The following is a 144,179-nucleotide window of genomic DNA, read 5'->3' as shown; positions in this document are numbered from 1 at the left end:
TTGTAATTAATTTTTTTGATACCTTTTTGTAATAGGTAAGGAGTAATGTTTACAATTTTCTTTCGTTTGTTCTGCAATCGCCCGTTGACTTTCGCCGGGGAAGAAATGTCAGTGCGAAAGGGTACATTTTTTTCTTCGCCGGGGAAGTGAGGAATGTGAGGCGAAGAAGTTCGCTGGCGAAGTTCGCCGGCGAAAAATGAAGAGGGCAGTATGAAAGGGGTATTAAAAGACAAAAAAGCAGAAATCCAAAAACTCAAAGCCACAATTTTAATATAAATGAATTATAAATTTCTTTGAAGAGAAGTAGGAAAAGAGGAAAGAAAGAAAAGAAAGAAAAAAGGAGAGAAAATGAAAAAGAAAGAAGGAAAGGCTGATAAGAAAGAATAAAAAGGAAAAAAAAGATGACAAAGGATGGAAACAAAAAAGATAGAAGGAAAGAAAAAGGGTGAAAAGATGAAAGGAAGAAACAAGGAATGAAAGAAAAAATGAAATAAGGAAAATGAAGAAAAAAAAAGGTAAAAACAAAAAACAAAAAAAGCACATTTGTTTCAGTTTTTAAAAATGGCAAAGTTCAGGCCCAGCGGACAGGTGCACTTAACTCAGCAATAACCCCCGATTTGGTTTGAATTTCTAAACGTCGTCCACGCACGTGGAGACAGAGTTTATTTTTCATGGAAAATTCACTTGCTTATATTTTCGTCGTATGTAAACCAAATTTTCAGGACTTATCCAAATTGATAATCATTCTATCCTGAAACAAGTGGAACGTCTCTGGCAGTCTCGCCTGCATTTTTTACGCGATTCGATATATCAGCAGTGCTGACTTTGAAAACAGCTATTGAGTAATCATTCACAAAAGAAAACACTCATATGATAAAAAATATTATGTCCATTGACCCAACATGACCTTTGACCATGATCATGTGACCTAAGACATGTGCAAAACGTACTTGATTACCCTTGTGTCTGTTTCATGAACTACATGTGTAGATCCATAAACTTTCTAGGTGATGATGCCAATTCAACAAATACCCCCAACACGGCCAAAGTTCATTGACCTTAAATGACCTTTGATCTTGGTCATGTCACAGGATATTCGGGGATACATGGTTACTCTTATGTCCAAGTTTCATGAAATAGATCCATAAACTTTTAAAGTTATGACAATTCCAAAATCCCCCCAAAACATTATCAAGGTTTGTTGACCCTAAATGACCTTTGACCTTGATCATGTGACCTGAAACTTGCACAGGATGCTCTGGGATACTTAATTGCTCTCATGTCTCTCTCATGTCTAAGGGTGTGTTTATGCTTCCATTGTGAGGACAAAATCAGCGTTTTCAAACGTCGATTCAAAACGCCGATCGTAAACGTGGTTCTGGGAGTGCTGTTTATGCTTAACTTTTTAGAGGCGAAATCACGATCTCCAGCTGGCTTCGCATAGTAATTTTCGTTGAGCAGGAAAGCGAGGTCATATTGGGCGCGCCGTTTTTTCGAAAGTTTTTTTATCCGAGTGTTGTTATGGGGAAGGTACGTCGACTGTTATATAAACATCGAACAATTTCCTATATTTTAGTCATTGCATGGAGCTTCTCGATATAGCCATATAATTTCCACCATGATGAGGATAATAGTAAGAAAAATAGAGAATATCAAGTATACAAAATAATAAAATATCTAGCTACTGGGGCATCTGGCGATATTTCCTCATTATATCTCATGTTCCAGGTTTTTTTTTATTTTAAATAAATCCCTCAATATTCATCGTGATGACAAATTGGAAGAGTAACATCAGTAATAGTACTACTACACATGCGATGAGAGATATTTCCGTGGAGGTAACATGCGACCATGGAGCAATGCGACTGTATTTGCCCGCGGATTTTCATCTCACCGGAAGCATGTACCAAATGACGTCATTTAAACACGTTTACGATCGTGGTTCTGTTTATACTTCCCCAGAAAGCCTGATTCTGGTCAAACGACGTTTACAAACGCACCTTTTTGTGAGTTTACGATCGGCGTTTTGAAACAGCGTTTAAATGAAAGTAAGCATGGACGCAACCGTGTTTTGGACTAATCACGTTTGGAAACGCTGATTCTGGCTTGAAAAGTGGAAGCATGAACACGGCCCAAGTTTCATGAACTAGATCCATAAATTTTCAAAGTTATGATGACAATTCCACAAATACCCCCAAAATGGCCATAGTTCATTGACCTTAAGTGACCTTTGACCTTGGTCATGTGACCTGAAAATCGGGCAGGATGTTCAGTGATACACTATTACCCTTATGTCTAAGTTTCACTAGGTCCATATACTTTCCAAGTTATGACAACATTTCAAAAACAAAACCTTGGTTAAGATTTCGATATTGATTCCCCCAACATGGTCCAAGTTTATTGACCCTGAATAACCTTTGACCTTAGTCATGTGACCGGAAACTCAGGCAGGATGTTCAGTAATACTTGATTACCCTTATGTCCAAGTTTCATGAGCTAGGTCCATATATTTTCCAAGTTATGATGACATTTCAAAAAAAAAATTCAATGTTGACGACGCCACTGTCGCCTATAGTCTCGCTCTGCTATGCAGGCGAGACAAACAATGATATCAAACGATCAAATGGTTTAATTTCTCGCTTACTTTAATTTTCGTTGTCTCCAACTTAGTACCCTCAAACTTTTTCCAAACATATCTATACCCCACAATTGAATATTCATGAGATATGTACAGATTTGCATGCTAAGTTTTCGCTGTGCCGAAGACTTATTTTTTGAGAAATCACTGTTTGAAAATGGGGTTCTGACACAAAATTACAAGGAGTTTTTTTATACCCAAGTCCCATACACACCACGAGGCAGGCCCTATAATACATTATGTTAGAATTGATTGTATCGCTAATCATACACAATAACCCGTGCAATTAGCTATGGGACTCAGCCCTGCAAATCGATCACAAGCCTTTCTCTTATGGTACGTCCGTACCTCCGGGTCCAAGTGTTTACATGCATTTGAATCGTACTTACTGAGCTGCACAAAAAATATAAATATTTGTGGTCATATAAACATTTTTGGGCAGTTTGACTGCGGCACTCTCTCAGTGGTTTTAGGAAACCCTCTTGTTAACTTTGAGCATTTCCGAGGTCAACTCAAAACAAAATCGGACGATAATTGCACCTCTCCACTACGTCTGACTTAAATGAGATATGAGACTTTAGAAAGGGTTCTTGACTCTTTATGTAACGTACAAAACTTGTCTCGTCACCTCTCAGAAAAAGTCTCCGCCAATTTTTTTTTTACCATATCAAATTTGCTGACTTTTTCAATGTTTTTTAAAGAGCATGATTTCTTATAGGCATGAGGTATGGTGGCGCGCGATTGCGTTCAGGCACCTCAACAATAAAGCCCTGAATAAAGTCTAATTTACACCAAAAAAATCCTGAAATGTTTCCAAACTTTTAAAAAAATCCTGAAGACTTCATGATAATAAACATGTCAACTGAAATTCAGTTGATTACTTTTCAATTGATTTGCTTAAAAAATGATTATTTCACTACTTTTATAAATATTGTTTGCCTGCCCTAGTTTGTGATTAGATACCATATTATTTTCAAATTATATTCATAACAAAAAAATCAACTTCAACAGAATGAAGATATAAAGCTGAACTTAAGGCATTTTAAATTATAAAAATTAAATGATGTTACATACTAAACTGGGAACTCAAATTTTAGTCCTCATTTTCTTAAGGAGTTTGTTACAATGGGGTATCATATGGATCAGAGAGCGCATCCTCAGATAGATGTTGCACACTGAAAGGAAGAATTCATGTGACTTAAACATTGCATGACATAAATGAAACTAGTATTGGGTATCAGTTTCACTTTTAGAATTCAATTCAATAAGAAGTCATGTTTATGGGGGGCATGAACGTTCAGCAGCAATGATAATGATGTCTTGATGATGATGATGGTGCTGCTGCTGCTGATGATGATGATGGTGATGATGATTATGATGATGATGATAATGATTGTAATGATGATGGTGGTCATGATGATGATGGTAATGATGGTGATGATAATGGTGATGATGATGATGGTGGTGGTGGTGATGATGATGGTGGTGATGATGATGATTATGATGATGATGATGATAATGATGATGATGGTGATGATGACGGAGAGTAGCTAATAAAGCTAATAATTGCTAGGCTTTGCATCCTACCAGAAACCGATTAAGCACCAGAGCAGAAAATGAAAAAGTGAGGATAAAAGCCTTGCCCCAAAAATGCTACATGTAGGTCATGGTACCTGTAGGATTTCGTATACAAGACTAGGGGAAAGTCAGAACCACTACATCACTATGCTCCCAGAATCCATAGTACCATTCCAGAGAAGATAAGAAAGAAATGTGTCAATACACACTACCAATGAGTGGAAAGTCAGAAAAAAGAATCAAAGGAGTCAAGAAGAATGCTATTACAGAACAAATCCTTCCACACTTTGACCCAAAATAAACCTCAACATAAGACCCCAAACACTGGTATATTTTGACCTCCCTTATCTATCCATCATGCATCGAACTACATATCATCATTCGGCAATTATAAGGGCATAATGACATTATTGGATTGATTGCTTTTTGCGATACCAGTTTGAATTGCCCTTTCTATTTATTTGCATGGTTTTGGGGTGGAATAAGGCACGTTTGATGTTGCCCATTCGATATTGCCCTTCCTTAAGCCAACATTGGCATTTGGGAGCAATTTGCCCTTCTGTTATCACCTTTTTACAAAAATGCAGTGATTTTTTTTTTAATTTGAAATTCTATAACTTTCTTAGTGTTTTTGTTTTTCTCATCTGTATCTTTTTTTCCCAATATGGGTGGATTCCCCTTGAAAATTCCCCCAATATCAGTCCTACTCTTCAAACCTGCCATTTGATAATGGTCTTAAATAAAGTATTCAGACTTGAGGCAGCACTTTACTCCACATCTTTCATGTGACTTTGCATAAATGCACACAAAATGGAACTTTAGAATTCACTAAATTGTCACGCATAGCTGACATCAGATACAATCAAGAGTTTAAAAAAGAACGTTTACTAAAACACATTTTATCACACATCCTAGCCACTCTGTGGTGAAATGGGGGTTTCCCTCTATTCCCCTGCATCAAAGGTGCATAATGCATAATTTACTTTGGTTGAACAAGGTTAAATTTCCATCAAAAGTCATGCATTTTTAAAAGAATTAAAAGTTCAAATATATGAAAGAATTTCACTGGTGTAATGAAAAGGGTTAATTTTTTTAGATTGGATTTGCTACTTTGTCACAAAGGCTTTACTGCAGTCATCAACATACACATTTTTAGGTTTAAAGATTATTTTCTAGATTTATTTTACATGGCATTACATAATGTCACAAACCATTGACGCAATTCATGCCCCGAATTGTCGCGAACTGGCACAAGAAAATCGTGGCAATGCAGGAACCGAAAATTGTGCAAGTGTAATAGCAGCATTACCCCAAAAGGTAGAATACAGTCAATATTATCCACTTGCCCGAAAACATACCTAAAATGCCTTAATTATTAAAAAAATTAAATAAATCGAACTGTCCTTTTTTAAACAGAATTTCAGAATGAATATAAGGGAAAGTGGGTATCTTTTTAAAGGTCAAGTCCACCCCAGAAAAATGTTGATTTGAATAAATAGAGAAAAATCAAAGAATCATGACGCTGAAAATTTCATCGATGTAAAATAAGAAAGTTATGACAATTTAAAGTTTCATATATTTTTCACAAAACATTTATATTCACAACTCAGTGGCATGCAAATGAGACAGCCGGTGGTGTCCTTCACTTATTATTTCTTTTATATTTATTGTTTGAATTATACAATATTTCATTTTTTACAGAGTTGGCAATAAGGACCAACTTGACAGAACCATATAGTAATGCTAATCCACATGATCAGGGAGGAATAAAACATTGTTTCACATGACAATGAGAATATTAGAATATTTCATATAATAAAATACTAAGGAAATAGTGAGTGGATGACATCATAAGTCTCCTCCTATGCATACCGAGCAGGATGTGCATATCACTGTTTTGTGAAATTAAGCGAATGTCATTACTTTTTTCTTTTACACCCGATTTAGAAGAAATTTTCAGTGTTATGCTTGTTTGATTTTTCTCTTTTCATTTACATTAACTTTGTTAGGTGGACTTATCCTTTAATGCATAGCAGTAGAAATATACATTATCCAATACAATTATACAAATATCAGATCTAATCTATCTAATTTGCATATTAACGAGCATTAAATATTGTGTCAGGGGCCTTATTGAAATGGGGCAAATGAGGCCCCTTGATTAAAAACCATTTTGTGTAGCTATATTCAAAGTAATAATAGTTGGTTTGATACAATCATTGAACATTTACTAGTAACAAACACATGATTGATATTTATTTTCCATTAGGCCCCCATTTAAGGATTCCTTTATCAATCCTATCCAATATTATGAAAAAAAAGAATGATTGTCAGATTGTGTTTTCAACTTAGAAACCTACATATTCTATAAGGAATGGACGCTTTTGGTGTACATAAGCAAGTGTGGAGATGTCTACACTTCATTTTACTGTTTTAGGATGTAACAATACAGTGTTAATTATGTTTTAATATGGGGGGCCTCATTTACCCCACCGGGGGGGTGTTTCATAAAGCTGTTCGTAAGTTAAGAGCGACTTTAAGAATGACTGGTGATCCTTTCTTACGCGCAAAACCCTCGCCAATGAACGTTTTTGTGTATATTATTTACCCCCAATAAAGGATCATCAGTCGTTCTTAAAGTCGCTCTTCACTTACGAACAGCTTTATGAAACGGCCCCCAGGCATGTTAAGCTCATAGGCTTCCAGTCAGAAAAAACAGGAGGGAAAGAGGTGAATTTACTCCAGAGTAGTACAGTACTGGCATGTACCATAATGCCTTACAAAAGTACATCAAGATAAAATTTAAACATTACGGGTTTGGGTACAGTAGTCGCCTCTCTAAACTTCAAGTGGGCGATGCTACTATCAAAATTTTGATTTTGAGGCGCTGCTAAGTTTGTGTGCCCCATGTGCATTGTGCTATGACTCTGAGACATTGTTTATGCTCAAGATATGTGCTGGTCTGCTGGATCTGTCTCAAACACCACACTAACAGCAATCCCATTGACACTGGTTAACTAGAGCAGTGAGTTTAAACTGACTGGGGGCCTTATTTACCCCACTCTCCCCTATACTGATTTTAGAGCTCACTTCATACAAGCAAGGGATTCTCAACTTTCTTATAGAGTTTTCTATAAAATGTGCATGCTGTACTAGGGTACATAGCAAGGCATACAGGAGACAACATATTCTGTATGTGCACTGGCCCAAGCCTCCGCCTCCCCAACACATATCATACACACAGAGCTCCGCTGACACACACATACACACCCAATGTCTGTACTAACATGAGCTCCCTTGAAGGTTATAGCAATGGGTTCATTTGCATGTCTGGCAGACATAAAAGGCATACATGTACACACAAACCACAGACACAAGCATTACAATACAGGGGCATTGCTGAGTCTTTTTTACCCCTTTGAATGATCTTTCTCCTGTGTGAGCGGTATCTTTCTTCAGGAGTTCCCAAAAAAGTGGGGAGGTAGGACATCCCTTGGAATTTAGGGGTTATTAGTGGGTGGGTATGGGAATAATGAAAACTTTACAAATATGCTATTCTGTATAAAGTAATAATGTAATACAAGAAAGGGGTAAGTAAGTGGTACCTCTCTTATAATAAAGTGGATATCATCTGCAGACAGAATGACAAAATAACTAATTTAGGGGGGAAGCAGGCGTTTCCATATTAATACATACATGTAGCCCCACCCCGGAGCCCCACTTTTTCTGACTACCCCCTATTCCTATCCTCTTATATACTACATATACAGTATATATATGATTCATCATGCAGACCCCATCGGGGGGGGGGGGGGTGGGGGGGCACGGGGTGTGCCTCACGAAACCCTGAAATGGGGGTCTACCTCTAAGGAACTGACCACAAGGGTAAAATACAGGGTCTTGGGAACTAAATACCAGGCGGTGTGAAAAATAAACGGTACAGGATCGCGGTAAAGTAGGTATAATGCACGCTAGCGCTGTGCATATACATAATGTGGGCGCTAGCGGTGCATGGAGCTGGTAGCCGAGGTAGTTCTGAAGCCGTGCGTGCAGCTCTCGCTGGACAATTTTGGTAGGGCTAGAGAACTGAGATGTTTCATAATGGGGTCTTGCGAGCAGGGCGGCTTCTTAATGGAACTTCTGTCATTCGGAGTATCTAGAGAACTGAAAATTAGGTTTGAAAAAGGGGGTCATCAAAGCGGCATGTCCCCGTAACACCAATATATTTGAGTGCCCCCCCCCCCCGGGCCCCATCGCGCAGGATAGAGCCGACAGGATAGCTGGCTACGCTACGCTACATCGTCTTTAGAACAAAAAAGTGTAATACCTCTTTACTCCCCCAAAGAATGGTCCTAAGAATGTATGAACCACTTCCATAGTGTTTCATTACCCAGAATCATAATACACACCTCAGAGATTTAAAAAAGATTTACTCATTTTAGATGTCTCGCTGAAAAATTTTCAATAATTTTTTTTTCAAAGAAATGTATTATAACTTCTGCGCACTCAAAGACTGCCACTATTGAAGCATTATAATGTTTAATAATTATCCAATAGCATTTAGGCCTACAGTACATGTAACTGCCAATCACAAAAATGGACTTTGAATACACCTCTCCCCACAATAAAAAATACATTTAGACAATTGAATATTAATGCATAAACAAGTGGAGTGCCTCTGACACTCTCGCCTGCATTACGCAATTCAATATACATGTACATTAGCAGCAGTGCTGACTTTGAAAACTACCAGTATAAAATAATTATTCACAAAAAACACCATTCATACAATAATACAATACTACATTCATTGACACTAAATGACATTTAACCTTGATCATGGACCTAAGACTTGAGCAAGATGATCAGTGTACTTGATTACCCCTATATCCACATTTCAAGAACTACAGTGCGTATAAAAAAAAACGGGACAGATTTGAAAAGTCTATATAATTTTTGTTTCAAATTATGATGTCTATATTTTGGTGTTAATAGGTGCTCTGAAGTCTTATCTTTCAAATGCCATTAAAAATATTTACTTTTGTTCATGCTTGAGTGAACACGGAATGTTTTTGTCTGGGGTTAGAAAGGAGGCTTGCGCCAAAATGGCATAAACTGATAAATATGATGATCGGACTTCTTGCTAATCAGCAGACTTCCTCTTAACCTTTTCATTGTCTTTGCCATAATTTTAGAATTATACGGTCAAAATTTATTTTCAAATCTGTTTATTTGCTTGAATTGTTCTGTTGTTGTTTCTTTTTAATATGCTCTCTTGTAGCTTTTAATATTCCTTCTTTAAGCAAAAATAAAAATTTTCAACTGAAGTATGGGAGAGCGTGTTTTTTTTTCAAATCCTTTCATTGTGTGCTACAGAGGTTATGGTGCTTTTGAACAGTGGCATACAGATGGGCAGGGGCTCGGAGTGTCCCCCCCCCAAAAAAAAAAAAAGGAAAGATAGAAAGTGAAATAAGATTTATTTTCTGAATATTATGTCAAAATCTATCACAAAATTTGATATTATAATAAAAAAGTGAAAATTTTTGCTTGCTCTCTTCGCTCGCTCACAACTTTTTTAAAATACATTGTATCCGATCTGCCATATCGAGCTCCTTCAAAATTGACTCAATACACCATTGCCATTGAAAGACATGAATCCTTTCCGTTTGTCCTGTCAAGCACATAATTCAACTTGGTAAAAGAATCAATAACCCCTTGAAAATAGGATTCATGTTTTTTAAAGGTACCATAACATAATTTGTTTCACATAATAAGATACAATTTGAGTAATTACAAGTTCTCCCATTTGATAATGCAGGGCTCCACACTAACCCATTTTTTCTACTGGTCCAACCTATTCATGTCGGACCAGTAGATACCCAGTTTTTCAATTTTTTACTGGTCCGAACCTAAAATCTACTGGTCCCAAAAAATAAAGAAAAACATTAAAAAAGGCACAAGTTTATTTTTTGAGCCTTTTGTTACCCCCCCCCCCCATAAAATGAAGGAATGGAGGACAAAAAGAAAGCAAGACAGAAACGAAGAAAGAAAGAAAAAAAAAAAAAAAAAAAAAAAAAGAAAGATAGAAAGAAAGAAAGAATAAAACAAAGGAAGGAATGAAGAAAGGAAGGATGAAAAAGAAAGAAAAGGTAAAGAAAGGATAGATGTGAAGGAAGGAAAAGAAAAGAAAGAAGGAAAGGAAGGAAGGAATAAAGAAAGAACAAAAATAAGAAAGAAAGAACAAAAGAAAAAAGAAATAAAGGAATGAAGGAAAGAAATGAAGCAAGCAATAAAGAAAGAAAGATCAAAAGACAGAAAGTAGTGAAGGAAAGAAAGAAGAAGCAATAAAAAGGAAAGGGTAAAAGGAGCCGATGGAAAGAAGGAAAAAAGAAAGAAAGAAAAGAAGGAAGGATTGAAAGAAGGAAGAAAGGACGAAATAAAGGAAAGGTAAAATGATAGATAGAAGGAAAGAAATGAATAAAGAAGGAAGGGAAGGAAGGAAGCAAGCAAGCAATATAAAAAAAGAAAAGGTAAAAGAATAGATAAAAGGAAGAAAAAAAGAAAGACTGAGAGACAAAGAAAGGAAGGAATGTAAGAAGAAAGAGAAAGGAAGCAAGCAGTCAAAAAAGGAAAGAAAGAAAAGGTAAAAGGATATAGATTGAACAAAGGGAAAAGGAAAGAACAAGACAGATAGAAGAAAGGAAGGAATGAATGAAAGAGAGAAAGGGCTGAAAGAAGGAATAAAAATTTAAAAAAATAAGGTTAGAGAAATGATGGATGGAAGGAAGAAAGAAACAAAGAAAGTAAAAGAATGAAGGAAAGAAACGGGTAAAAAGAAGGAAGGAAAGAAAGAAAGATGAGAAGAGATAAATATAGGATGGATGGACTCGAGAATTAAAGAAAGAAAGAAATCAAAAAAAAGAAAGAAAGAAAGAGAAAAAAGAAATAGAGAACAAATATTTTTTTAAAGGATAGAAAGAATGAAAGAACGAATTAAAGAAAAAAAAAGGAAATTAAAAAAGAAAGACAGTAACATAAAAATGACAGAAGAGAGGGAAGAAACAAAGAAAGATTGAAAAGAAAGAAGGAAAGAAAGATAGGAAGAAGACAGAGGAAGAAAGTTAAAATTATCATCATAAAAAAATTATCAGTTTCTTTTTGGCTCAATTAAAATAGCTACGAAAGAAAGTCAGAAACCAAGTGTATCAACACACACATAAACGCATATGTGGGGCTATCATGTATTCAGACGATATCACTCAAAACCCGATCTGTTAGAACTAAAACAGAAGTGAAAATTTATCCTTTTACTGCTTACAAATGACAGAGTTACTCCAATTTTTAGGAAATATGGACATTATAAGAGCCTTTCATGAGTGTGAACTGTGAATTTTGACAGTTCTGTGAGAGATTTCTGCCAGAGTTTAGCCAAGCTTCGTTCGTGCAGCCAGTAGAGAATTTACCACGTGGGTTGTGTGGCTGGCTACACGTACAGTGTATGGCATGGTACTCTAGTAACACTTACGTGCGATTCGTTCTGTGTGTATTCTGTGTGTGAATGTCAGAATTTAACGGGGGGGGGGGGGGAATGGTTTGCAGTGAATTTGACAATTTCTGGAAAAGTTATTGGCCCAACAATGGTTTTTATTACTGGTCATGTCGGACCCATAAATCTTGCTATTTTTGGAAAAATTACTGGCCCGACAATGATCTTTTTTACTGGTCATGTCGGACCAGTAAATCTTCCTATTTCTGAAAATCTCCTGGCCCGACAGCGATTTTTACCGGTCGGGGACCGTCGGACCGGCGCTAGTGTCGAGCCCTGGATAATGCAAATCTTCTTGCTTGGGTTGACAAAAAATCTTCTTTTCTTACTTATGAAGGAAAATTCAAAGGTTAAAGATATTTTAATGAAAAAACAAAATAATACAAGTAAAAAAATAAATTTGTAAATGAAATTTGACAGCATAATTCAAAAATCGTGGCAAAGATAATGAAAAGGTTAGGAGGAAGTCTGCTGATTAGCAAGAAGTCTGATCATCAAATGTCTAATTTCTGCCATTCTGGCACAAGCCTCATTTTGAACCCCTACAAAAACGTCCCATGTTCGCTCAAGCATGAACAAAATTTATTTATTTAAATGGCATTTCAAAGATAAGATTTCAGAGCATCTATTAACATCAAAATATAGATATCATAATTTGAAACATTTTTTTTGTATACTTTTCAAAAGCGTTTTTTTTAATATGCACTGTATATCCATAAACTTTCAAAGTTATGATGGCTATTCAACAATGAACCCCCAACATTGCCAAAGTTCATTGACCCTAAATGACCTTTGACCTTGGTCATATGACCTGAAACTCATGGAGGATAGAAGTAATACTTCATTGCCCTTATGTATAAGCTTAATGAACTCGGTCTTTATACTTTTTAAGTTATGACGACATTTAAAAAACTTGACCTTAGGATCAGATTTCAATATTGATTCCCTCAACAAGGTCTAAGTTCATTGACCCTAAATGGCCTTTGACCACGGTCATTCAAGTGACCTGAAACTCAGCAGGATGTTCAGTAATACTTACTTTTATATCCAAGTTTCATGAACTAGTTAAGTGATGTCATTTCAAACACTTAACCTAAGTTTAAGATTTAAATGTTGACACCGTCGCCGCCGTCAGAAAAGCGGTGCCTATAGTCTCGCTCTGCTATGCAGGAGAGATGACAACAAAAATCACAGAACAGAAATGCTGCCTGACCTCAAATGACCTTTAAGTGACCTCCAACAGCAACATAACTGTACCCCCTGTCCAACTATGACCGTTGTTTGGTTGTCATTTGAACAGGGGTAGGGGGGGGGGCCACTCACCACATTACATTAAGGCCTGGTCCCACTGGCAGACAGATGCAAAACATATTCATAAAGGAAATAGCGGACGAGCAAAATTTCAGGGGGGGCTCCATCTGTTTTCACCCGCTCCAGAAATGGTAAAAAGTGAGGAAAAAATTGCGAAAACTTAACGGAACAGAACGGACGTGGGTGGTAAGTAGCGCGGATGTTCATCAAAACCTAGCAGATTAAATTGGATGGAAGTGGATGACAGCTCCAAAGGGGTTACTGGGGGTTTTGAATACCGGTACTTTTTTTTTAGATGCGTTCGCTTACATGTACATCCTTTTCTATATCCGTGCTACTAACGATGTATAAACGTTCCATGTACCTCATCTTTCCTCCCTCTATTCGTTATTCAGCTGCAGTGGATATTAGTTGCGAGGATGCAGTCAGACCGCAGCTCGCGCGATAATGAGCATATTCACAGAGATTTATTCAGCGGCCCTCTAGCGGTCTCCGAAGGAAAACGTGCGATCAATTTGGCTTGATTTTCCCACTGAATTGGAGGGGCTGAAGTTATAGCTCTGTACTGGTCGCTAACTTCAGTTTACGTCAAAACGAATTGTGGTAAGTTATTCTCAAGACCTTCATCTACATTTTGGTATATAATTTTCCATATTTCGACATTTTCAACCTACCATTTTTACCTCTTTAATTGATGCTTATTTTAGTAATATTTTAACTGCGATTTTGTAGTCGGAATTTCACTTTTGGTTCCTGACTTTGCTACATAACCAAATTGTTTCGATCGGGGTTTTTTAGAAAGAAGAAAAGTCACTGTTCAAAATATGTCAGAACCAACTTGACGCAAACTCACCTTATATTTTTATTTTAGACAAAATGATACCCTAAAAATCAAGAAATTTACGTTTTACCCGGAAGTAACCTTCTCGTTCACTCCACGATGGCGCAAAATAATGCCAAAATTACGTTCGTCGCGGGTTGGTAGAATTTCGCCTTTGGTCCCATACGTTGAAACTTCTGTAATGATGGCAGATGGCTCGCATTATATGTGACTGTCTGTGGACGGTGGACTTTTTTTTTATAATTAAGACTTAATATAAACGAAGCTTAATAAGTAGTTTTATTCAATGATTATCAGGTTTCCGAATTCCATCAAGTTTTTATAGATTGAGATATTTCTTGATTTATGTCGAAAATTGATAACCTTTTTTCTCAATTAGTCGAAGTTGAGCCCCATGATGATTTTTGCCCCAGGCTGCGGTTAAGAATTAAATGATGATTAGCTCAGACAGTCTACTCTAGAGACTATAAACAGTTTAAAGTCAAAGTAAAAAGTTTGGTACTACCGTACTCAGTAGTATTTATAAACCATTTTGTTCAAATAAAAAAATTGTGGCTGTCACAGACAGTACTTAGTTAGTCTCTTAATTGACTTACATGTAACATAATTCCACCCAAGGGTTCATTACATGCCGCCGCGCACAGAAAAATCAAGCCATAGAAGTCGTGTGTTGTGGACCCAAGAAGTGAGATCCCAGCACACGCGACCCACTAGTTAGAAATCCACTGCCAAACGCGGTTCGTGGTGCGAGGTTAGTATACTAATACTAACCTCGCAATACGTGTGAGTGACATAATTCATACTTTTAATAATTTAGACTATTTCTCTCTTTTTTGTCTCTTCCACACACAGATCTGCATACTTGCTGACTCTGGTCTCTGCTTGCTACTTCATTCTGGGAGATTCCATCATGTACTATAATGGTCAGACCATGATTTGGACAAAGCCCTTTTTTCGTTTGCAAATTTTAGACTGATAATGATACAACAGAAAATTGATCTTTATCGATATTGGAAACAAAAAAATTAGAGCACAGTTTCGGGGAGGACTAAGAATACTGACTTGGACAGGAATACAGCTTGACAAAAATAAAAATTCACAATTCAAAACCAAAGAACATTTTTAATGCATTGCAAGAAACTTTCTACTCAATCACACATTCCAAAATTAAGTTGATTTGCAATTGAACATAAGTTTCTTGCAATGCCCCATAATTATATTTTGTTCTCAAGCAACTCTGTTATATGTTATCTAATGTGCTGAAGGTTAAGTGCCATGTATGTTCACCATTTTTTTTTTTCGAAAGGTATAATATATTTGTCCTTTTAAACGGTATTTGAATGTGGTTACGCCTTGTTTTTGTTTTCCACAGTAATTATTGCATATATGAACAGAAGTGAAATATTTGTTGTGAAGCACTGTATGAATGTTGTGTGATCATGGAGCTATGGTGTTATGGTATTATAATTAATTCATAATTTTTGTTATAAGACTGTAAACCTGGTGGATGTGAGGGAGTGGCCTGGATGAAAGGAAAGTGAGCATGTGTCCAATTACTCATTTGCATATGTTGAGACAATTTTGTTCGTGGATAAATATTAATTTGCATTCCCTATTCCAAGCAAAGAGTAAAGGAGAAGTCCACCCCACCAAAAAATTAATTTGAATTTGAAGAAAAATTAAGTATTGCAGAAAATTTCATAAAAACTATGATTCAAAATTCAAAAAATTACTATTTTGACATTGAGAAATTTGCCTAATTTTATAAAACAATTATATGCTCATCTTGGTCAATGTGCAAATTACAGAACCGATTATGTCACACGCACTCTAATTTCTTGTGTATTTTTTTGTTTGATACATGTACATGACATGTATATTTTATTTTAATTTTCATTGACAAATTTTGAGAGGGATTTTAATTCCTCCATTAACATTCGTAGTTTCCATAAATGTAACCTATTGTGATTCGAGAAAGATTTTTTAGATCAAATTTGCTAAAATTTATATAATAAAAATGCAACAAAAATTTAAAAAGTAATGTGAGTGACATAATCAACTCTATTTGCATACCATTGTTTTGTGTATATAACTGTTTTGTGTTAAAACAGGGTTAATTTCTGTATTTATTCAAATACTTTTTTGTTGATGTGCACTTGACCTTTAACTCACTTCCCTTCCCACCCCTGCCCAAATAAGTGTAATCAAGAACTTGAAAATCAAAAGCAGTGATTAAGAAGAAGTAAGAATTGATCATGGGTTCGAATCCCAGCCATGGCGTAATTTCCTTCGGCAAGAAATTTATCCACATTGTGCTGCACTCGACCCAGGTGAGGTAAATGGGTACCCGGCAGGATTAATTCCTTGAATGCTTGAGCGCCTAGGCAGCCCAGCTAAAGCCGGGGTAATAATAGCAGGGCCCGCTGGGAGAACAGTTTTCGTTACTGAAGCGGCTACCCTGGGTAAATATACCGCTATTATTATATTATTATTATTAAAGGGGAATCCAGCCCAAGTAAAAACTTAATTTTATAAGGAAAAGAAAAATTAAACAAGTTGATAGGTGAAAGTTTGAACAATATTGGACAAACAACAAGAAAGTTATGAATTTTTAAAAGTTGTAAATATTGGTAATCACTATACCCATGGATACTTCAAATTTGCCGCATATGGGATGTCATAGTGATGTAAGGCAAGGACTACTCTTCCATGTACTCCAATACATATTCTGGCTAAAATGTCATTTTTCCCAAAAGTTTTATTTCAAATTATATTTTTCTTTCATGAGGACATAAAACAATATACTACCTGGGTTATATTTAGATTACTGCCCCAGGGGAATGGGTACTTAGGAGAAAACCACAAATCCCTGATAATTAAGTACATGGCCTATGGGAAAGTTGTCCTTGCCCCTTGTCATAATTTACTTACCCAGTTGCCAATTTGAAATCTACATAGTATTAGTGATCTCAATTTTAAAGCAGCTATAACTTTCTTATTGCTTGTTCGATTCCTTTCAAACTTTCACCATTCTGTTTAATTTATTTTTCTCCTTCCCAACACAACATTTTATAGCCAAGGCTGGATTCCCCTTTAATAGCTCCATGATTTAATAAATACAGGCCTAAATAGAACTTCATATGAAAGTAAAAAGAGAATAAAGCTGGGTAGGAACGATGAAGGAATATGATTTAAAGAAAAAGCATAAACATATCCCCATCAACCCCCCCCCCCCAAAAAAAAAAAAAACAGTCCGGCGGGTTCGAACCAGGGTCCTTGCACACGTCAAAACACAGCACTTACGCAATTCGCCATCGATCTCTTCCGTGATACTTCCGGGTTTTTTAAGCTATATGAAATGTTGTAAGTCTGTGCGCCGCTGTTGACCAATCAGAACGCGTCGGCAATTCTACTGCAATTCCAATCATTTCGCGATGGACATTGCCGTGGTTTTTTGTGGTTCCTGACTTTGCTACATCATGAAATTTCATAATTCTTTTTCAGTCGTAAAGAAGAATGTCTACGCTTTATATTGATTATAATATCAATTTGACGCAAGTGTGATTTCGATGCAAAAATGCGCTCTGTTTATTCACATATATTTATTGAAAAAAAATCATTTTTTCTAAGCTAAATATCGGTCTTCAAAATACATTAAATGTGCATTTTATTTAGCTGATCAGAAATTTCAAAGTTTTATCTATAAAATAAGACCAATTTTGTGAGGAATAAATGATTCTAAGAGCAAAAAACACCGATCGGAAAGTTCGTCTTCACAGCTCATTACGTATGCATAACCACGGACGGCTATGCATACCGCTGAATAAAATAGAGCACTTTCGGACGGGCTGCGGACTGACTGGATGCCCAGAGGATGCAGAGAGGATACAGCGGACGTTTAACATAGGATAACGGAAATGGGATGTTTGTTGCTCGTACATGTTGCGGATATACATCGTATCCGGCGGAAAGTTCATCCGTTCTAAAAGTTTTGTGCTGCTCAATACTTTTTGCGCAGATAAAATCACAGTGGACAGATGCATGTCTTCATGAATATTCAATGAGCAAACTGATGATTTCACATCCCCCACTTGTTCTTTTGTATCTTATTTACATGAAATTGTGTTTATTCAAAGTTTTTTCTCCAAGAACTGGGGAAATTGAATTGACAAATGATTTTTATATTGCATAAGATATTCACTGATGAAACTTATATTACTGTAAGTGCGACATATCATATGTGTATAAAAATATGAAATAATTATGACATAAGAAAAAGGAAAATTGGGATGTGACATCAGCCCACCTAGTGAATATTCATGATGACGTACATAAAGTTCTGTTTCCACAAAATATTGCTAAACTTTAAAATTCATTAACTTGGTTATTTGTAATCAGATTTTGATGAGATTTTAAGCAATTTGTTTGGGAATTTCACTCTCTTATTTTAGATAGAATTATTTTCAGCCCAGAGAGTACCCCTTTAAGCACTTCTCATGTGGACTGTCATTCAAGAATATCATTTGTGGTCGTTTTAGTAATGCTAGTAGTGCACCAGTGTTTTAAAAACTTTTTTTCCTCTTCAGAATGCCTGCAAGTGAATCTTGACAGGGAAATATTTTTTGAGCAACGTAGCAATATTTGTATTCCACAAAGCTTGTGAACTCTCTGCCCCCTCACGCAACTCTGAAAGTCGATGATCCGCGCTAAATATAATCTCTGAGAATCACTTAATATGCAATATCATTTTAATTTGAATACAATCAGAGCTCTCACTTATTCCTCCTGTCTATTCTACTTGAAATAATGATCATCAATGCATTTTCAAACAGCTTTAGTACAATAAAACTGATCATTTTAGAGAGAGCAAGAAACTGTTGGGTACAAGTTTATACTAAAAATTTTCTCATTCATTTGCAAATTTATCAGAATGATAACAAATCAACTAATTTCTGCCGTAAGTTGCATGCTGACAATTTTGGCTGTTATTTGTCCTCTTGTTGAATTGAAATATTTTATGACACAAGTCAGTGCAGAGGGTACTAGGGAGGGGGTATGGGGGCATGGGGGTGAAACAGGGCAAGTTTAATACATACATTGAAGCATGTTTCAAATTTGGAAAGAGCATGATTGAGTCTATTCAAAGTTTATTCATATGAATCCTGACATTCAGGAATATCAGGACAAACGCAGATCATAGAATTGAAATTTTCACAACACAATGTTCGAGTCATGCGTCTCAAATAGCTACATGAAACAACACCACGAATGGCCCTAAAAGCACAACATGTAGAAGAATTGTAAACATCATAAAGTGATGGAGGTGTCCATGTTGTGAGCCACCCATTCCCACTGGCTTAGTGCCAAGGTAGAAGTAGCCTCTTGTCGAGGCCCTGGTGGCTGCTTTCCGAGCGAAGCGAGCCAGGGCCTCTTGACATCTGAGCTGAATTATATATTCATGAGGAACGTCTTCCTAATGAATATACATGAATATTACCGGTCACCTAGTACAATGAAATGTCAAAACTGTTGCAATGCTCTTTGATATATATCGTCATCACTCTTACTAAGAATCCACGGGTCGCCATTCAAGATGAACTCATGAATATTCAACATGACGTCATAGCAGCCCGTGCTCTCATTGGATGATTTTCACCGACCAGTTTTTGGTCGGAATATTGGTAAAAACAATAAAAAACAAAAGAAAGTCGGTGAAATTCGGCTCAGATGTCAAGAGGCCCCGTCTCGCTGCGCTCTGCTTCGCTATATCCCCCTCGCTTCGCTTCGAAAGCAGCCGACAGGGCCTTGACAAGAGGCTAAGTTAGAAGGGGCTAATTGCTCACACACAGGGGTGATTGGTGAATTGGGGGGGGGGGCTATTTCTTTCATTTCATGGGATTTTTTTGTGCAACAGGCAAGCAATTACACTGTTAGAGCATTTTTCAGTATTCTGCTGTATGTAGGAGATTCATTTTCTATGAGTATTGTTAATGTTACTGTCAGATCTAGGGGCGACTCGCAAAAAAAAGATGGACACTTAAGGTATTGTTTAACTTTGTGAGCAGCTGATTTAAAAAATTCTCAAACCAAGATGAAACATGTGTACAAGTACATGTATTAGAACTAATAAACCCTGAAAACAACCATTATTGAGAATGAAAAGCTAAAACTACAAGGCAAACCCCGATTTTGTAAATAGGCGTCTTATAGACGCCTAAATAGTACACATAAGTGTATGGGATGAAATTAAGATGGTGTTTTCGGTCACTTTATATTTCAATTTTTGAAGCACTAAATAATCATTTTCGAACGCAATTTTTTCTGGGCTTCATTTTTGTAACATATCACAGACACAGGTGACAAGTGTGACCTTCTAGCTCAGATTCTTTTAAAGTCAAACCAATGTTAACCAATCAATTTAAGGAGCGATTTGGGCTCATGAATATGGCATTGCCAGCCGCCCTCATGTATTTCCTAAGCTGCATAGAGTGCAAATCCTTGAACTCTTTTCATTCTAAAATTAATGACTCCAATGAGCTTTTCTTTAAAATTCATAAATTCAGATGATTTTCATCCATAATTCTAATACTAGCAAAAACAATCATGATGAATAAAAAGCCTACTGTACATGTTACGACTGTGGAAATTACTAACAAAAGACAAAACAAATCAATTCACTTTGCAACAAAGATAACAATGATTATTGTTATCTAGAACCAGACTGTAGAGGTTCCCACCCCCCCCCCCTCCCCAATATAAAGCTTAATGATATTTAATGATGGGGCTGCTTCTTATGACTAACTGCATTGACCATTAGGTGTAATTCATTGCACAAAATTGTACAACCAAATCGGTATACTTTCGTGTTGAAGGGCCACACAATGACCCTGTCATAGCGGTTCCATGACATTCGCTCCACACCGAGAATTGCTCCTATGCAAAATCTGCACGTTAAGCCAAACATAAAAAAAAATCATAACCTCCAAAACTAAATTAACTCTAATCCTTATCTTTGCATTATTCCAAACCAAACACTCTATTACAATCCTAAATCTAACCCTATATGTATGCCCTCTGAGACCGGAGAAAATGTCGCAGTCGACGTGTCACCATCATAGCATACAAATAGCGGAGAATAAAAGGAAACTGTCTCAGTCTAGATCAATAGGAAATTAAGGCATGAATAACTTGGTACTCTGTCAAATGTCACTTTCCAACCATTATCACATCTCCATTTTTTCTTTCCTTTTCATGTCTGAGGCTAAAAGGCCGATAGTGCAAAGAAATCCATTTCACTTCACAGATATAGTGATTTTTCAGAGTAATATCATGAGTTACTAATGCTATCACATGGCCCATTTCACATGATGACAATATAACAAAGGAACAGGGTATTTGGTTAGACACATTCACATTCAATGTCAGTCACGATCTGATAATTTGGTATCACATCCATACAGCAGCAATATTACCAAGAATCAACATATTTAGTTATAAACGGAGCCAGAAGACCCTAATCATAATAAACAATCAACCATCTTTTGAGACAATACTGTGTACATGACTGAATATATACTGGTAGTCAAATGTATAATACGCAAAACCTCCTTCCATATTGATTGACCCATAAATGTACAGAGCTTTCCTAAATTTAAAATTTATCTTCTTTTGCTCCTTAAATTGGAAACACTCATTATCTTTTCATTTTAATACAAATAAAAGACACGAAAAATATATATCACTGTTATCAGTATTTTCAAAACAGTGATTTTGTCATTTCCATTGTGCTGCAAATTTAGAGTGTTGAACGATTAGCTTACATTGTTTGATTCTCAAAATACAGGATTTTTCCTTTAAAATCTTTTCAAATTAAGAAACAAGTTAGCATATCTGAAATATGGCCAACATGGAGGTTTACATGTAGGCCTACAGGCTTTTACATTTGAATCAGTGTATCTTGGCAGTATTACTTTGATAAGACCAAAAGCTTGTTTTGAGGAAATATCAAGGATGGATTTTAAAACCAACTGGGAAACACAAGCTTGGGAATAGAAGTATAGTGTAGAAGTATAGTGTACAAGAAAAGAGCTTTGTGTATAGTAATAGCCCATTAGCAAGGCAGCATGTAATCTAAGATGTCATTAACTTGATATGAGGGACTATTAAGAATAGGGCAAGGCAGGACTTTTCGAAGAGATTAGCCAGGTTCAGCTCCGATGCATGAAAGCTTTACAACAACGATCTGAACATCCCCAATCCTGTAGACTAGTCAGTACAAGAGGAGAGCCAGGATAAAAGAGAGAGATAACGTCTTGAGCCGTCTAGCCAAGAAAAATTATGACAGTCTGTTCGCAGGGGTTAGTGCATGCAAAGTGTAGGCATCCTCTGCACGGGCTTGATCCAATGTAAAATGTCTGCACGCTAATAAATGCCTTACACTGCCAGTCTAGCCAGGGAAAGGGGCACCTTCATGGGGAACAGAATTCAGATACGACTACATGACAGTATCCATGTAAATCTAGTCATCTTTCAATGTATGAATAAATCAATTCAAGTCTTACCTTGTGATCTACCAGTATTTTGAAGCAGGATAACTGGATAAAATGAGAAAGTTGAATAAAGGAGAAGAGTGAGAATGAATAAAAAAACAAATTTGACCAGATTTAGCAATGTTGCACTGTCTGAAGATACATAGAAATAATGATAATTAACATTTATACATGACACATCCTAGTATGTATACAAAAATCAAATTTCTTGATTTAAAAAAAATCCTCCAGCCTATGTAAGGATGAAATATCACTAAAAAGTAACATTCTTGTATATGTGTATCCTCTAAGTATTCTCATTGTGAGACTGCAAATACTTTTGAAAGTAGAATTGAAATCCAACTGAATATCAAATTTTACAAAAAATAGTGATAACTAAACATCATACTCACAATGCATAATCCTTATCACAATATGCATCAATGACCTTGGCCTTGCATTCAACTAAACAGCATTACCATACATGTGCATTATTCAGGGTACTAAGTTTCTAACCAATTCATTAAGCTACAAGTACAAATTGTTTCATGTCGAGCACTTGTTGATAATCTTCACAATACAGTATGTACATGGAGCATAATTGGTATGGATTTGGCAGTCAGTCCTACAAATACCAGCTTACATGTCACTAGGGCTGTGTTTATGCGACCTCAAGCCAGAATCATGATTTGAACCATGGTTCAAAACAAAAACATGAATCACAATACCACAGAATCAGAGTTTAGACGACCTTCATTCCAATGCTGTTCTCCTCGGATTCGGGCCTATCCAGTGCGCATCACTGTGCGCAGCTTGACAGATGAAGGTCAACTTTTTCGCACAAGTTTCGGCTCTCGAAAAATCAATCTTTTGCTTCCAAAATTCAGTCTATTATACCTCATTTTGTTTACTTCTATTCATCTTGTCGGTTTAGCAAAAATGTTGTTCGCAAGTGAATTCTAGCGTACATGTATATCCAATTCAATATTGACACTGTTAACTCAACAAAAACAGATCATTGTCTGTCCAGTTCATTACTAGAGCTTGAATTTGAAGACATGACAAAAAATAACGAAAAGCAGTGGACAATGCGATGACCAACACAGAACTTGATGTTAAATGCATGTGACAAGAAATGCATGCATACATGTAGCACATTATGTACATACACTGACCATAGCACGCCTTGAGCTTGGCAAGAGTCAAACCGAAAGTAGCCAGAAACAGCAACATCATAGAATCATGATTCAAATCACAATTGCGTTTATATCACCTTATTCGTTCGTGATTCTACAGAAACGTCTTCCCAAATGACCCTTTTTCGGTGTTTAATGTTTGTGAATTGAAAGATATTTATTTTCACTTTTGACTAAACGCAATCATGATTCTGCAGAATCATGATTTGATTCTAGGTTAAAAAGTGGCGCATAAACGTACCCTAGAGCAATTACCGAGTCAACGTTCTCGCCAGGTTCACTCTGATGCTTGGCGGCGCAAAGCGATGCAAGCCGCACAGCGGCCTCTGTGCGTGCAAAGCACGCACGGGGGGAGGGTTTGGAGGAGGGGGGTGTCCCCCCTCCCGCACAAAGCGCGGTAGCTATAGAAAATATCAATATCGACGAGCTTAGATTGCTGCTAAATGCACCACATTTTATGTCTATTTAATGCTTCTCCGGCCACACAGCCGTAACGGTTTCTCGAATTGCGATTGAAGCAGAAAGGCAATTACTGATAACTTAAAAACGTCAATCTCATTTTATACTTACAGTTAATAGATTATTCACATCGATAAATTAACTCCATACTTTCCAATGTTCAGATTGATATCACTACATCCTTAGAAAGTGCGATTAATTTTGTGAGTGCGTGTTGTTTCTTATGTCAATGACCGACCGCATCTACGGACCGCATGCGTAGCCCTTTGAGCTTGCGCTGCGTCACGCCCTTACTAAATCCAAAGATTGTTCCGACTTTATACCTCCGTCACATTTGTTCTACGGCGGCCGTACGGCGAGTCGAAAATAGCTGTTTTTTAACATTTTTTTGTACCAGCTGAATATAGGTGGTTTGAATAAAAATGAATAAAACGGCTGTTTTCGACTCGCCGTAGAGCAAATGTGACCGAGGTATTATTTGGAAGCCTCGGAAGTTTTCTTCCGAGGCTTCCAAATAATGGGCATCGTTATTCATGAGACGGGGTCCCCAACTTATATAATTTGCATGGTTTTTTTTGTTTGGTTTATTCGATATTCGAATTAGTCATCACAAGAAAATTAGCATGTAAATTTTCTACACTATACATAACAGAAAAATGGGAATTGCTTTTACAGTACATTTGCATGTTGCACAAAAAAGTAGCCCTTGAAATGAAATAATACTATTCAAAATCAGCAATCACACCACTATGGCTATAGCTCTCTCTCCCCCCCCAAAAAAAAAAAAAAATTCACAATAACAAATGTTGCCATAGTTTTTGTTTGGTCATAGCATGAGTTGTAATTTGACATGGTGACATCATATACCATTCTTCAAGAGGCAAATGCCATTCAGAGTGCGACATACTGACTTTCAGTTTCGAAAGTACAATGTGATTCATCTGATCCTATATTATATAAAAAAAAGTATAGAGACGAACGAACTACTGAATCATTTACCCCATGCTATATCTTTATTACAACACAATTCACTGTAGCAGCAGTGCTGACTTTGAAAACAACTAAGATGAATAATCATTAGGGCTGTTATCGATAACCTCTTTATCGCTAGTCTTGTCAATAATTGCTTGCTTTTTTGCCACTTAGCGCTATCGATATCCTTTCTCTCGTTGTCGATAATACCCGCTATTATATAGGGACATGACAATGATTTTCCGCAATTTCACGGAATTCACAGAAACGGCCTTTTGAATGTTGCTTTTCAAATGGAAAACATTTTTCCTCAAAATGCACAGAACAACAGAAAATACTCCAAAATCTCATCGAAATATGAATACATACTAGCCACAAAACATCTCACTTTGATATAATCATGACAATCCAAACATCGTGACTCCACTCGACTAAATTCGATCATATATCAAAAACATTCACAAGCTCAATTTTAGCAGGTACCAACGTAGAAGGCAGCACACGGTCGTGTGTTGCTGCCCTCTATGTTCGAAGATGTACAACACGATATTAAAATGGCGGATAGGCGAAAAACGTTGACTGCTAAGAACGATGTCCAAAAAGCCCCCAAGTTATCGATAAAAATTCATCCAACCCTAAAATAATGCCAAAAACGTGAGAGAGGATGTATTTATGCTAAATATGTTTGTTAAAAGATGTTATGTTTACATCCGATGAACATGGATTTTAAAGCGTTCTTATTACAGTGGCAGATACAAATTTTGACCAACGGGAGTATTGTTTTATCGCTATAATGCATTAAAAATGTGTATTGATTTATATGTGCTTTTGTCGATAGTTATCGATATCGGTAAGATATTTTTAGGGATATGTCGACAGATAATTTTCTTAACGATAAGAGCCCTAAAAATTATTCACGAAAACACCAAATATGATTAAATACTAGGTTCATTGACCCTTAAATGACCTTAATCATGTGACCTAAAGACAGGGTGCTACATAACTTTTTAGAAGCACTTGCCCAGTTGGGCAAGTAAATTCTTAAATAGTTGGAATATACTTGCCCAAATATCTATTTCACTTGCCCGAAAATATCATTTAAAAAAGTTTTACCTCTCCAAAAGAAAGTTTTGCGGTTTTATAAACCATTGACCTTTTTCTCTCTTTTGACATGAAGTGATCTACTTTGTTATTGCATTTCTTTTTCCAAAGTGATTTTATCTTGCCGGCCATGACCAAAATTAGGGTCAATATATCATATCGAACCTAATTTTGGTCATTCTTCTGTGAGAATTTTGCTTGCCCAATTCGGGCAAGTAGTTTTTGTCTTTACTTCAGAACACTTGCCCGACTCTAACTTTTACTTGCCCCGGGCAATCGGGCAAGTGCTTATGTAGCACCCTGCCTAAAGATCATGCAAGATGATCAGTAAAACTTCCTCTTTATGTCCAAGTTCCATGGCCTAGATCCATAATATACTTTCTTTGACATTTCAAAACTTAAACTTGGTTAAAATTTCTATCTTGATTCCCCAACATGGTCTAAGTTAATTTATTTGTACCCTTAATGACCTTTGACATAAGTTATGTAACCTGAAACTCAGGCAGGATGTTCAGTGATACTTGATTACTCTTATGTCCAAGTTTCATGAACTATATCTATATATTTTTAAAGTTATGATGACATTCCGAAAACTAAACCTTGGTTAAACCTTGGTTTAACTTCATTGACCATAAATGACCTTTGACCTTGGTCATGTGACCTGAAACTTAGGCAGGATGTTCAGTGATACTTGATAATACTGATGTTTTGGTTTTATGAAATGGGTCCAGAATCCAGATACTTAAGTTATGATGACATATCAAAACCTTTAAAATTGGTTGATAAGATTTCAATGTCGACGACCCTCCCGCAGCCACCATCGCCGTCAGAAAAGCGGCACCTATAGTTTTATCATAAATAATGCTAAACTTAATTATTATTCAATAATTTCATTAATTTGTAATGAGATTTTGATGAAATTTTCAACATTTTGCTTGGTGAAATTTACTTTTATGTTCAGCCTAGAGTACCCATTTTACAGCTTAGTTTTAAGAAGCCAATTAATAATGCGGGTGACTGAATAAATGTTGCTGTAGCTACATGTGTACAAATCTCAAATAAACTATTGCTCCTACTTTCACAATTTGCAGAAAGAGTTACATTATGTACTCCCACAGACAGTAAAAGTAAAAAATTAAAAATCTGTCATTAAAAAGGAGGGGTATCAATTGGATCTAGTAAAAAAATATCAATGAAATGCAATTTCCTCAATATATTGAAAATAGTTTTTATTGTACCTTTTATATCAACAGATAAATTAATTCAATTCACACATGGGCCCCATTGCATAAAAGTTATGGCAATTGTGCCATCCGATGGTAACATTCATGAAATCCTTGATTTTGATTTGCTAATGAGCATTGCTACCATGGTAGTTACCATTGGATGGCAAAGTTACCATAATTGCAACTTTTATGCAATGGGCCTCTGGTGGGTATTTTACAAAGCTGTTTTTAAATTAAGAGTGAATTTAAGAACCGGTGGGTGTTTCATAAAGCTGTTTGTAAGTTAAGAGCGACTTTAAGAATGACTGGTGATCCTTTCTTGTGGTAAATGGTATATTTATTGGCGATGGTTAAGCGCTTAAAAACAGCTTTATGAAACACCCACCTGGTGAACCTTTCTCACGCGCTGAACCATTGAACATTTTGGTATATACCATTTACAAGAAAGGATCACCAGTCATTCTTAAAGTCGCTCTTAACATACGAACAGCTTTGTGAAACACCCGCTGGGAGCCATTTCATAAAGCTATTCATAAGTTACATTTAAGAACGACTGGTGCTCCTTTCTTGTGGTAAATGATATTCACCATCAGATTTTCATTGAATACTTAGCGAGTAAGAAAGGTTCACCAGTCATTCTTAAAGCTTTAAGAAACACCCACCTGATCCTTAGAGGATTTTTTTTCAGTCACCTTGAACAGTTAAAAAATTGAAATCAAAGCATTAGATCTACACATGTAGGTCTAGTTATAGATCCATCATATAGATCTTAGTGCCTAGATAGGATAGCTGCTCATATGACATCACAAATGTTTAATTCTTTGACATTGATGGATTAGTTCACCTATATTTTTTATTTGTTTTTTCTGGTATTTATACAATTTTTTCTTCATTGTGAACTTCCCTATACTATATGTATGTGTGTGCTAATAATTAATCCCAATTTCACACTAAAAAATAATTAAAATAGCCCTGAGCCCCTATTCCCACAGGCGCTGCCACCCCCCCCCCCCCCCCCCCCTCCTCTATGGGTAGGGAGGTAGAGTCTGGGAGTGGCTATCAATAATAAATGGCAGTGTGTGATAGACCCTATAAATTTGGTGAAGTTAACAGTCACTGATGTTATGGGTGCAAATAATTTGCTCCCCTAAAACCCAGGATTACCCCCCCCCCCCCCCTCTTCCCTATGGCCAAGGGCCTACTCCTAAACCCCAGGATAGCCCCCCCCAAAAAAAAAATAATAATAATAATAATAATGAATAAATTAAAAAAAATAAATAAATAAATAAATAGACCCTAAATAAATAAAATAATACTACTAATAATAATAATTTAAGAAAATAGAAAAAATATGGATAGGGGCCTATATAGGCTTAGACAGCTGGCAGCCGTCTGTTTCGAGGAGTTTTTTAACTTTTTTTTTTTTTTTAAATTTCTCCTCGTACACAGACGGCTCGCTAGCGTGCAGCCACCATTAGGGGACTTGCAATGCAAAATCCCCCCGTCGGGGCTCTTCAATTTTTGTCTTTAATGAATAAAAATTTTGAAAATTAACGCGACCAAAATGCAAATTAATATTCCCTCTTGGCATTAATTGCCAAAAAACAGAGAAAAATCAAGTTAAAAGGAACAAAAACAGTGACTTACCTCGGCTGTCGCGCAAATTCACTTCCCCGTTTTATCCGATCTTAAGTACATAAACATATGGCCATTGAGTCCCCTGTACAGATCGCGCTAGAACTTCGGTCTCTGTATTTGGTGAGTGAAGCCAACGGAGTTCAGCTGAACAACCAACATAACAGAGACCGAAGCTTTTGGTCTAATATAGGCTATGCCTATGGCACTGGCAGTATGCCAAGAGCAAGCCAAAGGCCTCAGCCACTGAGCCAGGCCCTTACACCAGGCTAGAGGCAAGGCTAGGCCTCGGGCACCAAAGGCAAAGCCCGGCCTAGTCCAAAAGCTTCGGTCTCTGTTATATTGGTTGTTCCGCTGAACTCCGTTGGCTCCACTCACCAATTACACAGACTGAAGTTCTAACTCGATCTATACAGGGACTCAAGTCTCAATTGCCTTATGTTTTAGATCTATGTTAGTATTTCTGATAAACCAGGGAAGTGGGAGTTGCACGACAGCTGAAATCACTGTTTTTTGTCCTTTAAAGTTTATTTTTTCCTGTTTTGCTGCATTTCAGGACAAACAGAATATAATCTTTAAAAAGGTCCAGTTCTGTTTATATATTTTTATGAAATAAAGACAAAAATTTATGAGCCCCGTCGGGGGGATTTTGCATTGTTAACCCCCTAATAATACTAGCGGCTGCACGATCGCGAGCCGTCTGTGTACGAGGAGAAATTTAAAAAAAAATAAAATGTTTAAAAAAACTCTAGTTCCAAAAAGCTGTCTGCCAGCTGTCTATCTAATAAGCCCGGCCAGCCCTGCATGCCCTGTCCAGCCTCGCTCCACTCAGCCTCAGCCAGGCCAGCGGCCGCCCCTAGTAGTAGTAGTAGTCAGTCAGGGTCAACATTCACAAGACACAAGCAGGCTAGGCGCACTCTACCTGTCCTGGGTGAGCTTGATCAGTTGTTGTTCCTCTTGACTCGAGCTCGAGTCTTGCTCAATCTGTGTAGACTGTTATATCATAACCTTGTTCATTGAATGAGTGCTGTAGACTCTGATTGAGTCTGACTCTGGCTCTGCTGTGCTGAGCCCCGTGCTGAGCTCACTTTGAAGAAACAAAATAAAGTTAAAACAAGACTCGAGCTCGAGTCTTGCTCAATCTGTGTAACCTTGTTCATTCAATGAGTGCTGTAGACTCTGATTGAGTCTGACTCTGGCTCTGCTGTGCTGAGCCCCGTGCTGAGCTCACTTTGAAGAAACAAAATAAAGTTAAAACAAGACACCGTCCTTAAATTTACAGTTACGTTAGACTCCTAAACTTCATTACATTGAAAAATACTCACCTATCAGACCTAAACATACAAAAGATTCGGTTTGGCGGTCCATACTCATGTGACACATATATGCAGGAATGGGCAGGCTCGGCACCTTCCCCGGGAAAACGGCTAACCTCCGTAAGATCCTGCGCCTAGCTAGGCCTACAACCTTTCATGTGGTACCTGCACCTGCCATGATTTTCTTCGTCCGATGAAACATGCATTGCATGCGCACACACTACATTGCATGGATCCCTAGTACAAGAGGAGCATTCCGCTAGCTGTATGCTATACCCACGTTTAAATGTGCATACATGCCATGTATATTTGCACCAGTCTGGCTAATAATATCTGCAAGGCCGAAGTCTAGCCAGGTTTTCCGAATGCAGCCGAAAGGTCCCGATAGTCCACACCTCTCCTGGTTTCAGTCGAGAAATATTGCTAAAATGATCACTTTCCCCTTAATCACAGTAGGAACACCGGGCTGATATACAATGCAGAGCATAAACTTATCCAATTCATACGACCAGATGGTATACTTCCTTTACAATTTGGCGATTTTTTCGATGCAAATGGGGCGAGTACCTAGTGTGGAAAATGAGTAGCCTCTCCAGACGGGCGACTACCAAAATGCAGACAGGTGAGATATAAAAATGTCTGGAGAAAACCTCAGAAAGGACTGCAGACTGTCTAAAATCAAATCACCAATTCACATTCTTTAATTGTTTTTTGTTGTGAGTTCATTATAAAATACATATCCATTGCTATTCAATGAATATTACAGCCACATTACATAAATTTAAGGATTTAACGATGGTGCATATTTGCTCATCCCACTTGCAAATTGTTCACCCCTTCGTGTAATGGACGCGTCTATCAATTCATTACGGGCCAGTTGACCTTGATGGGCGTCCAGTTGTTATGGATACTCATGCGGTGCATACAAATAGAGTGTAGTGTACAAGCATTCTTGGTCGTAGTACTTGTTTTAGCAGGTGGTAGAAGACTTATTTCGACAATATATTTTCCATTTTGGGAGAATTTTAGATATAAAAATGGCGGAGAAACCTCCACAACCGAGTGGCAAGGCGCTGGCTGGATTCAACTTTGTTGCAAATGATCAAGTTTGGTGAGTATTAGCGCGGCATTTCGCTTAACTTCTGTTCTCGGAATGTTATCATTATTAACCCTATGTAGTATAGGCTCAGGATCATATTGACTACATCTATATATAGTGAAAAAGAACAGTCCGCTGAAATATTATAATGTAATAATGTACTATATAGATAGATACCGAGAAATATATTAATACTTCAATCTGTTTATACTCAATGTTGTATTTCAGAAGTATATTCCCTAAAGTTCACAAACACAGAGTTTATGAATATTATTGTTGTAATCAGTCATGTTTTTCTTCTAGTTTTCTGGTCTTTATATGCTAGTTTGATGATGTAGGCCTACTACATCATGACCTATGCCTAGATCTATATATCAAAATCTAGAGAAAGGAGCAGGTTCTCTAGAAGAATAATAAAACCACACAAACCAGAGGAAAAGTCATTTTTTTTAATGTTACATGGCACTTATTATGCGTACAATTAAAGACAAAAAAATAGACATGCTTTTTATAAGGGGGGGGTCCCTTCCCTGCGACTATATAACCTTTACGTAAGGTTATTCCAAATGGATATTTGCATGTATTTAGTCACCTTTTACATGTATTATTGTATTCCAGTCTAGTCTGAACCATGAAATTGTTCCCTGATTGTGCATTGACTTCCAATGTTTTTTTTATTGTCTTGCTTGTGTTCAGTTTAATTGTGCATGTCAGATCAGATCAAAGGTGTTTAACAATTTCTTTAGATTTTGTTAAATTTCAGTTCTAACATCACTATATTCACATTATAAATCATCAGTGATTTTACGAACCGGCTCAAACCTAATTTTGGGTTGATTCTTTTTAATTATTTTGTTTGCATATTCTGAAAGCCTGTGATTCACTCTATTGCATTACCGAATTTCAGATCAACATTCATATTATTCATAGAATAAGAAATTTCTTAATAACGGGCTCAAACCCCTCCTTTGACTTGACGAAGTGGCCTAAACCATTCTTTGTGTACTATAAAGTCTCTGAAATGGCACTTAGACCTACATGTACACTGTAGATGTTGCGTGTGTGTGGTTTGTGCCGCTAAAAACATGCACATGGCATGGAATGATTTTACAAACTGGCTCAAACCATGGTGTTACAAAGCCTTAATTCCTTTTTTTTGTGGTAAAAACAGAGTTTCTAAAATGCATACCTGCACTTCATTTCAAATACTGAAAAAAATTCAAATTGCGAACAAAAATTTGTATATATTATTTTAAAAAGTTCACCCTGATGAAAGGTTTGTTGCAAAAATAGCAGAAAATATCATAAAAATATTGGTTAAGGTTTGAGTAAAATTCATTAAATATTAGGAAAGTTATTATAATTTCATGTTTTTGATTTATGACGTCATAAATGAGCTGCTTCCCCATATGTAATATATAATGCAAAAATTTCATTTTTTTCTATGGTTCATGGTGACTTTTTTTCCTTTTTAGAAGCACTTGAGAATTGATTTGTGTATCGATATAGTACTCAAGGTACATTAAAATCCATTGTCAATTTTCTGAGAAAATTACATTTCATTGTTTTTTACCATACGATATGTAGGAAAGCTGCTCGCATATGACATTACAAATCAAATAATATAAATTCTAATAATTTTTTTGTTCTTTGATGGATTTTCCTCAAACCTTCACCAATATTTTTTTCTGCTATTTTTACAATGAACTTTTTGTCAGTAATGAGCATCTAAAAAACATCCAAACTTTAAAAACTAAGTGTGTGATCTCGAAATCATGTTTGGGAGACCAGCCAAGGTTTGAGCCGGTTCGTAAAATCACTGACGAATTATCAAGACTTTTAAAATTGGATGGGGTTATATTCATTATTACCAAATTTGTTGATGCCTTATTGTCACGGATGGTGACAGTGTATTTTGATAGAGGGGGCAAGGGTGATAACTGATGTGTTTGCTCAGTTGGTAGAGCGTCCACCTCACAACCGGAAGGTCAGGGGTTCAAGCCCCGACTGTGTCAGACCAAAAGATGTTAAAAGATGGTGATTGCTGTTACTCTGTTTGGCATTTAGTGATTTAAGGGATTGAGCAACATTGATCTAATGCTGCTCAGTAGCTGCTGGGCTCACAATCAATTGGGCAAAAATAATTTTTGGAGGATTTCTATTTCGAACAATAAAATATCATTTATTATTATCAGTTTCCCCATTGAATAATAGTGGTATTATATAGTTACACAATCTGTATTTACTTGTATCTCTTTGATAGTCTTCCAATTTTCCCTTTTTTTACTGATCGTGTACATACAGCAGGGTGTTTTTTTATTAATTTATTTTCTGTTTCTATTCTGTTTTCTGTTTTCCTTTTTTTGGGGCTTCTTTATATCTTTAGGAAGGACCACATCAGATATGAAGAAACTGCATCAAAACGTTGGCCAGAGTACTGGGGTTTTCTTGGCGGTAATTACAGAGATGTAAGTATTAACAGTCTCTTTGTGTGGTGTTTCATGCAGATTTAAATGTCGCTAAAATTCACACCCAATTTCCCAGTTGCTTGCGCTATATCACTCATAATGGCATTGGTCCTCCCACCTTCCCTCATCAGATCATGTTTGTGGAATACACACTATCACAAATTGACCTCACCCACCAAACAAAATGTTTTAAAACATCTATTCTAAAGGCTTTCTGCAGGTAGACTGGCAGACTGGAGAGTAAATTTATGCATGAAAGATTTGGAAATGTGTGATTGTTATTTTTATTTGGGCAGTGACAAATCTCATCTTTTGCATCTTTTTTCTTTCAAATTATTATTATAATACCTTTTCATTGTTTGCTGACACCCTTTTAAAGAGGCTTTTTAAAGAAAAAAAGAAATTAAAAAAAAATATATAAAAAACAAAGGTTGAGCTATACACAAGTGACAAGTGTATATAAGGAAAAAGGGGGAGCCCCCCCCCCCTTAATTTAAAATAAATTATCATTAGCAAAAATGCATTGACTCAACGAAAAAAATGAATAAATATACATGTACACTTTCTCGTTTAAATGGTAAAATAACTGTAACAGCGTTTTAAATGGCATTTTTACATAGAGATGAAATTCCTTATTGGAACAAGTCAAATGAACATTGTCTTTCTTATGTTGTATGTTATCTGGTTATAACAGGTTGATATTTGATTTTATTTGAAGCACTGTGTAACCATGATAAATTTAAGCTTCAAGGTAGCCTAAATTTATATCTGAAATAGGTTTTGAGCATGTACATAAGATCATTCTAGATAAGGTATGAATATATCCATGAGATGATTATAACAATGCTTCGAAAAGCTTTAGTTTCTGTTGCCTTTCATTCCATTTACCCACATTTATCAAAACTCATTAGTTATTCAAAATCAGACTTCCATGAAATGTTCAAATCCATCCATGATATTAAGTTTAATAAAATTGTCCATTTGTATGTTAATTTGCATTTCATAATGTATAGAAGTCTGAAGAATTAAAATTTTGAGAACAAAGTTATATAATTATATTAATGCAGGCATATTTTTGCAATTGTGTTGTGGGATGACCAATTATATCGATAAAATTTGACCGGCAGTGTGTTCTTGGAATGTAGAATACTGTGATACAGAATTTTACACTGTGCACATGTACATGTAGGCCTAAATATCTTTAAATCATATACTTTTTGTCAATATGTTTCTTTTCCTTTTCATTTAGCTTGTGAAAGACGACTTTGTGAAGCGTGAGGTAAAGAAGATAGAACTCCCTCCTCCATTGGTCCTCCCTCCGATCACCCCAATCTCCAGGTATATCAAGGTTGACCCCTCTCCTAAACCCTTCCCCCAGACCACTGCAGGAAAGATCGGATGGAGATCATCCGAACGGCAGCACTCGCTTGAAATCTACGGCAGTTACGCCCGACCCAAGGGAGGTCTGATCAGCCAACTGAACTGGCCACCCGAGGGCGTCTTATAAAGGAGTCATCTCACATTGTGCACTTGCCATTGTCTGTGACCCTACCTGTTTAGACTTTACAGATTACCATGTGTGTGCGTGTGTGTGGTCACCATGATGTCCCAGCAAAGACGTTTCTTGTATGACATTGCATGATGGGATGACATTGTCCATGCAACATACAACAAAAATAAACTATGCATCAGATGAGGCTAAATTATAGGAACGGATGTCTCTTTTGGATGGTTTGTGTCCACTTAGTGTACAAGCAGATGGTCTAATTTATCAGATCGTCAAACATCATTGCTAAGCACACTTGGTCTAATAACAATTTGGTCCAAACATCTCTTAGTCTAATACTTGGTCTAACAACCATATAATCTAATATTACCCAGATGGTCTCATTTTTACTTGTCTATTTATTATTTTGCACATAGACAAATGAAATTTAGACCAAGTAGATATTGGTCGGAATGGGTAAAGCCTAACTGGGCCGCCGGTAAATGACAATTAGACCAAATGGTTCGTAGATGAACCAGGATTAGACTATGTTTGATGAGACCATATGGAAAGTAGACAAAGTGTGTATACTTCAAGAGGCAATGTATCTCATGAATCAGTATAGTATCATTCAGGGTTTATTACATGTTAACTGATGGTGAAGTATTAGTGTTGATGAAAGAACCAGTCACTTTGTATTCAATCAATCTGAGACCTTTTTAAAGGGTCATATATTTCATTAGTTCCAGGATTTACCTTATTTCAAAATCTTGTAAAAAAAAATTGCTTACGAAAACATTTGTTTTGTTTTTATTTTTTGTATTCTGTATTGTCAATTGACACCTGTAATCATACATGTATGTTCCATACACTTTCATAGGCAATGTAATTCTAAATAATTTTGATGGGCAAAAGAATTGCTATAGGATAACTTGAGTATTCAAAACTGCTTCTGTGCGATTTACTGGGATTTCATGGCCATATGCAGTGAGGGGACGGGGGGAGGCAGTTGCCCTCCCCCCAAAAAAATTGTAAAAACTTTTCTTACTGAAGATTTTCACAAAATTCACCCAAAGTATACACATATTCCATCAATTTCACTTTACAAAATCCAAAAGCGACTCAATGGCAAGCTCGGTCACTTCACTCCCTCACTTTTGAGTTTTTTTCCATTGCTGCCCCCCCCCCCAGGAAATTTTCTGTATGTGGCCATTTGGGATTTGGTGATTGGAATTTCAGCTCTTAATGAGGTATTCTTCAATCCTTTAGTATTTTGTACTTTAAAAGGCAAACCAGGAAGAGAAACAAGCCACATTTCAACATGATTATCTCCAGGTGTCCTGTTTACCATCTCTACATAGTCTATCCTAGTCTGTATCAGGAAGCAGTCATAAGGTGGTAGAGTAGTTTTGGATTGATGATGATTTCACAGCCTTCAAGATCAAACAAATGCATTGCTGTCGTTCTGCCCTAGTACTTATCTAGTCTCCTGCTGATTGTCATCCATATCAAATCCTTAGTTCCTATCCCTGATTACCAAGTTCTTTGCCATAAGCCATTGTGATGTGACTCATCGTCAGTTGAATAAGGTTTCATTGCAGGTTATCATCATTTTTTGTATTTATTTTGTTATGATCATTTTGTATGAAGACCTTGATACAATATTCTTAAATAATCCCCCCCTCCCGACTTCTCTTTATCCATTTATTTTGGGAGGTTAGAATTTGAGTGAGGAATCATTCATGTATCAAATCTGATACTAACCCTGATATGCACAATCTATGTACATGTATATTCTGACATTTCTAAACAAAACATTGATAAAGAAATAGTAAAGAGTAAAGTTTTAGTCATGTATTCAGAGTAAAATATGTACACAGTTGTAGATCCTGGTAGGGGTGTGAGGGGCGCACACCCGGGACATGCACCCCCTCTGTTTTTAAGAATCCCTAACTGAACATGCATATTAATATAGCTTAAATCTAAGAAAAATGTCATCTGTACACCCACTTTTTTCAGGTTTGCTCTTTGCGCCGCCTGTGTTTTGAAGTCACGGATACACCACTTTGTATGATATTATTTGTTATCATAGAATGTCAAAGTGAAAAAAAAAGTATTGTGAGTGAAATGTATGTATGCTGTCAGTTAATCACCATACACATATACTTCATAGATGATATTATATTCTTTAGTAATAGTACACATCACTATGCAATTCTACATCACATCTGATGAAGAGAACTATGTACATTATGAACCTGGAAATCAGAGTTTAATGTTTAAAAGTGCACGCTTTGTACCATGTATGCAATTTACTTGGAAGTCTACATTTAACAAATGCTGCAAGACCTGAATATGTTTCTACCCCCCCCCCCCAAAAAAAAGGGGGTAGGGTTTTTCCTGAACTTATACATGCGTGGTTGATACAAGACTAGTATGGTGTGTTAATGTCAGTTTGTTCTGTCTAGAGCATGATAAAATTATAATAAAAATATGCATGATATAAGTAATTGGAGTGTAGCAGAATACATACATGATAATGACATCATTTTATGTAACAATTTGCCTACCTTTATACATACTGTATAGACATGCTTATCAAAGTTAATGGATGCAATGGCAGAAATATTTGACTATGTGGTTTTCAATGATTATCCTTTTTATGATTAAAGACAAATCCTTTTATTTATTAATATTATTAATACATTTATTCAATTAGTTATCAGTATATATCCATTGTTGGTCCTGCATGAAAGCAAACTGTGGTTATTTCATTAATGGAAGGTCATTGTATACCCTCTTTATTAGTGAATGTTCTGCTGGTAGAAAACATGAGATAATTCCCCATCCCACCCTATGCGGAAAAAAAATGGTTGGTTTTATTCTTCAAAATTGCTATTGCCAAATAAGAAGCCAAATTAAATACATGTATTTAACATTTCCAAACTTTCTCGTCTTTCCCAAAAGAAATATGAATACATATAAATCTGGATATATATTTACAGATATCCATGAATCTGTATCTTTTTTTAAAAACATATTTAATGTATCTGGTACTTCATATGTCATTGCAAATATCTGCCAGCTTTACCCAAGAGGTCTCATAAATTTTCACCTCGACCACTTATATTTTATGACAGTGATTTTAATCACAGAACTCTCACTTCATAAAATCATCAATCCTGAAAATATTGAGGTAGGCAGGCGTATAAACAAATAAAATAAAAACATCTGCCTGGTTCGTGATATATCATCAATTACTGCGATTATGCTAATAGCTAAAGAATGAGTGAACTTTTATTGCTTTTTACAATGTTTTATAAATCGTGACGTATTTTTTATAAGAGGTGTGTTACAATGCTGGTTCGTTGTAACGTTTACATTACAACGTCCACGTTGGATGGTTTCAATCATTGAAACGCAAATTGTGAGGAAAATATACATATTTGGGGATTGGGATTTTGTAAACAAATAAGGGCATTTTTGCAGATAGAATCAAAGAGCTTATGCAATTCGATAAGGGAATTTTCTTAATTGTCCTTTGCGTTTGCAATAAAGTATTTTAATTAATAGAATAGTGGTTTATCAATTTATTTAATGTTCATTGTGTCTTAAATTGTTTGATTTGATATGTGCCGTTGATTTTGTTCTAAAAATATTTTCAGGCTTTCTTTTTGTTTTTAAAATATCACTGTTGTGCAAAAGAAAAATATCTTGTTATATCTCTTCAGCGGGCTTTGAGGAGAAATGTTTTTATGAATGAATAAATCAGTGACGCCGTCCATCAAAATATATACTCGCCGTGACTGCCTGTGTCTTATTATTGTTCATAATTTCCTCCCATTGATGATTGCGATTTGAGAGTACAAATTACTGATGGATAAAAGGGATGAGATGAGTGTGGTGTGATGTTAGAGAAAGTAATCACGATTTGGACTGTTGCCCAACATGTGCAACACGAGTTGATTTATCTGGACACACTTTCATTGGAGAGATATTTCTAAACACTTGTAAATCTCATGCAAAACATTGTGTCACTGCTGAATCAGATTGCAATGAACTTGGCGCCGCCAAGCCGTGCGGCGCCAGTCAGCAAGTCACGTGATCGAGAAGTTTAAGCATGTTTTGCGGGCGCCATTTTCGACTGTGTCGCTTTATACAACAATATTATTCGCAGTGCATGTTTAATGTTTATACAAGAAGGCGTATTTCAATGATATAGCGGTACTTTGGAGAATATCAAGGCATTTCCATTAATACTACACGACAAAAATTTCTTTCTTCAGGTCGTGGGCAAATAAGGGCAATGAATACCACTCACACTCGTACTTTTTTCAATACATATTTTTGCTGCGTCTATACAGAAATTTTCTTCTTGTCAATGATCAAAGCGTGGATGATCAAAATAATGTTTATTACGCTTGTATATTTCATGCAAGCGGCGTGCTTTGTTTATATAAAGGATGATAATGTATAGATTTCAGGCGGACGTTTATTGCTAACAAAGCGCCCTTATGTATATCAAACAATAATATTGAAAGGCAATAAATAGAATTGTAATTTTATTATTAAAAATTGACTCGATGACCGATGTATGAACCTAATTTATAGTTTTTAACTGTGTATTAAAGGACAAGTCCACCCCAGAAAATTTTGAAAATGGAAATTTCATCAAAATCGGATGTAAAACAAGAAAGTTATGACAATGTCAAATTTCGCTTATTTTTTACAAAACAGTATATGCACAAATCAGTGACGTGCGAATAAAAGAGTCGATATGTCCCGAATTCACTTTTTCTTTTGCTTTTTACTGTTTGAATTATACAATTCGTTGTTTATTTTACAGATTTGATCCATGAAATGTTAACACAATGGTAATATCCTTTGGGGATATCATATTTCCAGGGAGGAATAAAACTTTGAAGAGAAAATTAGGAAAATTACAATATTACAAGAAAATGCAAAACCAATATTGAGTGGGTGATATTATCAGTCCCCTCATTTGCATTCTGACTATAATCATATATAACTGTTTAGTTAAATTAAGAGAAAGTTAAAGTTAAATTTTAAACCTAATTTTGTTGAAATTTCAGTATTATGTTTGTTAGATATTTTGTTTTATTCAAATCAATATTTTGTTGGGGTGAACTTGTTCTTTATAGGGGATATCTTGGGTCATAAGTATAGGACCGAATACAAGCAATGTTTTTTTTTTCATCGGAGGTCCCATACCTGTTGAAGGTAGGGACCTCGGAAGCAGGCGCAAATCGGGGGCAGGAGTGCCCCACTCCCCTTTCTAACCCTTTTATATTTTCCTGTTTGTAAAAAAAGGGTCAGCAGGAAAATGCTCTCCGTATAGCAATAGTAGTATGTTTATCTTTGCTATTAGGGGAGGGGTTAGGATGAAAATCAGTCCCTCCCTATTAGATCCGCACCTGCTCGAAGTTCCCTGATGTCGTGTCGTGATTTTCAGATGGGGGTGGGGGGGCAATGTAGAGGCACCAGATACAAATTCTGGAGAGGATAACTGTACACATTTTGACTGGTAACTGAAGACGCCTGTGACATCCATGTTTGATAAAATAACACGAATCACAATAAGTTGGATCATGTTTACTTTAGAAGGACTCAAATTTTGGGATTATTCTCCTTTGAAATGAAGGTGTAAAAAAGGGAGTATCATTATAGATGGCCTTCAAGAGACGATCCATGTGTAAGTGAAAGATTTCAATCATAACCGTGATAACATAACAGTGGCGTGATGGGATGAAGAAAATAAGGGGTACAACATTGCGTGTGTGGAGTCCCAAACGAGCGAAGCGACCGAGCAAATATTTTTATCTTTAAAAAAATGATCGAAAATCTGATATTTTGTTAAATTTTTAAATAATATTCAAAAGTTCATAACATCATGTCTCTATAAACCTTTTCCTTTCCCTTTCTTCCTTCTCCTCCTTTTTTTCTTGGTCGTTGAATTTTTGGGAACATGGCCCCATGCCCCCCCCCCCCGTACGCCGCTGCAACAACACCGAGCTATTATGCTACATTTACCATTGAAGTGATAGCTGGGGGCCGTTTCATAAAGCTGTTCGTAAGTTAAGAGCGACTTTAAGAACGAATGGTGAACCTTTCTCATGCGCTTAACCATCGCCAATTAATATACCATTTACCACAAGAAAGGATCACCAGTCGTTCTTAAAGTCACTCTTAACTTACGAACAGCTTTATGAAACACCCCCTGGTGCTCCTGTCACTTAAATTGACTGTCCATCACTGCATTAACACGACTTTATTTATGGCACACAGTCCTGATGGCACATCCTCTTTAAACATGATGGCCATGATCACGATGATGGTGGGGAGGAGTGTTTGCTTTTATCGATCTGTGCGATCCTTTTTACGCCGTCAATCGATAAGTTTAAGGGTTCAAATCCGAGCCAAGTTTCGTGACACCCCTCGACAAGACATTAATTCAATACCCCAAAAAATATATAATAATAGCAAATAAATGAATAAATAGATAAATAAATAGATATATAAATATATAAATAAATAAGTAAATAAATAATAAATGAATGAATAAATAAATAGATAAGTAAATAAATAAATGAATAAATAAATAAATAAATAAATAAGTAAATGAATAAATAAATAAATAAGTAAATAAATAAATAAACAAATGAATAAATAAATAAATAAATAAATAAATAAATGAATAAATAAATAAATAAATAAAAGATAAGAAAAAATGAAAACAAACTTAGGCACAAATACGAGTATTATGTACCTGAAAATTGTTGTGAATGGGATAATTAAGAGACCTTCATGTCAAGAAAATAATAGACTATTCTACTTGGAAGGATTCTCTGACCCTATATCATAGTTTATCTTGATTATATAACCATGGGGGCCTTCAACCCATCAGCCTTGTATGAAATTGTATTTTTATTGGTGAACATGATTATGATTTATTGGTGACAGGTATTGTAATACTGAACAATACACGTAACTGTAGAGGATCACTGAACGGTATGGATTGTTTGTTGATGCTTTTCTAAGCGCAGAGATATAGGTGTGCAATTGGGGTTAACAGGTGGCGAGGACCGATCAATAGGCATAATATGGTTTCGAACCAGGGACTTTGCGATGCGAGGTCAATAAACATTTGGCACTGAACCATACAATGAAGGATCTAATTGTTGACGAATCCCCCAACCCCAATCCCTTCTACCATGGTAGAATTTCACATTTTTTAAGATCTTGTTTAGAAAGTCATCTTCAACCCGACGCTGCGATACACTATACACCCGAGCCATGTACCCACTCCCCCTCCCCCATCCCACCACCACTGCCCCTGCAAAAAAAGTTCTAAATTCGCCAGTCGAGGCGATTCCATTATACTATACTTTTATATGTAATTTTCCGTTTATTTCCTTAACTTTCCATGCAGACAAAAGCCAATAATCGTATTCTTTTTCATTCCAATGCCAGCAGAATAATAATGATAATAACGGTAGCGATAAGATTTTGAAGGCTCCCACATCCACACCCAATCCTGCACAATCATCCATGCAGTGTTTACCATCAGACTGCTCTTCACTCATACTACAGTCACACTATAGCCATGATAGCGAAACGACTCAGATCGATCAAAGCTATTACGTTATTTCCAATGACAGATCATCGGTAGGTTTTGAGACAGTTTCTTTGGTGTGATTATAGCTATAGAGCCCTGTTCCCGAGTTCAACCTTCTGAAGTGAGTTAAACCTGATAAGGATAATAGTGATGATACTGACAACGATACAATAAAACACTTCATCTCAGACATCAGACATGCGACTATAACCTTGGAGATCGAGACCCGTTGCATAAAAAGTTATTATTTATCAGGTAACAATGGCAACAGGGCTCATGCAACTATTCAAATCAGAGTTCCAATGGTATGTAGTCACCAATGGCCGAGTATACCTTGATGATTATTAACACGGCATAATCTTTGGTGCTGATTGGTGTACATATAGGACCATAACAGTCATTTTACTTCGGTGTTAAATTTCCACTGTTCATTAGACTTATGGGTGTTATTACATCTATGGTTGTTACTTTAACACTCTTTGGTGTTATGTTTAAACTCTAGGGTGTCATTTTAACACCTCAGGATGTGGTCCTCAAGGGACGCCAACTGGTGTCGGTATTAACACATCATGTTTTACGGTCCAGACGCGTGTTTCAGTCTCAAGAACTCAGATTGTTATTATTCTCAAAGCGATTAATTTCATCATATCAGAATTTGGAGAACCAGGATAGACAAAAATAATCTTTGGTACAAGTAAAAAATTAATGAATTACCGCACATCAATCAAACAATTTTGTTGTCTCCTTCATTATTTAAAAACAGTTTATAATATTGGGATATTTATAGATAGATTACAATGTAACCCCCCCCCCCCATACACATGCACTCATGAACATCCCTAGCTAAAAAAAAAAAAAAACACTACTTACACAAACTGTTTTCTCATCTTCATCTCCTCCACTAAAGAGGGGGGGGGGGGGGGTACCGATCAGCAACTTTAATATTACACTAAGATATCAAACAAAGTACAGTTTGGAAAGAGAAGGATTCGGGGAGATTTTGGATTGACACTGCTTGTGCAAGGTAAATCGGAAATCGGTTAGTTGATCCCCTTTTTTTCGATTATTTTGGCATTACATTATTAAGTCTTCAATGACACCGATATATTGATTTTAAATGCTTTCCAGTGTAATTAAAAACCTTCGTATTTTATTTAACCGCATTGAAGCTAAGCAGGATGAAACCAAAAGTTTTTTTTTTTCGTGTGATAAGCAGACCTGAAAATCCTCCTCGGTCAACGCCCTCTTTTTCATTCAAGTGGTTATTTATCTCACTTTCGTTCTGTTATTTTCTCCTATTAGGGATGCAGGACGTGGAGGAGGCGACCCAATAATTTTTAATCTATATTTGTATTGTTCACTTTGGAAATGAAATAGATAATTGATTTGAATTAATTGAATAATTCAAGGGGTGAAATCGAGTTCCGTCTCCTCTCCCGCCTTAAAAAGCCCTTATATACAGGAAACATAAACAACACAAGTCATAATCTATACCATTCCAACGATGTTTACAGGATACCCTATATGCCTTTAAAATCCCAAATGCAAATTTAAACAGTGAAAAATCGCAATCTCATCCTGGATATTTTCCTACTCGGCACTGCACTCTCTCGTATATTGATAAATACAATTTTTCTTATGACTAAAAATATATTTTGTTACGGGGATATAATAATGGGTGGTGATCATTGCTTCCATTGAAGTGGGGGCGATGACAAAATTATGTTGTTTTGTAAAATTAGGACTTAGAATTCTAGGATAGAGTCAAGACCGCTACCCCCTTACCTAAATATAGACATAAGCGACCATTTTTCAAAGGGAGGTGGCAAATGAAGAGCCACTTTCACGGCCATTCTATATTAAAAAAAATAAAAATACCGGGCAAAATCCATGTTGTATCCCTTCTTATACCCACATGGGTCCCGTCGAAAATACAAAAAAAAAATCTGCACTAAAACTTTGTTACATAATCCATTGGTAAATGATATTACGCTATGAAAACTGGGAAATGTCAAAAGAAATTTCAATATATTTTGCTTAAAGATGAATGAAGAGAATAGTGCATGACTGGTTCCACAATTTTTTTTATAATTCCGAGATGAAAATGAAGTATTAAAATGATGAGTTATGGAAGAAACTTGATCACTTCATGGGGGATAAAATGAAGGGATTTCTCGTTTATCATTTCAATTTTCTAATAAGGCGATGAATAAAAAAAGGGGGGAAGGAAGAAAGACGAAAACAATAAAAAGGAAGAGGAAGAGAAGGAGGAGGAGGGGAAGAAAAGGGATAATTTCGGCTTTATATAGTATTCATATTGGGGTTCTTTCCGACCATTTCGATTACTCAATGGTCAAAATCAGGACTTTTAAAACTAACCTATGAATTCATCTGAATATATCAATATTTTCTGGTATAGTATATATCATGGACCTATATTTGCTTCATAATCCAACAGATACAACCGTGAACATTCCAGATGGGCGAAACTTCTGAAGGACGAAGATCATCATGTCGTAATAATAGATCTAGATTAAACGAACAAAATTAATCGGAATTTCCAGCGCTAATGGCAGGAGCATTATCCAAGGCAATCTCTATCTCTTCTAGTGGATCACCTTTATATCGCATTTTTTCTCATCAAACACTATGCCCCCCCCCTCCCCGGTTTAGATTTTGTTATAAACTCGTCCTTGCCAACTCCACACGACTAATTACGGTCGCAGACGAGAGTCAATCGATATCACTCACCTGAGATACTAACGACATAATCGATATCAGACTGAGAAGTGTAAATTCGCGGGACAACAAGAGATATAATATCTTCTCCGTTGAGACGGTGGTTTTCTCGTTTAATTTTTGCTCCGGCGCTTTATGAGGCAAGGTCATTGAGAACGCGCTGGTACTATAGGGTTCTCGGATCGATACCATCATATTGGCGTCTGTCTGATTACGTCATATTTTTAATGATAGCGCGCCTCTTAAAAAGGCGCGCTTTTAGGGGATGGATGCTCAATAACTATGTAAAACGGGATTGTAAAAGCGTCGGTTAAAAGAAGCAATATGATACAAATCAATTACGGAGGTGATAATGAGAACAAATTTCTAGACAATGAAGAGGAAAAGTATGCAGCGACAAAGTTAGACGTACATGTAAGGACAGACAGACAAAGGGAGAAGGAGGGAGGGAGGGAGGGGGTCATGTGAGGGAGGAACAGATAGATAGAGAGAGAGAAAGAGAGGGGGAGGGTCACCAGGAACCCCACAGGGAGAGGGAGAAAATGTAATGAAAGAAGTATCAATAGGTTCATTTTCCCTTATGTGTATAGGGTCGTATGTCTACATCTTATGAAGATTTCTACCTTTTATCGCCTTAAGTCATAAGGCGGCCCCCTCTTATTCCCACCCTGTTTGTATTATAATATTGACTACATTTTTGGTACGTAATTTGTTTGTGTGTATTTTATGTTTATATCTGTATTTCAAAAGATTCGAAACAAATTACAAATGTTGGAAGTGGACATAAAATGAAATGAAATACGTAAAGGGCTGTGAATCCGTTCAGTGTACTGAAATTTACTATTGTTATGAGCGTAATTGTGTTCCTGGAAATTAAATAAAATAATTAAATTAAAATTGAATTAAATTTAAAAAAGTGAAAACAAAAATATCGAAAGCGTATTCAAGTGAATGAAATATTAATGCAACGTCCCCCCCCCCCTCAATGCAGATTTTTTTTTTAATTCATCGTATATAAATTATCAAAATGTGGTAAAAATACAAACCACTTTTAAGATGATTTCATTCGGGGGAGTTAGTAAATAACCTCCTACAGAGCACGTGGCCCCATTCTAACATAATTCAATTCATTCAATTCAATTTATTCACATCACTTTAAAAACGCATCAAAAATATATACCCCGCTACAAAAACTAATAATAACATATACAAACATAAAGCTGACATAATACAATAACATACACATAAACACGTAAAAGGCATAAATTAAGATGAAATTATTTAGACTTAGGAGATAAAATTAATATTTTCTCCTGAAAGAACTAGTAGTTGATGTTTCTTTGAGGTAATCTGGCAAGAGATTCCAAGATTTTTAAAACTGGCAGTTGTTCTTAAAAAAAATAATGATAAATTGGTTCATATATTTTTTTCGCGTATTATATCGTGTGTTATATTTATTTATATTGAAAGTATTCATCAAAATAGTTTGGAAGCAATTATTGCTTAGAGTAAGAAAAAATAAAAAAGGCTTGTTGTAAAGTACACTCTTCAAAAATGAAATGTTAAATCAACAAGAAAGGTTGGAGGAGTGAAAACCATTTAAAATGTTCTATCCAACTTTGCATTAAGCTGAATCCAACATTAAGGTTGGGTCGAAACATTTAAAGTGGTAAATGCAACATTCACCACAGGTTGTCACTCCTCCATGTCATCCAACCTTTCAATTGTTGATGGAACATCTCATTTTTTAAAGAGTGTATTTATATCATAAATAGTTTAGTCATATAGTTTTACAGGCGTATCCTGACGCCGCAAGTACCTGCTTTCTGGGCTGTACGCCTTCTTTCATATAATACATAATTTACATACTGTATTTTACATTCATTGTTTATGTACTATATTTATGTTATTATTGATTTTGTGTATTTTACATGAAAAATGGATGGAAAGTCAATCTGAAGAAATATTGTTTTCAATATTTTAAACAAAAGTTGAAAATAATAGGCATTAGTAATAACTGGGAAGAAAACAAAACAGGTATAAATAACTAGAGAGAAAATAAAAGACAGGGAGGGGCAGTTTCAACTGGGTGTATGATCACACCCCCCCCCCCCATGTCAGCGGGGGAGGGGTGCTTAATGGGCGACATTGTTGGATGACGCAGTCTAAACCCTCCCAAAATCACTCTCTGAACAGTCTCATAGTGACAACTTATTACCATCCCAATCATCATAGATACATGGAGCCTACTTGTATTGTTAGATCCAACATATCAAAATGAAAATCTGCTATTTTGAAGAAGAAATAAAGTAGCAGCTTAGAGCCCTTTTGAATATTGATTTTGGAGTTTATCCTTAAGGGTGTATTGATACTCTGAGAGTTTGCAAGGTTAAGTAGAAATTGAATATCCTTTTTTGTAATATTATTTTGACTAGGTAGACACCTGCATGATACGTTCATCAGTGAGTCATCGAGGATTATACCAAATTACTTTCTTTTTGAAGCAAATACACCTCAAATCCTCAACTACTACATTCTGGCCACGTTACTACCCACAATGCAATATTTTTAGTAGAGTAGTCTTGTACCCACACGGATGATAGCACCCCAATTCATTTTTCATTTTCATTTTCATTAATTGTTTCTGCAACTTTTCAAATACAAATAACCAAGAAAATACATAGTACATAACAAAATATTCAACAATAAAAAAATATGAATAAGGTTGTATTTTCTATAACATAACATTTAAGAGGGTTTTGATTTGATAATAAGGGTATTACGTAGAGTTAAACGACCATCATTTTTTGTTTGCTCGACTTTCTCCCTTTTCTTCTTCTTCTCCTTTCATTCGTTTTGTCCTTTTTATTATTTTAGCACATCTGAAAAATTATAGGGGTGGTCGCTTCACCCCCCCCCCCGATTTGTGGAGCCTATCAAGGTGGGACATCGGAAAGCGGGGAAAATTGACAAAACCGATGGAATATATCATAAGGATATGATGACCTATATACACTTATTATAAAGGTCCAGATTGTCGTCTGATCTGACTTGATCTATCTATAACACTATCGACACCATTATCATGATTATACGAGTGAAATAGTGTTGTTGTTCTTTGTCCGATCGATAATGTAACCTCCCATATCCATTTTACTCTAAAAGAGGATTAGACCGTGAAGGATAACGCTGAATGACGCTAAGCTTTCCTTTCTATACTGGATGGGGGGGGGGGGTGTAAAAGAGGACCTCTTCCTCTCTTGCTTTTTCACTATCATTTTAATAGCAAAAGGCAACAAAATTTGATCAAACAAACCAACAAAGAAAACCAACCAAACTATGAAATTTATGACGACCAAAGGTAAGTTTTAAACATTTCGAGACGGATTTTTTTAGATTATCAGGGGAGCGTTTCATGAAAGGACTTGTCGGACGTTTTATCCGACAAGTCCCATTTTATCCCACAGTTACCATAGTAACAGTACCTCTCAGCCAATCAACATCAGAGAAAGATGTCAGATCTGAAAACTTGTCGGATGAAAATGTTGATGAAACACTCCCCAGATGTCAGGCATGCCACACGAAGATTACGGAAGTAAGGAAAAAAGTGAATGAACGATAATAAATCGATTATATATAGAATCCGCAATAAGGTCAAAATCACCAGTCGTCATGACTTGTGTTTGAGTTATGAGGCCACGTATTTCTTTATTTGAGGGAGTAGACTACCATAATGAGGACGAAAGTGAGATTTGCATGAAACTTTTCCATAAAAAAAACTGAAGATAAAAAGAAATATCCGTAGCCCATTTCGAGACCAAATCGATCGGCTTTTCAAAGTGATTTTTGCTTGTGAAACAACTCTTTGAGAGTGAAAGCGGGTCAAAGGTTTTCTCATCTGTGGTGCTATTGTATCATCGATGCTGAAAAGTAATGAAAATTAAACGATAAGTGATATTTAATGGTCGATATCGTGAAGGTGTATTTCAGGGGTGGTTGGCATGTTATGTGGTGCAGAGACTGGATCGCCATGGGGGGCGTCACTGTGATTTTTTCGAATGATTGGAATAGAAAGGGGGATGGGAGAAGAAAGAGGAAGTAAAGGAAAAAAAGGAAAACCAATGAAAAAAAACTCCTTTGTTGTGGACTGCTATTGCTATACTTTTGTTTTTATGTATTTCAGAACTTAGCCTATATGTGTTCATTTGCTTCATGCATAGGGCCTCTATTGAAAATTGCTGAAAGGGCACATATTATTATACATCTTTTATCTGATTTTTTTTCATTTTCTGCCCATCCAAGCTCCGTGACCTAACCCTATGTTTTTATCTCAGTGCGTAGAAAATGATGCCTTACCAAGGAAAGGGGATACCCTCTTCCAGACCTTCTCCTTGCCCCCTGAAAATGTCAAAGTGATCAGTTGGTTTGTAATATGTTATTATATTACATAAATCATTTTCCTGATTATAGTCAATAGTTCCCAGTCTTGTGAAATAAAACCCATGAATACACTCTAACAACACGAAAGGTGAAGAGGGTGGAAAATAGCCGATGAGTGACAGTGTTTTCTATCCTTATTAAAAGTGGTGTCACTCCTCAGCGCTTTCAAAGGGTGATTTACCCTTTTCACCCTTTCATATTTTAGCCCGAGTGTAAGCCTAATATTCCATTAATAATGGGGGAAGCAGAACATTGTGTTAATTTTTCACTTTCATGTCCCGCTGTAGGACTATTACTTAAAATTACCGCCGTTTTCAAAATTTCTCAAATCTTACCTCCTAAAAAAATGTTCTCACCACAAAACAGACACTTGCCCTTGTGCCTCCCCCCCCCCCCCCCTTGGATCAAAGTACTAGTAAAAAAAGAGTTTGATGGTTCATGGGATTACATTTCCATCCATATTCGAAAGAGATGCTTGGATGAAATCTGTATCCACAGAACCCAAGGATCCTCCATTTTCCACATTAAAAAAATCAATAAAATAATAATCATCAAATAAGGCCTTAGTCCTTTTTTTACGAAAAGTAAAACGAAAGTTATTTTGGCTTATTTTGGACTCATCCTTGCCGGCCCTCTGTTCTCCGCGACGTTGCTATATTTGCAACCCCCGGATACGACCTTCTGTCTGTGTGAGCCGGGAGAAGGATAAATGAGAGATAAAAGGTGTGGGGATTATAGTTTGGGTGATGAAAGAAACCGTCTCATTTAACAACTTTCTCTGTTTATCCTCCCTCAATGACATTCATGTTATTCATCACAACATTTTTCATCGATCGCATCCAACCTCTGGTTTCATCCGATGTTAGGGTTGTTACCCCTCTGTTTTGTTCACCTGATAATTGTTCTTCTTGTCAGATGTCCTTACGCCAGTTACTACTTCCTCTTCAAACTGGAATGCACTCTGTCCATCATTGATCCTGTTTGCTGAATCACAATGATCAAGTCTGGCGTTGTCACCTTGAAGATTCTTGCTTTGTTTCGTTTCATTTTCTTCTTCCCAATCGCTTTCGTTTTCTTTGTAGAAAGCAAATAATTTGCCGGGTATGAAGTTACGACACAAACGATCATTTCCGAGGCGACCTGGAGCCTCCTTTTTCTAAAAAAAAGATGATATCAAACACAACTCTGTATAAAGATGGAGCACAACTTTGATTTTCAATCGATGAAATGTGCGTATTCGGGACTTGCGCTAATATTTTTTTTCTTCTTTTTTGTTGCATTTAAACGAAACGCTTTGTACAACGAATCCTTGAATGTTGAGGGTAAGATAGTACATAATGCAATCGAACTTTAATCTAAGATAGACACAATGTAGAACAGGGTGCAACATCATTACCTTTCTCGTGACTCAATAGATTAACACTTTTAACTTATGAGATCAGTAGAATAAAGAAAAAACACAATTTCTTTTATAAAATATAGGAAACTTTGCAATAAATCATAATTTAAACAACAAAAAAAGAGAAGATTATGATATTTGCATGCCCACATTTAGAAAATATAACCTACTTTGAAATGCACTGGCTTTATACAATTGCAATTATCAGTAGCGATATTTCTTGGAAACGCGAAAGCTTTTCATTAGGAAAAGGAAAGTAATTCATTTACAATCACAATATAGGGAAAATAATTATTTTCATTTATCTTATCCTTTAATGAACACCCTAACGCTTTCGACTTATATGGCTTTTTTTATATGATCGGGGAGATTTAAATCTGTCTAGACATGTTATTTTCTGAGCCATTACACACAATTTATGTACATAGACACCGTGACATGCTGTGGCGTAGATATGTCTTCTTACAAGGGGGGGGGGGTATTCATAAAGGGCAACTCGATGATGTATACATGTACACGTGTTATGAGGGTGAGTGTGGGTGTGGGTGAGTGTGAAAGTGTGGGTGGGTGTGCAGGAATACATATGTATATGTTGGTAGATATTCTTGTAGTTTCTCGTTAATATATATAAATGAAGATTTGTAAATTTTATTGTAATTATTTACCTTGAGTTTATGTAAATTATTTGAATGAAATCATTAATAAAAACATGTTGAAAAAGTAGGTGTGTGTAGTAACGTCATGCGCTAAATATTTGTGAGGTCTGCAGAATAGGCCGTCATCATCATCATCAAGCCCAACGCTCACGATGGCGGTCTCCATTTGGTAAAATGTATAATACATCTTCTTGATATTTACTTTCATTGCTTATACTACTGCTATTACTAAGTATTGTTATAATATTACCTTTGTATATTGTATATTTTGAAATTCTGATACTGATGTGAATGCAGAAATAAAATCAAATGAAATTTAAATAATGGCATTTGGGGCAAAATTTTCTTTAAAATTTTGAGCGAGCAAAGAACACAAGCAAAAATGTTTACCTTTTCAAAATGATGAATTTAAGTTTGCCGGATAGATTTTTTTAATGATAATATCATATTTTACCGTTGTTTTGCTTTTTTCAATCTCATTTAATTTTTTCAATTTTCTTGTCTTTTATTTTGTTTTTATTCATCATTATTAGTAATATCATTATTTTTTTTTTGTATTTGTGTGTATATACATGTAAGCTATGTCCATAAATTATGTGAGTGTGTGAACAGTTCCTCCTGCCTAATCATAAAAAAAAACTAAATATAGAGATTGATAGAAGCGAGTATGAAAAATTGACTTTTCTGATTCGATTTCATCGTGTAATGTTTAATAGTATACTAACAATTTATAAGTTTATATCATTTGAAGAATATCGTGCCAATTTTTAATATATATTTCACCTTGAAACCTGGGAGTGTTGATTATGCACTGCATCACTCACCCGGAAATTTCGGGGATGCAACTTCTCACCCCCCCCCCCCTTTCACCCTCTCTACGCCCCTTGTGACAAGGATTTCGTTCATGACGATGTACGATGGGGTATGAAACCCCGCCCCTAATCGCTTCCCTTGTTAACCCCGCCCACATGCACTCTCTCTCTCTCTCTCTCTCCCTCAGTCTCTCACTTCTTCTTCTCCACTCTCCCCATTGTTTTTCACTCCTACGTTCTCCCGTGAATCTCTCTTCTCAGTCCCAACCAGGGGCGGATCCAGGATTTTTCGGCAGGGGGGGGGGGGCACATTTTCCCGATGAAAAATTGACCAGCCAAAAAAAAAAGGTCTTCACTTTCAATAGGGGGGACACTTCTGTTTAAACGGTATTTTTACATTACACATTTAATTGTGCCTCTCAAAGGGGGGGGGGGGGGCACGGGTCGGCTGTGTCCCATTGGATCTGCCAGTGGTCCCAACCCCTCGACCCCCTCTCTCCATCCATCCCCACATCCCTTGTTTCTGAACCCCTCCCATCCTATCAACCTTGATCCATTTCAAGCTCTCCCACGCCCAACCTTCCCACCCTCGGAAGTATATTCTATATCTCCAAAATAAACACTAAGCTCGGCAGCAACCGTGTAATTGGACAGCCCTTTCTTTCAAATCGCAGACAAATTAATGATGGTCGTTCAGGTGTGGCGGATTCAAGGTAGTGATATACTGAACGATCAGTACATACTGTTTTCATTATTATTTTTAGTGTGCTTTATCCTTCCAATTATATTCAAGAAATTTCTTTAATTATGTTGATGTATGACTATGTTTGCAAACAGAGGCGTACATACGCCAAAAATTTGAGGGGCAGACACAGGGTAAGGGACATATTTTCCAAAAAAGCCGCGAGTGAGCAAAAACCGTGACGCTTGCAACATAAATACCCACTTTTATGATAGATTTTGAAATAATATTCAGTAAACAATATATATTCTTGTCTTTTCATTTAGCTGAATGACATTGTGATTATTCATATGCACAATTTTTTTTTAAATTCTTGTTATTTCTCTTAGCTGAATGACATTGTGATTATTCATGTACACATTTATGAAATTTGATGAATAGTGCCTATCGAAAGACATGTGAAGGGTGTATCATATTAAACCATAGCCAATGCTCTTCAAAATTATCATATTTATCAACAAAATAATGAACTAGATTGATCGATTTGCAGATCATGAGTAGAAAATTGTGCAATATATTTATGCTAATCATGCTTAAATATCTGAATTCATTAATTCCGCCCAGGTATCACTCTCATAATTCTGTTCCCGTTTTCGCTTTATTATTTATGAAAAAAATGCCCCATCTGATGATTTTGATGAATTTTTCAATATTATACCTTTTTATGCTCTACTTTTACGAATCGTTTTGATTTTAGTCTGGGTGTTCCCCTGCAAAGGACGTCTCTCTTCAACATCAAACAAATGACACTTGTTGGAAAATGCGTATGGGTTTCTATATGAAGGTAAATGGCCGATCAAATCGCTTGACATTTCAATATAGCTTTACCATTTCATGTCTGGCTCTGAAAAAAATATGATCTCGTGTCATCAAACCCTTGATGGAGAGATAGAGAGGGCGATAGGAATAACAATTGAGAGGGTCTGGTAAGAGAAAGTGAAAGAGAGAAAGAAAGGGAGATTTATAGAGAGAGACAGGAAGACATATGGGGGAGAGGGTTAGAGAAATTATTAATAATAATAATAATAATAATAATGATTGCGTAAAAGTGGACCCAAAACGGTTATCAAATCATTGGTTATTGTTCACTGCTATACTTGATACAAAACCTTCTAAGGGATACAGACATAAAAATCATATTTCATTTCCATCTCCCCTATTTCATTTATTGATAGACCTTGTATGTCTGTTCATTAGGCATACTTTGGTGAACAGACGGAACAAAAGTGCAGGTTTTCTTATTGTCTGGCTCGCAGACGAATGACCGATGAAATGAAAATATAAACAGCATGGATGGAAACGATGGAAAGTAAATTCGCGCAAAAGACTAACCCTTACTCTGTTTATTGATATCTTTTAAAGTTGTTTTTTATATAAAATAGAGTTTGAATAAATGTGTAAATTGATTAATTGATACATTATGGCCGACTTGCTGACATATACAGTCCTGTTTTTATTTTAATGATATTGATTACTTTTAAGGATATTATTTCGAAAGAAATAGCCTGTCAGTATTAAATATCTTTTGCTCTTTTCTTTGGCATGTCAGTTATGATCTAAATTGGTTCATAAAATAGAAAAACTTTGCACATAAATAACAATGCACTGATGAAAGTGTTGAACACGACATTTCCACGCCCACACACACACCAACACACCCATACATTAATTTATAGTTCTATTAAGTGCCTAAATATGTGTAATACAAAAAAATAATAATAATAACAACAACAACAACAACAATAATAATAATAATAATAATAATAATATTGATAATAATAATAATAATAATAATAATACATGTAATAATAATGTTAATAATGATATGTGATATTTATATAGCGCTAATGTCTGTAAGCGCTGCATACTATTAACCCGGCTATATATACACAGGATGGTCCAGGCTAGAAATATTTATATCTCAATACATAGAGTTAAATTCACAGAGCAAAATGCTGAAAATTTGATCAAAATCGGATAACAAATAAAGTTATTGAATTTTAAAGATTTGCAGTTTTCCATTGAAATATGCAGTTCTAGGTATGTCTTCATGAATATTCATTAGGTGGGCTGATGATGTCATATCCTCACTTGTTCTTTTGTACTTTATTGTATGAAATTAGGTTTATTCAAAAAAAATTCTACCAAGAACTAAAACAATAGGATTTACAACTGATTAAATGCTTTAGTTATTTATTGCCGCAACTTATTTCATCATAATGGAGACACATCATTCACAAAATTAAACTCTTATATTTCATGTAATAACATAAGAAAAAGGAAAGTGGGGATGTGACATCATCAGCCCACCTGATGAATATTCACGATGATGTGCATAAACTGTTTTCACTAAATATTGATAAACTTTAAAATTCAATAACTTCGTTATTTGTTATCCGATTTTGATGAAACTTTCAGCATTTTTTCTTTGTGAATTTTACTCTATTTATTTAGATATAAATATTTTCATCCCGGACCATCCCTTTAACACGCGGCTATCCTGATTGGACGCTCGACCATTTACTACACCTGGGTGGAGAGTGGCAAATGTATAGATAAACGCCTTGCCGAAGGACGCGAGTGCTCCGGTGGGATTTGAACCCCGGACCTTGTGTTGGTTCAAAGTCCGAAGAATTATCAACTGAGCCACAACACTTCTATGTATAAAAAGTAATACTGCAAAAACATATATATATCACTTTTTTCTAAATACTTATAATTATCAGATGGGCATATTGGCATTGATGGTGCCATACGCCACCAAAAGTCACAGGCGTGACTGCATGCCAGCAAACATTTCATTTATTGAATTTTCGTTGATGACCCATACCAAAGAAATGCATGGAACCTCAAAAAATAGGAAACATGGATGCTCCGGTATACAATAATTAGATCAACATCGTTTATTATCTGTTTAATTGATGGGTTTGAGCATTACAGCTCTGATGACATGCATAGTGCCCCATTCAAGAAAAAAATGCCCTTAAACAACTACAAAAAAGTCAAATACAAACGCCCAACGCTTTTTCATATTTTCATGAATTAAAGATCACTAATGCGTCATTACACCCTAAACGTTCGATCATCGCATTTCCGAGAAAGCTTGAATCACTACTTATCATCATATTCGGTTGAATTTTGCATTAGAACGAAACATGATTATTTGAAAGTAAAAAAATAACATTGATGTGCCTGCGGGATGTATATAAAAGTTTGAGGAACAGAGGAACTAGAGCAACGAAAGTTATCAAAAAGGGTCAAAATGGCAGATAAAATCGTGTTTCTTGTACAGTCGTGAGTCTCCAGTTTGTGAAGTCATCGCTCTTTAATTTGCAGTCAAAGTAATATGTGGAACCTCCTCGGTTAAAGCGAATATACACGTTTCATAATATGTCTGGTCGGGACTGTTCCGTGGTATTATTACACCAACGCTATAGTTTTCATGATGGGTATAATTTATGCACTGTTTCTTACCTCCTTGATCGTATTAATTTCATATCGATGTATAGCATACCAATTATAATCATCGTCATCTTTGTTTGTTATGTACAGGTGGATCTAGGATTTCATAAATGGGGGGGGGGGGGGATTTTGTAAGGTAAAACCACCCCAAACCAATAATGATAACAATAATAATAATAAAATAATCATACTACTACTACTACTACTACTACTACTACTACTACTACTAATAATAATAATAATGATAATGATAATAATAGTAATAATAAAATAATGAATAGTTATTAATAAATATGAATAAGGAAATGCATGTAGATAGACAATACATGTGAATACCCCGCAAAAAAAGTAGAAAAATAAATATATTTTTAAAAAAATCTGAGAATCAACCAAAAGGGGCATCACCACTAAAATATCCATCATTTCCTAACAGCACAATCTCATGTCTGACCTTTATCTCTTTCTGGAATGGATTCATAACGACAGTGGCGGATCTACGGGGGGGTTAGGGGGTTCAAACCCCTCCCCCTCCCCTTGGGCTGCCAAGTAATAAAATAATATTGCACTTTTCATGTTTTTCTATAAAAAGGATCTCTTGCCTAATTCCCTTAAGAATTATTTTTTATTAAACACATCTGTACATACTTATTCAACAAGAAATGCCCAAAATATCCATATTCCACAGTGCAGTACTTCCATTTTCAAAAACAGTATATTTTATCAAGGACCAGTTATTTGGAACTCAATCCCTTCTGACATTCAATCAAGCCCTTCGGTATCTGTTTTTAAAAGGAAATACAAAACATTTTTATTGTCTAAGCCTTAGATTTATTTTTGGTTCCCCCCATTTTCATTCGGTTAAGGTTTACTTAGGTGTTTGTTTGTTATGTTTTTTGTTTTTTCTCATTGACTTGTGATTATATGATGTTTTTAATATTTCTTTGAATAAAATTTTTGTTATGGGTTGGCCTCACACAAGGTTTCTTCCTTTTTGGCCATTACCTTCCTCACTTTCTTTAAATTTGTTGTACATTGTATTTACATTGTCTATTTTTTCATGTATTTTTATCTTGATCTCTTGAGGAGAAATAAATGAAACTTGAAGTAAAAAAAAGTAATGAACTACATTTTGGAGTCAAGCCCTTTTATGTGCTATCAAATTTCGCGGCACCAAAATGAACTTCATTTGGTATTGAAACTTTTTTTTGCTTTTTGCTCGTCAAATTTCTCGGTCAAGCGCCCCCCCCCCCCCTTCTTGGAAAAAAAGCTAGATCCGCGCCTGACTAAACGTGCACTGGTGAAGCGAGCGAGGTCATTCAAGATTAAAGCGTCGGAAAATCTTATAGTTTTGATATTTAGAAATATATTGAAATTGGGAAGGGGCATCCCGCCAGAATGTCAATGAAGATTAGTATATGATTTTGTTTTGCTTGTTTGACACTTTCGCTCAACGTTTCCCCTTCTCTTTACCTATTAAAGGGATGGTCCGGGCTGAAAATATTTATATCTTAATACATAGAGTAGAATTCACTGAGCAAAATGCCGAAAATTTCATCAAAATCGGATAACAAATAATAAAGTTATTGAAGTTTAAAGTTTAGCAATATTTTGTGAAAACAATCGTCATGAATATTCATTAGGTGAGCTGATGATGTCATATCTCCACTTTCCGTTTTCTTATGTTATTACACAAAATCATATTTTTTTCATTATTTCATACTTGTGTGAATAATATGCCTCCCTTATAATGAAATAAGTTGCAGCAATAAATATCTCGTGCACTAAATCAGTTGTCGATCGAATTTTCTAGTTCTTGGAGGAAAAAATTTGAATAAACCCAATTTCATATAATGAAATACAAAAGAACAAGTGGGGATGTGAGATCATCAGCCCACCTAATGAATATTCATGACGACTGTTTTCACAAAATATTGCTAAACTTTCAAATTCAATAACTTTGTTATTTGTTAACCTAATTTTGATGAATTTTTCGGCATTTTGCTCAGTGAATTCTACTCTATTTATTAAGCTATATATAAATACTTTCAGCCCGGATCATCCCTTTAAGTCTCCTAAATAAGGTGTCGAAGCGTGCTATGTAATTCTTCTTGACAAGATCGTCATCAAGTAGTGAAAAATCATTGTTAAATCGCCGTGGGATAAAAATTATAAAACGTCAAAGTTATTAACTTAAGTATTTGATTCGATTCGATTTGATTTGACTTGACTTTGCATTCTCATCAGAGATAATATAATATATACAGAGGTAATAAATATATAACAATACTGTGGTCGTAACATAAGCAATGAAAATAAATAACAAAACATATATATTATTCATTTAACAAAATTTAGAAGAATGCAGGAGACCGCCATCGTAAGCGATTAGGTTTGATAATGATGGCGGCCTCGTCAAAATTTGTTTGAGGATATACAATTTAACCTTTAAATTATTCTAGGAAGAATGTATGAAAAAAATAATTTATTTGAAGGCAAGAATAAGATTTAGAAATAAATATATTAGACTTTGTGTCACATTTACGGATATATATAGTATACCGTCTGAACAAAATATCTTGCTTATAGCGAGATTAGACAAATCGATTTAGCTTTGTAACACCGTTTCTTTGAAATTACATCTTAGAATAAAATGAGAGAGTGGGCTTTCATTGTTTGGAAAAAACGACATGAATAGACCAAATTTTGCCAGCAAATTCAAGTTTGTTACACTCTTATAAGGAATTGGTCAAAATTTCAAATGTGTTAGTGGATATGTGTCTGATCATTGTCAAGACCATTCAATTTATTGGTTAGTATGTACCAAAATGTTCGTTAATTTAGACCATTATTCATCTGTCGAACACATATTCCCTAACAGATTAGTTATTTTAACCAATCTCTTTTGCAAAATGCATTCTGAATCTGGATAAGGTCGGATCAAAACCAAAATGGCTCAGACAGTTACAAAATACAAAGTCGATTTTTTTTTTTTGGTTCAAAATTTGCAGGGGGTAGTAAAAAGTGCGTCGCATCTAATTCGATGGCTGTATGTGGGACGAAGGCACTCTGGCAGCAAATATGAAAGATTAAGAAATGAAGTATTGCCCCTTGTTAGATGATATTTTGTATAAGCCATTGTGTTTTCATTTCCACGGGGATTCATGTCTACTTTACAGTCTTATCATGGACCTATACAACACATGCAGTACAGGGGCCGCGGAACGGTTTTCAAAGTGGGGGGGGGGCTGACCATGCTAAAAATCACAATCATATGGTCATTTTTACGTTTTTGTACACGGTTTTGGAATAAAGTGGGGGGGGGGGGGCTGAAGCCCCCCCAGCCCCCCCCCCCCCGGTTCCGCGGCCCCTGCAGTATTCGCTGAACGTTTTATGCGCTCATCGAATCAGACGTTCACGTGCCGAACTTAGCAAATATTTGAACATCAATGTCACGTCAGGACAAACTAATATTTTTGCTTGGAGAGAAATAAATACGACAATCTACTCGACACATCTTCAAAACGAGGGAGACTGGAGATTATTTTTAACTTATGACAATGTCGTCACAATCTACTTCTTGGTTATACCCGTCGCAGCGCGCCAAGGAACAAGGAAGGCGTGAAAATTATATGCGTTTCAGTGACAGCTCTGCGGGCAACATGCCCAGAGCCTTGACAATTTTTTTTCCGGGAATTGCCTTACGATAGTTGAGGCATCTATTCTCTGCGACTTCTTGAAGCTGTCTGGAGTTTTTTTTTTTACTCAGCTTTTCCCCTTTCATTGTCAGGAAGTCGTGGTCTAGACGTTACTCAGAGAGATCAATTAAACCCGAGCGATGGCCCGACACGCACGCCTATTGTTATTGTCTGAAGATGAGATGGAAATATGAACGGCACGCGATGCGAAGAGAAGATGAGGGGGGGGGTGGAGATGAATGAATGGATAAGGAATAGAGAGAGAGAAATAGGAAGAAGAAGAAGAAGAAGAAGGAGAAGGAGAAAAGGGTCAAGGAGAAGGAGGAGTAGAAGTCTTAGTGAAAGAAGGAATGTATACAAAGGCGTTAATGAGCCACTATGGGAGGAGGGGGTGCTACGCCATACATTTTATACATACATATCGATAATATTCATGCCGGTATTTCTTAGGGTTAGTCTCTCGCATAATCATAATCACGTGACTTTGCTTAAGATGTATATTAAAAGGTGTGTTCTCTCATACTCGTTGAAGAATTTTCCATGCAATGATCACGACGGTAAAAAACAATACGATGTTCAATTTTTTTTTTAATCTTGTGATTTTCTTTTAGGAAACAGGCGAAAAGAGATCTGGAATTAATTAGTTGGATAGGAAATGTAATATTTCTATTTCACTCACATTTGTGTATACAGCGGGTCATAGTATTGGATGGCACCAAGGGTATTTTACTGAGCGCGAAGCGCACCCAGAAGGAAATGGGACAAGAGAGTGGGGGTCTTAATTGCCCGCAAAAAGCAAGGAAGCTCTGACCTTCAACACATTAAGGATACGTTTCAGGGCATCTTCATCAATATCACCTTTTGTGCGATGAATAAACTTGACCAGGTAAAAAGGAGACAAGAGTTTCCATTTCTCTAAGCTCGAAGCGCGGAAGCTCTCACTTTCCATGAATTCAGAAAAAAATGAGCGTCAAGAACAACAAAAAATGGTTGAGTTTTTTTGGCCCGGCTTAGCAATTTAGACAAGAGAATCAAAATGCGAAATGCAAACTCTCAAACATGACCCTATTTTGCGCTTTACTGATCTAAATTGCCAAAGGTTTCATTTTTATTCTTATCATTCGAGAAAGCGCAGCGAGTAATGCCTAGCTCCCACTGTCACTTTTTGCGCTGCGATTGAAACGGTGGTCTCAATCGTGGAGTAGTCGTAGTGATCGTATCAGATCGCATCATATCGTATCAGGTCAGTCGTGGCAATCGTGTTGATCACGATTGCCACGACTGATCTGATACGATATGATGCGATCATGTTGATCATAGACTTTATTTTAATGGTTCAAAAAGTTTCGCGATCAGTTACGAAAGGCCAATCGTGGCTTTCGTAAATGATCGCACGACAGTGGAAACGAGATATATATATATTAAACAAGTGCACACCAAGTTACCAATAATGCCTAATTGCCTATAGCATTTGAAAGCAGGATAAAAGAGCATTGCACATTAAATGCCTTGCTCACAGGCATAGGTGCCGCGGCCGGACTTTTTAAGTATATAGCAAGGCGCCTTAGACCACTCGGCCACGGCACCTCCACTATTATTAGGGAAAGGTATTAGGGAAAGCTATCTTTTCGTTGCAGATTTTTTTTATTAATCATTTTTATTATTATTAAAATATTATATGCCAATACCTTGCAAAATACTTCTGCCCTTCACCCTCTATTTATACTCCTTCCACCGGCCAGAGATATGTTTTGCCTTGTTTATAAATTATATGTATGTATGAAGTGGAAGTGGAAAATAAATAAATTAAATTAATTTTTAAAATCCTGTTCGTATGCCTCGATCATTAATATTGTCATTGTACATGTTTAGATTTGGTAACGTATGTTGCCCAATTTTCAATTCTGATTTTTTTTTAAATTGTCCTATCCCTCAATATACGAGCGAGTGTAGCGTGTGGGTATGTAGAACGATCAAAATAGTCCCAAACTGATTTGTTTCAATACATTTATAAAAAAAGAGAGATTCAATGTTTTATTTACACGAAAAATAGCTCGATAGATGCACAACCTATATACAGTCTGCATGCAATAGATAGCTTAAGATTAGGAACATATGAAGTTTTTGTTATAATTCGAATTTCCTATACTTTTCTTTTCTGTTTCATTTGATGTGTAGAATATGCAACTTCAATTGCGGCAATTTGTATTCGAACGAGAGAAGCCCATTAATGCGTAATGATTATGACGAGACCACTGTTTAATGGTTTAATTTCCATTTTCGTTATCGTTTCATTGCAATTTCTTTAATATATTCGTTATTCTATCTTTTGTGTACTCGAAAATGGCCAGTTCCGAAATGACGTCAATTCGATCCTTGCCGTTTCCATATGCATTGGTGTATCTAGGGAGGCAAGGGAGCACGTGCACCAGGCGCCACTTTCAGCGGGCGCAAAAATGGGAAAGGGGCGCAAATAAAGAAAAGGAAAGCAACAATTTATGAGAAAGCCAAAGGAATAAAGACGCAGAAAAGTAATACCACTGAAGGTGATTAAGGACGTTCCACAGTTATGTTTGTGCGCATTATAATCTGCGCATAGTTTACACTCTGCGCGCTGACGTCACAATGGATGAACAGGTGATTAATTAGCTGCGGGTATGAGCTGATTTTCTCATCTTCTGTACTTTAACTGCAGATCCGATGCGTTATTTCATGAAGCTAATAAATGGAATTATTCCATGGACCATTCAAAGAAAAATTTCTCTACAATTTCAAAATACTTTACTCTGCAGTGCTGCCAAGAATCACGAATATTACCCCGAGTTTGAATAAATGGTAGAGTGGTTTTGATTTTTTCTTCACATAGATACAAAGCATTCGGCGCATTTTTGGTGTTTTAAAAAGCACATTTGCTCTAATAAAAATGCTGATAGTTTAAAAACAAGCACATGAACCCCTATTTTTTAATGTTTGTACCTCTTAGGTATACCTTCCTCTACAACTCTGCAAATTTTGGTGAAAATGACATGGATTTTGAATAAAGTGCAGCATTTATTGTACGTTTGTAGTTTGTTACTGAAATTTCACATTTTTTAGATGGGGATTTTGTTATCTTTTACGCCACTTTTAAGAACTGACAGTTCTGTTAAACTTAAAATTGCAAACAAATAGCACTATAAATAGATTCTCCATTCTAATGATACAATTATTAACTCTCTTGCGAAATTTCATGACTTTTTCATGTATTTTGACTGAGTAATACAGGTTTAAACTCATTGTAGTAATCTTGGGCGGTCTAAAAATGCAAAATTCTTGTGAATGCGCGATTCTTAAGAACATTAATTTGGGTGAACTTTGAAGCTTTATAGCAAAAAATCAAGCACATGGACCTATGTTAATTTTTGCATATTTCGAATATTAAGGTTCTAAAGTATATATTTGCAAAGTTTGGTGAAAATGACATGGATTTCACTTTAACTGTGGAACGTCCTTAACACCCCATCCTATGCTATTGCCATGGTAATTCAGTTTCTAACACATTTAGAAAATTAATCTTGCATGTCTTTACCCATCAGGGATGAATATTCGTGACAACTTTTGATTAGTGATATACTTATTCTCTTCAAGAATTCCAAGAAGCAGTCCTCAAAATATTCATTTTTTTCAAACGCAAATATCATAGCTTTTCACTTCTAGCAGCGGGTTTACAATAATAATTGATAAGTTACTCTTTATCAATTCTTAGAAACAGTTCTGAAATACATATATTTTCCGGTTTTAATAATCAAAGCTTTTCATCACGTGCTGATATGATAAGGGAGATACGAATCCTCTTCATTTTTTAACAAACAATCATTAACATGTCCCTTTTTAGGCGAGGATATATTAAAAAAAATCAGCCGATGGGAATGATACGTATCCTTTTCATGAATTCTTACTAATTGTCTTTAAAATTGTCCCTTTTAGGTAAAGTATATCACAATTTTCAGCTCACCCCTCGTGTTTGCATTGATTGCTTAGTTAATTTACTTCTCCTTAAAATGTCCCAATTTCAGGTCTTGATATCAATAATTTTCAGCTTGCGATTTGCGCTCGGAATAATTGTTTAGATATGCATCATGCTAATGATTACAAACAAAAGTGCTTAGAATATTCAATCTTAAGATCTCAATATTGAAAAATAGGCTCGCGCTTCGCCCTCGTATTAGGTCGATTTATTTAATGAGATACCCATCATTACTCTGAATTCCTAAAAGGGCGCTTTTTAATTGTTCTCTTCTTAGATCTGAATATTAACAATTTTATTTCCGCTCGCGCTTCGCGCTCGCATTGATGTTCTATACTAACTGATTGTGTGTTTACTAAACTAAATGTAGATATGCCACTGTCCATATATATCCAGCAAAATACAAACATTACAAAGTAAAAAAACAAAACAATCCAAACATAAAAATACAATAATAATATTCAGTGTCTGAATTTGAAAAAAATAGCAATTAAACAAGAGCGTATCTGACTGACTAAACTAAGAACAAATGAAGGAACAAAACGAATAAGGCTTGCCTAAAAAGCAATGATTGTAAAAGAGAGAAGCTCTCGTTACTTATTCTCAACATAAAAGAAAAGTCTGGTAAAAATGAAACGAATTTGAATTCTAATTTTGTTTCAGAGGATGTGACGTAATTTTCATCTGATCATAATTGAATCTATTTTCATTGGGGTCTCAACGAATACACTATAACTGATAAGTGGGTGTGGTGTGGGTGTGGCGAAGGGTGTTTCCTTACCCCCTCTCAATTTAACCACTTTACGAGGTAACACCATCACAATGAACATGATGCCCATGATATCGTTCATCCGACAGATTTGCGACAATAGGCCTACATTGCGTCAACTTAAAAAAAGTGTATATATATATATATATAAGTGCCACTCCTACCTCGCTTTTGTAGGCTAAATATTCGTGAATTATTCCGCGGTAAACTAATTATCGTAAAAAGCCCGTCTCGTCAGCGAGAAACTCATTTCATCCAATTAGAAATGCAGTTCAACACGAATACTGGTGAGAAAATCACTTCAAATATCTTCCTGGGTGGAATAATGACAATGGAGACAAGCTGGTGCGTGTCCACGGTGACATTTTCAGATTCGCCCAAAATAAAAAGAGACAAAATATATCAATAGGCCAACATGAAAAAAGGACAGAAAGAAAAATGCATTAGAGTTAGCGAGCTTTCGCACCGTGACGCAGAACGCTTTAAACGACGTAAAAAATGTATTGTCAAATGCTCTTCATTTAACAAAGACCAACCGAGAAATTTTTGTCGAACATTGATGAATCTTCCTGGACTCTGAACAAACGTCATCTTTGCAATTTTTCGTCAGCTTCGAAACTTAGAACGAGACTCCGAAAATACTCATCAGTTTTCAAAGACCTCCCAGCCGTTTATTGTCGTTTGACGGGCATTTTTCAATACATTTACTGTGTTCATGAATTCGTTTTGCGTCGCCGGTGTGAAAACTCGCAGTAATCACTTTATAGAGAGACATGACTTTGACGTGGAATAAATCGCTTCAGCTTCAGTTGACCCGACCGACTTCGTGCGCAATCCGATACCTGGCTGGTTTTAATCGAAGTAGATAAAAGACAAGAGTGTGACAGGTCGCTCAGTGAAAGTCATGTTGATAAATGTGAAATGATTGAATATTTTTTGAAAAACAATCAATCAAATGTAAAACATTACCATGAGGTCCAGAATTTTATCAGGCTTAAATTTGCCGTGGGGAGAAAATTTTCCCTTATTCAAAGATGATTTATTTTCCAATAAAAAAAAAAACACACATAGAAAAGTACATATATATCATGTATACATATCATGGTATTGGTTCCATGTTATTATCGGATGGAATGTCTAGGCGAATCTTAAGTACCGAAGGGGGCACTACCTCCCTCTATACTGACAGCTCAAAAAAGGGGAAAAGAGTAAAACAAGAAGAGAAGACGAAAAAGAGGAAAGGGAAAAGGAAGAAAAATAAGAGGATAAAGAAAAGTGAGGGGAGGGAAGAATTTAAGAAAAAAAATGAAGGTCACTATAATTTTATGACAATAAAGATTGCGCCCACATATATATCCTTTTCAAGAGGATAAAATAGCGCTTAAAATATCCCATAAATAAGAATCATTTGAAAATATATATTTCTGCTTCCGCTCGAGCTTTCACTTATTTGTTAAGTACATAAGATGCGCATTCTTTTTTTACGATTACAAATAGTGCTTTTAAGCACTATTTACAAGTAGTGATTTTAAACACCATTTGTATTTGTAAGCGTAAAAGCAGTTTTCAGGTCTGAATATAAAAATAACACGCGCTTCGCGCTCACATTAATCAATTAATGAGATATGCACTTTCTTCATGAACTTATCTAAACAATCCTTAATCTCCCCTTTTAGGTTAGTATACTAACCATTTCAGCTCGCAGATAGGCAACCTGTTCATGATTACAAAAAGTGCTTAAAATGTCCCGTTTTTAGGTCTGACTATCAAAACTTTTCTATTCGCGCTTGCATTAAGAAACGTATACCCTCTTCATGGGTTCATGCAAACAATCGTTAATCTACTAGTATCCCTTTTCAGGTAAGCCTATAAAAAATCACGAGTATAAAATGTGTTTTAAATCTTCCGTTTTCGGGTCAGAATGTCAACAATTTCCCTTTCAATATTCCCTTTCAGATAAATATATAAAAGATTTTACCATCTTTTATTTATTCATTTTTTGGTATTATTATTAGAACCTGAGGATTTTGTTTGAATTTATTGTTGATTTAGAATTGCTATTGACTTAACATTTTATAGTCCAATCAAGAGGAATCCTAAAGGATTATCACATCTGCTAAAATTGAAATATCATTCATACAATAAGATACCAAAGAAATAATGAGTAAGGGACATCGACATCTCACATATCACTGCGTTGTACAAAATGTTTTCACTAAAATAAGCGTAATTTCTTTTCGTTTTACATCTGGTTTCGAATCTTCAGCGATGTGCTTAATGTTTGATTTTTCTATTTTTATTCTAATCTGTTTTTTTGGTAGACTTCCCCTTTAAATAAAGAATTAAATGTTGTAATTCACCTCTTTCTCTCTCTATCACCCCAAGACAAATATTTATTAATTGGGACTCGTTTCTATTTAGTTAACACCAAATCGAAGCCATTTACGCAACTGATTATCAATTTGATGATTTAACTCATTCGTTTAATATACACTCTAAATTCCAAGGATTTTAAATAAATACAAATCGGCTGTGGATAGTGACCAGCCGAATGTTGGATTTATTTCAAATCTTTAGGATTAACTTCCAAATCTCAAAAGATTTAAATTCAAATTTAAATCTACACAGTTTTAAAATAAATATAATATTCGGCTGGTCACTATTCACAGCCGATCTTGATTTATTTTAAATCCTTGGAATTTAGAGTGTTTGTTGACAGTCGATTTATTAACAAACCATTAAATTAAAAAAAAATCAAACAGGCAACGATTGATACCTCCTCCACAACCCCCCCCCCCCAAAAAAAAAAAGAGAGAGATAGAGAAAGAAATAATAATACGTAAACTAAAATACATAACATAAATTAAATAAATAATGAAATAGACAAAATAAACAAGGAATAAGGAAAAAGAAAGCAGACGATTTGCAGACGATATACGCACCTAATCATGATGAATCATAATGATCGATTATGATTTTGGCGGGTAGATGTGTCTAGATGATTTTCTTATTCACTTCTGACTCTCATTTTATATACCATTTTTTTGTGGACGTTCTAATGACCAATGGCAGTGTTCACCGGGGAAACAGACCGAGACAAGGGATTCCGCCTAGGATTTCTGGGATATTTTTAACGAGTCTGCGTCTGGAATATAGAACTAACTAAAATGATGTCGCGAAAGGAAAAACTATAACTAAATTTAGATTCTATATTTGGGATTGTATAGATGAAAAATAAATGTTTAAATAGAATTGTAATCATTATTTAAAATCAAAATAATGATAGATAATGTTGGAGGTCACAGGATTTATAAGATTTAATTGTTGGAGTTCATTCACCTACACGATTGCAAGATCTAAAAAAAATATATTTACATAGTTAGTATTTACATTCTATATTTATTTGATAAATAATCATTGATATTACTATTGAATCGTTGGGTGCTCATGAATCCTTACAGGTCTTCACATTGGCTTTAATCTTGACCATCAATCGTCTAGTTAAAAATATCTTCGTTAGTCTTTGTATTTCATGTTCTATATTCATGTTGATGTTAATGATGTCTTATAAAATGTCCTTTTTAATGCAAATGTTAATTTTGTTAAAATCTAAAATAGAATTAAAATGAAATAACAAGAGTTTGTTCTCCGTTGTCTAGACCTGTATTTCCCATGCACTTCTTGTTCAGTTTCATCTTGTTTCCACTTGCCATCAATCCTCCTTTCTTCTTCCTTTCTTATAGGTATATTCATTTTAAGAAGCTCAATGTCAATATTTTCAATGCTTTGCCAACCAAGTTTTTAATCTTGATTTTCACTTTTTGTTTTAATATGTTAGCAGTTCTTTCTTTTCTTTCTACTTATGTGCGCTAGTCCTCTTTTGCAAAGATTTTTTTTCCTTCTAGAAATTGCTAATTGTCGATGGGCCAGCTTCATGTCGAATCAATCTTATTCATTCTCATGAATTTATGGAATTATATTTCGTTATATTTTGTTTTATCATTTATTTATTTCATTTTTTTTTTTTTTTGGGGGGGGAGTTCAGTTATCATACAATCCTCTCTTGCAAAGTGTTATGGAGGAGTCCACCCAACAAAAAAGTTGAATTTAATAAAAAGAGAAAATTTGACCTATATAGCTAAACGCTGAAAATTTCATCAAAATCGAATGTTATGATATTTTAAACTTTTGATTAATTTCACAAAACAGTTACATGCACATCCTGGTAGGTATGCAAATGAGGGGACTGATGACATCACTAACTCACTGTCTCCTTTGTATTCTATTATGGTTTTATGAAAAAAAGATATATTTTGATTTTTCCCATTGCAATGTAAAACAAAGTTTTAATGTTCCCTGAAATGTGAAATTGCCATTGGCTTTACCTTTCGTTATTAAGTCAAGAGAGTCCTTATTGTCAAATCTGTAAAAATTGAAATTTTGTATATTAAAAAAAAGTAACAAATAAAAGAAATAGTGAGTAAGCCACATTATCAACCCTTTCACTTACAAGCCACTGAGTTGTGCAAACTGTATTGTAAAAGAGATAAGCGAAATTTATAATTGTCATATGTTTCTTAGTTAACGTCCAATTTTAATGAAATTATCAGCATTATGCTTGTTTGACTTCTCTCTTTAAATAATCAAATAAACATTTTTTTTCTTGGGGTGAACCTGAGCTGTTATCTCATTCAGAGTCGTTGTGAATGATGTTATAAATTATTGAAAGAATATTATGATAATACAAAAATATGTCTCTTAAATATGTCAATGTACCAATAAAGGCAGATTCTTTGAATAATACTGATACAGCCCGGAATTTACAATGGGCTTTATTTATACAGAAGAAAGAAATATCAAAGTAAGAATGGTTCAAAACATTTTTAGGAACATACAGTAAACAACAGAGAAAAAATGAACAAAATTTGTAAACAAACAAAAAGCAAAAAAAAAAAACAAAAAAAAAAAACAAGAACAAAAACAAAACGCAGAGACTTGACCACTAGCCCTCAACCTCAACTAAAAGAAAAAGAGTCGTTGCTCTACTGAGGAAGGTACAAAAAAGAAAAAATAAACTGGCGAGAGCCAATTGCATTGTCCCTCGCGACACTACTGTCTAGTCGAAGTTACCAAACGGAAATGAATTGTCAGAATTTAGAATGCGATCTTTATCCCACTGTCTTTTACTTTCTCCGGCTCTCTCCCACATTGTTTGGCCTTTAAACGATTCTTGAAATAAATGATTTAGGTCTAGAAGCCCCTGGATAAGTTTTGACCCTAATAAATCGTCCTATTTCAGCTTCCATCATGCATATTTTGCGCCCGATTTAATGTAAAGCTCTATTTTAAGTTCCCTCCTGAAATTACAAAATTTTCTTGCTCAGTCGCTAGCTCCCAGGCAGAAAATTTGAAGTCTCCATAAGTATAGTGACAACAGCTTTTACAACTTTTAAAAATTCACAACTTTCTCATTGTTGGTCCGATGTTGTCAGGGGTGAAGTGATTTCTGATTGATAAGATAAATATTTAGGTTTTATTTTTCAGCAAGCGAGCGGTTTGGAAAAAATTCAAATCTGAAGTTGTAAAACTCGCTTTATTACTGTAAAAAGTGCATTCTTGCGAGATGTTGCTAGCGCGAATAACGAGCTTAAACTTTTGAAAATTTCATGTAATAAGACATGAAAGTAAATATTCCGAGCAGTTTTTGTATCATGAAAAAAGATGTGTGCCTAACTAAAGAATTAACGCGAGCGCGAAGCGCGAGTTGAAAATTTTAATATACTGACCAGAAAAGGAACCTTTTAAAGACTGCATTTAGTGACTCATGAATAGGATAGGGCCTACATACCTCACCAATCGAACAATGCTAGCGCGAAGCGAGAGGTGAAAATTCATGATATTCTAACCGGGAAACTGGACATTCTAAGCATTTTATTTGACCATGAACAGGACGAATACCTTATACTAAACAATAATTCATGAGAGCGCGAAGCGCGAGCCAAAAAAATTGTGATTTTCTTACCTAAAATGTATTATGTTTTACTTCAAAAGGTATTTCTTTAAAAAAAGGGCACATTTCATTTTGAAAAAAAGGCATTCTACATTTTGAAAAAAGTGCATTTTTTTCCTACGGGGAATTTTTGGGGGCACTTGCCCCCCCCCTGCCCCCTCGGTTCCACCGCACCTGGATATTGTTCACTATCTGCTTGTCTCATTTTTTCGTCGCCCCAAATCAACTTTCCATTTGGGTTTGGGGGCCCCCTTAAATTTACTCTTGGAAAAATAAAAGATAAAGGATCTTTATCTCATGATGTATCTGTATGATTTAGAAATGGCAGCCCCTGTTCATGGAGCACCCGGTCAGAGCGGGAAAGTAAGAATAGTTCATTTTGAGCCCGAGGTAGATCGTCTGGTTCGTTGACATCAAGTTTCTTTCCGGGTTGACCGGTCCGCCATGCGTTCAACTTCCGGGCCAGACGAATGTTTGCCTCTAAATCGACCGTTTCGTCGCTATTAACCTTTCCGCCAGTCACCCATGTCACACCGAGGTGCATGCACCATGATGAAAAGGCCGATAGTAATGATAGAATAGGTATTTTTTTGTTTTTGATAGAGTAGGTTTTTGTATTAAATGGGAAGTTCACCCAGAAGAAAGGTTTGTTGTAAAAATACCTGAAAAATATATTGTTGAAGGTTTGAGGGAAATCCGTTAAGAAAGATTAAAAAAGTTAATGGAGTTTGAGGTTTTTAATTTATGACGTCATACATATACGAGCATTTGCCCCCTATGTTAAAATGCGTCCATTTTCATTTTTTTTATTGTTCATGATATGATGGCCGACTACATGTATTTTTTTTCTTTCAGGTGAAATAATTTGTTTGTTGATATACTAAAGGTATTCATGTTTTTTAAAAAATAAACCTTTAAGTGAGTGAATTTGAATGAAATCTAATTTCAGTTTTGAGAAAATTACATTTCAGTGCCTTTTTTTACAACTCGATATATGGGGAAGCTGCTCGCACATGACGTCACATATAAAAAAAATAGTATTTTTATAACTTTCTCCTTCTTTGATTTTTCTTAAACCTTCACCAATATTTTTTTTTTTTTTCTGCTATTTTTACAATAAACTTTTTGTCAGGGTAAACTTTTCATTTAAACATATCAGGCAGTGTTCTGTTATTTGTATTATATTCATATGTTGAATTATCTCATTGGTGTTAAAAGGGTATCTGAACTCATCTCTCTTGTTACTCGATATGAAAATATATTTCAACTTTTTACAACTTATATTTCAGGAATCTTTGAATAGTGAACAGGTAGGCCTATGTCTTAATGTTTGTCCCTCGTTCGATTTCTTTTTATTTCTTTGGCTATCTAAAAGAAAAAGATCCTGCCTAAAGCAGCAATGTATAAAGTGAAAAAGTAGTGCCCTTTTCATTTTTTTATACTTCAGTCACATTTGCTCTACGGCGGCCGTACTGCGAGTAAAAAACAACCGTTTTAACATTTTTTGTACCACCTACATATAGGTGGTTTGAAAAAAAAAGGTTTTTAACTCGCCGTACGGCCACCGTAGAGCAAATGTGACAGAGGTATATAGCCCAGGAAGCTTCTTCCTTGTTCACGAGATTACATCACTTATAGTTATAAGTGTTTGTTTCTCTTCTTCCCTATTCATGTTCATTTCAATTATTCCTTTTATGCTGACCTGGGCATGTGCACCCTTGTCCACAGGGACTTCACACAATAAAAAAAAAATCAGTGGCATAATTGGCCAGAAATAGCATATCAAGGGGAGTTTTGGTTTAAAAAATGTGAAAGCAAAGCAAGTGAGCAAAAATAATTAATCTTTTCAATACAAAACTCTCAGTTTTGTAATAGATTTTGATATATTTAGAAAATGATATATTTCACGTTTTTTCCCCTTTCCTTCTTTTCCTCTTTTTCCTTGGTCTTGGCATTTGCATTGCATCGAATGCCTAACATTGTAATAATGCAGTTTAAGGTGACAGTATACAAAAACTTATAGAAGTCAATCAAGACTTGAAAATATCTATTTTACATCTTATGGAGAAGTGACTAAATTGTAGAAAAAAATATTTAGCAACAGCCATAAACCAAATACCAAAAATATTTCATTAATGGGATAATCTAAGTAAACAACTATTTCTTTCGGACAAAAAATAATGCATTTAATGCCAGTTCATATATATATAATACACAGGTTTAATGCTCAATAAATGGAAAACAAAACAAAGAGATATGAAATCTGGGAATCATTTGAAGTGACATACTAAGTTCTTTATTACAAAATGAGTGTTACAAGGCAATAAGGCATATATACAAAACAATTTAATTGCAAAAAGAATTGCTATAACACTATAGAGAAACGAGACACATAATAACCACATCCAGTCATCATATGACATGACGAGAATTTCCACCATTATAAGTTTGTTTTAATCGATTAAGAACTACAATTCATTTTCACATGACGTGTTACTGAACAAATTGCCCAGCTAGACTTGATGAAGTAAAAGTTTTTGATACAATGCAGTAAATCATGTAAAAGCTAGAGTTTATGTTCGTATAATTCCAATTAAATACAGCTGACGCTTTATTGAACAAGTGGAATGCCTCTGGCCGTCTCACCTGCATCACGCGATTCAATATAGCAGCAGTGCTGATTTTGAAAACTACTATAACTCGCACAAGATGTTCAGTGATACTTGGTTACTCTTATTTCCACGTTTTATGAACTAGACCAATACACTTATAGAGATATGATGGCAATTCAACAAATACCCCCAACGTGGCCAAAGTTCTTTGACCTTACATGACCTTTGACCTTGATCATGTGACCTGAAACTCGCACAGGATGTTCAGTGATACTTGATTACTCTTATGTCCAAGTTTTATGAACTAGACCAACACACTTTCAAATTTATGGCTGTAATTCAACAAATACCCCAATTTGGCCAAAGTTCATTGACCCTAAATGACCTTTACCCTTGATCATGTGACCTGAAACTTGCACAGGATGTTCAGTAATACTTGATTACTATTATGTCCAAGTTTCATGAATCAGATCCATAAACTTTTAAAGTTATGATGGTAATTCAACAGATTCCCCCAACATGGTCTAAGTTCATTGACCCTAAATGACCTTTGACCTTGGTCATGTGACATGAAACTCAGGCAGGATGTTCAGTAATACTTGATTAACCTCATGGCCAAGTTTCATGAACTAGGTCCATATACTTTCTAAGTTATGCTGTCATTTCAAAAACTTAACCTCAGGTTAAGATTTGGTGTTGACGCCGCCACCGCCGTCGCCGTCGCCGTCGGAAAAGCGGCGCCTATAGTCTCACTCTGCTATGCAGGTGAGACAAAAATCAAAATTATTACCCATTATTATGAATCAAAATTTAATGCTGACAGCATAAGAGGGGAAACTCTCGTCTTTCTTTAAAGGGAAAGTCCACCCAACAAAAGTTGGTTTGAATCATAAGAGAAAAAATTCAAACAAGCATAACACTTAAAATTTTATAAAAATTGGATGTAAAATAACAGAGAGATGAGATATAGTGGCTCTTAATTTTCATTTAACAGTTTTATGCACATCCTAGTCGATATGCAAATGAGGGGACAAATGACATCATCCAATCACTATTTCTTTTGTATTTCATTGTATGTAATATCTTTTTTTCCTTATTAAACGTGTGGGATGGCAATTTCTGTAACCTCTTATCACTTCATGAAGAGTCTCCTTAATGTCAAATTCCCAAAAATCAAATATTGCATAATTCCTATATATAGCTCACATATCTATCATACCATCTAATTTGTCTCAACTTCTCTACGAGCAGTTGATGTTGGAATTGGTTCCCTCAATTTCAAACCCATTGATAGTAGTCTTACTTCTTAAGTTCTCAGACACGTTTAAACTTAATTTGAACCACCTGCAAATTTCAAACGATGATTCTGATTGGTTGAGTGTGGGTATGTTGAACAATTCACTGATGGAACGATGATCTTGATTGGCCATTGTTGTAAGCAATTGCAATCACCTGTGTTTCAGGTGCCAGATTGAAATATTCATGTCATACTCCAGAGCTAGCCTTTTATATATTCACTACCCTTCAAAAGTTTGGGAACACATGTAATATTGATACAAGTCTATTTACTGGAATTGCATCCTATGATCTACCTCAGGTGATAGTTCATGTAGGCTCCACTACACTACGCTACCATTCGGGTAGGTGTAGCGGTAGTGAAGTGTAGTGGAGCCTACACGAACCATCACCTGAGGGACCTACATGTATGATCATGAAAGTTGACCCATGAAGCCATGGCAGCATTGTAAACCAGATTACATTTGAAATTTTCTAAGGTATGGTTTTTGTGACCCTTGCCATGCAGACCTGAAAATGTCCAAAAGCCTGCCAGGGACTGTCCGTCCAAAGGACCTCAATGGTGGGCCAGGTTTTATATGAGAAAGTATAGAGAAGACATGGTTTTTTAATGACTCTATAATACAATGGACCAATTTCCATGACAACAAATTACAATACCAGAAAATAAAAATAAAATATGCAGATTTATCTGAATATTATCGATGCTCTAAAACTTGTGAAGGGTAGTGTACCTGGCTACAAGATTCTAGGCCTCTGATTGGTCAAATATGTAGTCATGGATAGACTACTAGACTACTGAAACCTGGCAGTATAGCAAAATCTATTGACTGATACCATCAATACTATACAGGTTAGTTAACACTTATGATAATGGCCAAAACAAGCTAACTAGCTGCGCATATCTTGCATGCACGTATTTAGATGTGCATATTGTCAGACTTTGTCAGTTTGAAAATGAGAATATTCTGACTGGTTTTGATTTCAATGGCATCATCCGTCATGAAGTGTTAAATCAAGGCAACTGCAGATTACCAAACAAAATATAGACTGCTTATGTATTTGATTCATATTCACCTCTGGGCAAATAATACTAATAGTAATAATGTCATATTTTACCCAGGGTAGCCACTTCAGTTCCGAAAACTGTTCTCCCAGCACGCCCTGCTTAACACGATAATGTTATTATTACCCCGGCTTTAGCATGGCTACCTTGAACGGGCATTCGAGCATTCAAGGAATTTCTCCCTACCTGGTACCCATTCACCTCACCTGGGTCGAGTGCAGCACAATGTGGGTAAATCTCTTGCTGAAGGAACTCGCCATGGCTTGAAATTGAACCCACGTCCCTCAGATTGAAAGACGAGAGTCATAACCACTAGACCAGGAGGCACCCTGTTTTACAGTGCCTGTTAAAGCAGTCATATAATCACATTCTTTGTGAATTTTTTGACCAAGGAAGGAAACCATAGTTTGGATGTGGTACAAATCATCTGTTACTGTAGCCGAATGGACCTCTTGTTGCCATCTTCGTCTAGCGGCTCCATCCCATGTTTGAGGGCAAACTCACGTCGCAAAAAAGCGAAGACCAGATCCGTCACAAGGAATATCTAAAGACACCAAGAAAGAAAGGAGGAGCGAGAAATACAAGAATGGATTGAAATACGCAGGACAACAACCCCCCAAAAAACAAACATATATAAATATATATATATATATATATATTAATTGTTTCAATCTAGCTGGTTAGACACATTGTCACTCAGAGCACATCTTTCCCACAAGAATCCAGCAAGCAGCTTTTCAATACAAATCATCAAAGTCACCATAGGCAAAACAACGGGAGCTGCAGGAAAGCTGCAATGAAAAGGTGCAGAGTATCCTTTTAGTGGGAATTATAGCTAAAAGATGGGGCACAGACTCTTGACAAATTGCCGTATGAAATCCCCTCAGGACTATTTTACTCTGAGAGTGTAATTGTCTCTTATTGAAGAACTGGCCTTCAACTACAAATGCAATGGTTTAAAAAAAAAATTAGCCCTCTTTTTCCACCTACCTCAAGGTTTTTGCCAACCACATCTACCTAAATGAAGCGTCTTACAACATCTGGGGCTTATTTCGTAAAACTCAAAATGGTAATAACAATTTAAAGCTACAGAAATCCTTCGATTTGATTGGCTGATAGTAAGCTGGTTCAAGAAATTGTGCATTTGTTATTATACAACTCTTCATGAAACAGGACCCTTGGCCAAGTGAAAGAATCCCTACGATGGCACATTCTGTACAGTCAAAACAAACATTGTCACACTTGCAGGCATGCATGTGTGAACTTTGGACTTGAGCTGGCAAATAGAATTTTGCAAGTTCCATCCGAGTTTAAGTTGACCCCGGTCAAACCTTACAGGACAAGTCCACCCCAAAGGAAAGTTGATTTGACTAAAAAGAGAAAATCCAACAAGCATAACACTGAAAATTTCATCAAAATCGGATGGAAAATAAGAAAAGTTATATTTTAAAGTTTTGCTTAATTTCACAAAACAGTTACATATATGCACATCCCGGTTGGTATGCAAATGAGGGGACTGATGACGTCATTCACTCACTATTTTTATTGTATTTTATTACATGAAATACAAAATATTATAATTTCCTCCTCATTGTCCTGTGAAATAAAGTTTTATTTTCCCCTGAACATGTTGAATTACCATTGTTCATTCAAGTTGAACCTTATTGTCAAATCTGTAAAAATTGAAACATTGTATAAATCAAACAATTAAAAAAAACTGAAAGAAATAGTGTGGGACTTCATCGACTCTGTCATTTGCATGTGACTAAATTGTGCATATAACTATTTTGTGAAAAATAAGCGAAACTTTAAATAAAATGTCATAACTTTCTTATTTTACATCCGATTTTCATGAAATTTTCAATATAATGCTTGTCCGATTTTCTTTGATTCAGATAAACATTTTTCTGGGGTGGACTTGACCTTGAACCAAATCGTTGATCTTTTTAGCTGGCCAAGATGTTGTAGCTGTGAATGGGGGTCTTAAGACCAGCCTTACCTGTGCTGTATTGTAGATGAGTGTGAAAGCAAAGAAGAAGTTTGCATTAGCACTGCCTGCATAGATCCATAGGTGCCAGATGACTGGACATAAGACCGAAGCAAGCAGCATCATCACCCCAACCACAAGGCTGTTACGAAAATCTGTTCCAGAGAGATAGCAGAAAAATACCCTTTCAATTAATTCTTAAGTTCATTAATTTCTTCTTATTTGAATTTGGCACTAGAACTGATTTATTAGTAATTCTAAGAGATTCAATTTTGACAGACTAATTTGGTGTGAGCAAGCCTCCCCCCCATATTTTTGTTCTTGTAAAAGTTTTGGTGTGGGGGAAACGGTCAAATAAGTGGGGATAACTTTTTGCTTATTTGGCGTGTCAATTTTTTTTTTGAAGAAAAAGCCCCCCCCCCCTTTTTATGTAAGCGCTGGATCCGCAGCTGGACTTGTCTGTATTTTATATTTCAAGTTAAAACTGTTATAATAGTCAGTAAATGTGCTCGTGGGTGTTTTATGAAGCCACATAACTTCATACATGATTGGAACATGTTCTTAGCTCCATAGGGATATATAAGTCATGTAACAGAAGGAAGGGTCACCACACGTTCATAAATTCATACTATTATTGTAACTTTGCCATCCAATGGTAACTACCATGGTAATGAGGATCAACAGCCAATCAGAATGAAGGATTCCATGCAAGTTACCATTGCATGGCAAAGTTACCATAAAGGTAACTTTTATGCAATGGAGCCCAGAATCATGGACAGAAATCCCAGGGGGGACTAAAAAATGTAGGGGGGGGGGACACAATATCAAAAGCCCCCCCCTACTATTTTTTATGGAAAGAAATACATCATTCAAAATCGAAATAAAACATGTATTTGGATGAGATTACTTTTTTTTTTTTTGCTTGTTAAATTTATTTTGGTTGAAATGACTTTAATTTTGGGGTGATTACTTTATTTTTTTTTTGCTTGTCAAATTTTCCAGCCCCTGGTCCCCCCTACCTTTGGGGAGAGATTTCTGCCTTGCCCAGAATGACTTACAAAACCATTCCTCATTCAAACCAATTCTGATGGCTGAGTGCCAATCAAAACACCATCACTACTCGTCAATCCTTTGCAAAATCTTAGCAGTAATGTGTTTCTCAGGGCCATAAAGTCAATAGTATGGGCCTACACAAAATACACACTCCAATTCCTTTTTCCTGGCAAATTCTCAAAATTTTCCTGGAAATACAGGAAATCCTTGTCTGGTTATCTGGCGTAGGAAAACTTCTCTTTACCAAGAGAAAACATGATTTTTTCTTTCTTTGATTTGTACACAAGTCTGAGATAAATTATAATGTGAGACAAAATTTATAATTCTTTCATACTTTCACCTGGTTTATTTACATCTACAATCTTACATCTGAAGTCAAAGTGTGCACTTTTATTAATACAGACTAATTCATACATATTCATGATCTTTTGTTTACTAAACATTGTCTTTGTTACCAAAGAGAAACCATCATTAAACTTTGGCCCATATATGCATATGGGAGTGATGATAATCTGATTACATTCGGAGGTCACAAGGTCAAAGGTCACACAGGTCAATAAATAAAAAAAATAATAATAATGTATACCCAGGGCACATATTGTACCGAGCTAAAATTATGGTATTTTTGCCATCCATAGAGCAGCCAACCTTTGAAACGACAAATTACCTCTAAAATTAGTATTTTTCCATCAAAATTTTGTATTTCCTCAATCAACCCAATTTATATTTTTCCATTTCTCATTGACTAATCTCACGCAGTACAAATGCACGACTATTTTGTTTTGCAAGCAATAGGTGGTCATATTCTATTGATGATAAGTGACCTACCACTTCAAAACTAACATGAATTTGATCTTCAAAAAGAAAAAAAAATGAAAATTTGCTTATCTGAAAGAGTAATTCTTCTTCATACTGTCAAGATTTAAAGTAGTAAGATTGAATATTAAACCAGATACAAGAGTTTCTTTGGCACCATATTTTGTGAACTGCTTGAAAGTTTAACTGAGATTGCACAGCGTGCACATCTCATGCTTGAGTGAACCCTGAACTTCAAACATTCTTGTCTTTTCATTTTTTTTACGCTCTCACTGCATTTCTTCTGCATTCAATCCAGCACTTGTGTTGGTTATCATCGATCAATTTTGACAAGTTAAATTTATCATTTAAAATCATAAGATATGCATTTCCAAACTCAATGAAAACCTCAAGATTCATTTTGGGCGACTTATTGTTAGTTTTGGGGGTAGCAGGTCACACATATACGAGATTATAGATTGCATTTCAGTGCTTGTGTATGTGTTTACAAACAATATTACATGTATAAACTTTATAAACATGTATAAACTCTGAAATGCTATTTTTGGATGCACTTTCTAACAAACTATTTTTTTGTAATGTTTATGAGCTCTGGATCTCCTTCTAACCCCTACTACTTACAATGGAATGTATGAGACCAGACTGGTAACAGGGAAAGGTATACGGTAGTATCTCCAACGGACGGATAAGACTTGAAGATAGTGATCAATATACACTGAACCAGCATTACGAATAATGGATGCTCTCTGGAGAAGCAATAGAACAGAAGAAAACAATCAATGGTAAGTAGAATGAAAAGGACTACATATATTGATGTTATGTCTAAACTTTCAAACATTTGCGACAATTGGTTAAGAAATAATAAAAAAAAAAGCAAAATGTAAGCACTGATCTTGGACATGGATAGCCTACAAAGAGATAACCATGTGTAGAGTCAATGGGATTTCCTTTCGTGAAAATTAGTGCGTTATCCAAGGGCACATTCTAAGTGGTGAGCTGCCTGCACAAATGCCTGGAGCATTGTGTACCCTGTGAGGGTCGATATGTGATCATCATTTGACCAACTTTGTCAACAGCAGGGGCCCGTCTTACAAAGAGTTGCGATTGATCTGATCAATCGCAACTATGGAAAGCCAGCAAAGCCAATATATAAAATACATGTTTGTTCAAAATAAAAGATATCTAGATATGAATGTATATCCATAAATTCATTGATTTCTTGACTATTTGGTGTATTCTCCTTTGTTTACAAAGGACATTTTGCAAATTTACTGTAGAAAAATTATGACACTGATGGATTTCCATAGAGTTATGATTGATTGGATCAATCGCAAGTCTTTGTAAGATGGGGCCCAGGAGTCCATCACACCAAGCTTAGCAATCATCGTTAAACATTCTTTTTATGATTGACTACAATGTACAATCAATCGTGGAAATCAAGCGCACGGTTGATCGCTAACCTTTGTGTTACGGGACCCTGATTTTGGAGTGGAATATCAAATGATGTCTGATGTGGATATTTTCATGGAATTTAGACGGTATGAGACCATTTTCATAAATTATAAGTCAATTATCATTCAGCAAACCACTATACATCCTTACTTAGAACTTGCCATTCTTGGTCAGGAATTATAAAGTTACAAAGGTAGATTGGCATAGCAAAGGTACTTTACCTCATTTTGATTGCCAAGGGAGCTATGTAGATGAAGACATTGATTTGAAATACCCAGAGAAAAAATGTCCTGAAGTGTTCAAACATTTCAGTGAAGAAATACCAGAAGAGACCCATGTTGGGCTTAAGATCGGGCACTGCTAATCTGAAAGAAGAAAATACAAATATTGATGATTTACTGCACAAGTGGTTATTTTTGCAACAGATATTTTCACGAATGAGAGGGTCCCGATATTTTTGGAAAGTTGTTGAATTCGCGATTGCGTGACACATCATAGTCGTCAAATGAACCTGTCTTTAAAGACCATGGCCCGTATTCTGAACTCGGGTTTGAATTAAACCCTGGTTTAAAGTTGTGGTTTAACTATGGAGAGCCAATTGGAGTACAAATCCCTAACAGTACACATTCAATTTATTAACTCATTTGACACCCAAATTGTTCATAATTGTCTGGGAATGATAACTGAAGTATTTTGCTTCCTTATGAAAGCAAAAGGATACAAAATTAGAAATATACAATATAAACAGAATTTTTGAAATTTTGGCTCCCCACAATTTTAGCACAGAGTTAGACCGTGGTCTAAATTAAACCTGACTTCAGAATACGGGCCCATGTGTTGAAAACAGGTTTACTTGTCTCCCATGGGCAGTCTGTATCTACAGGTTTGACTGCACAAGGTGTGTTTTTGTTTACTATCCAAAACAGAATCCAATTGTGGCAACATTACCTTCACTCTCCCATAGACAATAATAGAGCAATTCCATAAAATATGTACGTCCAACCCCCAACATGATTTGATTTCTTGTTCTTTTGTCAGTCTGTAATGCTGCCAAAGGACCATGACTTGGTCAGTTTATGAAGTGAAGTAAGAATTGACAAAAATGGGGGTCAGATGTAAAAAAAGGTTGATCATTTTATGGAATTGCCCAATACAAAATGAGGGCAACACTCCATGTTCCACATACAAGTTTGACAATGCACTGAATGTAAACAATCAGTAATATCTATGCGTGAAAGAGACCCACAGGTGCTAACAATACATAGTAATTTCAGATCTAGGATCACATATTGGCCGGAATATAAAATCCAAATCAGAGAAACTGATAGCAAAACAGTCAAGTAAATAGCTATTAACGATAGGCTTCCATTTTACATTACATGTAGCTGTAATGTTACATAACATTGACTGGCTTTCCTTAGGGGAAAATAAAAATGTTATACTATTTGAACAACTGTAGAAGGCAATTATCCCTAAAGACTACCAATAGTCAATATCATGATATGATAAGGGGTCCCAAAGCTTCACAAGTCCTATAAAGGTACATGTCTGCTAAGCGTCTTTTAGCAAAAATTTTGCTATAAAGATTCTATGTGTCTTTTCAATGCAGCTTATCTGTAGTCCCCCTTGCTTTGCCAATGATGACTGTGATGATTGGAAATGAAAAGATGTTTACTGGATTCCTGCATGAAAGACACGGCTCTGAATTTTAAGAAGGTGCCCGAGATAACTCATCACTACTTGTGCACCAATTTCAATGGCAAAAATATGCATTCAATACGCAGGTTGTAACTGCATTGTGACTAACAATTTTTATTCAAACTTTCCATAGAGGCTGCAATAAACCACAAAAAAGCATGGGAAAATTGCAAAAATTGGGAGTTGTATTCTCATGAATTCCTTATTCTATTAGATTGTGAGGCATGGAAACGCAGATTATTTGCATAAGAAATTGAGTGTGTATCGTTAGGACCCCTTCCGAATCCAGTGGCTAAATCAAGAGGTGTTAGGGAAAGATGGCAGGGGTTTTGTTTTAGTGATTTTTGTGCAATTTTTATTTTCAGTAATGATCTTTGGAATGTTCATCTCAGATTGAAGTTAGTAATCTCTCCAAATATTCAAATTGCGATAGCTTCGATCATCAAACATTTTTAATCCAATCGTTGACTGCAAGACTTTTGTACGTTACACAAAAATAAAAACAAAACTTACATGAAGCCATAAGAAGACCTGAGAAAGCTCCATGAATCAAGCATGAGGAACGAGAGACCAAGGAAACAAGCTAGCCAAAAAACAAAGATGGTTGCTGTTAATAGAATAGAATGAACGGCCTCTGGTCTCTGGTAACTGATTGTCTTATCCTTAGATGCCTGAGGGAAGAATGAAAAGAGATGAGGAAGTTTATCAATGAACAACAAATTCAATTTAATTATTGATAAGCATTCGCTGAAACATCTACTGTCCTCCATCTCTTGACATACGAAAGAAGGAAACTAAATTGAAACTAAATTTTAATTGCAAATCTGCATCTGGTTGTTCAATTTCACCTACAGCCAATTAATCCATACAGCACAAAATTGATCCACACTGTGCTGTACACTCAACCCAGGTCAGGTGTATGGGTGTCCATTGGGACTGATCCTTGGAAGCAGCATCTCAAGCTAAAGCCTGGAGTAAATCAATAGTGCGCCTCGGAGTAATAATAATAATAATAATAATGTGACTTATAAAGCGCCAAATCCACTCTGTAGAGTGCTCAAGGCGCATAAAGAGCTAAAGACTTAAATAAAAAAGTTTTTAGAAGATTTTTGAAAGTCTCGACAGAGGTACATTTGTTTATGTCTTCAGGAAGGCTATTCCACAAAGTGGGGCATGCAAAAGCAAATGATCTTTCAAAGTTTTTGAAACTTTTGGAATAACAAGGAAGCCAAAAGTGGGTGAGCACAAAGACCTGCTTGGTCTGTAGTATAAATGAAAGACTGTATTGTGGTGCTGATCTAAGAATACTATGAGTAGATTATTTCTAGGTAAATGGCCTATTATCATCATTTACATCCCTCTAACGAATATTCATGAGTATTCTAGATAAACGATTGGTCAATTTGTGATCATGTGACAAAGTATAATTTCAATAGGAAAAACATATTGCTGCAAACCGCTTCGTATACTAGTAGTTTTCTTATAGCTCCATTTTTCGATATACTTTCAAAGGGAGAACCGCAGTGCATGCTCATGCTCGATATGTTCTCTCAACGTTGAACTGCGCATGCTCCCTGATTTGACCGGATCCAAATCCGTACCCTTTATACGCAACGCAAATAAATGAAATAAAATCTCTCACTCAAATTACTTACCGATAATCTGAAAAGTCAGTGTGGAGTTGGGTCGAGATTATCATGCAGAAAATATAATTCAATAATGGCCATTCATACAGGATAATTAAATTGTGAATAAGCATAACTAACAAGGTGAGTCAAGATCTGATACTATAGAGTCTATAATAAGTAAATTAGTTAGCCTGCACGTTTACAATTTACATCTTAGTGAAACTGCAGCGGCACAGCACAGCAGACCTCTCATTAACTGGAGGAAGGTAAAAACCACACGCAGCCTACCCAGGAACTGGTTAGCATTAGATCAACAGGCCTAGGACTAGGTCCGGCAACATTAGAATTGGTCTAGATTGGTTGCACATCGGCAAGGACTAGGTCTACAAGTTAAACAAAGATATAAAACAGATATATAATAACTAGTTTTCCCTCGGGGCTTTGCTCCCTGAGGGAAAATAGTAATTGCCAGACCAACCTCGGATATATAATTTCCATTATACTTTCTCAAAGCCTGATATATTTGTATATTATTAAGATGGGGTCTCACCTGTAATTTTATGATGGCTATGTGCATTGCAACGGGTATGATTAATGTGACTGGGTAGAGTGACTGATACGAGGCAAAAGCAAGGCATAAAGTTGCTGCAACTGCATTTCCTGTAAATGCACATAGAGGGCGATAGATAATGTTTATTATCATACATTGCCATCTCTCTCGAAATATTCCATGCTGAGGCACACAAGTTAATAGAAGGAATAAAAGGGTCAAGAAATAGCTTTTAAAAATAGTAGAAAAAATAAGACTTCAGTTTGGATTCAAAAGTCTCTAATGATGATATATTTCTCAAATTGAATGGTAAATTATTCTAAAGAGAAGGTGATGCGGCAGAGAAAGCTCACTCATTAATACTCATTTACAGATTCAATGAATGAAATATTACAGAGAAAAGACGAATGAGCATTCTATCTCGGTGGTTGCATCCTACACATTTTTCTGTGCAACTTGATTTTGACATCAAATTAAATCAATCTTCTTGCTCACTAATGCATAAACTTTTTACATAGAATAAGGTATTAAAAATTGCAATGCATATATACAAATATCATAAATTGCTGGGTTATGCTAGAAAAATAACCAAGAATCTCAATTTTCATTTTTCTGAGACGCAATGTTGCCAGATTTCAAAAAGTTACAGAATGTTTGAATGATTAGTAAACTACAGTGTATTTACCTTGTAATGTGAAGAGAAACGTTGCAGCAATGGCGAGATTGGTGAATACGATGGTGCACTGAGCAACGCAGGTAACGATGGTATATGGACAAAACAAGTAACTGGAATCATACATAAGAGGATAGATATCAATATTTAAGGATTGTTAATTAAGACAATTATTCATTGAAAATAGGTCTTTTCTTAGTTATGACTTCTCAATAGAGAATTAGACAAAAAAAAAAGAGAAGATTTTTCTATCAAATATGTCCTTTATCTTGCAGATAAAAACAACTCTCTCTGTTATTCTGTTGAATATTATGCCTTTCTAAAAATCTTTTACATCAATCCAAGGCTGTCATACATTCAACTATCCAAAATGTTTTTTTATATTTACATTGTTCGAATTGTGTTTTTTTAAGGCCGAATAAATAATAAGAAGAAAAATTGTGTAGTCCTAGCCTTGTCAAGGATTATACCGGTAACATGTTAGCGTCTGTTAACACTGAGAGCTAATATCAATTACAGCTCATTGGTACATAGTTTGCCACATAGATATCTAGAAATTGATATCAAGAGCAATATTTATTGCATATCAGTAACAACATTTAGCCAAAGATTCAAGAAGAATTTAAACTCACTTCCATTTCCATATCCTTGTTCTTCCTCTACAATACGTGCGTTTCATAATACTTGCGAGCAAGTTGCACCAATAATATGACATCATTCCTTCGTGTTTAATGCAAATAGTCTGGTGGACCAACCACGTATAAATCAACATGTTCCTATTTTAAATTGATTCAAAATCTCAATTAAATACTACAAATTTTTTTTCTGAGATCACATTTGTAGGTCTGGTTATCGATCCTTTTTCTACCACAGGCTTGGGATTCAGCGTTATTTTAAATATTTCTTTAATTTTTCAATTCTTACTTAAGGCGCATGCAATAGAACTATAAAGAAAAGTAAGTTGGTTGACCCAAAAGGCCTCTAATGATAATGAATGTTGATGTATTATGAAACACACAAATCATAATAAACTTACATTGTCATAACCAAGTCAGGAATAGAAACGAGATCCGAAGGAACGATGAGAAGGGGGCCAACTCCTGCAGCGTTTTTCTTTTCCTTCTGTTTTTGTTGATTGTACTTAGACCACAAGGAGAAAAGAGGAAAAATTAACAAATGGATTTGCTTCAACTGCGAATGATCAGGCATGATGATAATGATGTTGACGATGATGTTGATAATGATGATAATAATAATTGGATTTATATAGTGCCCTTTCTGTTTTCAAATGCTTTTTGAACAGGCCAAGTGAGGTAATGTTTTGTAAAGTTTTTACAATAAACTTATTATCAGGATGAACTTCCCCTTTAACTCGAGGCCAACTTCCAACAACTCTCTGAGGCCCATCTGTGTAAAACATGCAAACGATGATTTTATGGGGCATTCAATATTGATTGAAGAACGCTCAAGCAAAGAAGCATAATTACCGAGCAGAATCTTTTACATTCCAGACATTGAAATTGAACCATCTGGTACACATTTTTTGGTCAAAATATAAATGGCTACTGAGCTCTGTTCTAAATTATATGTCATTATCTATCAGTTGAAATACAAACAATTTTTTTTTAAACTTACCAAGTATTTCATTGTCCTGGAGGCAACCTTCCGCAGTACCAAGGCCGTTATCAGATCCAACATGACAAATATAACAGGCACCAGGGTGGGACAAACGGCATGAACAGAGTAAAAGGTGTACAGCAACAGTGGGGTCTGCAAGATCAAGAATAATTAAACTGCTCAGTCTCTGACCCAAACCATGGATTGTACCCACTTGGTCTACAAGCTGACGGTCTAATTAACCCGTTGCCTCCGAGATTATTTGAATCCCATAGGTTTTACACAGGGACCACCCGGTTCCCGTAAGCAATGGGTTAACAGTACGTCTAACACCATGATGGCTAAACCCACCCAGGCCCCACTGCAGAGTTACGTTTAAAATGAAAATAACAAAATCAAGCAGAAGTCCTTCATACGCACATTGCATTGGTTGAAAATCAGGTTGCGTGTGATCACAACTCTTTCAGCAATGGGCTCTTGGTCCACTATCAATTTGTTCTAGTAACCATTTGGTCTAACTATCGCTGTCATTTAGTCTAATACTCAGACACTCTAATTTCCATTTGTCTTCTTATTATTTTGCATTTGTCGAATGAAAATTTGGTTCAGAAATTTAAGTACATAGTGGTGTTAGAAATTAGAATAAGTGGATATTTGATAAAAGGGGTATATCTGGGGCCCGTCTTACAAGAGTTTCAACCGATCAATCACAACTATGGAAAGCCAGCAAAGTCATCACATGAAATGCATGTTTGTTCAAAAGAAATTCTAGATATGAATGTATATCCATGAATTCATTGATTTCTTGACAATTTGGTGTGTTCTCCTTAGTTTACAAAGGACATTTTGCAAATTTCCTGTAGAAAAAATTATGACACTGATGGATTTCCATAGAGATACGATCGTGACTCTTTGTAAGATGGGGCCCTGAACTGGAACTTAGGCAAAATGGTCAAATTGATATATGGCAATTAGACTAAACAGTTAGTAAACTAACTGGGAATAGACTATGTGGGATGAGACCAAAGAGAAAGTATACAGAGTAAGTGTAGACCAAGGGGCAATTACTTTCTCAAGTCTCACCGAACATCAAGTGCCATATCCCGGCCAAGAGCAAATATGACAACAAAATGTGACACCATCCATATTTCATTACGTTACATTGTTTAGGAGTAATCAAGATGTGAAATTAATAGACCTATTTCATTTACATTCTTATAAAGCCTGTATTAAGCTTTGGTAAAAGGGCGGTACAGTAATATGATTTACACCAAGTATAATCTAACATCCAATATGACATGCACAGAAGTATAGTGGCAATGGGGTGGGTTTTTTTCAGCCGTTAGATTTCAAATTTGGCATTTTTTCAGCTATTTAGCATTTCGGGAGCGATTCTTTTTCTCCCTGAGTGTAAGAGTCAACATGCACTCATGATGAAATGCATAATGTAATTGATGAATACGTAGTAGCATGCGTCACATGAGCATGATTTGACCAATGCTGTGATGCATTATATACTCATGAAACTGGGAATTTAAGCGCAACTTCTAATAAGACTGAAATCTTTGTGAAACACCCCTACATTTGATAATCATAGTTATCCAACTGTATTTTCCCTTGATTTTCACTTGTTCACCCCCAAAACTGCTTCAGCCCATAAATCAATTAGATACGCAGAAGAATTCACTACCGGTACCTTTCAATATTTATAAATATATATTAGGATTAAAATAACATACATGTATGAAGGATTTGTTTCTCTCAAATACTCTAAAAGATATTTCTTCAAAGTAATCTTCATAATTGTTGGGGTACACGAGTGTTAATGTCTTTAATATTCTTAAAATGTGAACAATGCTCCTAATATGCTCTAGGGGAGACATGATTTTAAAAAACTTATTAGTTTGTGTTTCTGTCACTATAAACGCTTTATTTTGAACCATGTTTTACCTCAACTAATTTATCTACTAAGTTATTTAAGGTACTCTGTGCTTCGAAACAGCTTTGTTTATAAATGCTTAATCCTAATCCTACATGTACTTCAGAAAGTATTATTCTCTGCAACATAACACTTTTTTTAGGTCAACGTGAATATATTACAAGGTAAAATAAAAAACTAAGAAAAAGTCCTACTGGTCTACTCACTTCATGGAATATGTCTCCAGCATACGGTGATATACCCCACTCCAGTAAAGTCACACCTTCCACCACTGATTGTACAAAAAAGGAGAGAAAAAAAAAAGAAAGTGCTAGTGAGAAATGGCAGGTAGAGACTGCATTATATCTTACACATGTGCATGGGTGTGTGTGTGTGCACATATGCACTTTAATACCTACCCTGTAAACCAAAGACTTACACTCTAACTTCACGTTTAAAACGCAACTCATTGCTTAACATATTTTCTGATAAATGTACTTTCAAAATATTCACAGTACACCTGTGTGTGTGTGTGTGTTTCTGATGTTTTTTGTTGTGTGTTTATCAATAAATCTATGTAGTCTTGTTTGCATTTGAATCTTAAACGTGTTTTTCTTGTTTGCTCTGGAATATTATTCTACTTGCTGTAAGGTAACATTTGATGAAATCGTTTATTATTATTATTATCACACACTCAAAGGGGAAGTTCACCCTCCTCCATATATGCCTAATCCTATTAATTCTGTTTTTTTAATATACAATGATGAATAACAATATATAACTTATAGTAGGGGGTATGAAATTATATGGTTGATGATTACATCCACCACTTATGAATTTACTTAGAATTTTTTTTTTTACAAAATGACATTTTTGAAAATTCATATCACACAACATATGGAGGAGCTGCTTGTCTGTGACACCACAATCTCAAAGGTCATAACTTCAATATTCTTTGATGGATTTCATCAAACCTTCATTGGTAATTTTCTCTATTTTCCTACTTTTATCAAAACAAATTTATTGTCAGGGGTAACTTTCCCTTTAATTTCAAGGGCAGTTCGCCTTGCCATGATGCTGGCATTGATTTGTACATATAACAATCTTAACGATACTGCACTTTGGTCTCTGCAGCTGCCTACTGGATGCCAATAGCTCTTTTTTCACGTTTTTCACAATATAATGGAAGGGATCTTCTGATGAGTGACTGTAGAATCAATAGTGGAAACTTTCTTCAGTGGAGGAGCTGGTTCACAAAAATTGGGATTATCCGAGAAAACAGGGATATCCCAATAAACTGAGACAAACCATGCCTTGATAAATTGCATCGGCCGATAAATTTAAATGAATCTTACCTAGAATCGGCCAATGCAAGTATTATTTTATCTAAGTAAGCACTGCTCATGATATTGTCGCTCTATATACGCGTCTTGTAACCAGGCTACGATAACAAAGACGGCAAGATGGCGACAATAACAGACATGCAGACTGTGTCTGTGAGTAAACGCTCCTCTCCTTTTGATATTTTCTATAATTTTATGTTTAATATTATTCAAAAATATGTCTCTTTAGTGCCAAAAAGCTTACAAATAGCATCGTAGCCCATTTTTAGTTAAGACAAGTTTGGGCTCAAAACCCTTAACAACATGAACAAAGTCATTAAAGAAAACGAGTATTTTGGAGCAACATCATAATTGTTGCCAAAATACTCAAATCGTGTAGAGCAATGGCATCCCGTCCCTGGCTCTGTGGAGATTAAACACGTCAGTTATATGATATTAATCTCCAGGAGCCTCCTGGCTACCCCCCCCCCATCCCATCAGTCTCACTCTCGCCTAACCAAGGGAGCTCCGGCCCGCGAAGCGGGTCAGAGCCCAGGAGTCGTTGTGTAATATTAGGCAGATGATACTCTCCAAAATGGGGTAGAATGGGGTCGCAATAGCACCCCAAATAAAAGGGGAAAATAAATGCACTTACTGCGATTATACGGATAAAGCTAGGTCTATCATGACACAGAATCCCGACATCGAGACACAAACTGGACCCTCAAAAAAAGGAAAAGTTCGGTCTCATTCGTTCTCCTTCTTTCAAAATTGAAAACAAAATGGCTGATCAATACCGAGAACGAACGTGACATTAGTCATTTAGATGCATAACGGGGGTGCGGTTTATCCACGGTGACGGGTCTAAGCCAGCCCGCCGTAACCCCTCCCGAACATGTAAGACTTCTGCCAGTTCACAACACATCGAGTGGCCGGGCGTAGCCACCCAGGGCAATGTCATTTAGTGGGGTATGAGCCGCGGGTAATGGGAAGCGATTATTACGATCTTAATCAAATATTGTCTATAACAAACGCACCCACCTTCATGACACTAATTTCGACTTTATTCTCGATTCAAAACAGCGAAGTACCCTGGCTAAGTTCAAAGAGAAACCAAGCATACTCGGTAATATTTTGTCACAGCTGAACGAGAGTTGAGCGAGCTGAGAGCTAGAGCTAGCTTGCGTTGTATTGTGGCTATGTAGTGCGACTTAACCTGGCGCTATTCATTTTAACCCCTCCAAAGTCCCGTTTCGCGCCAGCTTATTTTTTCTTTCTCGTTTGCTTTTCATAAGATACCATGTACACCACGCAACGAGAGAGACGGCACGAAGCCGTAAAAACAATTGGAAAAAATGCAAATTTCTTTGTTTCTTGAACCTTCCTGTAATCCCGTATCCAAAATTCATGCTAAGACATCGAATGCTAGACAAATTCTGAAAGTGATTGTGAGGTTGTGATGCAAGAAATGTGAATGTTTCTTCCTCCTACGCCGGGAAAGACACATCATAATTTGATAAGAGGTACTGCTGGTACCGTATCGTAGTTTGCAATGTAAGAACAGCAGTGCTGTGTGTGTGTACACTGTGACTGTGAGGTGAGTGTGTAAGTGGCCAATATTGTCAGGACCTTTCTTTCTTGCTAACATTTAGATGAATTGATCAAACAGCAGATTTCCGCATACCGGTAATCTCTTTGGATACCTTGAAATCTTTTTTGTTTCTTCGTACCTCAAATATGCATGTAAATGTGAGAAGGATTATTATTATCATTTTTTTTTTTTTAGTCCAAAGTTGGGGGTGCGGTTTATAGTCCGTTACTTACGGTACATGGGATAAAACTTCATTTCCGACATTTCTACGCTCTCGTTGCTTCAATAGACCAGTTGAAGCAAGTTGAAGCGGGACATTTTAGCACTTTTTAATCTAGCACCACTCATGATTTTGCTGCCCTCTATATGCGTCATGTAACAAGGTTGCATTAACAAAGGATCAAAGATGGCGATGTCAACAAGTGTAAGTAAACTCTCTTCTACTTTTATTACTTCATGTCATTTATTCGTCATTCTGTAACCATAACTATTCATTTTTTGCCAAACGTTGCCAACCAATATTTTTACCCATGTACAGAAGTGTTAACCTCAGATTCTAAACATAACTAGCAGTTTGGCGCATTTTTATAGTTGCCTTTTCCCTCGGTGCTTGGGAGCCTATATGTAGCAACGTCAGGCGTTCGGGGAGTAACCATACGTAGAGTATATGACTTTTACTCCCCAGACGCCTCCAGGCTAAGTACACTCACACTATTGCGAGGTTAGTATATGCTATACGAACCTCGCACAACCAACGTCTTTTTGTAGTGGATTTTAGAGTTGTCGTTAACATCGCTTCATAACGTGAATGATGTTAGCCGAAACCCATTCTGCTACTCACCAGGGCTTATTCTGGTAGAAAGCGTTCCATTATCAATTTTAACATATTTTTTAATTTAAAAAGGACACAAAAAAGAGCAAAATCGCTTACCTCCGCCTGGGTGGCTTCGCACGTCTCTTCCACGGAAATAAAAGGAAGGTCGTTGGTGGCGCTAATACAGTTCGCAACCTTAATTCAGCTTGGTGGTATTTTTTAAACTAGATTCATGATTCATTGTATGCGCAATTCCAATAATTGTTTGATAAAATAGAGACCCCAATAAATGCAATAACTTAAAAAACATACTTTTTTATTATTTTTGCTGACGATAATACTTTTTGGAAAATATTCAAAACGATGACAAATTAAACAAAAAATATAGAAAATTCTATGTACCTTGAACAAAGCCCTGCAAGTGCTACCGTTCGTTTGTCAATTAACGTTCCACCAAAGTCTTTACAGTAAAAAGATTGAACACTTTGCCGACTTCGCGTAACGCTTTGCATCGATTTACGTGTAAGATAATTTCTGTGTCTAGTCTTTCAATTTTAGTGTCTTTGATATGAAGATAAATCGCGCGCCCTCTTTCGCTCATTAGAGGAAAAATTTGAGAGCTAGAAAGGTAGCTTTCGTATTTTGTCAATGAGAAGAACAATCAACGCTTAAGTTAAATGACGCATTTTGAGAGATATTCATCAAATTATGAGGAATTGACTTCACATCATTTTGTAAGTTTCGTAGGATTGGTAAGTCCTCGTATTAATTTTTCGTAAATTAACGCTATTTGTTGAATGCGCCGTGCCTTCAATTATTCTGTAGTCGGCGGCTGAGATGTAGCCGTGGGTGGGCTAAGACTAAGTAAGCCTACGTTAGTAAATGATTTTTACTCTCAAGATTCAAGAAGCCGCCTTGCTAGAATGACCTTCATCCATATTAATTATAATCGAGGTAAGTGCATAATTTATTTTCCCCCCTTTTATTTGGAGTGCTATATTGCGACCCCATTTTGGAAAGTATCCATATTCCATGTCTGCCTAAATAGTAATATTACACGGACGAGTCCTGGCCCTAAGGCTGGGCTCCGCCTCCGGCCCGCTTCGCGGACGAGACGGGATGCCATTCATTGCTGATTTGCTCCCTGGGCCTGGGTTAACTAACTCTCGCCTCGCCTCGGCGGCTCAATGAGAATTACAGAGAAGTCTTTAAAGACCTCTAAACATCTGTTTCACTCACTCGATTTCCATGATGTAAGAGGTGTAGAAATTTCAACTCGATCGGTCAGCCAGCTTGATACAAATGAGTAAAACAATACAGATCTCACAGTCACTCCAATCAGAGAAACAAAAACCATGGAAGCTGCCATTTTATCAGCATTCTGTTTGTCGCCATCTGCGGCATACATGTGGTTAGTTCACGATGTACCACAAACCAAAATTTTATTTGAACCGGGATTTGAATATAAGAGAAACATCAAACAAGCATTATACAATTCAAAATTGGATGTAAAATGAGAAACATGGGCCGCGGAAGTGGGGGTGCTGGGGGGGGGGGGGGGGCTTCAGTCCCCTACCTTTTTCCAAAAACTTTGTACAAAAACGTAAAAATTACCATAAGAAACGGTGATTTTTTGAATGGTCAGCCCCCCCCCCCCCACTTTGAAAACAGTTCCGCGGCCCCTGAGAAAGTTATGACATATCAAATTTTCGCTTAATTTCACAAAACAGTTTTATTCACATCCTGGTCGGTATAAAAATGAGGGGACTGATGACAATACCCACTCACAGTTTCTTTCATAGGCCTATCAACATTTTTATTTTTCGTCATCATTGTCACATGAAACAGCGTCTCTCCCTGAACATGTGGAATTACCATTATTTGAACACTTTACTGTTTTGAAAAGTTGGTAGGACCTTCTCATTGTCAAATCTGTAAAAATAATTGATATTGTATTGTGCAAATAATGAAGAAAAAAAAGAAACAGTGAGCGAATTAAGGACTTCCTCTTTTACCTGTTTTGTGAAAATTTAGTAAGCAAAGTTTTGCCACAACCATGGGTGTCGATCGGTGTTCATGGTTGGGGGGGGGTGACTGACACAAAATATTGTTCTCTGTGAGGGATTTTTTTCTACTAGTTAGAGGCGGGGCAGTGGAATTACGAGTCTAACATTTTTAGGGATCCAGACATTGCATAAAACGGGCACTATAAAAAGCTGTGAGCGAGCAAAATTTTAAAACATTTTAAATAACATCATATTTCACCTCTTTCCCTCTTTCTTGCATGAAACTTTTTTTTGGGGGGTCCATGGTCTCCAAATCTCACGTCTGGTTTGCCAGCTATAGTGGAGGAGGGGTAGTCATTAACACCGAAGTTTAAGTATAATATTAGCTTTCTTTCCACAATACTAGTACTAGATACTAGTACTTATAAGGACTATATCAATAATGCGAGCGCGAAGTGCTAGCTGAATTTTTAAAGAAAAAATGACCTGAAAATGATCCAGTGCATTTTGATGACCGTTATCGGTTTTCATGGATATATCTCTTTTACACACTCTTTTAAATTTCAATATCATTTCTTTTATATTTTCTTCTCTTGTTTATATAAACTTGAATTAGGGAAACAAAATGAAGTAATATTTTAAATAAAGTAGGCACACAACATGCGATTGGTTGCGGGGGGGGGGGGGTAAATTAAAAAAACAAAACGTCATGCATAAAAACATCATCATGAACGTGTTATTCTACTTCATCCTGGAATATTTTCTTTCTCCAATTAGCATCTGTTTATCATAGTTTCCAAAGAAATTGTTTCATTCAACAGCAATAAACATAATAAAAATTATAAGCGAAACAATATAAATGGTCATTATCCGTAAATAAGATAACCATCGCGAAATTCATCATGATACTCATCATGATTATTATTAATAGTATAATTATAATATAACAACTATAATAACAATAATTATAATAATAACAATTATTATATTAATAATTGATATAATTTGTCATACAATTCATCACGTTGAAATATAATGTTCGAACTTAAATTATTGGAGGGATGATAACACAGACCATCCCCCTACCTGAAATATTGATATCTTTAGTCATTTACCCGATCTTTCCTTTGCAGTAGTGGAGAGATGTGAATGAATGTCGTCATAATTTATGTTTTGTTACTCTCTCGTGAACGAGTGCCGGGGGGGGGGTGGAATGGAAAGGATGTGGACGCGCAGCCCCAAAGTCTGAAGTTGTTATGATGAGGGGCTTAAGAACAAGATGGCGCTTGCATAATTATGGCAGGGCTCTGGGAACGATTTTTTTTTACTGGGGGTGCTGAAGTAAATTTACATGGGGGTGCTTGGGAACTAGAATTTAACATGAAAATGGGTCTTCGAGAACTGACTCTTGATGGGGAGCGTTTCATGAAAGGCCTTGATCTGACAAGTCCTGTTTTATCCGACAATTACCATAGTAACACTGTTTCTACAAGCCAATCAGAAACAGGGAAAGTTGTCAGATCTGACAACTTGTCGGATGAAAATGTTCATGAAACGCTCACCAGAAATGAAGGGCTTCTGGGAGAGAACGGTTTGGTGAGTGAACAAGGGGGGAAAAACGATATGCTTTGAAACTGCTGACAAGGCGCGAAAAAGGGAGGCTTATAGGTGCCATACATATACCATCATACTTCCCTGAACAGATTACTTTCGATTAAGGGGCCTCAGGGGCGGCTCCAGCTTTCACCAATAAAAAAATTTTCCCCGATCGACTGATAAATCCTGATTTTTGCTGGGTTTTTTTTCTGGGTGTAGTCCAATCTAATGAGTAGAAGTAATCGTATATATCTCTATGGTATAAGAACATATTTATTCTTACAAGCAAGATAGATATCTCCATAGACTTAAGAAATAATGCGAGCGCGGAGGGGAAAGAATGCATGTAGCCGCAGCATTCTTGGATCTGCCTATAGAACATTATCAGTCTTGATGTCACTTGTTCGCTGTTCTCCCTCGCATACTTGCCTTGCCTACGCATGCTCCCTCACCAACCTGTCTTATTTTAGGGGGTTGAAAAGCCCCCCCCCCCCATCCTAGTCTGCAGGCCGCACAGACCCCGATTAAAACTTTGATTAACAAGACTACCACAATTACAACTTGCTCTTTCTTTCACACAGAGAGGGCCTTCAGTAACCAAGTCATTATAGTCACAACTCGAGCGAAGGGTCTGCAAATGAGACTACCCCTTTTATTTTATTTTTTTTTTTTTGGGGGGGGGGCTTGTCAATTTCTCGCGGAGGTAAAGTCGATCCACTCCATTGGTCGAGTTTTTTTTTTTTTTTTTTTTTTTTTTTTTGGGGGGGGGGAGTGACCCTCTCCTCAATGGGGCTTAATATTGTTCGGATTGTATAGCGTATACCTGACAGCATAAACTGTAGTGTTATGCTGTATACATGAGTACCACACCAATAATTTTACACCGGTGATAATTCTGTAGTGTTTGTTCAACACCAAATAGTGATTTTCAACACTTGTTACTTTAAAAGGTTTGGTGTTGGGCCTATATTCAAACTCTAATAGGGTATAATTTCAACACCTCGTTGTGTGTTCCTCTATAGAGATACCAACTGCATGGTGTTAGTTTTAACACCACATTACCAGTTTACACCGCGATGGCCTTAGCATTGACACTCCAACACCGTTCAAGTGCCTGTTACAAGTCGTTCACATATTTACCAACTGTGGGAATAAATCAATAAAAGTTAAAATGGAACGGACTTATCGATCTTCCAAATTATTGTCAATGGGTGGAGAAATCAATAATAAGGATGGAATGCCGTAGTGTTGGCCTTAATTGTATATCTCTTTCTCCACAAAATAACGTACAGATGTATAATTGTTTTCCTCTAGTTAGTGAGTTGGATAAACTTTGGTATCTTGGGTGAAAAAAATACCACTGCATAACTAGTACATAACTTGAGCGAGGTAAGTTTTTATCAATCTATAAAAACTTTGATGATATTTTTTAAACAAATAATTATGGAGTTATTCACCGATTCATGTTTGCCCAATGAGTCAAGAGTTACATTTATTTTTGTTTGTTTAAATCATGGGTTCGGTCATCGAGTTGTTTTAATAAGTATATTTTCTTCTCTGGCATTAACCCTAATCAGACTTGTTCATTTGAATTAAATAACTGCATAATATTCCCACACACAGCAAACAGAACTGTATATAGTTTATTATGCATATATACGGTGCTCTCCAATAAGATACTGATAAAAACCCATTCATTTCAAATTCATGACACTCTTTTATTTTTATACCTTCTGGTGATAATGATGATGATGATGGTGATGATAACAATAACAATGACAACGACGCAATGACAATGATAAAAGTGATTATAATATACTACTACTACTACTACTTGACTACTACTACTACTACTATACTATTACTACTACTAATAATAATAATGATAATGATAATAATATCTATTATGATAGTAATATAATATCATATAATAATAACAATATAATACAATAATGATGTACATAATATATAAAGATATCGAATGTTTCATCTTATTAATTTTGCTCGTTAAATTTTACTCTCTCTAACCTGAAGAAAGTGGAGAATAAGCGTTTCGTAAAATAATAGTTTAAAAACCTCATACATCAAATTACAGTTGTTGATTCTTAAACAAAAATATCATATTTAATATCTAATCTTCAATGTTAAAGCATGGTCGCATGTTTAAACTGTTAAACAACTACTGTCCAGTTCATATAGTACACAGCATTGTATAACATTTTAAACATTATTTTTACTGTACGTACGAGGTGCAGTGAGTAAATTAAATTGCTACTCAGATCAGGATGGAATACAGAACTGCTGAAATATAATATATTTGATTAATGAAGTGGGAGCTCAATAACGATCAACCAATCATGCATGCCTGATGCAATCAAACAAAATCTCCGATATCAAACGCAACTTGAGTTTGTCTACGCATTGCAATACCGTTTTATTATATGTTTAAGTTACTTTAATTAAACGTATCATTCTTTCTGCAAAGGACCCCAGATTAAATCAGAAATGTTTATCTCAAATATATAAAATTTATGGTGAGCTTTATCAAATAATCTCAAGATTGACCTCAAAATTTCATCCCATTTTAAAGTTTGATCCCAAGTTTAACCCAAGTTTAATCTAATATGGATTTTAAGCTTGATCTGAAATTTCATCTAAAATCATGAAAGGACTTGTCGGACGTTTTATCTGACAGTAAATCCGACAGTAATGTTACTGTAGTAATAGTGCTTCTCAGCCAATCAAAATCAAGGAAAGTTGTCAGATCTGACAACTTGTCGGATGAAAATGTTAATGAAACAACCCCGGGGGAGCGTTTCATGAAAGGACTTGTCGGACGTTTTATCCGACAAGTCCCACTTTATCCGACAGTTACCATAGTAACAGTACCTCTCAGCCAATCAACATCAGAGAAAGATGTCAGATCTGACAACTTGTCGGATGAAAATGTTGATGAAACACTCCCCTGATCTCAAATTGTCTCGTGATTTTTTTAGTATCTTGAAAAAGCTTATAGGCCTATATTTTTGCTAACATGACTGTAATCGTTTTTAATTATTCGTTTTCACTATACATTTACAGATCAAGATGCGATTTAAGCGAGATTTATTTGTTCTATGCTTGAGCTGTGTATCCATAATAACAATTTTCCTGTTCAGTAAAGGTAAGTTGACATTGATGCACCAAATAACCATGTTAACGTGGCGGGATTCATACTTATTTAGATCCAAACTGTAATCAGTAGCATATAGTTAGCGAAAATGTTGAAGGCCCCGGGGTCCACTTTCATTGACGAGTGGATACCATGCGTGACCCCCCCCCCCCCCAAAAAAAAAAACACGTAAAAAGGAAGTTTTTTATAAGATAGGGCACGTTGTAATAAGGGTATCAAAAACACTAAAAATGAAAAAAGGGTATCTATTTTGTTAGGAAAGCTACGTGTTTAGGGTCAAATTTGCGAGGGTATAAATAAGACTAAAATGTTTAATAAAGGATGTACTTTTTGCCCCAACAGTCAACGTGTTGAGAGTCCGATTTGCGCGAGGTGTGGGAGGTAGGACCGTACTAGACCCAATGATCGCTGTACTTGTTTAGGGGTTCAGTTCAGCCAGGGAATACTTGCCAAGAGTACCGTTTTGTTTCCAATACTTGTTAAGGGTAGGGTTTCACACGCCAATACTTGTCAAAGGGTGCATTTTCAGAATATGGAAAATACTTGTTTAGGGTGCTTTTCGAGACCCCATATAGTCGCGCATGGTATCCACTCGTCAATGGAAGTGCCCCCCCCCCCCGGGGGTGGGGGGGGGGGTTTGAAGGGGTATACGTTATGGCCTATATGTGGGATTTTAAAAGGTCGCAATCGAGCGAAAGTTTGACCTTTTGGAAATGAAATTCTAAAATTTTGTGATACATTTTGACATGATATAAAAAAGAGTGATATCATAATTATTTTCACCCCTTTCCCTTTCCTATATACGCCCTTTTTGTTGTCCGCGGAACTATATTATTGGATGACAGAGTCCAAAGCCCCCATCTAAACGTCAGTGAAGGAAATGATGTTATCGCCAATCATTATTTTTTTATGATATAAGATAGGTATTCCCGAGAAAAGCTTTAAAAAATAGCATCGTATAAAAATCAACAAATTATTCACTTTGCAACAATTAATGTTTGTTATTTGCGCATTTCATCTTTTCTTTTTCTTTCAGATGATTTCATTACGAGACTAAGGTTAATACAACACAGAAAAGGAGAAAGAGTCGAGGTGAAGACAGTTTTCATCAATACCATATTGGTGATGGTGGTTTAAACCAGTGATGATGGTGAAGAAGATGATGATGAATTGATGATGATGATGATGAATGATGATGATGATGATGATAATGAAGATGGTGGTGGTGATGGTGGTGATGATGGTGATGATGATGATGATGATGATGATGATGATGATGATGACTGCTGGTGGTGGTGGTGATGATGATAATGATGATGATGAATGATGATGATGATGATGATAATGAAGATGGTGGTGGTGATGGTGGTGATGATGGTGATGATGATGATGATGATGATGATGATGATGATGATGACTGCTGGTGGTGGTGGTGATGATGATAATGATGATGATGAATGATGATGATGATGATGATAATGAAGATGGTGGTGGTGATGGTGGTGATGATGGTGATGATGATGATGATGATGATGATGACTGCTGGTGGTGGTGGTGATGATGATAATGATGATGATGAATGATGATGATGATGATGATAATGAAGATGGTGGTGGTGATGATGGTGATGATGATGATGATGATGATGGTGATAATGATGATGATGATGATGATGATGACTGCTGGTGGTGGTGGTGATGATGATAATGATGATGATGATGGTGATGATGATGATGATGATGATGACGATGCTAGCAGATATGGCTAATTCAATTACGAGAACAAAGCCCCGGATCGAAAGACTCCGGCAGGGACAGTTATGAAAAAGCAAATGATTGGCAGTGACTTTCACCATCGCATTTAATTATTCAAATTTAGACACAATTTCATATTCACAGTGGATTTTCATTTTCTCATTTCTCTACTGCAGGTAACAGGCGCTGCACCAACTTTAGAATATGACCCGGAAGGGATTCAACTTACACAGACAGAGAGGAAGCAATGTTTGAAAAGAGTCTGTAAACAACTGAATCACACTAACACCATTGAGAAACTGTCCAATAAACAACTTAGCCAAATTTATATTTTTCCCAAATTAAAGATGATGTATTGCTTCGTACCCAAAGTGGCGACAACGAGTTTGAAACAATTATTGCTTGCGATTCACGGATATCCGGAGTCCACCTATGATAATCCACACAAAGAATTCCCTCATAGATTTTTAAGGGTCCGCCAGTTTCTCAGGAACAAAACGAAAAAGAAGTTACTTGGATACAATCGCTTCTTATTTGTTCGGAATCCATACACGAGGCTGCTTTCGGCGTTTCGGGACAAGCTACAAGACTATCCGAATGCTTTCACGGCTGAATTACAGTCCAGAGTTAAGGAATGGATTCGAAAATACGAACCGAAATTGGCCAAAAAGTATCCATCAGACAGAATCAGTTTTGAAGAATTTGTAACGCATTATTTAAAAGCAGATACCAAAAATATACATTGGGGGGACATGTTTGAGTTATGCCATCCGTGCACTTTTCACTATGACTTCATCGGTGACTACGAAACTATCGAGTCGGATAAAGGTTTCTTTCTAGATCAAATCAAGTCGGATATCCCACTACCGCCATTGTCAAGGAAACCAACTCATAGCTCAGATGATGGCATTCTCTCGCAATTCTATTCACTTTTATCAGATCAACTGCTGGAGGAACTATCTAATAGCCCTGGACTAACAAGAGACTGCAAACTATTTGGCTATGAAATGCCACCTTGCATTCGCCGTAATTTTACCGAGATAACAGACATTTAATAATGATATCATTTCGCTATATTCGGAATATGGGTATGAAATAAATAATTTCTATTTCTGCAGGAACGATTTTGTGACTTTGTCTGTACATTAACTATACATTTTAGCAAATACATCCCCTGCTAATTGTCAAATAGAACAAATAAACTGTGAGGGAAATGATCGAGATTGTCAAAATAAGCCAGTTCGGAGTTCCATTCTGCGCATGATCAGAAGAAGGTCATCGGCACTAAAAGTGACATGGTGGTTTAATATCTAATGAGACTGATAAGCACCAACTTGAATGTCTTGATTATTCATATATTCTTTTGAATTTTGTTTTTCATGCGTCTGCCAGCGACTGGTATTTCACAGTTGGTCAAGTACATTGTTATAGCAACTTGTTAAGGTATTCAAAGTAAAAATGCAACATAATTATACTTTTATATTGGTGTGCTATTCTAGTCACTTTATACAATTTCTGCATCCTGCTATGTAAGACATGTTTACATAATATCTTGCTTTGAAATCTGCCTATCATAATGTAGAAAATGAAAGGTCATTTGACCAAAATTGCATGTAAAATGTTGAGCCAAAATAAATAAAATCGATGCACAGACAGCACGGAATCTTTGAGAGATCGAAACATGTGGGACCCCGTTTCATAAAACTTGTTACAATATAACAAATTTAATATAGCTATGATATTTTCAAGCTACTCAGATCATTCAAATTTCAAATGGCTGATAGTGGTCTTGTTAATCGGAAATCGTGCATTTGTTATATTGTAACAAGTCTTTATGAAACGGGACCCTGTATATATACACTATTAAAAATAATGTAAACAACGTTTACTATATGTGAATCGCACAGTAGTTGTTTAAACAGTTTAAACAAGTGTTTAATATCTTAAACAACAATGCTTAAATTATTGATCATTAAATATTTGAATGCAAACTTTGTTGTCTAAGATTTTAAACACTTGTTTAAAATGTTTAAATAACTATACTGTGCGATTCACATAGTAAACAGCGTTGTTTAAATTATTGATCAGATACACAATTTTGATCGTCCATCAGGAAATAAAACTCGTGGCCACTACAAGATTGACATGATTGCAAATGTAAGCTCAGACAATATGCCTCCTTTTGACAAGATGCATAAACGAATGGATTCACCTCCGTCCTCTCAAGTTGTAGAGAGTTCATGTTTATATTTAGAGCAATCCAACCCAAATAAAAAGTTGTTCTTGGAGAGAAAAAGAAAAAATCAGTCAACTAGATGAATTCAATTTGAACAATATCGGACAAACAATAAGAAAGTTATGAGTTTCTGAAAGTTGTATAACTCATTAAATGGATGATCACATCAAAAATAGTGACTTCAAATTGGATGCATTATAGGAAAGTAAGGCAAAGCCTTAGGAAGGACATCAATAGAGTAAAACATCTCTATTGGCAAGGACTACTCTTCCATTTTGCCCCAATACATGAAATGGCTAATATGTCATTTTTGTCAAAAGTTTTACTTCATGCTAATGGGAACATATAACAATAATGTACCTGTGCTATATTTTTATTAAAAGTGGAGTGTTTTAAGTAAAAAAACAACAACAAACAAACACACACACACACACACCCAGGTGGAGATGGCGTAGAGAACGAGAGAGAAACAGAGAGAGAGAGATGGGGGTGAGACAGACATACTGACTAGACAGAATGAGAAAATGTGTAATGAAGTAAAATAAGAGCATGCAAGGAGATGGAAACGAGAAATATATTAAAAGCTATAGAACATGTCAGATTAATTATTTGTAGTGAAGTCAGACTCGGATCCAGGGGAGTGATGGGGGGGGGGGGTGGTAGACCGGTATCGGCCCATAATGGTGCACCTTGTAGAACACCATCATTGCGCACCCCGTAAAATGAGCGATATACCCTTTTCTTTCCCTGTCATTTTTTTATGGAGATGAAATGTCCCTCATTTTGGACTGATAATTTTTTTACTTGTCTTTTTTCCGGATAAATTCGTACCCCGTGAAAGTCCGACACTGAATCCGGTCCTGAGATAGTAATAATAGTAAAAATTATAATGATGATGATGAAGCTGATCTATGATAATAATGAGGAGGAGGAGGATGAAAATTTATAAAGTTATTATATACATAATAATAATATAATAACAATAATAGCAAAATTATAATTACAACAACAGTACTGATGATGATGATGATGATGACAGATAGTACATTATTACTCTAGGCTCATTTTTATATTACCAGTAGGCCTATATATAGTGAGAGTTGACTGCACTGTAAACAAATATATTTGAAATTATAAGTATTTATGTTTGGCAGTTTTAATTAAAATTTAATTATCATTTTTGCATCCATTTTACTCAAGTAAATTAAGTTACAACAACTTAATTCAATTAAGTAAAACAATCACTAAAATATATAAAAAAATTAGGGGAGTGGACTTTAATTCGTGTTTCGAAAGTCCGCTCCTCCATCGTCCCACTTTCAGTGGCATCAGTTCCATCTTAGACATCTTTTATCCAAATATAGACTTCATGCATTGTCACTTACCTGTATGTGCTGACATATATGCGACCGGATCATCCTAACAAATAAAACAATGAGAATAATATTAACATTTTTCGAAAATCTAAAATGAAATATTAAATTTTCTGATTAGTGACTATTTAATTTGCTCTTTCTTTGTTGAATTATTCAGATATTCAAATATAAGTACATTTAACATTTACACTGGACCCCTCAGAAGAACAGCCTGTGGCTGAAGAGGGTCATCCAGCCCACGAGTGGAAAATAAATAAATAAAATAAAAATAAAATAAACATGATTTTACAAGTATAATTATCTTTTCTTATTCAAGTCCCTTAGATTTACTTAATTAATCGCAGCAAGCTAGCAATACTTGAATTTTCGTAAATGTATATTGAATCCAAATAAATCAAGTAAATTAAAAGACAAGTTAAGATCTACTGAAAAAAATTGAGAAATAATTACAAATAATAAATTCTACTTTATTAAGTTACTCCCGCTATACTCAGATATTTTTTTTTACAGTTGCAGCAAACAAATGAGAATCTTTACAATCAACGTCAATCGTCGACCATGACATATCGGATCTATTCACATTCTGAAATCATGATTAAGCTAAAAATAAAATGACCCCGGCATTGCATGGTGAAGTTCAGTCTAGTAATATACTGATGAGCCTATGAGGGCACTGGCGTAAATCTGTGTTGATGGGTGGGGGGGATGACTGAAATATTTTGGCATTTTTTTTGCAATCATGTTTTTAGATATGCAAGGAATTGCCATTGATATGTCCACAGTGGCGTACCGTGGGTCACGGCATGGGGGGGGGCACCAGCAAAAATTTTGAATCACTGAGTGAGCCTGCGCTAGTGAGCGCGCTCAGTTGCCAGTTATACTGACCTAATAGAGACATTTTAAGGACAATGTCATTAAACTGATATGTATCTCACTGATCAAATAATGCGAGCGCGATGAGCGCGAGCTGAATTTTTTTAATATTCACACCTAAAAAGGGACATTATAATCAAATTTGTGTAATCATGATAGGTACCTGTCTCGCTAAACAATGCGAGCGCGAAGCGCGAGCTGAAAATTTAGACCTGAAGTGAGGCATTATAAGGTTTTTTTGGTAAGAATTAACTAGGACCATACGTATTTCATTAACCAAATATTATTATCTTTTTTACCCCATGATGGTTTAATGGTTTTATTAGAGATTACATTCAAAATTTTTTGACATTCCATCTTAATCCCTTCCCAAAGACCCCAACATTGATGAATTGGAAGAAACGGGGGTTTCTCTTCAATGTTATAATAAGGACATAAGTATTTCGTTTGGAAATGGTGAACTGGCTCTTTATTTGCATTTTATGATTCAATAATATTGTTTTATTTGTTAAGCGGTATTTTAGGAAGAATTTTCACCAATAAAACAATTATCTCTTGTGATTTTTTTTCCATTTCTTTCGTAAAAAGTAGGGGGGATGTTTGTACAGGCCACCCCCCCTCCTCGAAAAGTGGGGGGGATAAGGGCCCCCCATCCCCCCCCCCCCCGGGATTTACGCCAGTGTCTGAGGGACAGTGTTTAGAAACATATCTCGGTGGAATGCCATGCTTGTTTCATGTGTTTTGTACATTTCTCAGCAATTACTCACCATTTTCTATCAGAATCATTTGGCTCATATTTTTTATTCATAGTCATACATAAGAACACTTTTTTTCCCAGGCCATATCCCCGGCCACAAAAGAACTTAGAGGTAACACTGATTATTTAGGCCCTATTGCTATACCAAAATCTAAACTTGATTTCTTTTTTATGGGCTAATTCCAGGCATTTTGAACTGTGTCCAACAGCACTCCCAAACTGTCCACCCTCTCTTGATAGGCAATTCCCTCTGCAAATTTATACATTTTTATAATTGTGAATTCTATGGATGGACCATGCACCATGGAGCTTAAATCATAGAGATGTATATCTCTATGGCTTAAATATAGATATGGGGCCGATTGCACGAAAGGGTCTTTCCAAGGACCGTCTTTCGTGTCGCCCATCTTTTATGATACGCCATGTGAAACGCATTTCAAATAAATTATCTGCAAATATATTTTATTTGTCCGTTAAAATAAACAAAATATTTGTTTATAAAATGATGTGATATCTCATGAAATTGTATAAAATTTGATTTAAAAGCAAGCTTACGAATTTTATTTGTTTATCATAAATTTCAAAAATACCCCGCTTATAGCGCATCATAAAAGATGGGCGACACGAAAGACGGTCCTTGGAAAGACCCTTTCGTGCAATCGGCCCATGGACGAATTGTAACTGCGGGATCTCGAGGATCGAGACGACTCATTTTTCACGATGGCTTCTCTTCTATCGAGGTGCACAAATTCCTTGAGAAATCTTAGTATTTCTCATGGTAAGTAAAATTACTACGCATTTTCGTAATGCCTAGGTAATCGGTGAATGTTAAGTTGTGAAAATTCATGATTTTTAAACCTAACTGAGTTTGCTGAATTGTATGGTTTCGTGGTTGATTTTTCCTTCTTATTTTGCACTTGCTCAACCGTATGTCCCACGCATAGGGTTTCGTGTACTGTCTGTAGTTATAAAAATTAAATTGCGGGGACGGGGTACCGGTTAGCTTACCTTTAGAATCCAATGTCGTATGATATAATGTGTGTGATAGTGATGCCTCATTTTAACACTCCAGTCACCCACGGCTACATCTCAGCCGCCGACTACAGAATAATTGAAGGCACGGCGCATTCAACAAATAACGTTAATTTACGAAAAATTAATACGAGGACTTAAGTTACAGAATGAAGTCCTCCTACGAAACTTACGAAACGATGTGAAGTCAATTCCTCATGATTTGATGAATATCCCTCAAAATGCGTCATTTAAGCGTTGATTTTTCTTCTCGTTGACAAAATACGAGAGCTACCTTTCTAGCTCTCAAATTTTTCGTCTAATGAGCGAAAGAGGGCGCGCGATTTATCATATCAAAGACACTACAATTGAAAGACTAGACACAGAAATTATCTTACACGTAAATCGATGCAAAGCGTTACGCGAAGTCGTCAAAGTGTTCAATCTTTTTACTGGAAAGACTTTGGTGGAACGTTAATTGACAAACGAACGGTAGCACTTGCGGGGCTTTGTTCAAGGTTCATAGAATTTTCTATATTTTTTGTTTAATTTGTCATCGTTTTGAATATTTTCCAAAAAGTATTATCGTCAGCAAAAATAATAAAAAAGTATGTTTTTTAAGTTATTGCATTTATTGGGGTCTCTATTTTATCAAACAATTATTGGAATTGCGCATACAATGAATCATGAATCTAGTTTAAAAAATACCACCAAGCTGAATTAAGGTTGCGAACTGTATTAACGCCACCAACGACCTTCCTTTTATTTCCGTGGAAGAGACGTGCGAAGCCACTTTCCAGGCGGAGGTAAGCGATTTTGCTCTTTTTTGTGTCCTTTTTAAATTAAAAAAATATGTTAAAAATTGATAATGGAACACTTTCTACCAGAAAAAGCCCTGGTGAGTAGCGGAATGGGTTTCGGCTAACATCATTCACGTTATGAAGCGATGTTAACGACAACTCTAAAATCCACTACAAAAACACGTTGGTTGTGCGAGGTTCGTATAGCATATACTAACCTCGCAATAGTGTGAGTGACTACAGTTAGTATCCATGCTCTCATAATCGATTATGACATTGGATTGTAAAGTTGGGAGTAAACCCCCCCAAATATCGGACGCCTTTCGGACGGTTCCAAATTTATCGGACGAAAATTACTGTTCAACTCCTTCCCCACAGTAGCCTAGAGAGTAAAAATAATTAACTAACGTATGCTTACTCTCAACGGAGCCAGGGATTCCTTCCCATTCATCTGCGTGTACCGCCAAAAAACCTGAAACTTTCGCCCCCAAGATTTCTACTTTCCTTCTAAAAGATCTAGCCCTAAATCATGTAAATCATGTAGATGGGATACAACTTCATTTCTGACATTTCTATGATATTGATTTCATTTTCAAACAAAAATTCATTCAAAAACCGAGAAAAATGTTATGAAAAGATGGGGAAAACTTGCCATCGTGTTTACGTCGCCACCTTGATTTCATTGTCTTGCTTGGCGTCATGTCAGCACGCAAATCGCGCGACTTGCGTATAGAGGGCGACATTATCATAAGCAGTGCCAACTTCGATAAAAAAAATACTTGCATCGGCCGTGTCGTGGCGTTTGTCGTCGGTCTACAATTTCAAAATGCTTCTTCGTCACTTCACGTCCGATTTAAATTCTGTTTGCTTTACATGATAGTACTAGGTGGGGGATTCAAAACTTCTACACAGAATTTGAAACTCATTAAATATGCTAATTTATGCGCTTTAATAAAAAAAAAAACTGCTTTTATTTGTTGACCAATTTTGATTTTTTTTCTAACATCTGGTAGAGCTTCATGAGGTTCACCAAACTTCTACACAGAATTTTGAAATTTTGACTAGAAAAGTTTTTATGCTAATGTATGCGAAATTAATTTATGCATATTTTCAAAATTCACATAAAATGCTTCTTTATTTGTTGTCCGTTTTTTGTCTCACCTGCATAGCAGAGTGAGACTATAGGCGCCGCTTTTCCGACGGCGGCGGCGACGGCGACGGCGACGGCGACGGCGGCGGCGGCGGCGACGGCGGCGGCGGCGGCGGCGTCAACACCAAATCTTAACCTGAGGTTAAGTTTTTGAAATGACAGCATAACTTAGAAAGTATATGGACCTAGTTCATGAAACTTGGCCATAAGGTTAATCAAGTATTACTGAACATCCTGCCTGAGTTTCATGTCACATGACCAAGGTCAAAGGTCATTTAGGGTCAATGAACTTAGACCATGTTGGGGGAATCAACATCAAAATCTTAACCTAAGGTTAAGTTTTTGAAATGTCATCATAACTTAGAAAATATATGGACCTAGTTCATGAAACTTATACATAAGGTTAATCAAGTATCACTGAACATCCTGCTTGAGTTTCACATCACATGACCAGGGTCAAAGGTCATTTAGGGTCAATGAACTTTGGCCGAATTGGGGGTATCTGTTGAATTACCATCATAACTTTAAAAGTTTATGGATCTGATTCATGAAACTTGGACATAATAGTAATCAAGTTTTACTGAACATCCTGTGCAAGTTTCAGGTCACATGATCAAGGTCAAAGGTCATTTAGGGTCAATGAACTTTGGCCAAATTGGGGTATTTGTTGAATTACAGCCATAAATTTGAAAGTGTGTTGGTCTAGTTCATAAAACTTGGACATAATAGTAATCAAGTATCACTGAACATCCTGTGCGAGTTTCAGGTCACATGATCAAGGTCAAAGGTCATGTAAGGTCAAAGAACTTTGGCCACGTTGGGGGTATTTGTTGAATTGCCATCATATCTCTATAAGTGTATTGGTCTAGTTCATAAAACGTGGAAATAAGAGTAACCAAGTATCACTGAACATCTTGTGCGAGTTATAGTAGTTTTCAAAATCAGCACTGCTGCTCTATTGAATCGCGTGATGCAGGTGAGACGGCCAGAGGCATTCCACTTGTTTTTTTTTTTCTTCCATGTGGTAGAGCTTCATGAGGTTCACCAAACTTCTACACAGAGTTTTAAAATTTTAATTTTGAGTAGAAAATTATTCATGCTAATTTATGTGAAATTTATTCATAAATCACAGAAAGTGCCTCTTTATTTGTTCACCGATTTTGATTTTTTTTCTTCCATCTGGTAGAGCTGCATGAGGTTCAACAAACTTGTACTCAGAATTTTGAAATTTTGACTAGAAAATCACTTATGCTAATTTATGCAAAATTTATTCATATTGACAAATAAATGGTTCTTATTTATTTGTTGACCAATTCTGAATTTTTTGTTCCATCTGAGAGCTACTGAAAATCATTTATGCTTATTTATACAAAATTTATTCATAAATCACAAAAAATGCTTCTTCTCTGTCATTTCTTCATCAATTTCCATTCTGTTTCCTCAATTTATGTCACCAATATAATTCACAACAGTGTCAGCTGGGCTGAAATTAAATATTGTGTTAAATTTCTTTGTGAGATGCCGGATGAGCTCCACATCATTGATGTGCTAGTATACCTTTATACACCTAATGCGTATAAAGTTATAAAAAATATAATACTCAAAACATAAAAGATTTGAGGTTTCTTACCAGACCAATCTCCTAGTGGCCATTGCAAAATCTTCCCACACTGTGTAATACAATAGTCTTGACCTATGACTCGCTTTGTTGTGATGTAGCTACGATGAGCTACATTATGAAGCACCGTTTTATAGAAAAGTTATTATTTAAAAAATAATTATTTATATAAAATTTATATTTTTGGCTGTACATGAAGTATTTGGACATTGATAATTTTCTTGTTTCTTTGAAATTCTCCAGGGAAATTGCTGGCCCAGAATGGTGCACGAAGTTTATGCTCCAGTACAAACAAGCGTAAGTAATGCATAATTCCCTAAAATTGCATGGTAAAGATACTTTACCAAATACTCATCTTACCAATGTACTGATTTCTTTGTTGTACAAAGTTAGACATTTGAATCACTTCTTTATTAGTTTTTGTATATAAACCATACAGAAAATCCAGCCGTAGACCTCACCATGGTTAAGATTTATACCTTAAGTGAATCTTTCATGAAACGTAGGAAGGAGAATCAATCATTTATTTCAGTCAGCATTTTACCTCTTACAACAGGTTTCTTACTCACACCGTGATCAAACTCCCTCTTTCTACTTCTTTCTGTCTTGACCATTCTCCTTGTTAGACCAACCTTACTGCTTTCCTTCAACATATTTTTCCATGCAATCTTTGCCGTCAATCACCAGATCTCATGCTCTTTTCATAAGTTCATCATCTTCCCTTCTCGGCATGTGGCCTATTTATCTCGAACCACATCACTTTTATACCACTTCAACAAAACCTTTTTTGAAGAAGGAGAATATATTGATTTTCATTTTCCTGGGGGATATTTGCATATGGTTTTCATTTCATATAAAAATATATGCATACCTTCTAACCTTGGGCATTATACCTGTGTGAGTAAAAAAACTTGACACCTCTCTAATCCCCAATTTAAGGAAGGAATATGTCATAAAAGCATGATTATTATATTTAGCCTGAAAGAGTATTTTCTCCCAAATAATTTGGTACCATATTAATGTAGTATGTGTTGGACAATGCCTACTTAGCTTGTTGTACTCAAGCAAATGGGAGGCTGAATGTCAAACATTTATTACTGTCGCACACAAGACGTACCATCCAAAATGTACCATTGCACGACTTTAGGTGACGTCACAATACGATTTAATTCATTGCGCTGAGTAAAAATGAAGGTGCAATGTGCGTATAAACCTGCTGGCTAAATGCGCAATGCTGTCCAAGGTCATGTGCGCTTGTGGGATTTTGCTTTTCGATTTCCATATTTTTGCTCCCTTTTCATAGATTACTGCATGGAAAAACTCTTGTTTTTTCATATTTTCGCTAAATTCCGAGCCATTGTACAACACAAATAGCAAATATTCTTATTTAGTGCAATGGTGCGAGATTTCGCATTCGGTGAAAGAAAGAGGCGCTCTATTCGCTATTTGTATATTAACTTGGAAGATCAGGAGGTATTCTTTGCAGTGATGTAAATTTTGATTTGCGCCAAAGTAAGGCATGACTCCAATTAATGAATCCAGATGTCAGTGGTGTCATAATCCTTTAAAGATTGCATTAAAATCCATTTCAAAACACCTTTTCAATAATTTACATTATAATTGATGAAAGAAAACTTTTTAGTATCATTTCTCAAGCTAATTTCATTGAAAAGGGATCTGCAAATGTGTTTAATAACTCATGTAGGTTTATGACATCATAATGTGTGTCACATATGTACTTGATCTCTTCAGCCACAGTACGGCCTCGGGATGAACTCCAGAAGGGGAGACTGGTAGAGTTTGGCAACTACGTGGCAGACTGCCTCCCCAAGTATGTCCAGGAAGTCCAGGTGACCTATGGTAATGAACTGGAGGTGATGATCCATCCCGAAGGCATCATTCCAGTCATAACCTTCCTCAGGGATCATCATAATGCACAGTTCAAGTCACTCATTGACATCACAGCCATTGATGTACCCACAAGGTCTCATCGCTTTGAGGTAATACTTCGCACTTTGCCCTTCCTATATTGATTGATTTTCCATTGGAAGCCGCATGGTCACTGGTGTAGTGCTTTTGACCCGAGTCTTTCAATCAGATTTTCAATCAGTTTTGATCCTGCTCTTGTGCCCCATAACATAAGTGTAGCGATTGATCGTGGGGTTGATTTCTTGAATTGGTTGCGTTGATTATTGTGTAAGATCAATCGTAAAAATCAGCCCCACAATCAGTGTTAGGAGACCCAGGTGTTTAATTTCCTTCTGCAAGAATTTCATGGATCAATTTCATCCATGTTTTGCTGCACTTGACCCCAGTGAAAGAAATAAAGCTATACTCGTTGGAATTTATCACTTGAATGCTTTAGCTCCTCTGTTGCAGCTGAGCTGCAGTAGGGGTTATATTAGAGAGCTAGCTAATGCCTTTAAAGCTTTTGTTTAATTGTCTGCTATTTTTATGAAAGTGAGTCAATTAGACTTGTATTACAGCAAATGTTACCTTTATGAAAATTATCCATTTTAAAAAACTTGTTTCTAAATGATATTAAAGTTAGCTATTCATTGTGATCTATACATGTATCTTGCTGCAAATGCAACCTATTCATGAACAGATAAAGTTGATGTGAAGCTATTACTATTAAATTCATATCAGCTTTTTATGTGCAAAATCAATGAAATTTTAATCAATCATAGATTTAGTTGTGAGATTGACAGGATTTAAACATGACTTTATTTGTCATATTTAAGAGACCTTTGTTATTGTGATTAATGATGATTTCTAGTCTGTCACATACATTTTATTCTGTATTAAATTTGGTTTTGAATTGTCCTCTACTTCCACAGTTGGTGTACAATTTCCTTTCTCTCCGATACAATGAACGTATTCGTATCAAGACCTATACAGATGAACTGAGTGCCGTAGATTCATTAGTACCTGTCTTCAAAGGAGCTGATTGGCTGGAGAGAGAGGTAGGTCAAAAGTCAAAGGTCATTTTGGGGCTATTAGTAAAATGCAATCAGTGATACAATGAATACTGAATATGCATTCATCTTGATGTTGCATTGTGAGATCTATCCATCTGAGCCCAATGACACAAAGGTTAGCGAATAATGGCTAAATGAAATGGCCTATCAGGATTACCGTTCCAAGCAGATTTTGCTCAGTAGACTGAAGAGGAACCAATTAGAACTGTTCTTTAAAATCTGCGGGGGCCCTGGTGTGTTTTCTGTCAGGTACCAATGTTTTTATTTTTTTGTGATGAACTTGCAACATGTAGGCAACATTTAAAATTGTTTACCAACTTGACTTCCTATTGTGCTCCTGCTGCGAGCTAACAATGGGTGATTTCAAGTTCAGTGTTGGTGTTGGAAGCACATTTTGGATTGCATTTCCTAGCTCCAAAACCTATTCTGAGTTGAAAAAAATAATCCAAATCACAATATTGACAGCTCAACACCTATTGATGGACTTTTCAGGACCATCTTCATTATATGTTTGGTGTTATACTCATGTAAATATTGACCTAACACCAACACCAAGAGGTTAACACTGAACTTGAAACCACCCAATAAGGCACTCCTTCCACATATTTTGGATCAGAATTTTGATTTTTTTTTTTTTAAACAATACGATGGCCAGTGCAAAACCTTAGAGACATTGATCTGTTTGAGCAGGAAACCTGTTGCACTAATTATCCTTAGTTCATTTTCTATGAGGTTTTAAAGTTGATACTGTGTGAAAGCCTTGGTAGAAGTAATGAAATTCAATTTTTTTCATAGCATTTATTTATTTTTTCCCCTTTTATTTGATCATTGCACCAGTTGGTGAGAAGTGCACTGGTATGTGATGGCATCAGGCAGGCACTAGGAGACCGACCAGATAGACTCACATTATGACGAATTAAAATATTTTTATGTACGATGTATGCTTTGTCAACCACTTAAGTCTGATCCTTACTGACTATGGCTTTGAGGGTCACCCTCCGTAGGGAAATATTTCCCTTAGTGGAAGTTAAACAAATAGGCCCATATTCTGAAGTCAGGTTTAACTTAGACCATGGTCTAACTCTGTACTAAACTTATGGGAAGCCAAAAATTCTGTTTATATTGTACATTTCTTATGTTTACTATTTTGTTTCCTTTTACTTTCATAATGAAGAAAAATACCTCTGTAATCATTCCCAAACAATTTGAAAGTCAAATGAATTAATAAATTGGATGTGTACTGTTAAGGATTTGTGCCCCAATTGGCTCTCCATACTTAAACCACAACTTTAAACCAGGGTTTAAGTTAAACCTGCTATCAGAATACGGGCCATTATGTTTATTTTATCAAACCTTTTTTTTTTTCAGGTTTGGGACATGTACGGTGTATTCTTTGCCAACCATCCTGATTTGAGACGAATCCTTACCGACTACGGCTTTGAGGGCCACCCTCTCAGGAAAGATTTCCCTCTCAGTGGATTTGTAGAGGTAAGTATTCACCCGCAAGGTCAGAAAACCTCTGATAGCTTGTGATATGTCCCAGTACCTCCTGACTAATAAACTTTTTGTACGCCCAACCCCCAATTACCCCATTCTTACTTCACTTTGTGAATTACTGAAGCCATGATGATGATTAGCAATACAACCTTTTATATGAACAAAATAGAGACAAATCATGTCAGGAAGGTCTCACATGCTAATGGTTGGATGTACATTTGTCATGGATTGCCCCAAAACAGTTTTTTTACTGCATGACAAGTAGTGCTAGGCGATATTGCAATATTATCAAAATCATGAGATATTGAAACTACGTTATATTGAAAATTTTGTGAATGGTATTATGATTGTTGATATATTGCGGTAAGGTGGTATGAGAAAAAATTTTGTCGATTATGAAAATTTAAGCACTATTAACCATTGACCATAAATGCTGCTTTGTATTGCTTTAAATAACTTAGAACTTTGTAAGTTGGTACCCAAATGTCTGCTTTTCATGGAATAGCGCCAATGAAAGATTTTCTTTCATTTCTCCTTTCTGTGCTCTCTCAGAATTGCAGCTCATAATGAACATATACAATAGATTTTCTGACTTGGTGATATATCGTGTCATCAGTGATAATTTGCTGGCGATAATTGGCTAACATTGAAACCAAATATCGACCAGCACTAATGACAACTGGCTCAGGATTAGGGTTGGGGGTAGAGTGAGGGTCATAGAAAAGTCACTTCAACTCGGTCTTCAATTCACATTTTTGTTGAATGAAGTAGAATTTTATTATTATATAAATTAGGTGATTGTTTTCTACTCTCCAAACTGTCATGGTTGTTATAATTAGGTCGGGTTTAGCTTTACCACATATGGGAAATAGTTTTTGAGGTACTTCAGTTGTATACAGCAAAATGTCCTCCTGGGGAGCGTTTCATCAAGATGTTTGTCCGACAAGTTGTCAGATCTGACATCTTTCCTTGATTTTGATTGGCTGTGAGGCACTGTTACTATGGTAACTGTCGGATAAAACAGGACTTGTCGGATAAAACGTCCGACAAGTCCTATCATGAAAAGCTGAATTACATTAAAGCTGGCCAGCATTCTCCCACACAGTTATTGCATTATCCCAAATCCACCACAGCTCAAAGGTCACATTGTAATACAGGTCATTTTATATGATACATAAAATTAGTGGTTCTCATTGTAACTTGGAAGCCATTCAACAGAGAAAAATTAGAACTTGCCCATTAATGCATGTCGAACTGAAAATTTATAATAATATGTAGGGTCATGAGGTCAAAGATCATTGTTGTCACTGTATCTGCTAAAAATAATCTTTATGTTTAATTTTGTCTAAGGGTAGTCATTAAATTTGAAGCAAAAAAAAAATCACCTCTTTAATATGCTATATATACGGTGTCAGGTGACGGCTTTAGCATGTTACGAGCATTCATGTTGCACTCTCATTAACTTGTACTATAGGTTCGATATGATGATGAACTGAAGAGGGTTGTTGCAGAGCCTCTTGAGATGACTCAAGAATTCCGCAAGTTTGACCTATCAAGCCCCTGGGAGTCCTTCCCTAATCACAGAGAGCCAGCGCCAGAGCAACTGGAAGAGGGCAAGACAGAAGAGAAGTCGGATAAATGAGGGACACCGTATTTGAATTGTATAAAATACTATAAAGATATATTCAGATATTAGCAGTTGCAGTGGACTGTAGCAACTACTGGTGCCCATTTCATAAACACTTACAATCGTGGTAACTTTGCCATTATTGCAACTACCATGGTAACCTTGATTGTGATTGGCTGCTGGGGACTGTTACCATGGTAGTTGCCTTAATTGCAAAGTTGAAATAGTTGGAACTCTTTATGAAACGGGCCCCTGGTATATCATACGGAGATGCCATTGTACATGTGCTTACAATCGGTTGTAACCCTTGTACCTGGTTTGCGATTGGTGTACAGTTACCTTTACTTGCACAATTGATTGAATGTTTTATGAAACAGGGACCTTATCTTTTGATTGGTATTGATGGCAAACCATGTGCTTAACAGTTACGATTGATTGTGAGATTGATCTCTTTATGTTGCAGAGCCCATATCTAGTGTTGACCAGAAATGACAGTGAAGAAAGACTTTAAAGGGAGAGGTCAATACCAAATGATATGCTGTAAATACATTTCAGATTTATTTGTCCATCAAGAATGGAGTAACTTGTGTCCATATCTGGAATGCAATTAAAACAGGTTTATTTGTGATGAATCTGTATCATGTAAAGGGTATTGTGGAACAGCTACCACCTGTTGCTCTAAACCAGATTTGAAGTTGCATTAACTTAAGCTCACAACAAATGATTTCATCTGTATTCATATTTTACTCTTGGGTCCTGTATCACAGAGCTTAGCAATTGATCGTAAAACCAATTTTAACGATTGATTTCATTGATTATAATGCATTATTGATTTTGTACAGTCGCAAAGCTTTTTGTTATGGGAGTCTGGTACACTGACAAGTACTTGCGTGGTAGCCTCAAAGTAGACACGATTCAGATTTAAATATCTTTCACCAAATTTTATGCGCAGAGAAGGCAAATGTTAATTGAACTTTCTCAAAAAAGCTGTAATACCTAAAAGTGGGCGTGTCAGTAGTTTGGTCATTGTGCTAGGATCTTACAGAGAAAATGGCATGGGTTATGATGTGCTTCAACAGTTTGATGATATTTGAATAAAGTAATGTATGATACTGTTATGAGTATGTTTTGCAGATTATGCTTTGTGTGTCTGAGTCCCAGCAATGTACTATAAGATGTCACATGTTGCTGTGCAGTTTGGAGTTGAAACATGGGTAACTAGTTTGACCATCAATGTGAAGGTAGAGAGGTTTGTGCAGTTTACATAACCTTGATGTCAACTGTTGGAATTGTTCATTATTGGTACAAAACTCACATTAATTTTAACAAAAATACAAGATACAGGTGTAAGGTGTGACATATTTCATACATAAACCTGTAAATATAGGTCCACTGTCAAATTGCATTATTTAATGTTTTACTGCAAAGTACCCAGATCATTTTTATATGGTTGATTAATGATAAATCTTTTAATTGTTAATGATAGGGATAGCTGTCCTAAAAAAACTGCCCTTAAAGAACAAATGAACAGCAAGATAATATGTGAGAGATAAAGGGAAGGGTTTGGGAGGTAAAAGTTATGGTGAGAGATGAAGAGAAAGGTTGAGAGATAGGACATGGAAGAAAAATGGATCAGTGAGTGGTCAGGATGAAGGAAAGACTTAGAAGATGAAGGGAGAAGTGTGAGAGATGGAGGAAAGAGTATAAAAGATAAAGGGAAAAAGTGAACAATGAAGGGTAGCATGTGAAAGATGAAGAAATTCAGGGTTTGAAATATAAGTAAACATTTTGAAATAGTTGATTGATGAAAAGCCTTTTATTGTAAATAATAGTTTGAGGGGTAAAAGGTATGGTGAGAGATGAAGGGAAGTAGTGTAAGAGATGGAGGGAAGAAGTGCAAGAGATGGAGGGAAGAAGTGTAAGATGAAGGGAAGAAGTGTAAGAGATGGAGGGAAGAAGTGGAAGAGATGGAGGGAGGACGTGTAAAAAATGGAGGGGAGAAGTGCAAGAGATGGAGGGAAGAAGTGTAAGAGATGGAGAGAAGTGTAAGATGAAGGGAAGAAGTGTAAGAGATGGGGGGAAGAAGTGTAAGAGATGGAGGGAAGAAGTGTAAGAGATGGAGGGAAGAAGTGTAAGAGATGAAGGGAAGAAGTGTAAAAGATGGAGGGAAGAAGTGTCAGATATGGAGGGAGAAGTGTATGAGATGAAGGGAAGAAGTGTAAGAGATGGAGGGAAGAAGTGTAAGAGATGAAGAGAAGAAGTGTAAGATATGGAGGGAAGAAGTGTAAGAGATGGAGGGAAGAAGTGTAAGAGATGAAGGGAAGAAGTGTAAGAGATGAAGGGAAGAAGTGTAAGAGATGGAGGAAAGAAGTGTAAGAGATGGAGGAAAGAAGTGTAAGAGATGGAGGGAGAAGTGCAAGAGATGGAGGGAAGAAGTGTAAGATGAAGGGAAGAAGTGTAATAGATGAAGGGAAGAAGTGTAAGAGATGGAGGGAGGACGTGTAAGAAATGGAGGGGAGAAGTGCAAGAGATGGAGGGAAGAAGTGTAACAGATGGAGGGAAGAAGTGGAAGAGATGGAGGGAAGAAGTGTAAGATGAAGGGAAGAAGTGTAATAGATGAAGGGAAGAAGTGCAAGAGATGGAGGGAGAAGTGTATGAGATGGAGGGAAGAAGTGTAAGAGATGGAGGGAAGAAGTGTAAGAGATGGAGGGAAGAAGTGGAAGAGATGGAGGGAAGAAGTGTAAGATGAAGGGAAGAAGTGTAATAGATGAAGGGAAGAAGTGTAAGAGATGGAGGGAGGACGTGTAAGAAATGGAGGGGAGAAGTGCAAGAGATGGAGGGAAGAAGTGTAAGAGATGGAGAGAAGTGTAAGATGAAGGGAAGAAGTGTAAGAGATGGGGGGGGGAAGAAGTGTAAGAGATGGAGGGAAGAAGTGTGAGAGATGGAGGGAAGAAGTGTAAGAGATGAAGGAAAGAAGTGTAAGATATTAAGGGAAGAAGTGTAAGAGATGGAGAGAAGAAGTGTAAGAGATGGAGGGAAGAAGTGTAAGAGATGAAGGGAAGAAGTGTAAAAGATGGAGGGAAGAAGTGTCAGATATGGAGGGAGAAGTGTATGAGATGGAGGGAAGAAGTGTAAGAGATGGAGGGAAGAAGTGTAAGAGATGGAGGTAAGAAAAATGATTTAACTTCTGACGGAAATGATTATATTCTTTACCGGTATGCAGAGGTGGAAGATTTTATGGGTAAAGGGAAGATCAGTATGTAAGCGCTGGGAACCAACAGACGAGCAGGTGAAAATTCATGAAAAGGGATCAATGATTAGGAAAAGAATAGCCAAAGATGAATTTGTTATTATTGGTTTTATTTATTATACTGCCCACTCCACAATGTTACTCCACAGGGAGCGTTTCGTGAAGAGTTTTGTTTTTAATTTCCTCTCAGCCAATCAGATGCTAGGAAGTAGCTTATAACTATTAAACACAGACAACTTTTCGGAAAATGTTCACTTAGAGTACGAGAAAGAAAAGAAAATGGTGATAAAAAGTAAGTGTATGAATATAATGATGATGAAAGAAATCGATTTATCTAAAGTTTATCTAATCTAATTTAGTTCCGAAATGACACTGCTGCAAAGTGGGGAATCATATACAGCCCTCCCTTTTTACCGATATATTTCTTTACAGATACTTTTATTCTTAGCGGCCTGGCATTTTTTTTACATTGATTTTTAAACATTATTATTACCCCCCCCTCCCCCCTCCCTCCCCCCCCCCCTCCCCCACCGCAGTCTATCTTCTCTGGATCCGCGCCTGGCAGTCACACCCTTCCTTGCCGGAGTGATGCACTCAAATCTTTTCCCTCCGCAATAATTATCTCGCCAATAGATGGCGGTATAAAGTATACTCCAAGGCCCTATATAGGGTCTTGGTATACTCGCTCGTTCGCTTGAGTTCGATGTGATATAAATTACATATATAAACCCCTCAAAAAAAGTTTGGAAATCTGTGTTTGGCCATTATATTTCTCCCAACTTCCAATTTTACACAATGCATATTTTATATCATTCAAAAGATCATTTAATTCTCTTTAAAATGATACCATGCTTGTTATGATCATGCCATCACGAAAAGAGCAGGATTCAAAATTGTTGGATGAGGTCTGAATTGAAAAGCTGCAAAACGAGCAAAAAAAGTTTGGAAATCTGAGTTTGGCTATTAATTTCTCCAAACTCCCAATTTTACACATTGCATATTTGATATCATTCAACAGATCATTTAATTCTCTTTAAAATGATACCATGCTTGTTATGATCATGCCATCACGAAAAGAGCAGGATTCAAAAGTGTTGGATGAGGTCTGAATCAAAAATCTGCAAAACGAGCAGAAATAGTCATGTAGGGTCAATACAGAACATGATTCCTTTGTCTGTGTTAATAGGAAAATCCATTCAAATCAAGCCCCTGCTTCTGTAGTGATGGTTCTGTGACTGTGAGATAACATGGTTTGAGTCGTGGTTTGAAATACCCATGCATGTTTGTTTGTTATGTGTTTGCTTGTGCAGAGGTGTGTTTGATTCCATATTAATGTTGACGTTAAAGGTGCATGTAAATAATTAAAAGAAACCGATGAGAAACTCACTCATCACCACTGAAAAAAGAACAGTGACTTTCAATATTGTGTCATTTTGCAACTTTTGAATTTTGACCTTGCCCCACATTTCAAAGCACTACACCTCCATGTGAACGAAATAATCACATCATGTAGGGTATCATTTTAAAGAAAATTAAATGATCTATTCATTGATTTTAATTACAAAGTGATATTTACTAAAACCGATGAGGAATTACCTATCAAAGTCAAAAGAAACCACTGAGAAACTCACTCATCACCATGGAAAAAGGAACAGTGACTTTCAATATTCTGTCATTTAGCAACTTTTGAATTTTGACATTGCGCCACATTCGAAGGCAGTGCACCTCCATGTGAAGCATAATCATATCATGTATACTTAGGGTATCATTTTAAAGAGGATTGGATGCTCTATTCATTAATATTAATTACACATTGATATTTACCAAAACTGAGGAGGGATTATTGATCAAAGTCAGATTTCCGAACTTTTTTTGAGGAGTTTATATTAGGAGAGCATAAACATAATCTGTAGTCACAGGAAGTGGCAACATATCTCTATTTCAACCACCACGATGATTAACATCTTCCGTATTGTATTTTGGGTATTCATTCTTTTCATTTCTTATAAACTTACGTATTTTTTCCATACACAACTAGATGGGAACAACAGTTTTCAAAAACTGATATATGAATACTGAATTATGAAACATAATCATCAAAGCCTACAATTTTCCACCTGATTAACACGAATTGATATACATCATCACCCATGATATACACCCATGACCTTTTCACCATAAATAAACACAAGTATATAATGTTAATCTAATCTCTAATTTATTTTTTTTTCAAATTTCTGCTGTTTATCATGTTTCAACTCACCAAGGCGTTGATGTTATTGTTAACTGAATTTTTGAAATTTTTCTTTTAAAGAAAAGCACCTCTCCACTTGCAGCGTTCCTCCCATCTCGATCCGTTCGATGCATACCCATTAGATCCGGCCCTCCCCGAAACACTATACCCCATCCTCATAAGTCATAATGATAAAAATAATCTGGTGTCACAGTACCGATCGACATTGTCGTTATAGGGGAAATACCCGGAGGGGCCACTTCCATTGACGAGTGGATACCATGCGCGACCACGGGGTCTTGAAAAGCACCCTATACGTATTTTCCATATTCTGAAAATGCACCCCTTAACAAGTATTGGCGTGTGAAACCAGGGGTGAAACCCTACCATTAACAAGTATTGGAAACAAATACTATTGGCAAGTATTCCCAGAATGAGCCACAAGTACAGCGATGTATTTTCCATACTCTAAAAATGCATCCCTTAACAAGTATTGGAAACAAAACGATACTCTTAGCAAGTATTCCCTGAAATGAACCCCTAAACAAGTACAGAGATATTTTATTGTTATGTCACGCGTCCGTCGGTCGTCGGTTTTACCTTTACGCCCCACCTTCCACACCTCGCGCAAATCGGACTCTAAATACGTGTTGGGGCAAAAAGGACATCCTTTATAAAACATTTTGAATTTGTTTTATCATCCCCGCATATTTGAAACGAAACACGTATATTTTTCCGAGCGAAATAGATACCCTTTTTTCAATATTTGTTGTGTTTTTGACACCCTTATCACGTTACGTATGTAACGTGCCCTATCTTGAAAAAGACATCTTTTTTACGTTTTTTTTTTGGTCGCGCATGGTATCCACTCGTCAATGTAAGTGCCCCCCCCCCGGGGGGGGGGGGATAATAGGAGTTGAGCCATTCCAATGAAACTTTATTAAATAAAATCTAGTTTGCATTTTCCGCATCAAATTGGTGAAGAATGGCGAGAAGTTTATTTTGTAAATTCTACATTTTTAAAAAACTTTTATACTATTGTTAATATGGAATTACCTTTCGTCCACCTTGTGATCTATTATGAATGACAAAGTATTTGTGCAAAAAGCCTTTGGTTATCATCCCACTGGGCAATTTGTTATCGATTACCAATTTTACCGGTTATTACCGGTAATATCACCCGGAAATTTGAGTAACACCAAATATTACCGTTATTACCATGTTATTACCGAAATTATAATTCCTGTTGATACCTGTTACTGTTATCACCCTGATGAAACCTACATTTACCTAGTTACAACAGGGTGAGGAGGGGTAATAAGGGTAATGTTGAATGACTTTGATTGGTTATAACATTGCAAACTTTAGTAATAAGAGCAATCTTACAGCAATCCCAGCGAAATTTTCAAAGTCCAAAAAATTACTGTTATCACCCTGATGAAACCAACATTTTACCCAGTTACAAACAGGTTGATAAGGGGTAATGGGTAATGTTGAAACGCTTCCATTCCCAGACAGCAAAGTAACTGGATCACATACGGTTCTTATCTGGGATATCTGGGTCCCATATGGGCCCACATGGAACCCAGATGAAAACATATACTTGAACCCACATGGTGCCCAGATAGGACTCAGATGGAAACGAGACCTCCAACCCATGCGGAACCCATTAATATTGGGTAAATGGAGTAATATCAGATGGTAATATCAGGAAAATGCTGGGAATATTAGTTACTCATGAATATTCATTACTACAATAAATGGCCAAAATTTTAGCTAATATAGCTGTAATAATTAATGTGTTTATGTTTATGCAATTATTCCACCCAGAAAATTTTCAGAAAAATGTGTAGTTTATATATCATATTAGTCATAATCATGACATTAATTTTAGAAAAATGTTTTAGGGTTGTTAACCATAATTTGTCAAGTGTTGTAAACTCGCTCAATATATAGAAGTAAATGACAGGGTTTGGTGGATAGGTGTAGGATAGGATTAGGATTAGGATGTAGGATTTTAGGATAGGATAAGATGATATGGCTTAGAGTATGGAGTTGTAAAAATGTGCTTCAATGACCCTAATGACACTAATTGTTTTTTTAATGAGCCGACATTAATTGGGTAATATTGGGTAAACAGAGTAATATGAGGTGGTGATATCATTAAAATGCTGGAAATAGTAGTTACATCATACTGAGAAATATTGGGTAAATGGAGTAATATCAGGTCCAGGTAATAAGAGGGAAGGATTGGTCTACTATTTCCCTGTTATTACCCACTGTTGTTACCGTAGTAATATCCATGTTATTACCTGTTACAACCCGGGTAATGTCAGGTAAAATGCCCAGTGGGATGGACTTACAACGAAATAAATTAAGCCATGTAAAGAAATAGAGGCCTATACAAAATTTTCCACTGAATTGTGTGCATGAGGGTAAAACGAGATTTTCCCGTTGGGGTTTTGTCATGACACAAGTCACACAGACAAAACAAAACAAAAAGAGAGAGAAATTATATGTAAAAACATAAATTTGCATTTCGTGTGGAGGGAGGGGGGGGGGGGCGAGTTCCCAATCCGGAAGAGTCGTACTTCCTGGTACTATCATGACTCCTCCCACATCGTCGTTTACAGGTGGATGATGTCATAATTGTTGGGGAAACCCCTCCCACCCAGTGATCAGATAACAATCATGAATTCATTTACAAAATCACAGCTACGCAATCAAATGAAATGGTAGTCTGTTTCTCTAAATGACTAATGATGTTTGTTTATATATCAATATAATCAAACAATTGGATTCACTGTGATTGTTTGAACGTTAACTTCCAAAACGAAAAAGCCTTGCATAAGAATAAGAAAGTACCGCTATTAAGGATCATGTCCATAAAAATGTTTTTTGTTCAAGTTCGCAGTTTAGTAAATATTCTCCACAATTGAATTGTATGTACTAATGCTGTATTAAGTGCAACTGCTAGATTTGACTTGACTTGAACTCCCGGGCTTGAACTGAAGTTCCCCGTATGTCTCAGGGTGTAAAATTGGTGAATGGAACGGCAAAACAACATCCCTGAATCATATCATTAATGTGTGACTTTTTACTTCGGAATTTGTACGCGTACGTGCGTACGTACGACGCGAGCGCGCGCGACGTACGCATCAATTTGCCGTTAATTTCGACGCGATAGTGACTAGGAACATTGTTTGGAATACATACCGGTATTATAGCAAGAAATCTAAATAGGTAAGTTTTTCTCAGATATTTTAATTGAAAGAGCGTCAACATTTAGTATTGAACATATTGATTTGTTTATTTATGTGAATATGGAGGTAGTAAACGTATGATTAGTGCAGTTTCAACTTCAAGAACTGCAAATCGCTCGGCAGCTTCACAGCCTTCGGCTTCAGCAGCTAGAACTTCTCGCTCATTACATGTGCGACGTCCGCTTGTTGGTGGCTGACGCTCAGCCTCAGCTCAGCTGAGCTGAGTGTGGGCCTGGCTAGACAGCTGGCAGCCGTCTGTTTCGAGGAGTTTTTTTAACATTTTCTTATTTTTTAAATTTCTCCTCATACACAGACGGCTCGCTATCGTGCAGCCACCATTAGGGGACTTACAATGCAAAATCCCCCCGTCGGGGCTCTTCAATTTTTGTCTTTAATGAATCAAACTTTTGAAAATTAACGCTAGGACCCTACTGAAATGCAAATTAATATTCCCTCTTGGCATTAATTGCCAAAAAACGGGGAAAATCAAGTTAAAAGGAACAAAAACAGTGACTTACCTCGGCTGTCGCGCAACTTCACTGCCCCGTTTTATCAGAACTTAATACACATAAACATATGGCCATTGAGTCCCCTGTACAGATCGCGCTAGAACTTCGGTCTCTGTATTTGGTGAGTGAAGCCAACGGAGTTCAGCTGAACAACCAACATATCAGAGACCGAAGCTTTTGGTCTAGGGCCTGGCGAGCTGGCGGTACATCGACAATTTCATATTCATAAGTTAACCCAGGGAGCTCCGGCCCGCTTTGCGGGCCGGAGCCGAGGACACGTCCATGTAATCATGGTGATACGACGCGGACTTATGCTCTCCAAAATGGGGTGGAATGGGGTCGCAATATAGTAATAATAGCACTCAAAATAAAAGGGGAAAATATTATAGCATTACCTCGATTACCTGTGGTATGGGCACTATTCAACCCGGCATGATTCAAAGATTTTGACAAACTCCCCCAAATTATAAATATTTAGAAATAGGGAATTTATCTTAATTTCATACCTTTGTCAAAGCCGGGCTTTGTTATTTCCAGGGTTATCTGTTGTCAGTATTTACTATTTTCTTTATCAATCTGTCGACTGTACCGTATGTGCGGAGGATCGAATTATGCGGCGATGACCTTTTGCACTGAATTGCACTATTAAAGTATTAGTCATAGACATAGTGATGATAGATAGCGAATCTCAAATTGGTTTAGATTGCTAAACTAGATCTAGATGAGTACTAGATCTATGACTATGTAAGTCTCTGGCTTTGACTAATTCCATGTTTGGTCTCATCTCAAATGGTCTAGTCCATAGTCGGATGGGACAAGGGCAGATTGCAGAGACAGGGCCATCTTTCATCACTAGGTTGAATACTTACTAGTACTGCCATCGGGTTGAATACTAGTGCCAAAAACCATCGCCGTATAATTTGATCGCCCGCGCACACAGTCGACGGGTTGAAGAAAAAAATAACGCAAAAAGAATAACCAGCATTTACTCTTGGAAATAAGACAGGTCTGAAATTAAGGTAAATTCCATATTTCTATATATTTGAGGAAACTCTCCAAACGGGTTGAATACTAGTGACTAATAGTGACCTTAGTCCTTACGGGATATGGATGAAGGTCTATTGTGAGACACAGAATCCTGACATCGAGGCACACACTGGACCCTCAAAAAAAGGAAAAGTTCTGTCTCGTTCGTTCTCCTTCTGTCAAAATTGAAAACTAAATGGCTGATCGATACCGAGAATGAACGCGAGAGAGGTCTAACTTATCCTTTTTTTTAGGGTCCTTGGCTCCGAGTCCGGGGCTCCGGCCCGCGAAGCGGGCCGATCTCCCTGGGGCTGGGTTAATCTAAGTTAAAGTCACCTCTAAAATAAATCCAAGGCTCCGGCTTTAAGATAACTTGGTATTTTTATTTGTGGTATGAAGGGGGGCTTCTACCTGCCTACTACAGCAGCCCGAAGGCCCCATGCCATGTCTGCGCATACTATCTGACTATATAAGTTTTGTCTTAAAGTTGAATTAAGAAGACGATTCCAAATATTGAGATATTTACATTAATAGCAACCTTACAACCCCCCAAACACTAATAGGTGATTCGACCCCCCATTTTCTTTTTTCAAAATAGTGAATTTCAACGATTTATCCCTACCCATTTTCCCTGAGTTCGCTCCTGCAATGCCTACCGAGACGGGTGTTCTTTGAGTGTGACGTCACCGGGGGGTATTCGGTCCCGGTTTAGTAAACAAGGCAGTGCCGTTTTGTGTACTACTATGGATAACTGCAGTTGAAGTTGTATCTGCGAGCCATAGAACTTGCAAAGAGGAAATGATTAAAATATTTGTGGCCGTACTATTATTCCAAATATGTGAATTCCCTCAGAATGATACCATAGACCCTAAAGGAATAATTTCAAGGTGAATAATATGAAATTTGATCGAGATCTTCTCACCAGTCGATAACGTAGCAGACGTGTTATTATGACATATTTATCCGCGTGTGACGCGGCTCTTGCAAAAAAACACAGTTGGTTGCGGAATTGCTTTGTGCCGACCGGCCGCCCGCTCCGGCGCAGCTAGCTGTCGAGCTACCGTACCGTTCTTGTTGTCTTCAACCATAGAGATGTATACTAATTACTATATATCTTTCTGTCTTCAACTCACTTCCGAATTGCGTTTGTATGTGTGACGGTGACCCCTAGCGTAATTAAATATAGAAAACAACTCAGAAGGCCGAGAAAGAATACTATACGTTTGGTTCAAGATTGTTCTGTGGAATGAGCTATGAGTGGAAATGATCCAGAGGATATAAAAGTGGAGTCAAAGACAAAAGAAAAGAAGAAAAAACGCCAGGGGATCGCTGCACGGCCATGAACTAAGTCGACATACCAGACCATAACAGTACACTCAATGCCTGGGTGTTGTGTGTACTAGTATTATGCGTTCAGCGCGCGCTGAGCTAGCCGCCGGAATTACTTTCCAGCTACTCACTTGATTGAACATCGTGATAAAATAAATGAGAAATAGTGAAAATATCATTCAATAACTCACTGTTTGCTATCTTACATCATGATTGAAGAGTTCATGGTGGTTATTCATACTGTTTTTTATACAGGGAAAGTAAAGATTTGTACATATCAGTCCTATTTGTTTGATTTGAGTTGCTTTGAAAAAAATTTGTAAAATATCTTTCTCTCTCTGCATAGCATTTCTGTATGACATTCAGGCACCTCTTATACTAAATTCCCCCCGGTGACGTCACACTCCGAGTGACTTTTCTGTACACTCGTCTCTCGGGCTCTGACAGGTGGCTAATTTCATAGACTTTCAAAGCAAAATATCGAGAAGGCAGAGGATTATTGTGACATGCTATGTGTTTGAACAACTTATATATACTATATATTGTATGTAGAACCTATATTTATGGAAACTCACCCCCTTCTTAATTCAACTTTAAGATTTAATGTTGTACTACTAACTTAGTACATATACAGATTACAGGCCTAAATAGGCCTAACCTAATTTCTTTTTTTGTAGGCTCCAACAGTTACATGTTTTTTTTACTTCACAAAAAAAATAGTTGATAATGTTCCTTACATGTATATATACGGTATTCTTATGAGAAAGTGTGCCAAAATCTCATACAAATCTGAGAAAGAAATAGATCTAGAAATCTAGATGATATGATTTTCTTGGAAAATACCCTGGCCAGTCATTTTCATGACAAAACAATGGTGCCCCAGGCCAGGGCCCATGCATGTCTGCGCACCCATTCACTTTACACACAATTCGGAGATTCAATTTATTATTTTCCACCGTTTGGAATCGGGAATTTTTAAAGAATATAATTTTATCACATGTGTAAAGTTTGTGGTCGTTGCATATCTTTTTACTAGAATCGTTCAGATACGCTTGTATGCAGCTCCTGATGCCTGTTGAGAAGCTATGATTTTTTAAAATTAAAACAATCATAATTTTCTTATTGTTTCACTATTTATTTTAAACTCTCAGTCTCAACATCCTGTTTTTCTTTTTCCTTTTTTGTTTGCTCTCTCACACAGTCACACAATTTATGACCAAGGTTGGATTCCCCTATAAACTACATAGGTGGTATTCTGATAGCCATAGTTTAGTTTAAAATGGGTTAACTTTGATCACACTTTGTAGTAGGTCCATGCTTTTATTGAGTGCCAGTTGTGAACTCATTCACCAAATGAAAATTATTCTTATTCTTCTGCAAAAAGTTGCCAAAGAATTAATTGAGTCATGAAATTGGAAGAATAGGAAAATACAAAAAATTTATAAATTTTTCATGAATTACATGTACAATGTATATTGCCACGAGTATGGAAGAAATATTAGGATTTGTTAACTGTAAAGCCAGCAAATTCCATAGAAGTGTACAGTGAAGTTTTAAATTCTAGTTTAGAATAGGGTTAACCCTGGGTTAAATAATAAAAATAGCACTCTCTCTTTGACAATTTATTAGCCAGCTACATGTAGAGTCGAATGCATTATGGTATATTAATATTTGAATAGCAATACATGTGTAGTCTGCATGTACATGTACATGTACAGTAGTTTCTGACCTTGGAAGTATGTGAATTCAAATAATATGATATTTTTTCTATTTTTCCTTCTAATAATTGCAGATAAAATCAAAAGGAGTGAGGTGTCAGCCATGAACCACATGTAGGATTAAAGGACAACTGTTGTGCAATTTTTGTCGTCAATGGGATTTTTCAAGTAAAGGAAAGTTTCAGACGATTGTCCAGATTGGGGAAAGAAGAACAATGGCTGTGAAGTTCAGGTGGAATATGACACATTGTATGTGTTTATCTGCAATATTTCTATTAGCAACATTACAACTAACAATTGGCCTCACTTTGCCTAAGATCAATGTGCCTTCTAATGCCTTGCCAGGATTCAGAGTGACTGAAGTAAAGAAAGAAGGGCAAAGTTCAGAACTTCTTTCAGACTCAGATATTCACAATCTGTTCCAGATAGCTGAAAATGGTGCTTTGGAAGTCAAGAACTCCTTGAAGCACCTGGCGAATAGTGACATTGCTCTCAAAATTAGACACACACTAAGAGATCGATCATGGGACGACCTCATGAATATATATGTTGAGGACTCTTCTCTTGAGTTTTTAAAGAAGTCTTATAGAGGATATGTCCTCGAGAGTGATGAAGCAAACCAAGAAGTTGTGGGCCTGGATGATCTCCAGGTGAAGTCCACAAAACCTATATCATACCAGCTAGCTGGAGAGGATAGTGATGATTTCAGGCTTGAAGTCGGCCCTGAAGGCAGAGTTCACATCTTCACCAAAGCTCCTGTCGACATGGATATAACTTCACAATTTCATCTGGAAATGGTAGCTTCAGATCCAGATCTTTCCAAAGCTACCGCAGAGCTTCTTATTGATGTAGTCACAGTGAACAACCAGGTACCACCCTTAGTGAAGGAGTCAACCAACCAGTTTCATGCGTATGGGAATGATATGTTGTTTCCTCCTGATGAGCCTGTGGAATTGGTCCATGTTCGTGTCCAGCGTGATATCCTTCCTGGAAAATCTGTAAATCTTTCAGAGTCCACAGAAGTGGATGCTGTCGTCCACACCATAACCGTAGTCGGTACTGATCTGCGTTATGCCATGGGATCTCCTGCCAATGAGAAGTTCTCCATCGATGAGATGTCTGGAGAAATAAGGCTGTTGGAAACCATAAATTATGAATCTAACGCCACTCCTCAGGAAATAGTGAATGTGGTGATTACAAATGCTTCTGATTCAGGTAAGCTCATGAAATTCTGTCTTCCAAAAAGTAAATATTTACCATCTTTGTCTCGCATGCATGGCAGAGTGAGACTATAGGCCTGCGCCGCTTTTCTGATGGTGGCGGCGGAGATGGCGGTGACGGCAGCGTCGTCAACATTAAATTTCTCAACCACGGTTAAGTTTTTGAAATGTCATCTTAAATCAAAAAGTATTTGAAAATAGTTCATGAAACTTAGACATAAGAGTAGTCAAGTAGTCAAGGATCTCCGTAGCATTAATGATCGCATTACCGGTATTCAAATGCTCATAACTTTCTCATTATTAGTCTGATTTTTTCCTCAAACTTTCTTTGATCTTATTCTTTGATTTTTCTGTTTCCACACAAGCCCACTTGTTCCAAAGATTTCATTTTGAAACAACGTTTGCAAACGCTGATTCTGTCTACGCAGTGGAAGCATAAACACACCCTAAGAGTAATAAAGTATTATTGAACATCCTGTGTCAGTTTCAGATCATGACCATGGCCAAAGGTCATTTACATGTACAAGTATTAAGGTCAATGAACTTTGGCAATGTTGGGGGTATTGTTGAATTGCAATCAGACATGAATTGATAGTTAATGGATCTTGTTCATGCAACAAGGACAAAAGGGTAATCAGGTATCACTAATATTGTTTTGCACAATCTTACATGTAGGTCAAATGATCATATGAATGGTGTTTTTTGTGAATAATTATAAATAATTTAAAGGACAAGTCCACCCCAACAAAAAATTGAATTGAATAAAAAGAGAAAAATCCAACAAGCATAACGCTGAAAATTTCATCAAAATCGGATGTAAAATAAGAAAGTTATGACATTTTAAAGTTTTGCTTAATTTCACCAAACAGTTATATGCACATCCTGGTCGGTATGTAAATGAGACTGATGATGTCATCCACTCACTATTTCTTTTGTATTTTATTATATGAAATATTACATATTCTAATTTTCTCCTTATTGTCAAGTGAAACAACTATTAATTCCTCCCTGAACATGTGGAATTAGCATTGCTTAATACTATATGGTTCAGTCTAGTTGGTCCTTATTGTCAAATCTGCAAAAAAAAGAGAAATATTGTATAATTCAAACAATAAAAAACAAAAGAAATAGTGAGTGGAAGACATCATCGACTGTCTCATTTGCTTGTCACTGAATTGTGCATATCACTGTTTTGTGAAAAATAAGCGAAACTTAAGATGTCATAACTTTCTTATCTTACATCCAATTGTGATGAAATTTTCAGCGTTATGCTTGTTTGATTTTTCTCTATTTCTTCAAATCAACATTTTTCTGGGGTGGACTTGACCTTTAATAGTTTTTAAAGTCAGCACTGCTGCTATTTTGAAGTACACAATGTGCATGATTTAGTACCGGATTATTCCTTTAAGTTCCAGATGGTACTTTCGAGTGTCTAGATCCAATGAAATCAATTTGCCACAATTACTCTGTGGTGTGTATGGTAAAGTCATCTATGAGGAAACCAAATGTCAGAGATCTGTGAATGGATGCAATTTTCCAAGATAGAATGCTGTTGTTGTTTTATGGACAGATTATGATAAATTACATACATGTCCACTGTTCAAGGAAATTTCTAAAATTATATTTGTCAATTTTCATCTTCTCAATAACTACAGTATGTTATCAAATACCAATTGCAGCATACACCGTAGATTCCATCATACATCTCAAAATGCTATAGAGCTTTTAATTAATACTCAAGAGTTTTTGTCTCTAGAGTGTATTTACATACTATTCGTGTGCATTCCCAAGAGAGAAAATGACACTGCCTGGTACTGTGTGGACTACAAATGTATTATAATCAGGTTATCAGTTTCCTCCTGTGTCTCCTTTTGTTATGAATGGGAAATTATTTTCCAGTTTTGGAGTAATTTTTTGGGGTAATTTTAGCATTGATACAAGTTGACACAGAGCCCTCATGATTGTGCATGGAATGCAGGGAATAATCTTCCTGGTATCGCATCACAATTTGCTCCACATTATTTAAAGTCTGTAGCAGATTTAGGATTGTAAAGTTGTGAGATTTGCTAATTAATTTGACCCAAAGTGCTAATCAAACTGGATGAGCAAAATAATTCCCTCAAATGCCTAATATTTCTACATGTATCGTAATAAACTGTGTTCATTGACTATTTAACAATCAGGCAGACTCCATTTGCGCTTTACATAATTATACAATAGACCTTGAATACAAAATGAATGAAAACAGATTGTATTCAACTGCAGTATGCATCATGCAATCTTTATTTTTGAAATAGAGATGGGTCTTAAGAACAGATTTATTTAAAGAACAAGTCCACCCCCCCCCAAAAAAGAGATGATTTGAATAAAAAGAAATCCGTAAGCAAATGAGGAGACTGGTGAGTGGTGACATCATCCACTCACTATCTCTTTTGAATTTTATTATATGAAATATGAAATATTCTAATTTTCTCCTCATTGTCCAATGTCCAGTGAAACAATGATTAATTCCTCCCTGAACATGTGGAATTAGCATTGTTTAATACTATATGGTTCAGTCAAGTTGGTACTTATTGTCAAATCTGTAAAAAATGAAATATTGTATTTAATTCAAACAATAAAAAACAAAAGAAATAGTGAGTGAGGGACATCATTGACTGTCTCATTTGCATGTCACCGATTTGTGCATATCACTGTTTTGCAAAAAAATAAGCAAAACTTTAAAATGTCATAACATTCTTATTTTACATCCAATTTTAATGAAATTTTCAGCATTGTGCTAGTTTGATTTTTCTCTATTTATTCAAATCAATATTTTTCTGGGGTAAATTTACAAAATGAGTAAAAAATTACACAAATTGTTAGCAAATGTCATTAAAGCCTATGATATGTACATGTACTCTACAGTACAGTATGTCTCATCGGTCACACAGTTCATTATACCTACATGTAGTTACCGGTACCTCATGATTTCTTGTCTATTTTTGGCAGCCAGACTACAAGTACAGTACATGTACATCCTTATCTGCAGAGCTTATTGAATGATCTTTGAAATTGGACTACACCTGCACATTACATCACTTCTCTTTTATTCAGGCTAGCTGTACTGTGTACACTACATGTACATGAATAATGTCAAATATAGCAATCAATTAGTCTGCCAGCACTCCCCTGCCCATGAAGCTGTCGATGTGCCAGTGATTGATAATGACAAAGTACCTGTTACGAGTATCAAGCCAATGTAAATACACATGACTAGAAATATATGTCCTGTGATAAACACTTCCAATCATCCGCAGTATAGAGAACAACACTACAGTGTGGATTCTGGCTGCTTGCAACTACAGTTTTCCTTTGAGTTTGGCAACATTTTTTCCATATTGCATCCCCATTTCTCGACTATATGGTACTATGGGTGATACAGTGAAGGTACATGTAGGATGCATGTCACTGTACATGTAGGCCTTTCCTGGTGTTGCAGAAAAAGCAGGATCATGGCGCTTTTCTTTCATTACTTTGCCGTAATATATATATATATATTTTTTTTATTGGTAAAATCAACCAAATTCATCCAATTTGATACATGAAAAAAAAAGTGTCATCGTCAAATTTTGATTTTTTTTTTTGTATAAAACTTTCTTTAAAATGACCTTTCTTTTACTTGGCCCTTACAAAGATTGTGGAAGGAGTTACATACATGTACATTACATGTAAATGTAGCACATACATTTACATTACCTGTACATGTAGGCCTACATGTATACTTACATGTACATTTTACATACTTGTGTATAAAGGGCGTGTTGTACATATGTAGCCTATGTGTAGGCCAATCAATTTGTCGATAACGAGTGAGCATGTAACCTACACGTTGGGTAGGCCTACTACTTAACGATTACAGACCCTACAGATGGCCCCATCTGTGTGTTATGTACCTCTCAGTATGTTAACACATGTCAAGAATGCGAGCAGGGACGTTACTTTCTAACAACGTAGTTCATCCATGCTCACATTAAGGTGGCGAATGTCAAGGGGAGGCCCTCGTGTCTTCAACTTGGTGTTTGGTGCATAAGCTAGGCCTAAGTAAAAAAAGTTCAAGTTGGAACAATTAATTTGAACTTTAATTTGATTTTTTTTCTCTCATTGTATGTTACATCTACCTACACTTTCCATTTGTTTCTTGTATCCAATTTTTATCTGACTTTTCCCTGTATTGTTTGTACATGTAAGTGACACCATCATGTCATTCACATTGATGTTGTTATTGGCTTGCTTGGTTTCATCCCTGTCCCAGACCTTATCATAGCATTGATGTTGAGTCATACTTTCCTAACAGATTACATTTTTAGAGGGGTGATACAGTATTATGAAGGTGGAGCTACAATGTATACTGTACAAAACAACCACGGTCAGAGAGCTAGATACATGTATTCATGTATGCTTTCATACCGTCTCAATTTTAAAATTCTGTTATTTTGTTAGTGTGAAAGCTATTGAAATATCCCCAGAAATACATGTACCTGTACATGTACTGTATGTGCAAATTACATGTACATGTAGTGTGTACGTGTAGACCTGTTTTCAAAATTACAAGTCAAACGTTTTGCAGGGATTTTCCCAAGTTTGCAGGGAAATTTGCAGTGTAATAGGACCAGAAAGCAAAGACCAAGAACTTGTTATAAAGGGGAACTCCACCTGAAGAAAAGCCTGAGAAAAAAAATTATGAAATTACTGGTGATTACATGTAGGTAAAATCCTTCAAAAAATCTCCTCACATAATCACAAATCAACCAATTGAAATTCTAACATCTTTTTTAATCTTAACTCTTTGAAGTCTTGTTGTAGGCTAATCTGATTCAGATGGGTGTGAATGCTCAAAATAATAATATTTTGAGGCCTTAACAAGTCCTTGTAATTTACAGCTATTTTGTTCTGATCAGGCAGGTATGAAAACCCCTTTTGACATTTTGAACTACATGGACATATGCCTACATACGTGTACATGATCATGATGGAGGCCTACTAGCCATGAACATTCACTCTCAGATAAAATTTGTTGGTAGCTGCATGAAGTCAGGTTGATGTTTATGAATTATTAAAAAAAAAACTGAAATTTAATTTAATCCCATTTCTGACCATTACAATACATGTGTACATGTAGTTCGACAGGAGTTAATTCTATGTCAATTTATACATGTACAGTTTGTACCTGTGTGCATGGCAAATGCATGTCACCCTATTAGTTAAATGAATTAAAAAAATACATTAATAAATGAATTTAAACACATAAAATGAAATTAATAGAGAAATTAATACAATTTAAAAAAATAGAAATGAATATTATTTTTTAAAAAATGAGAAAAAAAATGGATAGAAGATGGAATATATTTATAATAAATACATGTATTAAAGTGAATAAATAAATATATAAATAAATGAATAAACTATTAAATGAAAATTAAAAAGAATGACTAAAAATGATAACCAGCCGGCCTTTAAGTATATGGTACATTGTACACCATGATAATGTTGTGAGTTACCATATTGGATAGAGGGGGTAAAGATCTTACAATGTAGGACAAGAAAAACTTCAACATATTTATCTTACATGACCATGTCATTGATACTTCGGTTATCTTCCAGAAGCTCCAATTCAGGGTTTGTTACATGTACCACCAACTTTTGATAAGGCCTGACTGTATACAGTGAAACATGATCTTATTATGATTATCTGCATTCCACAGATTGACAAGTTTGTAAGACCCCATTCTCATCTACATGTACATGTACATGTACTTTCTTTAATAAACTCGTTTATTGGAAACCGGTTTAATGGTAATAGGAATGCCCAAAGTGATCTTGGAAGCAATCACATCTCTCGATGTGGTTTTCAAGACCGCTTTGCCTCGTTAAACTGTGTAGGTGAGGACACAACCGTTCTTCGGGAAGTGATCTTTGCATGGAGGTATACGAGTGTAAATGTTGGATGCACCCCTCAGTACACACTGTGTAGATTAGAGTACCGAAGCAACGACGTCAGTTGCCATGGTGTCATGGCGGCCTGGTTCTAAACAAATGAACCTGCCGAATGAAAGCGTGTGTTTCTCATAGGAAAAATGACTGCCATCGGAATTTGATCGCTTGCAATCTATTTTTCAGACGAGCCAAAGTCATAAAATGTGTATAGATGATCGTCAGCTGCGACTGTTAAGAACCAGCCCGCCATGACACCATGGCAACTGACTTCACTATTTGGTACTCTATACCTACACACGGTTTCAAATATCTCATGAAATTGAAAGTGTTCCCATGGCAACAAGACCGTTTTACATGAAGTGGTTCGGAAGATGGTGATGAGATTGCTTGCGAAGTGATATCTTCTGTAAAACTAGTTTCCTTTAACTGGTATTAAAAGGGAAACTATTTTAAGAAAGTAACCGGTAGATGAGAACTGGGTCTAATAGCAGTGCATCTGATAGTGTGGGAGGTCATCCTTTTCCCATCATTCAACTACATGTATGTATTATACATGTACAGTAGCCAAGATAACACTCATCATACCAGAATTTTATTACCGGTAGTTATAGAACATAAGAATCATACATAATGTACAGAGTGCACTTCTCTCGTGGAGATGGATGAACCAAAATGAAATACCTGTCGGCCTACATGTACATGTAGGCTATGCATGCCTGGTGTGGCTGTGTCATAGCCCCTTCCGAACAAACCATACCATTGTAATTTACATCATATTCGTTTGTACACTGTATGCTTCGCTGCTCAGCACGATAATGCACACAAATAATGTACCGGTAGGCATTCATTATTGAGAGTTGAATAGGGCTCATGCATGATGATAATATTTGTGAGAAATAAGGTATGGTACTTGATGTCACGGCCTGACATTGAACCCTTAGCATGATATTATGTAAATTCGATTTAATTGGGAAATGAAAAAATATGTACATGTAAGGTACAGTACATGTGATACATTTAAAATGTTTGTCATTATTCCTGTATAGTCCTACAATTCAGACAGTATGTATCCAAAAGCATACTGAGCAAAATAGTTCCCCCAGCAATCAGCAATCAGTTTAATACTCCATCATAAAAAATAAAACCAGTTTTTCTCTCAACTCGGGCAAATTATTGAAATCATTTTTGCACAGAATTGCATGGCATGAAACAAAGAAAATGTAAGCCAATACGTTTCTTCAAATAACGCCAACCAGAGAAAGTGAGGAAGAAATGCATTTAATACATACAAATTTTTTTCAACAAAAATAAAGGACCCACATCATGCACATCTGTGTTGTTATTTGTTAAAACAGTTTCATGTACTTGATATTTTCTAGACATGTATGGTACAGAAATGAAATACACTCAGAATTTACTACCCATGGAAAATGAACTTGATTATCTGCTGATATTCTCAAATCAGCAAGCTTTTAATAACAGAAATTTACAACTTAAACAGTGCTGATAATTCAATAAAAGAACACCCCCTTTTTTCTCTGAGCTTTTAACCTTGAAAAAAATTAAAGGGACAAAACAAAGTAGGCCTTTATATCTGAATGCATCTTGTGTGAAGACAAGAGTTCAGATGGGTCACTGTAATAGTAACTCAATACTTTATCAAGCAAGTGCAGTATTGAAAATGATACAGCCTGAGGCTGCCTGTCAGTGAAATTCAATGCCCCTATTGCTGCAATCTGTACCTTTGTACCAGGGGATTGTAATAAAAATTCAACGGGTGAGATGCAACGATTCCAAACATGTATTTCTGGTAGACTGCTAGTACAGTACATATACATTTACATGTTGTACTGTACATTTACATGTAGTTCTACAAAAGAAACTGTTGAAATTATTTAGGCCCATGTGTACATGAAGAAGATATACACATAGAAACATCTACCAGGGAGGGGTGAGGGGGGACTTGAATCATATTTCGACGAGGGCGTGCCTCACGCAATCCTGAAAATGGGTCTTGATTAAAAATACATATTAACCTTTTAATAAAAAAAAATTGTGTGTGTGATATTACTACATGTACATGTACATCTAGATGTTATTATGCTGTTTCTAAAATCAATTAAAATCAATATAAACATGCACTACAGTACAATAAATGTACATGTACCCTTTAGATGTTTAGCCGCGATGTCATTTGCGACCGACCAGCCTTTAAAAATTTTTGTCCGGTGAGCATCATGTAGTACATGTAGGCCTACATGTATATCTACTTTGTACATGCTGCACTGTTTTTTTTTCTTTTCATTTATTTCACAAAGTACATTTAAGTGTATCTACATGTACATGTATGTACACATACAATACATTCTTAAGTAATTTCAAATATAATATTAAGCTGTGTAAAAGATTAAAGCAAAACAACTTTGTGAAATTAATGCAGCTCAGTGAAAGATCATACAAATTGCATGTACTGTAATTACAACAAGAATATGTGATACTTTCACAACCTTGTCAATATGAAAATGTGATGAATTTTGTCAATTCTGGCTAAATTGCATGGACATACGTACGTTCATGTACATGTAGCTTTGCAGTCAACACTGTCATAATTTTGTGTAGTTTTGCAGATGATAGTTTTCTAGTTTATAATTCTGAGAAACTTAATTTGCAAGAAACCTGTGTCAATTTGTACCACCTTTTTAACTACTTATCATGGTTTAATTGGATTAGAAGAATACATTCAATCATTCATGGACAAGTGACTTGTTTGACTCGGTGAACATAATTCAATTTTGAGTTCAGTACCTACATGTATTATTGGTAGGTCTAAATGTACAGTATGTAGATTAAATATCTAAGTTGACAGATTGCGTTGAAAGCATGTAAATCAATTGTTTCCTGACGAAGGAAGTAATTAAGATAATCATGTAAATCAACACTTGCTACATGTACTATACAACCAAAGATGAAAGTACCTTTTTAAAGGACAAGTCCACCCCAACAAAAAGTTGATTTGAGTAAAAAGAGAAAAATCCAACAAGCATAACACTGAAAATCTCATCAAAATCGATGTAAAATAAGAAAGTTATGACATATTAAAGTTTCGCTTAATTTCACGAAACAGTTATATGCACATCCTGGTCGGTATGCAAATGAGGAGACCGATGACATCATCCACTCACTATTTCTTTTGTATTTTATTATATGATATATGAAATATTCTAATTTTCTCCTCATTATCAAGGGAAACAACGATTAGTTCCAAACATGTGGAATTAGCATTGTTGAATATTATGTGGTTCAGTCAATTTGGTCCTTATTGTCCAATATGTAAAAAAAAATGAAGTAAATTCAAACAATAAAAAACAAAAGAAATAGTGAGTGATAGACATCATCGACTGACCCATTTGCATGTCACTGAGTTGTGCATATCACTGTTTTGTGAAAAAATTAGCGAAACTTCAAAATGCCATAATTTTTTTATTTTACATCCGATTTTGATGAAATTTCAGAGTTATGTTTGTTTTGATTTTTCTCTATTTATTCAAATCAACCTTTTTCTAGGGTGGACTTGACCTTTAAATGAATAATGTACATGTAATTGATATATTTTAGGAGATGGAGATCACATTCCTCAGATCAGTATAAGAACAAATATGTTTTGAATTTAAAAAATTGCATACATGTATGTACAATAAATAAAAAATTTGATTGAAATATATATTATTTGTGGATGTAAACAGGCAAACACACAAACACAAGAGAAATGAGGAATGAAGTTCAAAATCAGCTCGTTTTATCAAATTAGAATTCCTTCATGTCCCTGAATTGATAAGAATATTTAAAATGTAGCCTAGATAAGCAACAGCATCATTATCATTCAAATATGAATAGAGAATGTGAACAAAAGTAAACAAATGTTGGTTGATTATTAACAATCAATTTATGGAGATAAGTATTTAGTGTACATGTGTATCTACATGTACAGAGACAAACTACTTGGGGTTTATTGTGCAAATGAATTATACATATTGATATATTATACACCACTAGGACTACATGTATAAGTACACCACCCCCACCCCCCCCAAAAAAATCAATAAATCCCAATATAAAGGTACTGTAGTTGAATAAATTTAATTCAAAGAGTGCAATGTGTATGTAATATTAATGATGAAAATTCAATTAAAGTTAAATTATTACATGAAATTATTCATAATTATTACATTATTTCATGAATGAGCTGAACACTCATTAGTAGTATTGTATTTTTTTTTTGATCCAGTAATAAACTTAGTCTGAATGACTTAGAAATACATCTCTGATCTCTCATGTACATGTAAGTCTCTGCCCTGGAAAGGGGCGGGGGGCAAACAAAAAAAGAAAATGCTGAGTCAAGATGCTCAGTACACAGGTTGAGATTGGACTTATGTTTATCATACATGTAGGTTGACAGGCCGTGCAGGTGTATCAAAGATTTATTAAACGGTCAAGTCCTTCAGTCTGTTTGTCACATCTCATTTCCCTTTTAATGTCATCATCATCATTTCTTTGTCTGATAATTAACTTGCATGATCACTATATCCCTTTCCCAGTCAGTGGTAATTGCTCATCGTATCCCTGGGAAGGCTGGAATGATCTACTTTATACATGTACATGTAGATGTTCACAGCTTCCATTAGTTCAAAATTAATCTTCTTTGGCTCCTCAAATTGTCAACACTCATTCATTTTTTTCTATTCATTCTTATACATTAACAAAATGTGGATGTAACGCGAGTGCAAATTTATGATAAAAGAATTAAGTTGCCAATTTGCATTTTTAAAACTGATTTTATTATTTTCATCTTGTTGCCAATTTAGAGTGTGTAATGATTACTCAAGTTAAACAGCAACATTTTTCAGGAACAGCACCACATATTGTTCTTTGGATTTTATCATTTTTTCAGTACATTTTTCCCTTTCTGACAATATCCCTTTTTCCTTTTGTAATTGCTATAACAACAATAGCATTGAGAGAAATTGCAAAAGTGACTACCGGTATAATGAGTAGCCATTAGGAAACTAGAACTCATTATTATTAAAGATGCCCATATACATGTACTTTGACAAGGAACTTGATAATGAATCGCTCTGAAGAGAATGTACCCTGATAGTAATTTTTGCAAATAAAAACAGAAATAGTGAGAAATTTATCAATACCAAAATCGACAGAAAGTTAACATCACATGTACATGTAAGATCTTTCAATTTTATTTTAAAAATATTTGAAAATAAGAAGAAAAAAAAAAGATTTCTCTAGTATATTATTGATGCGATTTCATTTTAAGCTGCTCTCAGTTG

At 36.1% G+C, this 144,179-nt stretch overlaps 5 protein-coding genes across 8 annotated transcripts; 4 read left to right on the top strand and 1 right to left on the bottom strand.

The window, feature by feature from the left end:
* Positions 1-31,212: 31,212 nt before the first annotated feature.
* On the top strand, positions 31,213-39,194 carry LOC129253921 (ciliary microtubule inner protein 1-like). The gene is made up of 3 exons (XM_054892356.2): positions 31,213-31,458; positions 33,833-33,914; positions 35,164-39,194. Exons 1-3 carry the CDS (start codon positions 31,385-31,387, stop codon positions 35,419-35,421), a joined length of 414 nt encoding a protein of 137 aa, XP_054748331.1. The 5' UTR covers positions 31,213-31,384; the 3' UTR covers positions 35,422-39,194.
* A 34,842-nt stretch (positions 39,195-74,036) lies between these two features.
* LOC129277241 (phosphatidylinositol glycan anchor biosynthesis class U protein-like) lies at positions 74,037-95,263 on the bottom strand. Of its 4 annotated transcripts, none has more exons than XR_010292668.1 (12): positions 95,099-95,263; positions 90,360-90,424; positions 88,233-88,367; positions 87,634-87,737; positions 86,610-86,710; positions 85,925-86,034; positions 84,260-84,417; positions 82,270-82,413; positions 81,218-81,342; positions 78,740-78,882; positions 76,092-77,284; positions 74,037-75,987 (listed from the first exon to the last, which is right to left on the bottom strand). XR_010292668.1 is itself a non-coding variant. In XM_064095234.1 (11 exons), the coding sequence occupies exons 1-11, from the start codon at positions 95,226-95,228 to the stop codon at positions 77,171-77,173; spliced, it is 1,329 nt and encodes a 442-aa protein (XP_063951304.1). In that variant the 5' UTR covers positions 95,229-95,252; the 3' UTR covers positions 74,037-77,170. The 4 variants fall into 4 exon arrangements, 1 of the variants encoding a protein (XP_063951304.1); XR_010292669.1 differs by having other exon boundaries at positions 74,037-75,992; positions 76,080-77,284; positions 95,099-95,252; XR_010292670.1 differs by having other exon boundaries at positions 74,037-75,992; positions 76,120-77,284; positions 95,099-95,252.
* A 3,454-nt stretch (positions 95,264-98,717) lies between these two features.
* Positions 98,718-103,867, top strand: LOC129270401 (carbohydrate sulfotransferase 9-like). The gene is made up of 4 exons (XM_064095867.1): positions 98,718-98,850; positions 100,543-100,624; positions 101,670-101,725; positions 102,564-103,867. The coding sequence occupies exons 2-4, from the start codon at positions 100,549-100,551 to the stop codon at positions 103,440-103,442; spliced, it is 1,011 nt and encodes a 336-aa protein (XP_063951937.1). The 5' UTR covers positions 98,718-98,850; positions 100,543-100,548; the 3' UTR covers positions 103,443-103,867.
* Positions 103,868-108,233: 4,366 nt separating this feature from the next.
* On the top strand, positions 108,234-119,431 carry LOC129277263 (NADH dehydrogenase [ubiquinone] iron-sulfur protein 3, mitochondrial-like). The gene is made up of 6 exons (XM_064095233.1): positions 108,234-108,407; positions 112,452-112,505; positions 113,961-114,208; positions 115,049-115,174; positions 116,558-116,677; positions 118,161-119,431. Exons 1-6 carry the CDS (start codon positions 108,350-108,352, stop codon positions 118,326-118,328), a joined length of 774 nt encoding a protein of 257 aa, XP_063951303.1. The 5' UTR covers positions 108,234-108,349; the 3' UTR covers positions 118,329-119,431.
* A 7,519-nt stretch (positions 119,432-126,950) lies between these two features.
* LOC135153161 (uncharacterized) lies at positions 126,951-135,473 on the top strand. The gene is made up of 2 exons (XM_064095232.1): positions 126,951-127,039; positions 131,716-135,473. Exon 2 carries the CDS (start codon positions 131,857-131,859, stop codon positions 132,934-132,936), a length of 1,080 nt encoding a protein of 359 aa, XP_063951302.1. The 5' UTR covers positions 126,951-127,039; positions 131,716-131,856; the 3' UTR covers positions 132,937-135,473.
* Positions 135,474-144,179: the final 8,706 nt, after the last annotated feature.

The sequence above is a fragment of the Lytechinus pictus genome, chromosome 2, assembly GCF_037042905.1.
Source record: "Lytechinus pictus isolate F3 Inbred chromosome 2, Lp3.0, whole genome shotgun sequence".
Lineage (NCBI taxonomy): Eukaryota > Metazoa > Echinodermata > Echinoidea > Temnopleuroida > Toxopneustidae > Lytechinus > Lytechinus pictus.
The sequence above is the reverse complement of the archived record's forward strand: the minus strand, read 5'-3'. Positions and strand labels throughout refer to the sequence as shown.

Coding starts and splice junctions, on each gene's coding strand:
- LOC129270401 (XM_064095867.1), top strand. CDS start 100,549: ATGCGATTTAAGCGAGATTTATTTGTTCTATGCTTGAGCTGTGTATCC. Junction 100,625..101,669: donor AATTTTCCTGTTCAGTAAAG/GTAAGTTGACAT, acceptor TTTTTCTTTCAG/ATGATTTCATTACGAGACTA. Junction 101,726..102,563: donor GAAAAGGAGAAAGAGTCGAG/GTGAAGACAGTT, acceptor TCTCTACTGCAG/GTAACAGGCGCTGCACCAAC.
- LOC129277241 (XM_064095234.1), bottom strand. CDS start 95,228: ATGGCAGCTTCCATGGTTTTTGTTTCTCTGATTGGAGTGACTGTGAGA. Junction 84,418..85,924: donor TAGCCATCATAAAATTACAG/GTGAGACCCCAT, acceptor TTCTTCCCTCAG/GCATCTAAGGATAAGACAAT. Junction 78,883..81,217: donor CTGGTCTCATACATTCCATT/GTAAGTAGTAGG, acceptor TCTCTGGAACAG/ATTTTCGTAACAGCCTTGTG.
- LOC135153161 (XM_064095232.1), top strand. CDS start 131,857: ATGGCTGTGAAGTTCAGGTGGAATATGACACATTGTATGTGTTTATCT.
- LOC129253921 (XM_054892356.2), top strand. CDS start 31,385: ATGGCGGAGAAACCTCCACAACCGAGTGGCAAGGCGCTGGCTGGATTC. Junction 31,459..33,832: donor GTTGCAAATGATCAAGTTTG/GTGAGTATTAGC, acceptor TTATATCTTTAG/GAAGGACCACATCAGATATG. Junction 33,915..35,163: donor TTGGCGGTAATTACAGAGAT/GTAAGTATTAAC, acceptor CTTTTCATTTAG/CTTGTGAAAGACGACTTTGT.
- LOC129277263 (XM_064095233.1), top strand. CDS start 108,350: ATGGCTTCTCTTCTATCGAGGTGCACAAATTCCTTGAGAAATCTTAGT. Junction 112,506..113,960: donor ATGCTCCAGTACAAACAAGC/GTAAGTAATGCA, acceptor TGATCTCTTCAG/CCACAGTACGGCCTCGGGAT. Junction 114,209..115,048: donor CAAGGTCTCATCGCTTTGAG/GTAATACTTCGC, acceptor CTACTTCCACAG/TTGGTGTACAATTTCCTTTC.